Source organism: Acartia tonsa, chromosome 9, assembly GCF_053477335.1.
Source record: "Acartia tonsa isolate MP-2025a chromosome 9, ASM5347733v1, whole genome shotgun sequence".
Lineage (NCBI taxonomy): Eukaryota > Metazoa > Arthropoda > Copepoda > Calanoida > Acartiidae > Acartia > Acartia tonsa.
In genome coordinates, this window is record NC_137268.1 from 28,885,469 (window position 1) to 29,029,647 (window position 144,179).

General features: G+C 32.0%; 7 protein-coding genes across 17 annotated transcripts; 2 read left to right on the forward strand and 5 right to left on the reverse strand.

The window, feature by feature from the left end:
• Positions 1 to 11,009: 11,009 nt before the first annotated feature.
• Bulli (regulator of MON1-CCZ1 complex protein bulli) lies at positions 11,010 to 24,861 on the reverse strand. The gene is made up of 16 exons (XM_080172511.1): positions 24,723 to 24,861; positions 24,192 to 24,304; positions 23,739 to 23,870; positions 23,141 to 23,214; positions 22,256 to 22,708; positions 21,629 to 21,717; positions 20,928 to 21,031; positions 17,098 to 17,223; positions 16,316 to 16,394; positions 15,848 to 15,982; positions 15,296 to 15,396; positions 14,914 to 14,993; positions 12,727 to 12,775; positions 12,298 to 12,368; positions 11,749 to 11,842; positions 11,010 to 11,212 (listed from the first exon to the last, which is right to left on the reverse strand). The coding sequence occupies exons 1-16, from the start codon at positions 24,816 to 24,818 to the stop codon at positions 11,077 to 11,079; spliced, it is 1,932 nt and encodes a 643-aa protein (XP_080028637.1). The 5' UTR covers positions 24,819 to 24,861; the 3' UTR covers positions 11,010 to 11,076.
• A 160-nt stretch (positions 24,862 to 25,021) lies between these two features.
• On the reverse strand, positions 25,022 to 27,356 carry Atg12 (Autophagy-related 12). The gene is made up of 6 exons (XM_080172513.1): positions 27,298 to 27,356; positions 27,170 to 27,255; positions 26,601 to 26,727; positions 26,264 to 26,337; positions 25,664 to 25,795; positions 25,022 to 25,159 (listed from the first exon to the last, which is right to left on the reverse strand). The coding sequence occupies exons 2-6, from the start codon at positions 27,215 to 27,217 to the stop codon at positions 25,022 to 25,024; spliced, it is 519 nt and encodes a 172-aa protein (XP_080028639.1). The 5' UTR covers positions 27,218 to 27,255; positions 27,298 to 27,356.
• LOC145328709 (uncharacterized) lies at positions 27,341 to 43,622 on the reverse strand. Its single transcript, XM_080172510.1, has 19 exons — positions 43,500 to 43,622; positions 42,817 to 42,872; positions 42,003 to 42,229; positions 39,003 to 39,084; positions 38,263 to 38,358; positions 37,653 to 37,854; positions 36,592 to 36,996; positions 35,951 to 36,087; positions 34,824 to 34,897; positions 34,274 to 34,345; positions 33,820 to 33,888; positions 33,066 to 33,154; positions 32,476 to 32,633; positions 31,735 to 31,971; positions 31,079 to 31,279; positions 30,638 to 30,770; positions 30,209 to 30,271; positions 29,590 to 29,777; positions 27,341 to 29,250 (listed from the first exon to the last, which is right to left on the reverse strand). Exons 1-19 carry the CDS (start codon positions 43,579 to 43,581, stop codon positions 29,140 to 29,142), a joined length of 2,682 nt encoding a protein of 893 aa, XP_080028636.1. The 5' UTR covers positions 43,582 to 43,622; the 3' UTR covers positions 27,341 to 29,139.
• LOC145328711 (pyruvate dehydrogenase E1 component subunit alpha, mitochondrial-like) lies at positions 43,620 to 49,217 on the reverse strand. The gene is made up of 9 exons (XM_080172512.1): positions 49,062 to 49,217; positions 47,614 to 47,683; positions 47,174 to 47,354; positions 46,674 to 46,967; positions 46,281 to 46,370; positions 45,566 to 45,666; positions 44,948 to 45,049; positions 44,628 to 44,745; positions 43,620 to 44,389 (listed from the first exon to the last, which is right to left on the reverse strand). The coding sequence occupies exons 1-9, from the start codon at positions 49,144 to 49,146 to the stop codon at positions 44,219 to 44,221; spliced, it is 1,212 nt and encodes a 403-aa protein (XP_080028638.1). The 5' UTR covers positions 49,147 to 49,217; the 3' UTR covers positions 43,620 to 44,218.
• Positions 49,218 to 50,329: 1,112 nt separating this feature from the next.
• Positions 50,330 to 63,049, forward strand: Vps35 (Vacuolar protein sorting 35). Its single transcript, XM_080172515.1, has 21 exons — positions 50,330 to 50,398; positions 50,951 to 50,986; positions 51,354 to 51,543; positions 51,932 to 52,062; positions 52,355 to 52,432; positions 52,814 to 52,951; positions 53,384 to 53,491; positions 53,892 to 53,960; positions 54,216 to 54,352; positions 54,700 to 54,821; positions 55,845 to 55,943; positions 56,435 to 56,597; positions 56,832 to 56,946; positions 57,489 to 57,590; positions 58,165 to 58,302; positions 58,971 to 59,054; positions 59,459 to 59,536; positions 59,975 to 60,104; positions 60,477 to 60,554; positions 61,088 to 61,230; positions 61,792 to 63,049. The coding sequence occupies exons 1-21, from the start codon at positions 50,378 to 50,380 to the stop codon at positions 61,927 to 61,929; spliced, it is 2,298 nt and encodes a 765-aa protein (XP_080028641.1). The 5' UTR covers positions 50,330 to 50,377; the 3' UTR covers positions 61,930 to 63,049.
• Positions 63,050 to 63,432: 383 nt separating this feature from the next.
• On the forward strand, positions 63,433 to 81,810 carry LOC145328713 (phosphatidylcholine:ceramide cholinephosphotransferase 1-like). 11 transcript variants are annotated; one of them, XR_013882552.1, is made up of 12 exons: positions 63,433 to 65,188; positions 65,943 to 66,074; positions 66,364 to 66,425; positions 67,499 to 67,598; positions 68,022 to 68,075; positions 69,991 to 70,081; positions 71,133 to 71,265; positions 72,306 to 72,401; positions 72,681 to 72,795; positions 76,086 to 76,163; positions 76,615 to 81,495; positions 81,710 to 81,810. XR_013882552.1 is itself a non-coding variant. In XM_080172514.1 (11 exons), exons 1-11 carry the CDS (start codon positions 65,103 to 65,105, stop codon positions 76,721 to 76,723), a joined length of 1,056 nt encoding a protein of 351 aa, XP_080028640.1. In that variant the 5' UTR covers positions 63,433 to 65,102; the 3' UTR covers positions 76,724 to 81,810. The 11 variants fall into 11 exon arrangements, 1 of the variants encoding a protein (XP_080028640.1); XR_013882555.1 differs by having other exon boundaries at positions 76,615 to 80,393; positions 80,655 to 81,810; XR_013882551.1 differs by having other exon boundaries at positions 76,615 to 80,393; positions 80,685 to 81,810.
• A 2,971-nt stretch (positions 81,811 to 84,781) lies between these two features.
• LOC145328705 (uncharacterized) lies at positions 84,782 to 119,152 on the reverse strand. Its single transcript, XM_080172505.1, has 16 exons — positions 119,103 to 119,152; positions 116,941 to 117,032; positions 110,520 to 110,638; positions 106,544 to 106,578; positions 102,732 to 102,799; positions 102,037 to 102,128; positions 99,426 to 99,476; positions 98,056 to 98,111; positions 97,372 to 97,458; positions 94,263 to 94,340; positions 93,681 to 93,726; positions 92,090 to 92,204; positions 91,454 to 91,536; positions 90,985 to 91,083; positions 90,561 to 90,671; positions 84,782 to 86,346 (listed from the first exon to the last, which is right to left on the reverse strand). Exons 3-16 carry the CDS (start codon positions 110,556 to 110,558, stop codon positions 86,257 to 86,259), a joined length of 1,050 nt encoding a protein of 349 aa, XP_080028631.1. The 5' UTR covers positions 110,559 to 110,638; positions 116,941 to 117,032; positions 119,103 to 119,152; the 3' UTR covers positions 84,782 to 86,256.
• Positions 119,153 to 144,179: the final 25,027 nt, after the last annotated feature.

Consider the following 144,179-nt stretch of genomic DNA (forward strand, 5'->3'; position numbering starts at 1 on the left):
AACCAACATGTTTAATGGAGAATCTTGATTCATGAGGACAGATTTCACAAGGTCTATACCAACATCATAAGCTTGAAATCTTCTTAGTTTCAATTTCTTCTCAAGATTGAAGTCACCATCTTCTATATTAGCAAGTTTCACCTCTTTCAAAGTGTTATGTGTCATGTTTAAAACCTTTGAAACATACTCAGAACTTGCTTCAGAGCAAATAAATTCTGTCAAAATATTTATTTCACAGAAATATGAAGAACCATGGACACAGCTGTCCAACTGTTTTAATCTATGCACTTCTAACTTTTGCAAGGCTAGCATTGGTGTTTTATGAGTAAACTTATAACAAGTGTTGGTACAATGAAGAGTTTCCAATTTCAGAATTCCAAAAACTGGAAACTCAAAGCAATTAATGCTATGAAGCTCCAACTCCTTTAAGTCCGGACAAGCACGAACTAGTGAATTTCCATAGTCAGAAGAAATGTCCCTCAGGTACAACTTTTCTATCTGTAATACACCTTCAAACAGAAAATCTGGGCCATCACTTATTGAACTAAGATGCACTTCTTTCAGAGTCTTTTTTGATGACCAAATCAAACAAGGTATCAATCGACCAGGAATTCTTTTGCCAATGAATTTTTTTAAATTAAGTTCAATATTCTCAAGCAGTATCAATTGTTCTTTGAGAATGTCAAATGTTTCTGCAGTTATTTCAGAAAGTGTCAATTCTGTAAGTGAAGTGGTAGTGGCTCTCAATATGATAGGAAAATTTGAAATATGAGAACTTTCATAGTGTAGCTTCTGCAAACCAAGTTGAATAGAATTAAACACATTCTTCATCTCAGTCTTTAATCCATTTATACTCAATGAAAGAATGGAAGTCTTAGTAATGTCTAATATGGAGATCATTGAACTCTTTGAAGTCAAATTTGCAGATATATCCAAGCTCAGCTCCTTCAGCCGTAACTCAGGACAATCTTGGGTTGATATTGTAAAATAAAACCGACAATCCCATTTCAGACTTTCCAATGTTTTGCATGAATGTATAAGGAAAGACCTTAAATAATCACCATGCATGCCATAAGCTGTAAGACTTGTTACATTTAGAGATTTATCAGTATTTACCTGTGAAAGATTTCTTATGTCTAGAGTTTCGAGACTGTCTAAATTATTACGAATCAGTGCTCTTGCAATATACTTTCTAATTGTTGATGAATCATCCCCCAATTCAGAAATACCACTATAATGATATTTACTTAAAATAAGATTCTTTAGTTGGGACATTCTAAACTTTGGATTCAGCAAAAAATATTCAGTGCCCATAACAGGAATGGATAACAAAACTATGTTATTTTTCCAATTGTTGAGGATAGAATCAATATAAATCATCATAACATCTGCATCCACACTTTCATCCTTTGGAAGGAAATAAACCGACAGCTTGATATCATCAAAGTTTCCTCCCTCAATATGTTTTCTTTTGCTTTGGATAATGGAAAAATTATATCTTCAAAACTATCACCATCAACAACTTTAATACTCCAGTTCCTCATGGAAGGATCCAGAGTAATTACCCTCTTTTCGCATTCTTTATTGACTAATTTCAGGTTTTTCTTGTCCTCTGGCCTGAGATAGCCAAGAATGTGCTGGAACTCATCATCAGGCAGCATTCTGAGACAATATACAATTTTACATTGGACAAACATGAAACGATAAGTGATCTTATCCAAATTCAGAAATGAAATCTACGTTACTCCTTTGAAGACCAAATGTTAAGTAGGTAATCTGTTGCATTTTTTAAATGAACATAAAAAGATTACTGTCCTTTTGTGTAGTCATACAAACCCAATAGAACATCTACAATTATAATCTGATATTCTTTAAACGAACAATATTTTTAGTCCCATGAAATATGGCTAGGGTGTGACATATAGACAGACACACAGAAGTCTAAATGACAAAAAGCAATAAAAAAGTGTGAAAAATGTAAAACACGCTACATATAATTATGATTAAATGCTTTATTTTCAGAGCTTTAATTTGCACCAACTTACAGAAGTCCTATGAGAACGTCCATTTAAAACTTGAAAGACATTTTCTAAAGCTTTCTAATGGTCTTAATTTTGTATCAAATTTAAATATTTTACCCACTTTTTTTTTCTTCAGAAAGTCTGCAATAATTACTGTCTTTGTCCCGCCTTACATTATACCTTTTTTTTTGAATCAGAGGGGAGAGAAAGCTTATGAATTACAGATTAAAGTGAAGTGATAAAATATCACCACCCCTTGTAAAATCATTCCTAAGGTTTCCGTCATCTTCTGTTTTGTTTGCAAAAATTGACAAATTTTTGTTGGGGGTAGAATTGTGATTATCATTTGATCCCCCACTCTTATTGACCGAGTTTCTCCGTCGTCCGGACAGGAACCAACTCATTCTTAATTCAGAATTGAAATTGTTCTATTTGGCAGAAAAAAAGTCCAAATGCATCAAACAAAAAATGACTTTTTAGCTTTTTTAAAAGAAATTTTGTTAATGATATAATCATCTGATTGCTTATATTGTTGAAAATTAATTCCTAGGATATAAGCGTAGCATCTCTATAATTTGAAATCGATTCATAGGGAAGTTTGTTCAGTTAATGTTAAATACTTAACTGAAGTGTTTTTAGTAACAAAATAAGCAAAAGAACGAAAACTACAAGGTCAACTAAAGTTTAGAAACAGGATTTTTAGAAAAGTACTACTTAATTTTTTCTTCTTCTCTTTAAATTGAATTTTTTAAAGGTTCATGTAACTGTTAAGCGAAAAAGATAACATATTTAGGTAATCTATAAGGAACTTGTAAAAGAAGAGGGGGGGGGGGGGTGGTGTACCAAAATTAATAAGCAATATCCTGTTGATTTATAATATGCAATTGTCATAGTTATTTAGTACATTTGCTTCAAAACTGTGTATGATAAAACTATTTAACTTACTTTTATTTTGATGATTCTTTCCTTCTAAACAAGACAATTGATAAAACTTTAAATCATTGCTTTCATCTGAAAATAGAATTATTGGTAGCATATCCTATTATATAAAGTAATAAGGTTTTTGTCTTTGACTTAAGATTGAAAACTACTGAATCGATTGATTTCTTCATAGGTCTGAGGATGGTTTTATTCTATTTTAAAGTCCTTCCATAAATCTTCAGATACAGAGCTACTAAATGCTAGGAGCGCAACCGCTAGTCCAAAATATAAAGTAGTAAGGCTTTTTATCTGCAGCTTAAGATCTATGATTGTAAAGGCTGCTAGCTGCCAAACGGCTGAACGTACAGATCAAGCCCACAAACTGTTTTAAGCGGCATAAGAAGGCATACAAATAATCTGGAATAGCCATAAATCAATAATGCATAATTATCTCGCAGTGCAGAGAAATGCGCGAAAAAGACCTATTTTACGCGTTTTTTCTTCAGTGAAGCTTTCCCTGTGCATAATTGGATCTTGGCTATTTCAGATTATTTGTAGGCCTTTTTATGCCACTTAAAATGGTGTACGGGTATGATCTGTACGTTCAGCCGTTTGGCAGCTAGCAGCCTTCAAAATTCATAGATTTTAGGAAATATTGCTTACCAGCAATATTTTACCGTGAACTGCAGTAGATCCAAAAACTGGATATAATACGATACGATTCATGATTTTTCAGTATGGCTTAGAACCGGTTCTAATCCAGCGGATATTAATCGAGGCCATACTGGAAGTAATATTATCATCCATTGCCATATATCTGCAACCCTAGTCTGATTTTCGCGCGAAACAATTTTCAATATCTATATGCATGTCCCTGACCACTATGACTTGTAATTTCACAAATTCTCAAATCAAGAAAGAGACAAAAAAAGAATAGTCTGGCGTTTATACAAAGCATCTAAAGATTACAGCAACAAATGGATCTATAATTAGGCAGAGATAGGTTACGATGGGCTGTTTTTTACACTAGTCATTAAAGTCCTATAATAACGTTTTCTTATTACTTGGCTCAATAACTTTCGGGACTTTTGATTGGTTGGTTCATGAAGTTGAGTGTTCAAACGTTTCAACCGCTAATCTTAATCTACAGAAAGGGTTATTTTGTACCTAGATCAATTTTTCGGCCTTTGTCTTATCCCTTTAGATCCCTGATCGATAGGGGTTTGCTTTAAAAGAATCTTACTACTACTTTGAACAAGTTTAGTGCTAGGTTCCTAGACAAAGGAATATTATCTTATTTGAAAAAGTTTCAAATCATTAAAATCAATACTTATATTATTTGTTGTTTCGAACATACACCAAAAAAATTGTCGAAATGATTTACAATTTTTAGAGACAAATTCAAGCCTCGATGATACAATTTCTGTGAGAGAGTTTCTTCAAAATTACTAAATCGTATTGATAGCGGAGCTATTCTGTTTCTAGATTGTGTCGTTTTCTGACCTTCTGTTGGTCCTACGACAAACGCAGGAGTCCCAAACGTCGGAGTGGACACTTAACATAACCTAACCTATTTAAGACCATCTTATAGGTTTTTTCAAATGCCTAACCCCTGCGGGGGGCTTATTTGTTCATTCATATCTTAACCTAACCTAATCTGTATAGAAATACTTAACAAAATTAATATTTTAACACTCCTGCTGTTGTCCACTCCGACGTTTGGGACTCCTGCGTTTGTCTTGGAATCCTTCTGTTAATTAAAGAATAGTATTATAAACAGCTTTCCTTGGATTCGTTGAAAACTGGATATAATACGATAAGATTACATGATTTTCCTAACCTCCAAGAGGCTAGGGGAGAAGCAACTCTTGATTTTACTTATCAACACATTTTTTTGGGGGAAAAGTTGAACACTCCCTCCCCAAATCATCCAATAGGACAATTTAAAATAAAAAAATAAATAAAATTAGTCTCTTGTGACTTATCGATTCAGAAAGAACTACATTTGGACTATTCTAATTACAAACAAAAGCTTGATTACAATTTTAAGAATTTGAGGAAACGTCAATTTTTCTCCCAGGTCAATAAACAAAATAAAATCCCTAGTTCTCGACTTTCCCTTTAACAGTTAACAAGGATGACAACATCCATAAGTAGCGAAGCACAAAATTTCGTGGATGGGACTGACGGTCATTGTTGTTTTCTTCAAACGACGGGAAATTTAATTTTGATATCTTTAACTGAAAAAATTTTAAAAATCAATTAATAAACACCAAAGATATGGGGGAAAATGTAAAAAATATAAAAATAGCCAAAAACCTGCAAAAAGGCAGTCTGACCGTCATTGTTGATTTCTTCAAATAAGCGGAAATTTAATTTTGATATCTTTAACTGAAAAAAAATTTGAAAATCGGTCCATAAACACCAAAGATATGGGGGAAAATGTAAAAAAATATAAAAATAGCCAAAAACCTGCAAAAAGGCAGTCTGACCGTCATTGTTGTTTTCTTCAAATGAAGGGAAATTTACTTTTGATATCTTTAACCAAAAAAAGTTTGAAAATCGGACCATAAACAGCAAAGATATGGGGGAAAATGTAAAAAATATAAAAATAGCCAAAAACCTGCAAAAAGGCAGTCTGACCGTCATTGTTGTTTTCTTCAAAGGACGGAAAATTTAATTTTGATATATCTAACTGAAAAAATTTTGAAAATCGGACCATAAACACCAAAGATATGAGGAAAAATGTGGAAAATAAAAAAATAGCCTAAAACCTGCTAAAAAACCGTCCGACCACCATTGATGTTTTATAGTTACTTGTGCTCCGTAATGATGGGAATGTTGTCAAAAAATTTCAGCTTTCTATCTTTTATAGGAGCTGAGTAAATCCCATTTCCCCCATAGCGTTACGGACTGACGGACTGACGGACTGACGGACGGACTGACGGACGGACGGACAAAGTGAATTATAGAGTAGCTTCGCTACTAAAAAAGAATATAGGTTTTTTTCACACATTTTTAAAATAGATTCTCACGATATTGGGGTCTGATTGTGTGTTCATTTAGTAATGGACAAAAAAAATTCAGGGAAGGAAGGGATATTGTGCTGTAAATTACTCAACTAGTGCCTAGAGATTTAATAACCACGTTACCTTATTCTTTGACCACAAAAACTTTGGGTACTTTAAATGAACTTTGTTCTAAACTAATACTGTCTTAACTTAAAACTGGGTATTTTGTTTATCGTCATTGGTGATGTACAGTACAACAATTTATTGTTCATTGTCTTATCCATTATGATCCCTGTGTCGGACCTGGTGTGCATTTAATTCCGCATAGATATTATATGCGAGTAGTCTTTCATTTCCGCAAAAAAAAACACTGATGAGAACGAATCTAAGAGAAGATGGTAGGTTTGTAAAGGGATAAGACAATGGCCGATAAATTGTGGTACATTCCCAATGTTGATAAACAATACTAACTCTTCAGAAAATTACAATTAGTGGTCACTGAAGTTTGGACACTGACATTTATGAACTAACCAATCAAAGTCATTGACAGTAACTTAAGTTGTTGAGCCAACAAATAAGAAAACATTATTATAAACTTTGGGGACTAGTGTAATAGACAGCCCAATGTCTCCTCTCTTCCTGGGGGAAAAGGGCAGTTTGTGCTGCTGTATTAGTGTATGATTCTCAGGGAACTAGAGGATAAGACACATTGGTCTATAATCAATGTGAATAGCCAATAATAGAGAAATTAACTCTTCTATAGATTAAAAATTTGTAGAAAATGTTTGTTTTAAATAACCTAGTCAAGATTGAATTAAAGTACCCAAAGTTTTTAAAACTTTATGCATGCACAGGTTAAAAGAATCCCTTTTTCTATTAGGTTGACCTCTACCCTCCAAAAATTTTATTTATTTAGTAAAAGTTTAAATTGAGAACGGCCATTAAAATCTGCAAAACTTCAAAATGTTTAAGTTGTCTAGAAATTAACATACACTATATAAATTGTTCAAAACCTATGTTTTAAGAAAGATGTTTTGGTTTGAATAATATTTATACTTTATATGCCTAGTTTATTGCTAGAGCAAAGTTCAAAGCTGTTATTCAAATACGTAAAAACAAGAATGTAAAAGTACAAAACAAAATTTTTTTGAGTAATCTCAGGGAATAATACAGTGCATACAATAATGATATAAAATTCCCCTTAATTTAAATCAAAATCATTGGTTGAGAAGTTTAAACCAAAATATCAATATTTAGTTAATATACTTTTGGTTTTAAGCAAACGAATGAGAGATTGTTTTCATAAAACTTTGGGTATGTTTTAATAAAATTTCCTACATTAACGTAAAAAGCCATAATAAAAAATCGTGAATCGTATCATAGACAATTTCACAAGAATATAACAAAAAATTAACTTTGATTGGCATGTCGAAATAAAACAGAAATTGATTATATTTTTCTTTTTATTACTCCCAAAAATCTGTCTATAATACGATGAAATTCAATATTTCAAAACAAATTTATAATTTAAGTAGATTAAAGAGGAGCTGCATTTAAAAAGACTATAAAGGTACAACCTCATATGGGCTGTTTTAGAACAGGTGAAGTAAATCATCTAATAAAGATAAATATAAAGATTCCGCAGACGCATACCATTGCCCTATAAATGCGTACTTAAATCAGTATTAACAAAAAACTGCCAATAAATTTTTTAGGGGATTTTTTTACTAAGGGCAACTTCTTCTGTGTAGGGTTCACTGTAAAGGAAAACTATTGCGGTCAAGTAGTTAGTGAGTTCCTTTGGTACAAACACAAAGACAGACACCATGATACTTTTACATAAAGATTAAGGTGGTTAACGCTTTTATTCTGATTTCCCACTTCTATAGTCAATTATAAGGTATATTTTTAAATTTGTAGGCAGGTAAAAACACTGCAAACATCCTGGTTAAAAAATATATTAATATTTAGGGAGGGTAAAATTAAACTAACTTAGCTGCTTGAAGTTACATATAAATCGGCCGATGGAATGAAAAAAGATTATTTCTTAGCCTATCTTCAGCTAAATCACTATGTTCCCGAGTAAAATGAAAGTTTACAATCATTTGATTAATCTAATTTCTGAAAATAAAATAAATATTAGACAAAATAAAATTTCATAAGAACTAAAAGCTTTTTAATATGGAGGAATTTTAATACGCCAAAGTCGTAAATTAGCCGCAAATTATTTTTTTTTGTACATACCCAAAGTTGTTTTGGTGATTTCCTTCAAATTGGAAGTCGAGCAATTACCCCACCCCTAACAACTTGAAAATAATGGGGGGTTAAAGGTAATTCGTTCCCTATCCCTAATCCCTGCGGAGTCTACCCAGTACCCTATGTAACCTAACCAAAGGTAATAAACAAGCTTAAAACTACATTCCAACTTATTTTCAATCTTATTATATGAAGTAGTCAGTTTTTTGTCTGAAGCTTAAGATTTCAATAACTACTGAACTGATTGAGTTCTCCTTCAAGGGGAAATTCGTTTTAGGATTTATTGTTTTTTTTTTTATTTAAGCCTCAGAATGGTTTTAAGCTATTTTTGGCCCCCCTTTATATATAGTTGCTATGAACGCAGCCGCTATTTTATTCAAAGATTAAAGGGAGGGGGGCAGATATGTGATCCAACAAGGAACTTTGAGGGAAAACGCCGATTTGCATAAATGTGAGAAAGGGGTAATTGAGCGTATTAAAACTGAGCCAATGCCTAACCTTTTCCCGTTTCAGAGTTCATCCCAGGAATTTCTAGAAATTTTATGACTTAATTGTAGCATAGAAAGGTGGAGGGGCGTTCTCACAAAAATGCGCAAATTTTTTTTCTAACGAATATACCAAAATGTAAAAACTTAGCATTATACATTAAGATATATAAGTTTTCCGGAATTTTAATGTTAGGGGGAGATTTGAAATCTGCATCAAATTTTAAGCATTTTTATAAAATTCGTTTTTTGTATAATTCTTTATCTAAAAGCGGAAATGCATTTTAAGTTAATTAATTTTGACCAATAGGATAAAAGGATTTTAAACTACCTGCGCTCTAATTGGTTGAATGATGTACGCCATCCAATCAGAGCGCAGATTTTTTAAATCCACCAATCACAGATGCCAAAATTAATTAACTTAAATTGCATTTCCGCTTTTAGATAAAGAATTATAGAAAAAACGAATTTTATAAAAAATCCTCAAAAGAGGACTATCCACGAACAAGAGCAAGTAATTCTAAGCATCTTCCAGCATTGACCCATAGTATTTTTTTAGTGAATATACTAGGTTTATGTTTAATATTTGCTTTATCTACTAAAAAGTTAGGTTTCACCATGGTTTTATATGAAAAAACTTTGAAATGTAAAGCAATTTTTAAAGCAATATCATCAAATGCTTTGTTGAGTTCAAAGGACAAAATAAAATAACACTGCAGAAAAGCATCAAATTTTAAAATAGCAAAAGTACATTAATTAAAATGTTTACAAGTTAGGTACTAACCCTTTTTTTAAATATACATTTCTAATCACAATAATCTATTTTGTGTCAAAGCTTTTAAACAACACTTTGAACTCATCAAAACAGTCGATGATATTGCACCAAACAATGCTTAACATTTTAAAGTTTTTTCATATAAAACCATGGTGAAACTTTACTTTTTAGTCGGTAAAGCAAATATTAAACATAAACCTAGTATATTTACTAAAAAAATAATATGGGTCAATGCTGTAAGATGCTTAGAATCACTTGCTCTTGTTCGTGGATAGTCCTCTTTGATGGAGATTTCTAATCTACCCCTAACTTTAAAATTTATAAAATTCCGGAAAACTTGTATATCTTATTATACATGTGATAGCTATAATAAGACAGAAAAGTAATATCTTAGATAACTTAGAAATATTAATCTTTTTAAAAGTCAAGTAAAAGCAGGGAGTAGTTAAAGATAGACGCACTACTTAAACAGACAAATTTTGCTAAATATTGTAAATAATTATAAGCTAATTCAATAAAGAAAACTTGGCGGTAAAGCATGAATACCCTAAAAAAGGAGAAACACATTGTGGTTAAGAGAAAATACGGGCCTATTTGTTACAGGGCTAATTATACTTTTAAGTTCTACAATTAATGTAAATATTTATTTTAAAATGTAGGACAATGTTAAAAATCCGCGAATTATTACTCAAAAATTAATATATCTACCCTTAAACAAATCATAGGCGATTTTAAAGGAGAAAGATATTTAAGATAAAATCACAAAGCACTAAAATAAGAATAATTGACGAAATTGCTCAATTTTAACTTGACATAATAACTACATTTTCAAAATAAACTATAACAAGACAAAAACATAAAATAAAAAAAGACTTTTATATATATTTATTAATAAATATTTTTATCACAATATTGAAGTAAGAATTATTAATAATACTCATAATATAATATATTATAATATTATGTACAGAATTATAATTATTAAGGGTCATAAAATCAAAATCGATATCAAAATTGTTTCATATCATAACCAATATGAACAATTTTAAAGAAAAATCTGAAAGATAGAAAAATTAAAGATACTTATTTTTATCATAAGAAATGTATTGTATATTATCATAGATAGTAAATAATGAGGAAGATTTTTATTTATCTACCATTGTATTCTCCCTTCTTCAAATCTACAGGCTTTATAAATGGAAGAAAAGGATTATTTTAAATGCAATTAAGATTTTTTTATGTTGCCAATAGTTTTTATTCAATTAAAAGAAACAAGCTTAGTAATTCATTTTTCAGTATCGCTTCGAAACCAATTAATATCCCGTGGATTAGAACCGGTTCTCAGCGATACTGCAAAATTATGTATAGCATCGTATTATATCTAGTTTTCTACGAATATAAAAGAGTACAATCATAAGATCAAAACTAGTTTTTTGTCCGTTCCTTCGGTATCTCGGGGCTAAAAAAACTGGTTTTAATCTTATAATTGTACATTTTTAAATCTGCGGAAAGCTGTTTATAAACCGATGCCATAAATAACTATTGTTGTGTTGGTTAAATTATTCAAAATTTCCACAACCATACTCCTGGAAGGTCAGGTCCTCCTTTCATTTGACTTTGTTTTCCCCGTTTTCTGTCATACAGATGAACATTGTTTTGAATTGATGCACAAAATCTTGACAATTATCCTCCTGAGGAAAGTTTGGGGTACCGCGTAATCTCATATTTCTCTCCTCAAAGAAACTAAAAAAAAAATTTGGTCGGTGAAAATTGTTTTGGGTGCTTTGACGAAAAAAATTAAGACACATAACTCTTTTATTGGCGTAATATGTCAGGGAATTATAAAAATGGATATAGAATAGGTGGATATTGTGACAGGGGAATATTTGTCGTCAATTTAGGGTGCTAATAATCCTCCATGGTCAGGGGAGGGTATAGTCATATTAGGGGAAAGGGAATATCATTATATCAGCAAGATAATAGAAACATTTTATAAGGGTTTACGGGAATCTCTAACAATATCCACGCATTCTATTACCATTTTTGTAAGGGAGTTATAAATTATCATGATTATGCGTAGTGGCTGTTTTTTAGCCCAGACAATTTCTCTCCCATAAATTTGAATTTAATCCATCGACATATAATAAGCTTTACTGTAAAGAAGAATTAAATCAGTCTGTCAATTTTCGATATCGTTAGCTATTGGCAGAGAGACAGACACCTAAACATCCTGTTACTTTTAGAAAAGGATAATAAATTTGAAAGTTTATAAATATTACCTGAAAACATTAAAATAAGTTAAAGGATCCAAGTCTTTCGAAGCCTCCAGGTATTTGCTTGCAGATATGGTATCAGCCAATCCAGTTTCCCGTGCTGAACGAATAACAACGTATAAAATTACTATCGGCTGCGCCCCTAAAATCTAGAGACTCTGTAATGGAAGGAGTAGATAGAGACAGAAACCATATTTTCGCCTATGTAAAGCTTCCATAAAGGAAGACCTTTCGGTTCAGTGGTTAGCACAAAATTTTTCTAAGTGCATAACTGCTAAAATTTTGACTTCTCTCAATCTGTATATACAGAACTAGCAGTTACGCCCCTAGAGGCATCTAGAAGACCTTGCGGTTGGGGGAGGTAAGGGAGATTTCTATTTAAATGGTGGTGATATTGTCCCCTAAAATAGCTATATTATACCTTCCCAAAACCCATGAGAAGCTACATTGTTTAAGAGAACAACAAAATCGGTTCAGCGGTTAGCGAAATCCTTTGGTACAGTCGAACACACACATACAGAGATCCTGCTACTTTTATATAATGATCAAAATTACCTAAATTTAAAGCTTCCACAACCTTTCCTTCTGCCAGGCATATCTCAATCAATTCTTCCGCTGCACCCAACCTTTAGAGGAAATTATAGTTAAGTTCACAAAAATTTTGAAAAAGCTGCCGAGAAAATCACTTCCCCTTCCCCCCATAGCGTTACGTACTGACTGAAATACCAGGGATTTAAAGGGATAATACAATTAATTGATGTACATCCCCAAAAATGATACACAAAATTCCCTTTTCTGTAGGTTACTATCATTGGTTGAAACCATTGAACACTCACCATAATGAATCAACCAATCAAAAAATTCATTACGTCCCCGAAGTTGTTAGCCAATGAAAAAACTTTGGGGACTAGTGTAATAAATTGTCCCTTTCTTCCTGCTGACATACAGCCGAACGGACATGTAAGTGATATTCTAAATTTTTACCTGGACATCATATCTAGAGCAATCTGTCTTGCAGGAGGATACACATTTTCTAAATAAAAAAATCCGTTAACAAAAAAGGGGAAAATACACGAAAAAGATTCAAAACTGTATTACCTACACTAAAAATAAATTAAGTTAAAAGGGAATAATTCTAATGAAAAAGCTGATCCATCAAACTATAGGCCAATAAGTTTATTAGCTATTTTCTCAAAAGTTTTAGAAAAAGTCATTTATCAACAACTGTCGTGCTATTTGATTAGAAATAATATCATTTTTGAACATCAGTATGGATTTCAATCAAAAAAGTCTACAATACACCCTGTGATACACCTCTTAAATTACATAGCTGAAGCAAAAAACGATAATAAAACTGTAATTGGAGTCTTCTGTGATCTTGCAAAATGTTTTGATACAATTCCACACTCTATTTTAATTAAAAAGTTGTCAAAAATTGGCATTAATGGCGTTGAACTTGAATGGTTTAAAAATTATTTAAGTAATAGACAGCAATTTGTACATGTAAACAACACTGACTCAACAAAGCTGAACATAGATAGAGGTGTCCCACAGGCCTCTATTTTAGGACCAATTCTATTTTTAATCTACATAAATGATCTTAAAAACTGTACTGATTTATTTACCCTATTATTTGCTGATGACAGTAATTTTTTAATTTCTGGTAAAAACTTTACAGAGATAAAACTGAAATTAAACAATGAACTTAAAAAGATATCTGATTGGTTTAGGAGTAATCAAATGAGCTTAAATCCTGATAAAACTAAAATCATGATATTTAATAAAAATGAAAATACTATTGATTGGAATGCTCTTAATATTAAGCTAAACTTTAACAATGAAAATGAGTTTGATCCTGATAAAATAAAAATCTTAAATTATGTCAATTCAAGTAGCAATATTCCTGCAATTAAATTCCTAGGTGTATTTATAGATCCTTCTTTAAATTTTAAATATCATGTAGAACATTTAAGTAAAAAGATTTCTAGTTCCTTATTTCTTATAAATAGAGCTAAACACATACTGAATTTAGATAGCAAAAAAATTCTTTTTCACTCACTTATAAATAGTCATTTACTTTACTGTTTACCTGCCTGGAGTTGTGGTCTTAAATCTACTATAGAACCATTAATTAAATTGCAAAAAAAGGCAATAAGAATTGTTTTTAGTAAGAAACACATCTCACACACAATGCCTTTATTTAAAAAAATGAATGTCCTTCCTTTACATGAATCAGCTAATTATTTGAAATTATTATTTATGTATGATTTTATAAACAATAAGCTACCAAGTTCCTTTCAAGGTACGTGGCTTCGCCGTAATCAATTACATACCAGAAATCTTAGAAACTCTAATATGTTTGATGTTAAAAAACCGAAGTTTAAATCTATTGAAAGATTTCCTAAGTATCATTTCCAAAAATTATGGAATAACCATTGTAATAATGATTTATTAACCCACAATCAATCAAGAAAAAAATTTATTAAAAATCTAAAAGAATCTTTGTTATCAAGCTTAACTCTAGTGTGTAACAACCCATATGTCAAGAATGTAGATACAATTATATTTCTTTTCAATATTGTTTGAAATCTGATAAATCAATCAAAATCTATTTGTTGAAATTTTTTTTTTTTAATTTCTATTATTGCAATAATGGTGTGAGACTTGTATACCCCTAATCAATCCTTCCTATTCTCATTCTTTCCTCTCCAATATGATTTTATTTATTGCTTATTATCTTTTTTTCTATTTTTTTTTGTCTTATTTATATGGCCTGTATGAAAACAATGTGTGAATACACATTACTGCATACTTCCTAGTTTTTAGGAAACTGCCATTTGGGAAGAAATTTTTTTTATAAATTAACCATATCAATAAAATTTGACTGTATATATAAATGTATATAATATTCATTTAATTCATTTATTATTTTTTTTTTTTTTTCTATGTATGTACACCCAAGAACAACAAATCTAATCTAATCTAATCTAAAATAACAGTAGATATGTTATCTTGTGGATAACGGTTATTGTAGGTTAAATTTTCATTTTCTAACCATTTCGAGTAACTGTCATTAAATATGTAACCACAACGTAGAAGTTAGAACATACCCTTGTTATTGAATAGCTGCACAAATAGAATTTACCTAATGTTAAATAATAAAAATTTTACCTAGTGAAAGAATGATGCAAGCTAGATGTTTGCTATCAGTGATGACTCCATATTGAATATACTGATGCATTTGGTACAACCTAAATGAAATCATAGTTTTATAGAAGTCTTAAATTACAAATAAAATAAAAAGTACAACGCGGTGGCTAAACTAATAAAAATGATTCGAATTGTGAAGAAAATCCCCTTCTATGGCTAAAAAAATCATTGGTGAGGTGAACAAGTTTTGACACTTGAAGGTTTGTACAGCTAACCAAGATCTTAAAGTCTCCAAAATTTTAAAAACTAACGAATGAGAGCACTAGTTAAAAATATTTGAAAAAGTATAATTTCATGGTAAATATATATTCTTTCCCTCCCTAATAAAAAAGTGAAAACTTACTGTTGAGTTTTGACAGCCAGATTTATGAACATTTCCAGAATAAATTGTCTTGGTTTCAGTTTGAATAGAGCCAAAGATAGTAATAGTTCTACAATGACAGCCTAAAACAGACAAATCTAGTAAAATTACGTCTTATTTTATAGAAGATAAATTGGCAATTTCCCTCAAAGTGCCTTGTCGAGGACTGAACCCACCCCCCTAATAATAAACATTAATTAAAGAAGAGATGGGGGGGGGGGGGGGGTGTTTCTTTAGGTCATATTATAATGGCACTTTCAAGAAAAGCACAAAAAAATAAACCATAAGCAATATCCTTACATTTCATTGGCTACAATAATCACTGGACTGAAAGAGGAAAAGCTCTATAGAACGTTTTTTTGCTGGTTTTAAATTACATTTACTTGAATTTTTAGTCAGTTTGAATCCATTTTGTTTAGCTGAGGCTGTTACTGAAGTAATAGAAAGAGCCTGAACAATGAATTGCTCTTGTAATAAAGTCGAGAAGCTTTATAGAATACAAACTGTATTAAAAGTTGAAGATTTAACTCTAACCTGAATTCTTGTGAGCTCGACACCATTTTGTTCAGCTGTGACTATTACAGAAGTATAAATATCAGCTTGATCAAGTACAACGCTCGTCTTGGCAACTACGGGACTTCCTTCCAGCTTCCCATAACAATTTACCATCTAGAAAAAAAACAAATATAAATTAAAAATACACAAGAGGGTTGTGTACTGTGTATTATATTTTGCTCAGATTAATATTTTCCAGGCGGCAAAATAATTCTTATTTCCGATTTAGGAAGGTGCAGGTAAATCAAATACCCAAAATTTTTTGTCGACTATAAATTGTCAGTCAAAGTAAAATGTTTTACTTTTTACCTACGCTGAGGGTGATTTGGCGTATTTTCCGTAAAGTTGGGTGCTGGGGTTTAGTCAAATGCACTTACTTATTAAGTCAAACTAGTCTTCCCTTAACTTAATCCTAAGTAGTATATAATCTACGGTAAAAAAACTTACAGAATTGCAGTATAAAAGAGCTTGGTCCGAGGGATTCTGATGACCACAATAGGCTCGCCATATTTCTTGAAACATCATACTAAACAAAAAAAATAATATGAGTATGAGAGGGAGGGGGGCATTGGGCTGTTTATTACACTAGTCTCCAAACTTTTATAATAACGTTTTCTTATCTGTTGGCTTAACAACTTTGGGAAACTTAATTTAATTTTAATTGGTTAGTATACTAGGTTGAGTGTACTGTCCAATCGTTTCAACCACTGATAGAAATCTAAAGAAGAGGTAATTTTGCGTATCATAATTGGAGATGTCATTGAACATCAATTTATCGCCCATTGTCTTATTCCTTTAGATCCCTGTGAGTATGACCATTGAAGTTTGCAATAGGGGAGTCAACATCTCCAATTTTTAAAACTCCCACAAGGTTTACACTACCTGCACGTTTTCCTGAATCCTTAAAATAATTGGGAGTATTACATCTCTAATCAATACCTTTTTGGAAAGTAGAGCTAACGTTTATAGAAGTTCCCAAGGAAATAACTTTGATTAAATGGCTTTTGTGACTGCTTTGGGAAAAAGCAATCCCTCCCTCCCCACTCCCTAGCTCTTAATATGGATGTCGCTCAGCTAACAAAACAGCAGTGCAGTGGGTACAACTTTTAACGTCTTTATCTATGATAAGGTTTGGGACGAGATACGAACATATCACCTTCCCGACGACAAGGGGATATGCTACGTGTTACGCCACAGTAGCGGGTTAAAATTCAATACTTTTCGTTTACCTGAAATTTTCCAGGGAAACTGAATCGTCAGCCAAGCAAGACTTGAGATGGAGTAGCACTTGTTGTTTCCCTGAATGCCTGTGCAGCAAAAACCTGCACAGGGTCACGGCATTTCCACTCACAGCCCTGTAAAAATAAATAAAATATGTAAAATGCCTCTTATTTATTCGTAATTTGTTTTTTCGCGCATATGCAACCAGAGACAATGGGCTGTTTATTACACTAGTCCCAAAAGTTTGGGGACTTTAGTGAATTTTGATTTGTTGGCTTATTAAGTTAAGTGTTTAATCTTTTCAACCACTAATTTTAATATACTAAAGGAGTAAGGAGTGTATCATCATTGGGGATGTACATCAATTTATCTGCCATTGTCTTATGAAAGGATTCTTACCTTTAGAATAGAAAATAAAGAGACCACGATTTTGATTATTTAGATACGTTTTATATGATTTAATTAGACAATAATAGAATATTAAGATTGTGAACATTAACTTTAGCTAATTCAACATTAAACTTTGTTCTAAAAGAATGCTTTAAGGAGTCTGAAAGTATAATCATCAATAAGTCAGTAATAAGGGGGGCGTCGGATCTGACACTTTTGCGTAAACAGGGTGCATAGGCTTTGTGTTAGGAGTTAGAGGATAGGTTATTTGGGAAAAAAGTTTACATTTGGGGTATATTTTTCTTATATTTAAAAAAATTTTTGATAGGTATCCAGGTTCAGGTGCTGCAGGCTGGAAGGTCGTTTCTGGACAGGTATAAATGAAAAAAAAATTTTGTTTGAAGAGTTAGAGATCAACTTATTAATCCAAATATGCATCTTTAGAGATGTTATGAGCATATATGAAGAGATAATAAAAATCAGCCTCCAGGTTCAGGTACTGCAGGCCTCCAGGTGAATTCTGGACAGGTAAAAACTGAAAATTTTTACTTTTGAAGTTAGAACAAACCTTATTTAACAAAAGTTGCTACTTTATGGATAGTATGAACTAATTTAAAGAAAAATTTGAAATCGGGCTCCAGGTTCAGGTACTGCAGGCCTCCAGGTGGTTCCTGGACAGGTAAAAACTGAAAATTTTCACTTTTAAAGTTAGAGCATAACTTATTTAACAGAAGTTGCTACTTTATGGATAGTATTAACTCAATTGAAGAAAAATTTGAAATCGGGCTCCAGGCTCAGGTACTGCAGGCCTCCAGGTGGATCCTGGACAGGTAAAAACTGAAAATTTTATTTTTGAAGTTAGAACAAAACTTGTTTTATAAAGTTTGCTACTTTATGGATAGTATTAATTTATTTGAAGATAAATTTGAAATTGGGCTCCAGGTTCAGGTACTGCAGGACTCCAGGTGGATCCTGGACAGGTAAAAACTAAAAATTTTCACTTTTAAAGTTAGAGCATAACTTATTTAACAGAAGTTGCTACTTTATGGATAGTATTAACTCAATTGAAGAAAAATTTGAAATCGGGCTCCAGGCTCAGGTACTGCAGGCCTCCAGGTGGATCCTGGACAGGTAAAAACTGAAAATTTCTAAATGTATAGGTATAAAAATTTGGCTGATAAACAAAAATCATATTTATCAATCGTGTAGCTAATTTTCTGTGTCTGACTGTCCATTACTTAGTTGCTATCACAATAAAATAGTTGAATTATTTGTAAATATTATACTTTATATTTCTTTAATCCATATGTTAATCTTCTGTTCACTTAAGGACATTAAATTTCCAATTATTTCTATTTAATCTTTTTCAGCAACATCCTTCCACAACTTGTTTTCTTACCTGTTAAATAGATATAGTTCTAACTCTTAAGTTAAATTTTTTAATTTTTACATGTCCAGAATCCACCTGCAGGCATACAGTATATGAAATTTGAGCTCGATTTCAAATTTTTTTTCAAATGATTAATACTATCCATGCATAAAGTAGCAACTTTTGTTAAATAAGTTTTGTTCTAACTTCAAAAGTAAAAATTTTCAGTTTTTACCTGTCCAGAATTCAAATGGAGGCCTGCAGTACCTGAACCTGGAGCCCGATTTCAAATTTATTTTCAAATTGGTTAATACCATCCATAAAGTAGCAAACTTTGTAAAATAAGTTTTGTTCTAACTTCAAAAATAAAAATTTTCAGTTTTTACCTGTCCATCATTCACCTGGAGGCCTGCAGTACCTGAACCTTGAGCCCGATTTCAAAGTTTTCTTCAATTGAGTTAATACTATCCATAAAGTAGCAACTTCTGTTAAATAAGTTATGGTTTAACTTTAAAAGTGAAAATTTTTAGTTTTTATCTGTCCAGGATCCACCTGGAGTCCTGCAGTACCTGAACCTGGAGCCCGATTTCAAATTTATTTTCAAATTGGTTAATACCATCCATAAAGTAGCAAACTTTGTAAAATAAGTTTTGTTCTAACTTCAAAAATAAAAATTTTCAGTTTTTACCTGTCCATCATTCACCTGGAGGCCTGCAGTACCTGAACCTTGAGCCCGATTTCAAAGTTTTCTTCAATTGAGTTAATACTATCCATAAAGTAGCAACTTCTGTTAAATAAGTTATGGTTTAACTTTAAAAGTGAAAATTTTTAGTTTTTATCTGTCCAGGATCCACCTGGAGTCCTGCAGTACCTGAACCTGGAGCCCGATTTCAAATTTTTCTTCAATTAAGATAATACTATCCATAAAGTAGCAACTTTTGTTAAATAAGTTATGCTCTAACTTTAAAAGTGAAAATTTTTGGTTTTTACCTGTCCAGGAACCACCTGGAGGCCTGCAGTACCTGAACCTGGAGCCTAATTTCAAATTTTTCTTCAATTGAGTTAATACTATCCATAAAGTAGCAACTTTTGTTAAATAAGTTTTGCTCTAACTTTAAAAGTGAAATTTTTTAGTTTTTATCTGTCCAGAATCCACCTGGAGGCCTGCAGTACCTGAACCTGGAGCCTGATTACAAATTTTTCTTCAAATAAGTTAATACTATCCATAAAGTAGCAACTTTTGTTAAATAAGTTTTGATCTAACTTTAAAAGTGAAAATTTTTAGTTTTTACCTGTCCAGGATCCACCTGGATGCCTGCAGTACCTGAACCTGGAGCCTGATTTCAAATTTTTCTTTAAATTAGTTCATACCATCCATAAAGTAGCAACTTTTGTTAAATAAGGTTTGTTCTAACTTCAAAAGTAAAAATTTTCAGTTTTTACCTGTCCAGAATTCACCTGGAGGCCTGCAGTACCTGAACCTGGAGGCTGATTTTTATTTTCTCTTCATATATGCTCATAACATCCCTAAAGATGCATATTTGGATTAATAAGTTGATCTCTAACTCTTCAAACAAATTTTTTTTTTCATTTATACCTGTCCAGAAACGACCTTCCAGCCTGCAGCACCTGAACCTGGATACCTATCAAAATTTTTTTTAAATATAAGAAAAATATACCCCAAATGTAAACTTTTTTCCCAAATAACCTATCCTCTAACTCCTAACACAAAGCCTATGCACCCTGTTTACGCAAAAGTGTCAGATCCGACGCCCCCCTTAAATATCATACAATCCTTAAAAGCATAAAGATCACAAAGTAAAATACTAATCACAATTTTTAATAGAAATATATTGCAATTCAGCTAACAGTGTTCACATTGGAGGTCAGATATCAATTGACAGTAATCAAATGTAAACAAAGATCAGCTGATTATAAGCATGGTACAGCTGGTGTGGGATTGCTGGGAAACTCATAATGTCGTCTTCTTGTGTGGAAATAATATCATAAATCATTAATTTAAACAAATATAATTTTGTTACATGTCTTATCCCTATAGATCCCTGAATAATAAAATACCTTTTAACTTTAAGATTAACAGTAAATAGTTGTCCATTTCTTGCATCAACAATAATATTTGGTTGAAATACAACCCACGTAGGGCTGTAACTTATATCATTTCCTCCTGGCAAAATGAACATTAAAATAAAAGTAATAGGCAAGTATCAATTGAATTTGTCCAGTAAGATCCCTAAGCAATCCACAATTTAGGTCCTGGACAGGCTAAAAAATATTGGGAAGGAAGTTGGGGGTAAGGACAGGGGGGAAGTTAACATTTTTTATTAGTTGGATCGTATTTTAATGGGATTCTATAATATAACTTTCTTAAGTGTTTCAAGTTCAAACACTTTAGTATAGAAAGGACCATAGAAGGTTGACAAGGATTAGATGTAACTGATAGAAATATATTCCTACTTTTGATAGTCTCTTTTCAACACTAGCGCCGTTTATTGTTCTATTTTAAGCTACAAATTAAAGGGATTCATTGGGATAAAAGGGATTGCTATTTTAATTTAATTGTTTTTACATATTTTTTATCACAAAGTGCTATCTATCAATTTTAAGATTTTTTGCATCTATAGGAAGTGAAATCTAAGCTCAAAGACTTTAATTGGTCTAAGAATTCGAATAATCACAAAATTCATTGATAAAGAATATATTTAAGGATATATCCCAAACTGATTAGAATTGCAAATATTGTATTATTTAATTATGTTCATTCCTAGTTCTGATGTCATGGACTTGCTACTTGATGGAGGACTTGTTAGTGATGTCTTAGACAAAACAGTGGAATGGTCGTAGTACAGTATTCCTAGAATTTCCATATTAATAAAATATAATTTGATATAGGTATAAGATAATAATTGAATAAAAAGGGGGGAATATTTTGTTCAGATCCCGTAATCCAAGAATCGAGTAAACTAGAAACATCAACCAAAGCTTGTTTTAAATTATGTGTACTAGAGGCTTCGCCTTAAGCATATAAGGGCTCTTTGGCTGAAAGTTAGCCAAAAACCATCCCAAGACTTAAATATAAAAAGCATAAATAATTTCGAGACTAATGTGAAGTTACCCTTAAATATATAACAAAATTGTTTCATTTGTTCATAAAAAAAAAGAGATCTTAAGGGAAAAACGAATAAAACCTTTTTACTTTACTAGCGGCTGAGCCCAAGTATGTAGGGTCATTCTGTTACAAGTGGAAAGGGGATAAAAATAGCTTAAAACCATCACAAGACCTTAATCTGAAAATAAAATAGCATAAAACCATCCAGAGACTTAAGTGATGCTTCCCTTATGTAATTCATAATTAGATAAATAGGTATTTATTATTAATATGAAATTCTTTCCTTCTTTTTGATTTCTAATACCAGTGACGGCAATATCAAATATATGCGTGCAAGAACCTTGCAGAGAATGAACAAGAACCAAATTATCCACAGTCTGAATACCCAGCGGCCCACTGATACCATCAAAGTTTAGGCTGTGAGCAAGGATAACCTGGTCATTTTCTGTTGAATACAACTTGAGACTTTTAACTATTTCCTCATCTTTTTCATTGATGCCGATAAAAGATTTGCCGTAAACATTTATTACAGAAACATCCTTTTCTTTGATATTTTTCGTCGAGGGTAATTCTATACTGGGAAGTTTGACAATACTGCTGTTTCTAATACTCCATATTTGCAGGTTGTTGGTTTCTTGTTTGCTAGATGTTACTATTGTGTTGGTTTCTGGACAGGTAACTGCCCAGGAGATGGCAGTGCTACTGCTCCGCACATATTTTATCAGTTTCTTTCCTAAATAAAAAGGATGACAACAAACCTACATAAAAGCGAAGCTCTAAAATAAGAAGGAAGGACAAACGAATAATAACTCTTGTAGTGTCAGAACTTAATAAGCAGAGCATTGATTTGTAGGTAAAATTGCGTATATAAAGGATACTTTTTTTAGGATTTGATTACAGAGATGCTTCGTTTTTAATATTGTTCTTGTTGTCCTAGGAATCATCATTCCAAAAAAAAAGAAAAATAGAATTATTATATCATACAAAAGGTTGTTGTCAAAAAAGATAAAAATCAGCATGTTTTAAACAGACGTATGGACTTTTATACAGTTGCTACGCTTCCTAAATCGTACCTTTCTGTTAAAGGAATCATCATACAAAGTTTGAAATCGATATGACAATTCTAACATGTCTAAATTGACTCAAAGTTGAAAATAAGACGCACCTGGAACAACACTGTAGATATCAATGCCAAGTTCGGAAACAGTCACCAGTTCTGTAGGACCAGTCCATAGGAAGCTGAAAAAAAGATAATAAATACTTTACAATGAGATTGTTTGAACATTTGGTTGACTTTTCAAAACTTGTTATATAAAGTTAAAATGTTTTCTTTTGTCTAAAGCTCAAGACCTCGAAAATTATTTGTCCGAATAAGTTGTACATTTCAGGAATGTTTAATAAATGGCTTTTGGTGGTTTTTAGGCTCAATTCCAGACCTCCCCCGCTATCCAAGAGGTTAGGGGCAAAGAAACTAGGGCATTTTTAAAAATATTAGATTTTATATCTTTTTACTAAGCTAAAGTAGTAAGCTTTTTGTCTGTAGCGAAGGATCTTGTAAACTGCTGGACCGATATGTTCCTCCTTTGTAGTGAAGCTTCTTATAGGCACCGGGATGTTATAGGCTACTTTATTTTTACCAAAAATCTGGTATGGTTTTAGGCTATTTTCTGCCCATCCATATCCCTTTGAATATACGGCACCTGGATGCTAGGAGCACAACCGCTAGTATTATATTAAATACCATTTCTACAGCTGTTCTCTACCTGTGTATAGGACTGTTCTTGTTCTTTGGCACAAGCGTATACTCCACTGCATCTATTTGACCGCCAGCATCAAAATTATGCAAGTCCAAGCTGGACGGGTTTCTTTGGATAGATAATATCTGTTGGGAACCACTATAAGTAATTCAAGATAAAGATAAAAAATAGACATAGGACTAAAAATAATATTTATAAACAATTATGATAAACAAATTACTCAATTTATGTAAAGACTTTATTATTGGTTGAAAAGTTAATACAGAATAGTATAGTTTGGAATCAACTTATTCAAATTCTATAGAAGAAACCACAGTTTTAACCAACAAATAAGCCTAGTTTATAAAACTTTGGATACCAATATAAAAACAACCGCAGTTTTAGTCAACAAATGAGACTAGTTTATGAAACAAATCTCCCTCGATGAGAAAATATTTTTTTAAAGCTTTAACTTTATCCCTGAACTTTATGGAGAGAATAGGACCCTTGTCCTCTAGGACAAATGTTTTCTGTTGTTTGTTGGGACTTTTCACAACAATGCCTGTCGCACCTCCAGATCTTACAGAAAATATCTAAATATTTATAAGTACAGTTTATTTATTTAAAATCTTATTTTATAATATTAAGTGTTTGTAGTACTTAATTCTTGTTGTATTATCAAAAGAATCACATGGCTCTATACATTTCCACATCAGAATAATAAAACACATTCAAAATCTTTGAAATTTACTCTGTAACCAAAAACTAAATTAGTTTCTCATTTTTTTGTAAAGATTTTGTGATTACTGTAGATTTTAGGGGTTCGTTTTAATACTTAGTAAAGAAAAAGTTTTATCTGATCCACAACTATCTTCCTTTTTACTATGCCTGTCTAAGGTGTTGGTTATACCTATTCCTGGATATTTAAAAACAAAAGCGTTTTTGTTGGCAAAACATTTTAAATTTATTTATTCTGAACTGTTTGCCATTATTTGCAAAAAAAATCGTCACCTGTTTATTCTTAGCATCATAGAAGACAGATGTAACAGGACCCACAGGTTCAAAACTCACAGGTTCAGACAGTTCCAGAAGTCCATATGGATTCATTTTCAGTTTATTTTAACACAATTATTTAGTTCAAGAATTGTTTCTTTTGAGTTATCACAAAGGTATAATAAAGGTATAATAATATGCAACTATAAAGAGTTTATGGGTTTATGAGCATTTAACTATGAATTTTTCATGTAAAGAAATGATAGACAATAAAAATTAAACTAATAAGTTTTCATAAATGGGGAGTGCTGGAATTATTATCCCCAAGCTTGACTTTTGGAGTAGTGGAGGACTAGATTTCCGTCAGATCCAAAGCATTCATACAGGTTCTGCACTGTTTGATCTGGGCTGGGAGCAAAGGCTTGGTTCACATACATAAAAAGGTTCTCTTTATCCTTAAAAAATAAAGTTATTAAGGGATAGGACAATGGAAGATATTTCAATGGGATTAATAGTAACTATACTAACATTAGTGATCTAAAGGGATAAGACGATGGCCGATAAATTGAGGTTAACCCCAATGATGATAAATAAAATTACCTCTTCTGTAGATTACAATTAATGGTTGAAACGTTTGGACAATTAATGAACCAAACAATCAAAATAAATAAAAAGTCTCCAAAACTGTTAAGCCAACAAATAAGAAAACGCCATTATAAAACTTTGGTGACTAGTGTAATAAACAGCCCTATATCCCATTCCCCTCCCTCCCTTCATACACTTCATACAGTAACATTTTTGTAAGTTTCTATTTAAACGATTAGCACATATTATAGTCTTAAGCAAAATGTAGGTGTGTAAATCAATCTTTCATAAAAATCTAACTTCGTCTTTGACGAATTAAACACTTGGTATTTGTTAACTGCGCTACTAAGAATATGTAAAGAATGAAAACTTACGTCTAGTTTAATATATCCTCTGACAAACTTGTTGATTTGTCCAATAGTTTTCTGTGGGTCTACAGCCCATTTTCTCTTCTTCATAATAGGAGCATCTCCAGTGGGCTGCAAGCGTACCTCGATCTTGGATAACTAAAACATATATAATGCAAAGTTTATCGAAACATGTGGTTAAATACAGGATATTTTATAGATTAACGTTTTTGGATTTGATTGTATATATGCTTTGCTTATGACATAGTTTCTAGTCGTCCTAGGAATCAATACTATAAAAATCATGTTATTAAGACGACTGTGTCACTAAATATAGTGTGAGAAAAACTAAAAACATCATCATGAGTTCGTGCACTTTTTAAATTCTGCCTTACTGTTTTAGGGTTCACTATACAAAGTTTGAAAGCTATATGAATCAGTTACAAGACTGGCCGTACTTTAATTGTCCAAAAATTTACCTTTTAACAGATTTTCATTAATATTCATCATTATTACTATGATAACATAGTTTTTATAAATCATTATTTTATTTGCTGGTGGTACAAGGCTTTTATGGATGTTGTCATCCTTGTTTTAACAAAGACAGATAATAAGATACCCACACACCTGCGGCTTGAAAGATCCCAGCCCTTTTTTGTCCGGCGTTTCTGAGTCAACACTTTCTTTATCAGTTTTTTCTTCTAAAAAATCGTTTGACATTTAGACATAATCACTGCATTTCTTCTAGAAACTAAAAATTGTCTTTACATAAATGGTAATAGTAGATGAAATGACTTGTCCTTTAATTGGGCGCAACTTTTGGCATTCTTAAAACAAAAAATCAGGTATAAAAGAAGAAAGTAAACTATTATAAAGCTAATAGAAACTTGTCTGTGTTTTCTGTCTTTATAGAATAAAATTCATCCATAGGTAAAAGATGTTCAAGCCTGAAGTCTGGACTTGCCTGTGTTTTCAGTCTTAGTAGAATCACTACTTTGAGAAGTAGTCTCTGTCTTGTTATTAGCAGATTCACTGCTCACAGAGGCATCGGTTTGGGAAGTGGTACTTTCACTGTTTGTCTCTTCTCCAACCTAAAATATGTTTTTTTAAAGAGAAAAAAGTAAATCAACTGAAATATGCCAAACATCACAGATAAAAGGTAGTTAGGTTAGGTTCTATTGGGTACAGGGTAGAACAGTGAAGGTTTATTCCCCGCAGGGTTTAGGTATGATGAACTTACCTTTTATTTTAAAATGGGGACAGGCCCTTTGATGTGACTGTCATGGTTGTTAAAAATCCAGTTTTTTTTATCAAAACCCATACCCAACCCGCCAAAAACCCGGGTTTTATTGATTTAACCCAATTTTTTTGTTGGTTTATTAGAAAAGTTAATGAAAATACTAAAAATAAACTGGGTTTGTATAACCCACAAAAATCCAGGGTTTAGGTTTTTGGGTTGGGTTTACAATTATGTTTCATGCTCCTACAACAATTGGAAAATATTGGTCTAGCTGCCTAGTGCAGAATAACTACCTTACTAATGGTCTCCTCTTGTGTTTGTGTTTCTCCCTCTCCGGACATTTTCCACGCATTACCAACACATCTAGCCTACACCCCACCTCTGGATGTAAGTGTGTGTGTGTTTATAGCTTACACCCTACCTCTGTATGTGTGTGCGTGTGTGTGTACCCTACACCCCAACTCTCTGCAAATTATTATTTATTCATTAAGTGCTCAGATATCACAGATTTGATTTACATACAGTAATAAACAATATACATACATCTAAAGTGTTGAGTAGCTGCGCTACTATAATTTTTGGGAACAATGATAAAAGTTTTAGAACAGAACAGATTAAAATTTAAATACAAGGTAAAACAGAATATTGAATTAAATGAGAGATAAATGGCGGCAAATTCGGTTACTTAACTACTAAAAAACACAAAACTTATTTTTAGACTTTAACCGAACTTTCAACACTTATTTTAAGCTTGTCAAATTTTTAGTAGGGAAAAGCTAATTAAATCTCTTTCTATCCCGTTCTAAAATTTAAACTTAACACTGTCCCAGGAGATTAAATTAGATTCAGATGTCTTGTGGTACATATATAATATAGAGGTTTATGAAATATTTAGAGTAACAAATTAAATAATATTGAAGGGGTGCTTCAATATAACTAGTCTTTAAACCCTTTCCCTTTTATCCTATTCGAACTCCATTAATTTGCCTCCTAATGCGCATGTATAATTACCACCCCTCCCTTTCTTTTTTAGTCCTACCTTTCCTGAGATTACATAACTGTCCTTGACCTTTAAACTAATTTTTGTTAATTTTGAAAATTGTCCTTTTTTTTAAAAAAAAAAAGGAATACCTAGTTCGTTATTTTAAATATTCTAAGCCTCAAATTTTTTTACACTATATTACAAAGTTAGGAATATGAAAATTTTCAGAAGCTTCAATATAATGCATACAAAAAAATTTCTATAATGAAAATGTCACATAATTTTTTAGTATATATACAATATATGATTATGAACATTGATCCACAATAAATCATCCAAATAATAATATGCTTTGCAGCATATAATGATAAAGAATGATTTTTTAATTAATGCCAATTTAAATGTTTACATGTCTAAAAACAAGGATGACAACATCCATAAAAGCGAAGCACTGAAACGGTAGGACAAACGGACATTAACACTTGTATGGTATCTGAACTGAATAATCAGAATTTAAAAGTATTAGAGTCGAAGCAAAATTGTAAGTAAATTTGTTGAAAAAACTGCTTGAAGCAGGATAATGTTTATGGACATACTTACATTTTTGGACTTGATTATAGAGTTGCTTCGCTTATAATATTGTTCGTTGTTGTCCCAGGAATCAATATACCAAAAATCAGATCAAACGGATAATTAGAACACTTGAAAATTTGTTGTTAAAAAAGTAGAAAAATCAACATTTTTAAAATGGACGTACGGACATTCTGGTAATGATTATAGAGTTGCTACGCTTTCTAAATCGTGCTCAACTATTACAGGAATCATCATGCAAAGTTTGAAATCGATAGGACAATTCTAACATGCCTAAATTAACGAATAAAAGCTATCTATCTCGGACGGACGGACGTACGGACGGACGGACGGACGTACGGACGGACGGACGGACCGACCCTAATTATAGAAAAGCTTCGCTTTTAAAAATGTTATAATGTAGGTATGTAAAATAGTTTTTAAAACTGGAAAGTTTTAGCTTAAAAAAACCATAATATTAGGGGGGAGGGAAGGGACATTGGACTGTAAATTACACTTGTGCCCAAAGTTTAATAACCATCATTTATTCTATATTGGCTTAACAAAACTTTGGGTACTTCAAATTAATTTTCATATGTTCGTTGCATATCTACAAAAAAAAAAGATAATTTTGTTTAACATAATTGGGGATTAATATAAATTTAACGTCCATTGTCTTATCCCTTATGATCCCTGGTGGTTAATCATAATCTAAGCTGAGAAAACATGATTAATATTGAGTGATGGTGGAGAAGCTCCTGAGAGCATATAGTCTGAGACACGTGGCTTCACAGGCTGCGGCACTCCAACTGGTCTCCCAGTTTCCTGATTACGGTGCTTATCATATTTTACCGCCCCAATATTAAATTAGGTATATTTCAGGGAGTGAGGAAACAATGGCTTGTTTATTACAATTGTCTCCAAAGTTGTATAATAACGTTTTCTTGTTCGTTGGCTTAACAACTTTGGGGACTTTTTTTGAATTTTGATTGGTTGGTTAATGTAGTTGAGTGTAAAAACGTTTTACCACTAGTTTTTATCTACAGAATGGGTAATTTTGGTATCATCATTGGGGGTGTACATCAATTTATCGGCCATTGTCTTATCCCTTTAGATCCCTGGGCTACACTGCTTGACGAGGAAAAATTTAATAAGCACACGTTCCTGTTCTAAAACCTGCTGTGGCGGGCTACCATTACTATGTTGATGTTGAGGGTCTATATCATCACCATCATAGTGGTGGACAACTTCTTTACCAACAGCAGGAACATGGAGCTGGTGCACAACAACAGGACCGTGAACAACTGCTGTTGGCAGGTGACGATCCTCAAGACTTGAATGTATTTTCCCTGAAAAAAAATCATTATTTTCATTTTTATAAATAGTTAAATGTATGTATAAATTTTGTACAGCCATACAAATAAGAAACAAATGATTTACTGCAGGGATCTTAAGGGATTGAAAAGACAATGGACGAAAGATTAATACATATTAGATATCCCTAATTATGATAAACAAAATTACACATTCTGTAGACTAAAAATATTGTTTGATGGTTGGGACACTGCTAGTGTGGAACAAATTAAAATTCAATAGTACCTAATTTTTTTGCCAAGAAATAAGATAATGTGGTTATAAAACTAAGGGTACCAGTGTAATCTACAATCCAATGTCTTCTCATTAACTGAGTTACTGTCTTTTTCTCTCTTAATGTTGGCAGACTGTCTGAATGACAAACTAAGAATGTGATTGAATCGTCCCAGCATATCAAAATGTTGACCTGTGCTAGAAGTACTGTTTAACCGCTGCCTGGGTACATGGTGTTTACCATACTCGTAATGATCTACAAAATAAAATAAAAATATGATCATTAAATCAATATTTCTGTAAAACTTAATTTAAATCGAAGTTAAATCTTTATCTAAAAAATAATTTTCTGTACATACCCATATAAATTCTTGTCTTTAGCTTTAACATCCAATAAAAATACTTCCAATCCCTATAATGTCTCAGAACAAAAGGTGCTGTCCCACAAAGCGCCAGCCGAGTAATGAATCCCCCTACCCATTTTTAAAATAAGGGAGGGAGGATGTTTTTCCATAATTTCTGTGGAGCTTCCCAGTACCCATAATAACCTACCTGGCCTGAAGTAATAAATTAACATGAAACATAAACAAGGGCACTTGAGGAAAAACGCGAAATAGTTTACCTGCATTAAAAGGATCCAAATCATCCAGATCGTTGAGTGTAACCTTTTTCAGCTGTTGATTATGGTCTGGCAGTACAACCTGGTGGAAATTACCAGTCTGCTGGTCAATATTACCACCTTTCAGCTGATGTACCTAATTAATGAGAATTGGATTATTCCCTGAAATATCAGGGATAAGGCCTTGGATAATAAATCCAAGGAGGGGGAAAAAAATGGAAAAAAGGTTTTCACTACTTTTTATTTCATCACTTTCCTATCCTTCTACATATCCCCCTCCCCCTTTAGCAGGAGATCCATGTAGAATATATACCCCTGTTAAAAGCTTAAAAACTTTTGGTATTAGTATAATCAATGTCCCCTCTTTCTCTTTCTGATTAGATTATTATAAGTTTTCAAACTAATTCTCTTCTAACGTTCTAAAATTTTCTAAAAAATGTTTACCTGTACATCAGCAACGGGCAAATGCTGAACAACCTGGCCCTGGCGGTCATTCGAGGAAGTGAGTCGGGGCAGTTGTTGCAGTGTGATGTGTGAGTGGGTGTACTGCTGTTGACCAGCCAAGTTTTGGTGGGGTTGTTGTAGGTCTTGAGTAGATACTGCAGGGGCCAGGTATTCGTCAGGTCCAATGTTTTCATGCGTCACCTGTGTTAAGACATACTTATAAATGGAAAGCTTTTAAAGATCTTTGTTCCAGCTTACGATAGGAATAGAAAAATTATGTAAAATAAACTTTAAATTTGGCTGGTGAAAAATTACAAGGTAACTTGTTTTTCTTCAATGATTCTGTATGTAAAAACATTTTCATTAAAAGAAATAAACATTTTTAAATGATTGAAAAGTGGACACAAATAATACTTTTTCTTTGAATGGCCAATAAATCATGCATTATATCAATATAAATAAGTTTTAGATTTCGATAACTATTGGACCGTTGAGTTATACACTTTATACAAGCTTTACATAAGTTCCGATAGTTTTAAACTTTTAAATTTAAAGAATTAAGTCTTTGTATAGTTTAGGCTATTTTATTTTTACTAGCCATTCGCATGCAGAGCTCGTGAGGCACCGCCGCTAGTAATAAACACAAATATGCTTACCTGAATATTTTGATATTGTAATTGCTGGGCTGATAGCTTGAACAGAGTAGAAACTTCATACTGAGTGGCGTCATTTGTAACATTTCCACCACCATACACAATAGTATTATCAGTGGGCATATGATCTTCAGCAGTGGTAACTATCACTGTTTGTATTTCTTCTGTACTTAGCAGTCTTCCATTGTCGTTGGAATTAGAATTATCATGGTGGGTATCCACTAGTGATGCTGTGCTAACCTAAAACAAGAAAAATAAATAGGTATTAAGTACCTAGCTGGTAATTTATGATAGAGGTAGTTTAGTAGGTACTTCACTAGAATTAAATACATGGAAACTTATTGGATCATTTTTATACAGAGTATATAATCTTCTATAACTCCACTGGTCGTCGGTAGTGCTCAGAACATAAATTTTCTTCTCTGCTATTTAAGACAAAAGGCTGATTTTTATTACTAATCTATAATAACTTATTCGTCGGCCTATCGATACTTTTCTGGAAAACATTGAATTTTATGCAAAATACATATTTATTCTCAAATGTTATCAAAGATAGACGTCGAAAATTTTAAGTGAAGATTCATGTGAACACTGGGCATTTCCTCTATGATTCCCTCTGCTATGCTTCATTGTGCTTTCATCAGATTGGCTGTTATTCCCGCTTATTTTATTATCTTCGCAATCGCTACTTAACTTTACTACCCATGGATGTTATCATCCTTGTTGTTATCCTAACTTACTGACCTGTACTTGATGTGAAGTGGTAGGAATATGTTGTTCTTGTACAATATGATGTGTCTGGGAGTCTGTGTGGATAAAATGTTGCTCGCTGTGCAGGTCAGCTGTAGAGAATGTGTCCATGTTGAAATCTTTGTCCTCCAGAATGTGGTCAAGACTGAAGCCTAAAAATATCATTTTTATCAATATAGGGAGAGAGAAACTATTTTGCTCCTGACTTTTCCCAAATCAAAAAAACGATTTGTTTTGCATATTAACTTCAGAGATTACAATTCAACTACAACTAGCAGCGTCGCCCTTAGAGAACTTAGTTCTAATTTTTTTTTTTTTTTTGGGGGGGGGGAGGAACATTTTTCTAAAGGCTATTTCTCTTGGAAGGATAAAGTTGCCCTCCCCTAAAATGGTTAAAAATCTTCCGTGGCCCTTAAAGAAACTTTATTGTAAAGGAGAAACGAAACGGTCAAGCAGTTAACGGGATCCTTTGTAGACATTCTTTTACTTTAATTTGTAACTTGTAGGTAATCATAAACTTCATTAAAATGTCAAGAAATCTTTCAACATTAGAAAAGAAATCTTCTAAAACTAAATCCTCTTACCTTCAACAGTTTCCAGATTGACAAGATTAAAGAATTGTGGAATTTTGAAGGGAACTTTGCTGTTCGGTGCTGTCATTGTCTTCTGAGATCTAAAAAATATAACAGTAAAAATTAAAAATCCTAAGTTTTATTTACGAAAAGAGGTGTCTTATCGTTCACATCCCGAAAATATTCAAGTATATACAACACTCAAAGAGAGGGGACAATGGGTTGTTTATTACACTAGTCGCCAATGTTGTATAATAACATTTTCTTACTGGTTGAGTTAACAACTTTGTTGACTTTTATCGAGTTTTGGCTCATAAAGATGAGTGTCTAAACATTTCAACCACTAATATAAATCTACAGAAGGTGTAATCTTGTGCATCATCATTGGGATTGAACATGAATTTATCAGTCATATTGTCTTATTCCTTTAGTTACTTCAAATACACTACTCATTTTACTAAATGAGTTGAAAGCGCCAATTCCATATAAACAAAAACTGCCATACTAGGGATAAATCTTAAATATGATAAGAAAAACTTTTGGTGGATCTCAAAAGCACCAAATATTTCCAGTCTAATTATAACTGTTTCTCACACTATACTCAGACAATATAAACTTGAAGTTCAGATATTATATATCCTATTCCAGATCATTTTTTTTCTTCAAAAAACTACCTAACTACTCTATTTCTAACTTTGGTTGTCTGTCTGTCTACACGGATATGTGAATATATCAGCTGCTTCTAACCCTTTAAATATTGACTTACTTTGTACTTGCTTCATAAACACTAGTTACTGTTTCCAAAGCTTCTGTACCGTGTACTGACAGTACATGCCTAAATAATATACATATCTTCGACGTCTTTGTATTAATTCAAATGCAATATTAGAAGATAGTTAGGTATAAAGATACCATAAAAAAAGAAAGAGAAAATGTGACAAATCATTGAACATCACTAAGATTTTTATAAAGATAAAAGTAAGTATTTATGTCTTTTCAAGCATCACCGATAGACTGACGGATAAAGTATATTAGGTATATACTGGATGCTTGAAATTATAGAGAATGAATCTTTACAAAAATTTCAGCAGTCTATCTAAAATAACGGCCGAGAAAATCCCTCTTCCCCATAACGCCCATAGCGTTACGGATGGACTGACAGCCTGGCGGACAGACAAAGTGAATTATAGAGTAGCTTTGCTTCTAATAGACATTCGCACCTGTCTAAATGTGAGGGCCTGGGTGTTGAATACTGACACAACTTACAATGAAACAAAATACGTCGTGGGTCCCTAAAATGAAAAAAAATTGGATAAAATTTTCTTCTCAACTTTATCATTTTAGATGCTTTTATGGTCAAGATATATGCTTATATAAAAGTAACGGGATGTCCGTCTGTATGAATTAGGATCGATCTTGTTAACTGCTTGACCCATATGGTTCTCCTTTACAATAGAGTAGGAAACCTTGAGTGGGGGAGGGTTACACAAGATAAATCGCCCATTGAATAAAAAATAGACCTCTTACACCCCCCTCCCGCCTAAAGTCTTATTGAACATCAGTATAAAACAACATTTTTAACAAGATCTTCGCATGTAATTCATAACTAAGCGTCTTTAATTCAAGGCCAATCACTTTATTAGCGCGATGTCTAAAAACATGAAATCTACAAACTCCAACCCAATAACTAACATATGTGCTTCACATTAACCTAAGAGAGTAATTTTCACTATAAGTATTAAGTAAACAAATGTAAAATATAATTCTTACTTTTCCGTAGGATGGTCGGCAAGATACTTTTTACAGTTCTTCATGTGTTGACTTAAATTGGGTTTTGAAGCAACCTGAAAAAATCAAAACATTACCTATAACAGGATAAATCTATATTGGTAAGATTTTTTAAAAATTCAGTGATGGCAATATTTTTCCATCTCATTCATACATTTAAGTAACATACACCAAATGTGATCATAATTTTTAAAGAGGACTATCCACGAACCAGAGCAAGTGATTCTAAGCATCTTCCAGCATTGACTCATAGTATTTTTTTAGTGAATATACTAGGTTTATGTTTAATATTTGCTTTATCGACTAAAAAGTTAGGTTTCACCATGGTTTTATATGAAAAAAACTTTGAAATGTAAATCAATTTTTAAAGCAATATCATCAAATGCTTTGTTGAGTTCAAAGGACAAAATAAAACAACACTGCAGAAAAGCGTTAAATGTTGTAAATTGCAAAAGTACATTAATTAAACTGTTTACAAGTTACCAACCCTTTATCTAAATATACATTTTTAATCACAATAATTTATATACTTATGTGTCAAAGCTTTTAAACAACAGTTTGAACTCATCAAAACATTTGATGATATTGCACCATACAATGCTTAACATTTCAAATTTTTTTCATATGATATAAAACCATGGTGAAACCTAACGTTTTAGTCGATAAAGCAAATATTAAACGTAAACCTAGTATATTTACTAAAAAAATACTATGGGTCAATGCTGGAAGATGCTTAGAATCACTTGCTCTTGTTCGTGGATAGTCCTCTTCATCTGGTAGGTAGTTTTTCTAAATCAGAAAAAGCAAAAAAAATAATACATAAAGTAGGTATAAAATATCTGATACATAAATACATATGTGTCTTGTTATCATATTGTACTAATTGAAAAAATATGAAAACTCCTGATTTATTTTTGCGCTTCGAGCCTTGGTTGAATGTCATTGGTTTTTCTAAAACCGTGCTTTTTTTCCATTTCACACTCAAAATATATGCTTTTAACCCCATCCTTCAAAGGAATTAAAAGGTATATCTTTGTTGAGGGACACGGACGGACAGTCATACCATAATTATATCGCAACCGTGCCATTTAAACTAATATTACAGTAACCTGTAATTGGCAGGCAGGGCAGGAGTATTTGATTTTCAGATGCACACTTTCAATATGCAGGGTAAGGTTACTTTTTCTGTTTGCTGAATATGAACAATATGTACAAGCGTGCTGCTTGCGTGGCCCACCTACTACACCTAAAAATAATATAAGATATTTTCAGTGGCACATAACAATTGTGGATATTTAAAAATTAAATAGGTACTAAATGAATTATATTATTCTATTTCATAACACAAAGGTAGTAAAAAAGATATATTTAATAGGTAGGTAGTCAATGATAATGTTAAAATAATACCAAAAAATCTGAAAATAAAGGATAGAAAGATACAAAATAGAGAATAAAATATGAAACTTTATTCATAGCGTGTTTTTTTTACTTTCCGTTTGTCTTATTTTGCTCATTTCTAAAATGAAATCTTTCTTTCGATGACACCCCTCGGCCCCCCCCCCCCTCCTTCTCTTCACAGGGGAGGGTGGGGAATGGAGAGGAAGTACGAAAACTATTCACCCCTGACAGTGATCGTATTGCCTTTCCGTGTGCATCTGAATTCTAACTTTAGAGAATCATGGCTACAAACAACAAAAACCATATTGCATTTCTCTGTATTCTTTATTTTAAATAAAAAAAAAGAACTTACCATCTCTATTAGATTGTCGACATTGCCCAGCGAGCAAAGATTGAAATTCATGATTCCTCAACTCTCTGTTGTCATAAAACCTTCTCTTACAATTAACACATTCAAAATTCTTTATCTTTTTGTGAACAATTTTAATATGCTGTTCAAGATTTGCAAATAATTTTCCGCAATCTGAACACTCACGTTTACGTGGCTTCACTGTGCCTTTAAGTTTTCTGCCGTTACTTTGTAAATTATCAACTTTCACAGAGTTTTCAAATTGTACTGCATCACTTTTCAAAGTTTGTTTTGTAGTTGTTGAAATTATGGTGCGATTTGCAGGGTTCGGAGATTTTTCGTATTGCTGTAATTCACTTGACACAACTCTTTTCATAGGAATGTTGCTTAGCGTATTTCCAATTTTTCCTAAAAAAGTTAAAATCTTTTCAACCTATTTAAAGTACCTAAAGTGGTAGAATCCTTTTCCGACAACGCCTCTTAAGGGACGTTTTGTCGATTTTTTACACTAGCTTTTGATAGGTTATTCTAGGATAGGTTATGTTAGGTTATGTGATTACCCCGCAGGGTTAGAGCCCTTCGTGAAAATACGTCGAAACGCCACTTAAGAGGCGCTGTCACGAAAGGAACTCTACCCAAATAAAGTTTTAAATGAAACAGGTATAATAAGGGTAACAACTCTTAATAAATTAAATATCATAAACCACTATGTATCAGTTCATATTAGGATATATATTTTTACTAGCGACTGCTCCGCTCCCCTAGTTTAATCAAAGGGGGGAATACTAATAGATTAGATAAATCATCCCAATAAATCAATAAAAATAGTTAACTTAAACCATCCGAGACCTATGCGAAAATTCCCAAAAATAGAGATACCAAACGGTTCAGTGCAGTGGTTAGTGAGATCTTGGTAGACATATAAAAATCTTACTACTTTTATATTAGGATAAAATTGGCTGTTGTAAATTGATAATGAATGTTTATAGCTTGTTATTGCTAATAATTTTTCTTTTTGTTTTAAAGGTCGTCTTGAAAAAATCTTCCAAAATGTTTAAACTTACCCGAAACTTGTGTTTGAGAAATAGTCCTGAGTGGTAATATTTCTTCATCAATGGCAAGATTAGAAGAAATATCTGCACCACTCTCCTCGCTCTCATGACTATACTGACGTGTAGTTTTCATACCAGGATGTAATTCATTCTCATGTTGTTCTTCTGTTTCGTGTTCAGATTGCTGCCTTGTGATCCCCATTAACCGTAGCTTCTACTCAACAATACATTCAGTAACTCAAGTAGTTCAACCTGGTTCAAAAAGTTTTTTAAAAAGTATTTGTCGGTCCAATCCAATAATTTTTCATTTTCTTATCTGCGAACAACCGTCTACAATTCGACGCGCACACAACCAACCCATTTATTGTCCTAACTGTGGATAAATATGAGTTGGCCTGTATTGGTCCAAGGCATTCCCACTAAACTAACTAGGTACGTATTTATGTCGCGAAACTGATATAGCAACAATAAAAAATTATTTTCAACGTCTTTAGTAAAGTATGATACAGTGTTTGGCCGAGATTAAAACCTACCACCACCCCGAGAACGAGCGGATGCCCATCGTGTTACGCTACAAAGTAGCGGGTCAACAAAATAAGTTTTTATTTATATAAATGCATTCCTCTTTGTCTAATTTTGATTTGGTAGTTGAGTGCTGTTTTCTGTAATGTTGGGGCAAATTACTAAAGCTCTTTAAACACAGTTCACAGGAAGACTTCTAAATTAAAGAATAATAGATTAGTTATTTATAGCCAGGAATAAGGTATAACCAACAAGCAAAATAAATCCAAAATAATATTTGGGGGGCAAACGGAGAGGTCGTCAATTTTACGATGTATGCCCCCCAACGACAGCTGAAAAACAAGTATAGGTTTCGTGATTTTTTCCCGTATTAATTTCGTTATTGGTATGAGCTGATTTATAGCATCGTATTATAAACAGCTTTCCGCAGATATAAAAATGTACAATTATAAGATTAAAACCAGTTTTGTTAAACAGAGATTCGGCACGAGCTAACTAAACTGGTTTTAATATTATGCTTGTACAATTACATTTTTATATTCGTAGAAAACTGTATATATAATTTGATACGGTACATAATTTTTCAGTGTGGCTGAGAACTGGTTCTCATACACCGGTTTCGAAGCCACACTAGAAAAAATTTATTTTGAATTTAAGCAGCTTTTCTATTACTAAGAAAATCAAACAAAGCACAAAACACTCATGCAGTCGATATTACTTAAATTATTGTTTCCTTTTATTCCATTAGCCACTTCATCTCTAGCCTCTAAAAAGGAATTGGACCAAAAAGAGGTTGGGGTTGCTGACCCCCTTCTGTTTTTAAATATAAAAATTACAAACCTCTTTAAGATGAACAGTTTTAACATGTTTGTCAATGTTACTTTTCTTGTTTGTCTTGTAATTACAAATGCCACATTGATACCTAAATAAAAGTTAAAAAAATAGTAAAACTACTTAGAAGTAAAAAAGGACATAAAAATTGCATAAAACCATCCCAAGGCGTTAATCTAATATTGAAATAGCCCAAAATCATTTCGTAACCTAAGTAAAGCCTCCCTATAAAGGAGAACTAAAGGGGGGGGGGGGGTTTAATGCAACCATCTCGTAATCAGTGAGCAAATGCCACTCAGAATTCGAATTTCCATCTGATATTTTGCATGAATAATCCTTGGTAGGTCTATTTTCCCTTAATCGAACAAAAAGTTGGAAAAGTAACGGCTAACGGCTGGCGGCTCAGCAGTTTTGCCATTTTTTGGATATCTATAATACAAATTAGTCACGAAACCTCTCTCCACATAATACTCGTTGCCACCCCAAAACACTATTAAACGGTTCTAGACGGTAGCTGTTGGTACTAGAAGTTTCTAAAATGGTTATTGCTATCATTTAACATGAATTAAACCAAAAAAATATTTTATAAAGTTGATTCCTACGTAATTGATGAAGGATTTACCCTAAAAATAGGCAAAATACGGCTAAACGGCTGAGCCGCCAGCCGTTACTTTTCCAACTTTTTGTTCGATTTAGGGAAAATAGACCTATCAAGGATTACTCATGCAAAAGTTTAGATCGAAATTCGAATTCTAAGTGCCATTTGTCACTGATTACGAGATGGTTGCATTAAAAAACCCCCCCCTTAGTTTAGTAGTTGTGGAAATCTTAATTTTCATATTTATTTTATGATCTTAGGTTAACTTTCTACAATAAAACTATAAGGAGGTATAAAAAAGACATTTCCCTTCAAAATGTCTTGTAAAGCACCAAACCCCCTCCCGCAGGCATTGAAGAAAAACTGCACTCATAAATTTTAAAAAATAAGGGAAGGGGGTTCAGTGCTCGAAAGCAGTTTGTGGTAAAGCACCAAAACAGAAATTGGACTTTATTGTAATTTTTTGATAAGTGCCTAATATTATATTAACTTCCAAGTATTTTTCTAGTATTAAATCGAAACGGATTAATAACCGATACGGAAAAAATTATGTCTAGCATCGTAATATTTCCAGGGTGGCCACAGACTTTTTTTCAAAATAGCATAAAATAGTATGCAAAAAAAAGTAAATAGTATGCAATAGTATGTAAAATTTTTAAAAATAGTATGCAAATTTTTTAAAAATAGTATGAAATAGTATGCATTTTAAACAAAATAGTATGAAATAGCAAGCATTTAAAACACTATAGGGCCTTAAAATGTTGGTTAGCTATCAGTAATTTGAAATGTCCGTCTGTCCGTATGTCTTAGTTTGGGGGAAACGTGATTTTCTCGGCTCCTATAAAAGATAAAAGGCTAAAATTTTTAGACAACATTCCCATTATTAAGGAGCACAATTAACTATAAAACATCAATGGCTATTTCTATATTTTTCACATTTTTCCTCCTATCTTTGGTGTTTATGGTCCGGTTTTAAAAATTTTTGTAGTTAAATATATCAAAATTAAATTTCCCGTTGGTTTAAGCATCCAGTGTGTAATTTACTTTGACCGTCAGTCTGTTAGTCATAGTACTGAAATATAAATATTAAGAAATTAAAAACAAATGTTGAAAAGGTTTCGTGATTTATGATTAGAAAGTACGTAGCATTTTTAACATTTTTCATATAGACAGTAGCTGCGCTATTTCAAGTTGTGTATGTTTAATTTATACTTTTTACGTCAATATATTGTCGCGACAGGTTATGTTCAGTGTCAGTATATTGTTTACCTTTACTACAGCTGGGAGTTTTTTTAAGTGCTGCTTTTCTATAAATAGGTTCTCATGTATGTCCGTCCGTACGTAACGGATAGCTCTTGACGATAATTTAGGTATGTTAAAGTTGTCCTATTGTTTTCAAACTGCATTATATGATGTCCGAAACCGTTAGATACTTTATAATTATTGTCAGTATGATTTAATTATGATTCAAAGGAAGATTAGACACAATTTTATGAACGATTATTTTTAGTTAAATTTTTATCCTATAATATAAGTAGTAGGTAAGTTTGTTTTTCTAAAGCCAAAAGTATGTTGGTCCTAATCGGTTATACTTTTCAGCTAAGCTCATAAAACACTTGGTTGGTTTTAAGCTATTTTCCTGAGGCGAGGGGCGAAGCAACAAGTGTTATGTAATTGATGAATCAACCCTATCATCTAATTGCAAAAGGGGGGGGGGGGGGAGAAATGTGGTGACTCGTCACACGTGACACGACATACCAGCAATTTTATTTTGGGTGCTACTCCCTTAGTTTTAGAGATAATTGGGTGAAATCTTTTTGGTTGTGTCACTAATTACCCCAAGTTTTGGTATCTTTCAAAAAAAAAAATCTTTACATTGAATGTAGAAATACCAATAACTTTCAATAAAGGTACAACAATCTGAACTGAAAGACTACTTTCTTCTGGAAACATTTCTAAAAAAAAATTGAAAACAAAGTAGCGATTTTGCCGTATTTTCACAGTAGCATTTGATAGGTTATTTTAGGTTAGGTAAGTGTTAATGATTGCCCCGCAGGGTTAGAGCCCCCCGCAGGGACTAGAAATAGGATAAAAGATACTGTGAAAATGCGATGAAACCTGCTACTTGGCTTTCTTTTCATGATCAAAAAAATCAGTTTGTTTTAGTTACCTAAAAATTGAAGATTTATCTGAAATCCAAAGAAATAGTGGAAATAGTATGCAATTTTGGACAATAGTGGAAATAGCATATTTTTTTGGAATAGTTTGCATAGTATGCAAAAATAGTGGAAATAGTATGTTTGTGGCCAGCCTGTATTTCCATTTTTCTACAAATAAAAAACTGGTTTTTCATCTTGAATTTTATATCAGCGGAAAGATGTTTATAATACGATGCGAGAAATATCTATTACCTTTCTGGTACAGAGGGTAAATGACTCCTATCCATCTCCGAGCTATTAACAAGAACAATGTTTTCGTATAAATTTCCAGAATTTTCTGCATCGTTCGAGTTTTCCATGCACTCCGTGGAGCTGGCACTTTCCTCTGTGCTACTGAATCTCTCATACATTGGCACATTTTCTATGTTGGGTGCATTTGGTGGTGTTTGTCTCTGCTGGGGGGTTATTGCAACTGGAGCCTGAAAAATCATTATATTACAGGGATCTAAGGGATAAGAGAATATACAAATAACTCCCATTTTTGGTAAACCAAAGTAGTATTAGCTTCAGTATAATGTCCCTTCCATATAATTGTTTATGAATCGGAGAACCTTTTGTTATATATGTTAGGGGAATCTTTAAAATAAAATAGGAAGTGAATCTAACCAGGGATCTAATTCTAAAGGGATAAGAAAATGGATGATAAATTGATGTACAATACAATGATGATACACAATGTTACTCCATCTGTCTATTACAATTAATGGTTGAAATGTTAGGACACCTAACTGAATGAACTAAGTAGAACACCCCAACGTTGTTAAGCCAACGTATCAGAAAACGTTATCATAACACTTTGGGAACTAATGTAATAAATAGCCTAATGTCCCTCCCCCTCTAGAATCCAACATCATTGTCCAATTATTTAAACATACTGTTTTCATATAATAACGTGGTTATGTTAAAGACTCTAAAACCATGTTATAATATAGAGTACCTATGCTTTATAATATTAAACCTATCATTATTTATATATAGTGTTATTTACATTATGCATATAACTTACCCTTATTCTAATAATCTCAAGGGAGGAATTCATTTCTGTCTTAAAAATCATTTTTGTTTCCTGTTCAACACATTTTCATTAGTTCAGATTTTTACATAATTAATCGATTTGATAACTGTTGACTATAGTTTATATATTAGTGGGGAAAAAAATGGACGATAAATTGATGTACACCCCTAATTGAGACAAACATAATTACTCCTTCTGTAGATAAAATTTTGTTAGACCATGAAGAATTAATAGTATACCTACCCGTTTTTGAACAAACGAATGTGGTAACGTGCATTTTACTAGCTTACCAACATAATTTAGGGTCCAATATCTCATTCCTTTCTGTTTTTTTTTTATTAGGACATAACAAGTAATTGACTTAAAATGCTTGATTGATCAGCCATAGTTTCTTAGTGTTTGGACGTAAGTCGTAATGGAGCATGTTAAGAAACTTGTATAGCCAGCCACTAGGGCCAGTTCAAGCACATTATAATTTGGCCCGCTATCTCATGAGAGATATTCTAACTTTATATTTTACAAAACTAAAATCGAGAGATAAATAATTTAATATAAAATAAGAAATTCTGAAATACGGAGTTATAAACCTATTAACACGATTTATTAGTACAATTACGTAGTTCAGAAGCACAAGAGAAAGAAATCGTCAACAAACTATTTATTAATCTGAACTCTTTCCTGTCGGTTGCTGAGCAAATGGAGGGACTCCAGTAAACTGGAGGGATTGGAGGTCACCATTTTGGGCGATAACAACATTATAACAATCTATCTTTTAGGTAACATAATCATAATAATCTGAAAGAAAAAAAGATTCTAACATTAAAGCTCTAATATGTGAAATGAAAATATCTAAATAAATGGAATGAGATTATTAGGACTTTTTTCTATATAAAATAAACCATGTATTAATTTAAAACAAATAACATTAGTTAGGACTAGTTGCATTATTATTTAAAACCAGTATTGTTGGATAACATGTACACTTATTAAATTGGACAATTTCCAACTTTTGTTTAAACGTTTTTAGAACAGGTTTGGGAAAAATCTAAAACCAACAGTAAAACAGAGATTTAGAACAAAAATTAAATAAGATTATTAGCAGGGGTGTATATTCCCCCTCCGAACCCTTAACCATTTTAAGGAAATAGAGAGGGATAGGTGAAAGAAAGTCAACTTGATTGGAAAATATACACCCCCGATGAAAAGGTAATTCTATACCCCTGTTCTAATGTTGATTTGGATCCCTAGATTTCTGAACCCTTGTCCCCTTATGGCAAGCAAGAAATGTCAGCTGTTCATATTTCTATAACCGGGATGTAATAATTTATTATTTAAAGTTTATTTATTTGTTGAATACTTTTAGATAATCTTTGGAAAGCATTCTTTTTCTTTTTTACAGATTAACAGCTGTTTGTGTCTTCTTGTGTTCCCATCTATCCCAAGGGTTGAGGCCGCGGATTTTTCCCTCCAGGTTATTTTCATAGATGTCGTAGTACAGTTCGTCAACAGCAAGTTCACCATCAGCCTTGGCCTTCTTAACATCGGCATCAACGTCCTTTCTTACCTAAAACAATTTGGTTTTGGTTCAAAGCAGATTTTAAGCTGGGCATTACAGAAATATTAAAGAAAAAGTTATTCCATCCCTTTATAAAGGAAAAGCCCCTAGAGGCTAAATAAAAAGACTTTTAAAAAAAAGTTAATTTATACCAATAAAAGCTTAAGTCCAAAACATCTACACGGCTCATCAATTGGTTCCCCTATGATGAAAAAGTGCTTGACAAAACTTGAAAAAAATTACATACCTGAGCCTCAATAGCCTTAAGTTCTGATAGTTCGGCCAAACCTGCGCCAACAATTCTGTCTCTGAAGCCAGTGATGGGATCTCTGGTCTGTCTCATCTCCTGCACCTCCTCACGAGTTCTGAAAAATAACAACATTAATGCAGACAATCAGACCATTCATCAACATCAATTGCTATAAATTCCAAAATACAAACCCAACAGAAGAATAAGTACCTAGTAAAAATTTAATCTAAATAAAATTGTGTATTATACCTGTAGCTGGTGCCAGGATCAGACATGGAGTGACCATGGTATCTGTTGGTAGAGATTATGAATTATACCTGTAGCTGGTGCCAGGATCAGACATGGAGTGACCATGGTATCTGTAGGTAGAGATTTCATATACAAGAGGTCCATTCTTCGGACAATAGTCAAGTGCAAATCTGTAGCAAGATTATCCGTTCAAATTAACATAACTATAGTTTTGCTCTAATAACTGAAACGATTAAGTTCGCCAATTTAAAATATCTTTAAATAGCTTCTAGGATGGTTTTAAGCTATTTTATTTTTGATTTAAGGATGGTTTTAAGGTATTTTTGGACTTCGCCCCCACCCCTTGAATACAAAGCCCCTAGAAGTTAGGGGCCTATCCACTATAGCTATGTATAAAAAAAAAATTGGCATTCTTGTTGTGTTATTCTTATAAATAAAATATACTTGATTTAGAAGAATAAGATTTATTGTGACAGGTTTCATTTGAAAATAATTTCTTCAAAAGAAATATTCATACCCCCACAAACATAAAACATAAATCAATCCAAATTAAGCTTATGTACTTTTGAATACCTATTTACGTAGTTTTAAATTTTTCTTTATACAATTCTAACTGAAATTAAAATCTGTGTCGTGTGTGAGAAATTCTCATAGATATCAAGATATGGATTTGAGTGGATGATTCCCTGGTAGCTTCTCTGACAGCCAGGATGTCCATACCATCAACGTGAATGCCAGGAATATAGTCACCACGCTTGTAGAAGTCGGTAGAAGCAGCGTGTCTCTCCTATTAATACATTATAATCTCATTTTTGCCTTTTTAGTAGCGAAGCTCATCTATAATTCACTTTGTCCCCTGAGGCAATGACGATTTTCTTGGCTTCTATTGCAGATAGGAGGTTAAATTTTTTGGTTGGGATTCCATGTATCGATGAGCTAAGCATCAAGTGTATAATTTACTTTGTCTTTTAGTCTGTCGGTCATGCGTAAAAGACATTGACAATATTTTTGTCAATATTTCAAAAAGGTTTCGTGATTTCTAAGAATTATTGCACATTTAACAACTGATCATCTTCTCTATAGTTCATATTGTTTGTATGTTCTTTGCTACTTATGGATGTTATCATCCTTGTTTATCTCCATCCCGAGTTATAAAATAAATGGCAACAGGAGTTACATTTGAAAGATAAAAGGGCACATAGGTAACATAGATATCTTAATGTATATAATATATCACGTAATAAAATAGAAATCAGATTTTTCAAATATTGTCCTTACAAATGTAGTAGGTATATACTAAAATGAAGGATATCTGAATTTAATTTAAAAGCATTACGTAGAATTATCCCTTTCCTCTGTCCATATTGTTCGAATTAGTTTTTAGATATAAAGTATGATTACCTGAGAAGTACCCATGCCATAATGGTTATTCTCGCAGATGAAAACAACTGGGAGGTCCCAAAGCTTGGCCAAGTTAAAGGCCTCAGCAACCTTGAAAATTAAATAAGATTGTTATAGGTAAAATAACCTGAATTATGCTTAAAGCAAAGATATTCAAAAGTAATATTTGTAATATTTTATTGCTTAGTAGGTAGTTAACTAAGTGTAGTGTATATTGCATATTTGTCCGAAAAATAGCAGATTAATACGAAAAGGATTCGGATTTTTATCTCTGGTTTATAAGTTTATGGTTTATAAACACAGTTGACTTGTCAAAGTATGAACTTATAAGTATAAAACTATGAACTTTTCTTATCTTTTTTGTTGTTAGAATCTGTTTTAATAAAAACCTACCTGTCCTTGGTTGGAGGCACCATCACCGTACAGGGCAAAGTTAACTCCACCATCTCCCTTGTACTTGTGAGCGAAAGCAATACCGGCACCCAGTGGCACTTGAGCGCCTACAATACCGTTGCCGCCATAGAAGTTCTTGGCGTACATGTGCATAGAGCCGCCTTTGCCTCGGACGCAGCCGCTCTTCTTGCCGGCCAGCTCGGCCAAGACACCAAGAACGGGCACACCCATGACATAGGTGAAGCCGTGGGCTCTGTAGGATGTAATTACACTGTCTTGTTCTCTCAGGGCAGCCTAAAGAAAAAGAAAATTATCACTGATTTTTTTATGTCGTACCGGTTCTTAACGAATAAAAAGGTGTTTGTCTCACAAGAGGAATATATGGTTTTAAAAGTTTCCGGATACAAAAAATAATCTTATGCCTCCACCTTCCCCAAAAGAGGCTGATTTAACAATATAAAAATATTTTTTAAAAATGGAAATTCCTTTACGAACTTTACCTTCATGCCTGAATAGATAGCCTCCTGGCCGGAGCACAGATGGCAAAATCCTCTGATAGCCTTCTCCTTGTAGAGGTTAGCTGCAGCTGTCTCCATCCTTCTGATGGTGACCATCTCGTGGTAGATCTTGAGAGCATCGTCTCTTGTGAGGCTTGTGCTTGTAGCTGGTCCATCTTCCAACCTTAACAGATGTGTATATTATAATATTTTTATCAATCAAGGTCTCGTGGAGAAGTAATTTAGCATAGAGCACGAAAAAGATGTTGCTATGAAAGACACTTGATAAAAAAATAAATATGGGCAAAATTCCTGCGCCTCTTAAACTGCACACTTTTTCGTGTGTTAAAGCCTCCAGAACGAAGAGCGAGCATTCAAAGGGATGATTGGTCTGTTTTATTGGCTTATTAAAGCTTACTCTCATGATGATAAATATCTCTCACCTGTGAAGCTTGTAAGGATGGTAATCAAAGGTAGCTTCCTGCACAGTTGACATGTCATTTTTCTGGTTGCCTAAACAATAAAATATTTCATTTAAATAGCCACTAAATGCATTTACAGGGATGTATATTCTGCAAAATTGACCCTGCTAAGGGGGGGGGGGGGCGGATAAAAGATATGTGGTTGGGGGACAAAAATGTAAAAATTAAGAGAACTGAAAATAAACTAATAGAATTTAGCAGGGGAAAAAAAATGAAACTTGTGTAGAATATATATCCCTGTGCATTTAATTACTAATTTTAATTTTAATAAACTGAATATTTTAACTGAGTAGGTAGTAAGTATTTATTTAAACAAAATAGCCGCATTAAAATAAATATAATGTCTCATACAAATAATAATACACTTTAACAATATATGAATAGGGTGCTTTTATCTTTTCGCAAATCAAAACAGGTTTTAGGAAAGTTGAACATCAAATTGCAGACCATTATGATCATAAATATAATGCATAAATTTCTCTTGTTGCCAACAGGGTTGTCTCGACCCTGTACACGATTACCGAACAGTTTAAATCGGGGGGGGGGGGGGGGGGCAGTGAAGGGCACTCACATTTCTTATGCTGATTTTCAGAGCAAGGGGGAATGATTTTTGTTTTGAGGAGTGACAATCCCCCTCTCTATAACTCCCCCCTCCCCTATGGTTCTAGAGACACATTTGAAAACTTGACTAAGTTTTCAGGACTAAAATAATTTAGAAAAAGGGTACAATTAATAAAGTATACATTCTTAGATTTGTCCTAAACCCATTTACGGCAGTTTAAAACAGTTTTGAGCCAATAGGCCGCCCTTTAACAAATCAAGTACCCTTAGTACGTTCCTGGTTACAAATTAAAACAAGTTATTATAAGAAGGTAGACAACAAAATAGCAGACCATTAACATCATAAATGTATCATGCATATATAGGCTTTATTATTATGTGAATTACACGTACTCATAAATTTCTCTTGTTGTTAACAGAAACAAGTAATTATAAGAAGGGTAGATCAACAAATGGTAGACCATTGAAACTCAGTTTTCTCTATGTCATCGGTTCAAAAACAATCGCACTGTGCTCAGAATGGACTTTTCATGTCATTTTTTTTCTCGAAAATTGGACTTATTAAAAAACTTCAGTAGATTTGAAAACAATATTTTATAATTTTTACATTAGTCATGAAAAGTTGACCCTGCACAATCAAAAAGTAGACTTGGCCAAAATTTTCATCTGAGCATAGTTTCACCTTCAATAAAGGCTTATGAATCTTAAAAAGGGGTAGTTTTAAATAATTATTGAAGGGGCCGGCTTATTAACAAACGATTTTAGAAAAAAACCTTATGTTTAATTATTCTGAGAAAAACTTCCATATATCTTTTCAATTAAAAGAAAGGAATGAATATTAAATCCACCTGAACCGCCGAAGAGTCCACCAAGGAAAGAAGAATTTCTGGAGTTGCTTGCTCTCACTAATCCGCGAACTCCTCTGACCAGCATCGTTAGTACGTTGCCACGCAAATCTGCAATTACCTATTTTGTTGGATTAGTAGATTTTAAAAACAGTAGGAAAAGTTTAAATTATGTAAATTGTAATATCCTTTATCTTTATGTCAATTGTAAGCGTTTAATAAAACATTGGCAAGGACAAAATAGAAGAACAAGACGGTACGTACGTTTTACAATTGGTGGTATCGACATGCTAGGCCTCAATAAAATAAGTAATCGAATGAGTTTATGGTAATTTAATATTTTACATGAATTGTCCCTTTTATGAACACTATTGGCTAAAAATTAGGGGTATTATAATTATGTTATCTAACTACGTCTTAGAATTCGGTTCAAGTTAATAGTTGAATAAAGCTTATGACATGGTCCCCAACAGTGATTGTAAGTTTAAATAAATAGAATAAAACGTAAAAATTTATAGAAAAATAATATAACTAGGGAACTATTAAATATAAATATATTATATACACTCTAACATTCGAAATTTTGAAATCATCTGATTATAAAAGAAAGACAAGCGTAACTTTTTTTCAGCAAGCAGACATTTTTTATTTAATATATTACATAAAATAATTCTTCCTATTTAATTTTGATTAATTTTTATATTTTTATTATATTAAAATTTACATTATTTTGACAAAAATGATTAATTTAAAGAATTAAAAAAGGAAAAAATAATTATCCCTGAAAAAAAACTTTTTTGCGGCATTAGCGCTTTGTAACAGAGGTTAATACTTTTATACAAGTTTTTTTTTTTATTTCTTTTTGATTATTGCATATTAATAAAAAATAAGTTTTTTTTATATAAACCTAAAAACTTTAATAAAATATTATTAATTTAGGTTTAATCATGTTATATCTTTAATCATTAAGAATAAACAAATTATTTAAAATAAAACTTTCGTAACCCTGTTTTTAGGCTTTTAGTAAAATAATGAAAAACCTGAAATCACAAACACACACCCTCTTAATAGCAGACGGACGTTCAATTATTTCATTTTGACAGCTTCAAGTTTATTCAAAATATGAAAACAAAATGAATTATACAGCGAAAACGCCCTATTAAACAATTTATTATTATTGAAAAGAATATTTTAGAATGTAATTACCCTATTTAATTTATGTTATATTTATAATTAGTTTTAATTATGAATGTTTATTAAAGATATTTTATATTTCAGACAATAATATAAATATATTCAATTAACAAATAAAGTAAAAAATGAATATTCTCGAAGACCAGGTAAAAATACATTGATATGTAGTAAAAAGTATACTCTTAATCAATTTTTTGGTCTGTTTAGGTTTCTAATGCCATAATTATATACGTACTTAAACGAACGGCCGTGTTTAGGAAAAAAACAGATATTATTAAAGTCTTTTATGACAATTTCATTTATTAATTACTTTAAAAGTATGTCTAAAAAAAGGACTAAAGTCACACAAACAGATCCAAAGTGTAGATGTATCTCAGATTACCTCCCTCCCTTTCAATGATATTTTCGTCCACTTACCAATATATTGTCTTCTGCAATATAGCGGTGTGTTGCACATCCCCACACCCACAACATTGGTTGATTTTCAATGACCCAATTGAGAGTCGGCGCAAGGACATTGTGATAGGGAGATACAGTTATTTATACCCTTTTCTCTCACTAGTGTTTTACTCTAATGTCACACGTACACGTAATTGTATATATAACTAACACCAATCTTGTAGATGTTTGCCATCCTCATTTTTATGAAAACATTATTTTACAAATATTCACATACTGTTAATGTTTTGATTGTTAAGGAGAAACTCCTGGAAGATGCTAAGGGAAATGTCAAGGTAAACTAATTTTTAAATCATTACTAGACGCTTTTATCTTTTAGACTAAGAATTTTTCTAAATAATAGCTTAAAACCTGCCTAGAACCAATACAAACTTTTCCTATCAATCTCAATGAACGCCAACTTTATTCAAAACCAGTTGTTGCGTCTATATTTAAAGGGATTTGTAAGGGCAGAAAATTAGCCTAAAACTATACCCAGACTTATAAAAAATAGATACCCTAAAACCATCTCAGGACCTATAAGAAGCTTCAAGGTAAATGAGAACTATATTGCGGTTAGCGAAATCTTTCTACACAGACAAAAAAAATACTGTAAATAATTAGATTGAAATTCTATTGGACATGTAACTTTTATTATTTTAGGTGGAAGCCTTCCAAATGAAGAGATGTCTGGACAAGAACAAGCTAATGGATGGGTTGAAACACGCGAGTGCCATGCTTAGTGAGCTCAGAACTTCACTCCTCTCACCCAAATCTTATTATGAACTCTATATCGCCACTTGCGATGAACTGAGACATTTGGAGATTTATTTGCTTGATGAATTCCAGAAAGGTATTAAAAGATGAACTAATACCTAGTAGCATCTACTTTTTGAGCTACGGTATTGTACGTACGACTCACCTTTCACAGCAAGACTTTCTTAAAATTACCATATTTTTCTTTTATTGTTGCACCATAAGTCTCGATACAGGCCCCTTATTTACTGCATAAGAAATATTAGTCTGATTTAAGTTTTGTCAAATATTTGTTGTGTGATAATATATAGCAAGATTTTTTCTATAATACTTACAATATTATTGTTCTTTATTTTATCTTATGTTTAGCTTTGTCACTTCAGTGTTCCAGCAATTTCTATCTTTTAAAACCTTTTACTCCATAAAGAATTCTAGATCTATTTGTTCGAATTAAACATTATCCTCAAATTTTTATTTATAATCAGGAAGAAAAGTGCCAGATCTGTATGAATTGGTTCAGTATGCTGGAAACATTGTTCCCCGCCTCTACCTTCTTATCACTGTTGGAGTGGTTTACATCAAAACTAATGAATACAGTAGAAAGAACATTTTGAAGGTAAATTTTCAATTATAAAACTCAGTTTAAAGACAAAGACATGTCAATTATGTCTATTGTACTGTAAGTCAGATGTTCATAAGAGTAAACCAAAAATAATAATGTTTCTAGCCATTATAATATTTATGCGTCAATGTTTAAACATTTGCTATCAAGGTAATGATCATGTTCAATAATCTACAACTTGGAAGACAAGTACATCCAAACATTTTCTGATATTCTTTAATTATTAGATTTTCTTTTATCTACATTCATAGTTATTTATTTCTGTTTACAAGTCAACAATGTTAAGGATTTGGTAGAAATGTGCCGAGGAGTACAGCATCCTCTCAGAGGTCTCTTTCTAAGAAACTATCTCCTTCAATGCACTAGGAAACCAATTTTAAAACTGTTTTTGATTGAATCAAAAAGATTTTTGTATTAAGTTGATATTTTTGTCTTTTGTTTATGTCCTAACCAGATTGCTTTATCATTTGCTGGTTGCTGCGCCCCCTATCATATAGGGGTTCTGTATTGAAAGGGGATAGAAAATTAGCTGAAAATCATCTCAAGACTTAATTCTGAAAATGAAATAGCCTAAAACCATCACGAGACCAACATGAAGCTTACCTAAAATATAGAACCCAATCGGTTCAGTAATCATTAAAATATCTAGCTTTAGACAAAAAAGAACCTTAGGTACCTTCTACTTTATATAATACTTAGGTAGAAATTGTGAAGATTATCAATAAAAAATGGGTTTGACCTTGACAGGAACATTTTGCCAGACACTCTAGAGACTGGAGAATTCTCTGAGGGCCAGGATCCTGGAAATATTGACGACAGTATTGAGTTTATCCAGCTCAACTTTGCAGAGATGAATAAACTCTGGGTTAGGATGCAACATCAGGTAATATTAACTTTGGCGGTTTCCCTCTTATTTTGAAAAAAATTAAAATAAGGAGGCTAAGGCCTCGCTGGGATACGGCCTCCTAAAAGGGATTAATTAAAGGAGGGACGGGGGGGTCAAGTGCCCTTAAGACACTTTGAGGGAGAGCACCTTAATTATTTTGATGTTAAAAGGTACAAGTATAACAAAAATAAACTTTATTTTTGTTTATTTAACCAGATCTTTTCAAACAAAAAGATATTATAATTAATGAGAGGGGGTTGGGTTTTATTGTAACCATTTCGTAATCAATGCACAAATGGCAATAATAAGTAAACCTTGATAGGTCTTTTTCCCTAGACCGAAGAAAAAGTTTAAAAAGTAACATTTTTCCAATTGTTTTTCATTTAAAATAAATATTTAGATAGATAATTTTTTATTGGTAAATTTTAGGGCCACTCTCGTGAGCGTGAGAAGAGGGAGAAGGAAAGAATGGAGTTGAGAATTCTAGTTGGAACCAATCTTGTCAGATTATCTCAGCTTGACAGTGTCACATTGGAGGTATATTCATATTTTATAGAAGTTGCGCTACTAATATTTATTTTTTGCATGAAATCTGTGTTATACAATAGACACTAGATAGGAAAATACCGATTGATTTTAATAGAGATCTAAAAGGATTATCCAATGGCCGATAAATTGGTGTACATCCACAATGATGATACACAAAATTTCCCTTCAGTGAATTATAATTATTGGTTGTTAAGCCACCGAAAAAGAAAATGCCATTATAAAACTTTAGGGACTATTGTAAGAATAAGCCCATTGTCTCTCTATCTCTCTCTCTGGATTTTGACCATATAGTTCTTTAATCTGGAATCATTCTTACTTTTCTACAAAATTTGCATTGATAATGTATATTAGACAGTTTGAAATGTTATTTACATTATTTTTGTGTCAGGTATACAAACAAAGTGTTTTGCCAGGAATCTTGGAACAGGTTGTGTCCTGCAGAGACCCTATTGCTCAGGTTTTCATTTTATTACTTTTATTTTTATTTGTTAATTATTGTTAATTTGACTTTAGCAAAACCTGCAAGTTTATCAACTATTTGAAATTTTTAGCAATGTGTTGTGAGCAAAGAAATATTTAGTCATATTTTTTACTCTTTTTGGGAGAAATTTAAATCACTTATTCCAAAATGTAATTTCACATAAAGATTACCTACATGATTACTAGGTATATTGTTGATTTTAATATCATATGATAATTTAATGAATTTTAGGAATATTTAATGGAGTGTATAATCCAAGTATTCCCTGATGATTTCCACCTGGGATCTTTGACCAGTTTCCTGGAGGCCTGTGCTGACCTGCAACCAAGTGTCAATGTCAACAACATTATCATCTCAATGATTGACAGGTTAATTTATATTACCAGTTAACTTACTTATTATTGGGTCTTTCCGTGGCAGTGTTAGAGCGGTGTAATTCCTGCATTCTTCCTTTATGTTCTCACTCTTTGTATTATTTAGATATTAGTGTAAAACTCTAGAGGGGGAAGGAGTTAATTAACTGTTTCACTTCTCCCCATCGCAATGACCTTGTGTTGACTCTCAATTGGGTCATTGAAAATCAACCAATGGTGTCGGTAATATTAAAACATCCAAGTAGCAGAAAACAATTTGTTAGCAGACAAAAAAGGTCATTGGAAAATGGAGGGGAGGTAGTTATCTGTATTTACATCTATACTATAGATCTGTTATTTAGATTATCCCAGTTTGCGCTGAGAGGAGGTGAAGATTCCAAGGGAATTCCTGAAGAATTGAAATTGTTTGATATTTTCTCTGAAGAAATTACCAGCATTATCAAATCTAGACCTGATATGCCACCAGGAAATTATTTTTTTTAAACACATTTCTAGAATACAAGCATGATACCATATTATAAACCATGAAATATCAGAGAGAGGGAACAATGGGCTGTTTATTACACTAGTTTCCAAAGTTTTATAATAACTTTTTCTTATTCGTTGGCTCAACAATTTTGGGGACCTTAAATGGGTTTTGATTGGTTGGTTTATTAAGTTCAGTGTCCAAACGTTTCAACCAGGGTGGGGAAAAACCCAGGTTTTTTTTAAAAAGCCCAGCCCAACCCAACCCAAAAACCCAACCCAAAAACCCTTAAAAACCCAGGGTTTTAAAGGGTTTTTATAGGGGTTTTATTGGTTTTTAAAAAAAAAAAACCCTTGGTGGGTTTTTTTGGGTGGTTTTTTTTGTATGCCCACCACTTTCAACCATTAATTGTAATTTGCAAAAGAGTTAATTTTGTGTATTTGCATTGGGGATGTACATCAATTTATTGGCCATTGTCCTATTCCTTTAGGTCCCTGATGAAATCTACCTAGAGAATATGGAAAAGTACAATTAACGATTTAGTCTTTTATTATTTTTTTACTTGAGTATACTTTGATGATATTTGGGAAAAGATTTATTAACCGTGCCAATCCCATAAATAGTAAAAATCATTTTTTACAATTTAAAATGATTGGTAAAATGATAAGATAATGAACGATAAATTGATGCAAATTCCCAATGATGATACACAAAATTGTCCCAGATTATAATTAGTGGTTGAAACGTTTGGTCACTCGACTTTATGAATCAACCAATCAAAACTCAAGAAAAGTCATCAAAGTTGTTAGCAATAGCCAACGACTCAGAAAACTTGATTATAAAAACTTTGGGGACTAGTGTAATAAAAACAGCCCAATGTCCCCTTCCTCCCTGGATAAAATGTAGTTTAATTGCTATTAGATATTTATTAGACTTTATTTTTGAAGGAAAAAAACTTTAACGAATGTAAAAATTACCTTCCATTTGAAAATACTTATTAAATAAATAAATGGTTGTTAACAGAGGACATTGTATCATTGGAAGTTGCATTGATCAACCTTGCCCACAGCTGTTATTCTGACAGAGTTGATCTTATAGACAAAGTTCTACATAACACCAAGGAAAAGCTTCTTGAAGATTATTATTTTTAAGTTTTTTTTATGTCAAGCAGAATGAAAACAATTTTATTTACCTGATTTGTTATAAACTAGTGGTCTGAACCATGGCGGAAAGCATAAAATACATTGATTGGATTGCTTATGGAACCCTTTACTTGTGGTGATATTTTTATGTGATGGGGGGGGGGGGGGAGTGGGATAATAATCCCTTTGGCCCCATGTATGTCCTTGGAAAGTATATTTTTTTGGTAAGAAAAATTATTCCCTTTATTAAAACTAGTACTTATTTTTTAAAGATTCTCTATTATCCCCCATCAAAGAAAACGTTTAATAACATTGCGATAATGTTTATTTTTTGTACAAACAACGAAATAATGAAGACTTTTTCAGTATAAAGTAACAAACTCGTCATAAAAGCAATAATTTTATATCTTTAGAATATATTTTTAAGATTAATCCTAACTATAAATCTTACCAAAAAGCTTTATTACCAGGACCTATTTGAGAACGCAGATATCAGCGTGATAGAGCATAGGACCCCTGTAGGCAGGGAGCTGGAAAAACTTCTCAAAATCCCAATTGACAGCTACAATGATGTTCTAATTGTATTGAATTTAGAGCATTTTATACCCCTACTCAACTTCTTTGATTACAGGTTAGATAATTTTTTTGCAGCAAAGCATTTATAAACTGACGTATGTCAGTCCGTCCTACAGTCTCTCTAAGACTACAAAACTAACTCAAAAATTCACATACAAACAAGCTTGCATATGCATAACAAATACGTCAGATTTTGTTATTAGTTGGCCATGTTATTAACTAAGATTAGCTGTACTACTTCACTGTGCTTCACTACTGATAAATATTGACATGCTTGTTTTGTTTTCAGTGGAAGGAGAGAGATGTCGAGTTATCTAGTAAACAATGTGATAGAGAACTATACCTGTATACCTACCAGTGAGAGAGTTGATACCATACTTACTATTATATCTACTCTAGTCCAGGTAAGTGTGAATACTATTATAATATCTAGTAAACAATATGATAGAGAACTATACCTGTATACCTACCAGTGAGAGAGTTGATACCATACTTACTATTATATCTACTCTAGTCCAGGTAAGTGTGAATACTATTATAATATCTAGTAAACAATGTGATAGAGAACTATACCTGTATACCTACCAGTGAGAGAGTTGATACCATACTTACTATTATATCTACTCTAGTCCAGGTAATTGTTCTTTTTATTTTTTGTGGGTAATCCTATCAATATTAGATTAGGGATTTTGTGTTCATAGATGAAAGGATAAGTAGCTCTATTTTTAATTTTCACATACTGTAAAAGACATGTAGGTAATCATTTTGATGAAGGTTTCAAAATTTTCTCTTATTTCTTATGCCCTTTTTTTGGCTACTGAACATTGCTTCATTAACTTTGTCCGTGTCTTTGTGCTTCGCTACTTATGGATGTTGCCTTCCGTGTTTTTTTTTAATTGTGAAAATTATTATTCCGAAATTGTTAACTACTTTTTCACTGTTTCAGGACCAGAAGGATGGACCCGCAGCTGAAAAGATAAGATCTGAAGATTTAGAAGAATTTACAGAAGAACAATCCCTGATGGCAAGACTAGTTCATCAATTCCAGGTCCGTTTCTTTATAGCACTACAGACAGACTGACGGACAATGTGAGGTATAGAGTACTCACTGAGATCCTCATTTTTAAGTCGAATCATAACTCAAAAAGTCATCTAGCTACCTACCTATTATTCTATAATAGCTGCTGCCGAATTATTCAATGTTTTCCAAAATTATTCAAATGACTAAAGTAGAGCATTATCTACAGACTGACCGGATAAGGCAATTGTATACTATATATAGATTATCATGATTTGTATAGAGAATAAGCACAAATATTATCAGCAAAAATAGACTTGGAAATACTCGAAATCTTACCTAATGGACATAAAACTACCAAATATTATTTTAATCGATATATTATTGAATGTTGCATCAGGTTTTCATTTACTCTGATAAAGTGATGCTCGCAGCTGGCTAAAGTAACTATCTCCCCATCCACCCCCTTTACATTATTTCCTCCACATATACTGGATGAAAGAACTAACCAATAAATAAGGTTTATATTAGCAAGCCAAATTGAAGATAAATTTTCCCCCCTGTCAATTCATCCACGTATGTTCTATATCCATTATTATCATAGGCTGGAGATTTGGACGAGCAGTATCTGATGTTGAGTGTTGCCAGGAAACATTTTAGCGCTGGAGGACCTCTCAGAATACCTTACACACTTCCACCACTTATTTTTAACGCTTTCAAACTTGCTAAAGAGTTTAAAAAGGTAGGCAGCAATTCCTGTACTTAAATGATAACACTAATCAACAATTTGAAGTAAATCTCGTAATATTATTAAAAGAAAAGAGGCGTTATCCTCTTAGAAATTTTTTTTTCAATTTTTAAAAATCTGAGTCCCCCTCCCTCCCTCCCCCCCCCCCCCCCCCCAACAGAGAAAAACTATTTTAGGTTAGGTTAGAGGCTAGGGAGCCGAGCGCTGCGGCTAGGCAGGCAAGGGGGCCGAGCGCTGCGGCTAGGCAGGCTAGGGAGCCGAGCGCTGCGGCCAGAGTATATAATTGAGTTCTGTGGGGGGGGGGGGGGGGTACTCAAATTTTTCAAAATTGAAAAAAAAAATTATAGGAGGATATTACCATTTTTACGTTAACCCTTTTTGCTACAGGAATTTTCTGCAAAGTTTGAAAACCATGCAGGGATAATCAGTTACAGACGGACGCGGGATGCTGCCACTTTTACCACTAGCAAAAATACAGCCACTGTGTTTTGACAAAAATTGAGGGTTTTTGTCAATTTTATTTTAGCTGTATTTTAAGGAATATTTTTATATCCACTGTTAAAATTACACCTTTACTACTATCATAAACACAGTTTTACGGACGCACGGACATATATAGTTCCGTAATGTAAGGAAATCTTGCCTCCAAAATATTATTTTAGGTAAAAGACACAGATGACAATTGGAATTCTAAAATTGAAAAGATCTTTAAATACTGCCATACTACAATCAGTGCGTTGGTTAAGGTAAACTTTATTTAAATTTTTGTAGTTTTGTTTATAAAATCAATTTTTCTATTATGATACGGATTAGGGATCTCAAAGGATATGATGAGGGGACGATAAATTTATGAAGCTCCCACTAATGATGCTAAATGAAATTACCAATATCGCAGACTAAAATTATTGGTTGAAAAGTTTGAAACCTATTAATCAAAATTCAGTTTAAGGACCAAAAATTTTAATTCCATTTTAATTTACAGTTCAATGCCCCTCTCAACATGGATTGGGATATAATATCCGAATAGAATATGCGGTCACCATGTTTTCCTGCTAGTCAAAGTGTATTTTTTTATCTTTTGATCCAATTGCATAGTCGAAAAGAATTATTTATATTGGCTAGCAAAAGGTTGAAACAATATAATGTTTAGGCTGAATTGGCAGAGTTACCATTGAGATTATATCTACAAGCTGCCCTCACATGTGATCAAGTTAAATATGAATCGCAGGTTCGTAACCCATCCAATTTGAATATTTGAAAAAAGTTAGAATTTTATGGTAATTTATCTGCTTTTATTCGTACATATTTTTAATCACGTCCATGTCTCCGCTCTCTTCCCCCTTCCCTTTTTTTTGATTTTGAGAAAAAAACTAATTTTCTAACCCTGAGGAGCCCTATCCCTTCCTATTGGTTACTTCCCCTGCAGGGTTCTAGTAAACATATCATAGAGAGACAAACGGACAAAGTTGATTAATGTTAAATATCAGTGGTGGGAAAAAGAGAGGGGGAGGGGGATTAAAAGGGTAAACCATAAACTAACGTACAAAGTAATTTACACTGGAAGCTGAAATGGGTATATTCACCAAAAATGAGCAGTCTATCCTACAAGTAGCCTAGAAAATCACTTTTTCACTCTTTGCTACTAAATAAAATAACTTCTTTTTAGGAAACCATGGCGTATGAGTTCATGTCCCAAGCATTTTCCCTGTACGAGGATGAAATCTCTGACTCAAGAGCCCAGCTGGCAGCCATCACACTGATCATTGCAACTTTCCAACAGATGAAATGCTTCTCAGGTTTTCATATAAAATACAAATGAAATAGTTTTTACACTCAAAATAGGCATGTGACTTACGAAACCTCGGATCATAAGCAAAAAGACAATGTACGATAAATTGGTGTACATTCCCAGTTCTGATAAACAAATCCTATTTTCTGTAGATTCAAATCTATTTTTTGTACCAACTAATAAAAAAGCTTTCAAACTAGCAAATGAGAGAAGATGTTTAATAAAACTTTATGGACTATTATGTATAATATAATTTATAGTAAAATGTTCCCTCTCTCTAAATGAACTAAACAAAACAAAAGCAGCATATTAAGAGAATTCGATTAGTTGTTGGCTTTGAATCAAGTTTTACTTGTATTGTATGGATTATAATTCACAGAAGAGAACCATGACCCATTGCGAACACAGTGTGCCTTGGCTGCAGCTAAATTACTCAAGAAACCTGACCAGTGTCAAGGTAGATAGATATATAGTTATACTAGATAGATAGATAGATAGTTATACTAGAAAGATAGATAATTACACTAGATAAATAGATAATTACACTAGATAGATAGATAGTTACACTAGATAGATAGATAGTTACACTAGATAGATAGATAGTTATACTAAATATATAGAAAGTTATACTAAATATATAGATAGTTATTCTAGATAGATAGATAGTTGTACTAGATAGATAGATATTTGTACTAGATAGATAGATATTTGTACTAGATAGATAGATATTTGTACTAGATAGATAGATATTTGTACTAGATAGATAGATATTTGTACTAGATAGATAGATAGTTTTACTAGATAGATAGATAATTATACTAGATAGATGGAGACACAGTGTGTCCTGGCTACAACTAGATAGATAAATAGTTATACTAGATAGATAGATAGATAGATATTATTTTCGGGGAAGGTATCTCCATCCGGCCCTTATGACAGAATAAACTCTGATTCTTTTATTTTTGTTTTTAAATGTACACTTTATTCTAGGTGTACTGACAGTATCCCATCTATTCTGGTCGGGGTACACCTCAGCTAATCCAGATAAGCCTATCCGGGATGGTAAAAAGGTTCTGGACTGTTTGAAAAAGGCGCTGAAGATTGCCAACCAGTGCATGGATACTACTGTACAGGTAAGCACTTTTCAGTATCGCTTCGAAACCGATTACCATCCGCTAGATGAAAACCGGTTCTCAGCCATACTGAAAAATTATGTAAAGCATCGTATTATATCCAGTTTTCAACGAATATAAAAATGTACAATTATAAGGTTAAAACCAATTTTTGGTAGGTATTATCCTATTAGAAATACTTTTTTCAATTTTTAAAATTTTTATACCACCCCCCAACATGACATAACAACTCCAAATTATTTACAAATTAAGGTTGTGTAAATTGGTGATTATTAAAAGATTAGATATTTCTTATTATCTAAAGAACCTGCTACATTTCTAATTTCTTTTCCCAAACTTTTTACAGCTTTTGTCATAATGAAATAAATAAATAGGATCATAGAAAGAAAACGAAGTAGCGGGTTTCGTAGCTTTTGATAGTTTGTTAATGTTTGTCCTGGAGGGTTTAGTAAATTGGCCCCGCAGGGGCTAGGAATAGGAGAAAAGCTACTTCGAAAAAAATTCGATGTAACCCGCTACTTTGTTTTCTTTCAATGATCCTAAAAATATTTGTATGTTCAGGTGCAGCTATTCAACCAGATCTTGAACAGTTATGTCCTGTTTTACGAGGATGGAAATGATCTCATCACCATTGACATGATCAATGAGCTTGTCAACAGGAAAATATACTGTACATTATATCCTAATATATTAAAGTAACAGTTTGTCTGTATGTTTGTTGTGTTTACCGCTGAACCGATATAGGTCTCCTATACCGTGAATCTTTTTAGAGGTTCAGAGTATATTTATAATTATTTTTATGGACCTTTACACTAATAAAAGAAATACCTAGAGGCTAGCCCCAAATAAAATATACCCCCATTTTTTTTTCTTTCAATTTCAAACTAAAATTTACAGATGAGGGTTGCATTCAACCTCCTTTTTTCCCACAGTGAAATTTTATGGTTAAACCCCATGGATTGCCCCATGGATTGCAAAACAATTTTCACTATCGCTTTAAAACTGATTAATATCCGATGGATTAGAATTATGTATATCATCGTATTATATTCAGTTTTCTACGAATATAAAAATGTACAATCATAAGATTAAATCCAGTTTTTAGCTTGTTCCTCCGGGCATCTCAGGGCTGAAGGAACTGGTTTTAATCTTTGTACATTTTATATCTGTGGAAAGCTGTTTATAATAAGATGCTACAAATACTTAACTATTCCTAATTTTGGTATATAATGGACATTTTGAAAGCAGGGTTGGAACTGATCTGGCTGGGCTGGAGGGAGGCATGGAGGTGGCACAGATCACTGGACTATTTGACAGGACAGTCGAGCATATCAAGCTGAAGAAGGCAGAGGCACCTAGTGGCGTTTATGCCAAGTTCTCTATTGAATAAATGATCTAATTGTCTCTAGAAGGAAAGACACTAAACCAAAAAGAAGTAGAAGCTTTCCTAAATTCCTGAATGTTAAATTTTCTACTTTTAATTCTTTCTCCTAGTGGTTTAAAGATTTAATTGAAGAGGCCTGAAAAAATGCTAGTATTGGTGAACTACAGGGATTGGACAATAGGCTAAAAGAAAATATCCCTTCGAATTCCTTTAGTAATAGTATATTTTAGTTTACCAAATAATTTCTCACACCAGACATTGTTATTTCTTTCATTGTCTTATCCCTGTTACCTAAGTATTGTTAAATATAATTGTTAAAGATATTGCATTAGAATATTTATATCTACTGGTGATTTTATTTATATTTTAATATTTATACAATTATGTAATACTTTGTGATTTTAATATAGTATTTAATAAACAATTAATACTAAATTTCTCTTTGTATTTTTGATAAATTATTAATCTAATTGATAGACAGTTATCTTTTGTGATATTTATGGATGATAAATTACAATTTGGTTATTTTTTGTGTTTTGTATTATTTCTTGTTTAATTAAAATCCCAGAGAGATAGGGGACAATTGGATGTTTATTACAATAGTCCACAAAGTTTTATAGCAAAATTTTCTTATTCGTTGGCTTTACAACTTTGTGGACAAATATTAATTGGTTGGTTCATTATTTTTAGTGTCCAAACGTTTCAACCACTAACTGTAATATACATTAGGGGTTATTTTATGTAACATCATTGGGGATGTTAATTTATCGGCCATTGTCTTATCCCTTTAGATCCCTGTCAAAATCTAGTATAATCTGTATAGATCTTGATTTACTAAAAGCCTATGATAATATCGCCTGAAGGATTTTCAAGGGCGTGTGTGTAATAGTGTGTGTGTCTGTGTGTGATAGCGTGTGTGTGTGTGTGTGCATGTCGTATCTAAAGTGGTCAAAGTAGTGGAAATAGTGGTTATAACCAACATAATCTGCCTAAAATTCTTGAAATTCCTTTAGGCGTAACATTCATGATTCCAGTTTTGTACTATGAGACGCACCTATAACAAGTGGAATTTTACCTAGTTATTGCAATTTTATAAGTGTTGTTAGTTTATAGAGAACTTAAGTAAATTGTGAATTAATCATTTATGGATGATGACATTTATACTAATTTGTGTTTTATTATAAATATGAGAAGTAAGTTAATATCTACAAAAAAATGTGAATTTAATATAAAAAAGTGATAAATTAAGTGAAATACTGAATTTAGTCCTTAAAAATAATTTTAAACTTCTCATGTGATGAATTTACAGTTATATTCAAAGTTTTTTATAAAATATTTAAGTGAAGTATATTTTATTGTTTGAAGTTAATAAAAACACCTACCTATCAGTTTTATTTTAAATCAAGGAAGTATAATTTTGGTAGGTTCTTAATTTGTTTTATTTACAATTTTCTCATATAAAAAACAAATTGCATGATTTTTTTTATAATGAATCATGTTGTATGAGTGTTAATCCTCTTATTTTTTTCTTATTAATCTTTCTTCTACACAATGAATTTTAGATATTGCTCTCATCAGAATAAAAAAACATCAGTTCTTGATAGAATGGTCGTGTTAGTCACAAAAGTTATGTCATAGTGTTCACAGAATTACATTTTTAGTTTGTATAACTTTGAAGTTTAAAACCGATTAATATCCTTTGGATTAGAACAGGTTCTCAGTTACACTGAAAAATTATGCATAGCATGGTATTACAGACAATTTTTCACGAATATAGAAATTAAAACTGGTTTTAATCTTACAATTTTTCATTTTTACTATCCGCGGAAAGTTGTCTAAAATACGATGCGATAAATAACTACTCAGTTTTTCTGTAAAGAGATAGGGGATATACTTGGAGATCCTGTAAAACAACGTATCTAGTACGTTTAGAAATTTCATAGAAAGCCAAAAATTTATGTCGGCTCCTATCCAAAATATGTATCAAAAGGGATCAAAAAATTGTCCTAGTAAATTTTTCTTTGACTTTTCAAAGTTTTTGATGTTAACAAATGAAAAGAAATTTAAAGCAAATACCCTTAATTGCGGTACATATTTCATTGGACAAAATAAGATTTTGATTGTTAAAATCACAAACCTCAATGAATAGAACAAAAATAAAAAATAATTGTAGAAATACAATTTCTTTTTATGTAGGTAGTCGATAAAAAAACAGGGGTTTTAAAAAGTTTTAATAGAAATAAAACCCTGAGATACTTTTTATTTTGAATTATCGTCATAAAAGATTTAGAATAAATCTATCCTGTATTAGTTGATACCTTTGAATGATGATTGAACCACTCCTAGGAGTTTAACGGCTGATACTTTTATTTGAAGATTTTTATGCATAATATTTCAGATTGAAAATGATGCCCTAGTAAGGGGTAGCTCCATCCTTTCACCTTATTTTGATGAGATTTTTCTCATCAACCAACTTACTATACTCAAAATGGGGGATGAATTTTTCCAGCGTCAGCCCTTGCTGGGCGCTCAGGATCAGGAACCGGATGACATAGAGTTTTCCACCAGGGTCAGGTAAGAGTCAGATACCTAAGGTGAAAATAACATGTATCGCTGTTTCGGCAGATACCCAAAATCATTTTAAAAAACCCCAAATATGGGAGAGAATCTTATGGTATTAACCCTTGTTAAACTTTTTGTGAATTTATAGATACTTAATTAAATTAACTTTGGTAATTGGTCTACCTTAGCCGATTCAGCTATTTCTTGTTTTTTTTAAAGAACCAACATATTTTGTCTAAATTTGGCATTTGCTAAATTTCAAGCCTCGAGGGAGAAGACATTGGACTTGTACCCATAGTTTTGTTAGGGAGGGAAGGGACGTTTGACTACAAATTAGTCTGGTACCCAAAGTTTTATAAAAGTTCTTCTATTAGTTTTGGGATAAAAACAATATCTACCTAGGGTTTATCATAAAATCTTGGTTTGTATGAATTAGCAGTGTTTTAACTTTTCCTCCTAGAACTTCAATCCCAAAAGTGGTAGGTAATTTTGTTAAAAATAGTTGGAGTACATCAAATTGGCGTCCAATGTCTTATCTCCTAAGATCCTTGATTTATTGGCTTAAGTACATACAAGATTTCTATCTAGAGTAGAAATAAAGTCAAATCAATAAAGAATTTAGGTACAATCCCTTAACCTAACCCCAAATACCATTAGAAATCATAATAAGTTTTTCTTATAATCTTAAATCAATTAAAAGTTTGCAACATGCTAATTTGAATATCTATTGATGTTAGTTAATAGATAATTGAATATTTATTTGTAGAAATGGTTCTGCAGTAAAACTGGATTTGCCACAGGACGACAGGGGAACACAGACACATTTTCCCAAAGAAAAATGGAAAACTTTTGTCGCAATAGTTTTTGTCCTTGTTGGCTTTTTGTCCACAACTGTAAGGTAGGTAGTTTTTTGTTCTATAAAAAAAATCGGTTTCTTCCTTTAAAGTGCATAGCATAACCCGTACCCTTCTTTTTTTTTGGAAATAAGTTGAAAATTAGGAAGGGAAGGAAATTTTTTTTTCTTATGCAGGGGGACCTAACCCTGTGTGGCCTTCATGTAACTTACGCTGACTTAACTTTGCGGACTTAGCCTTAGTTAACAGTAATTTCCCCGGCTTCCCCCACTTATTTAAATTACTTATTCTATTTGATTCTTTTAACTAATACCTACCTCATTCTTTATTTAGTTTGGGAATAACTCACGAGCTACGGCCTGACAAAGCCAAACCTCTTCCTGATTTAGTTTTAGGTTAGTAGAAAATACATAGATTTAGACTATAAAGAGAAAAGGGAGGGATGGTATCCCTAAAGTGTATCAAAATTAATAAAGTGCATGAGTAATCCTTGGTAGGTCTATTTTCCCTAAATCGAACAAAAAGTTAAAAAAGTAACGGATAACATTTTTTGGCTTTTTTCTATGGAAATCACGAAACCTATCTCCACATAATACTTTTTGCTGCTCCAAAACGTTTTCAAACGATTCTAGCCGGTAGTTGCTGGTACTAGAAATCTAAAAAAAATATTTTTTGTATCATTTTACATGATTTAAAGAAAAAATATGTTTTAAAATGTTGATTTCTAAGTAATTTATGACAGATTTGCCCTAAAAATAGCCAAAAAACGGCTAAACGTCTGAGCCGTTAGCCGTTACTTTTTCATCTTTTTGTTCAATTTAGGGAAAATAGACCTACCAAGGATTACCTACTCATGCAAAAATTTCAGATCGAAATTCGAATTCTAAGTGCCATTTATACATTGATTACGAGATAGTTGCATTAAACCCCCCCCCCCCTTATAACTACCTAGGTACCTAGTATACTTAAGACTTTTATAGCATTGAGTCATATTTTGTAATGATTGTTTTACGCATTGAACACAAAAAATATTTGATGTTTTTTTTTGATAAAAATTCCTTAATTCATAATTCACGATAAAACCTATCAAATTAATCTAAAATTCTAATTCGTTCCGGCCTTAATTGGCAAGAGGTGTAGGTATATTCTGCACACAAGATTTCATTTTTTTCGTCGGTTGCAAAATACTTCATCCCCCCCCCCCCTGCTAGTTTTTTCCCTAAGGAGGGTTAAAAAAATTACCCCTCCTATATATTTTAATTTTTTTCCTACAAAGAAAGGAGAAAAAGTTTTTCATTACTATTTATTTTCCCTCCCCCTTTTAGCAGGGAATCCTGTGCAGAATATGCACTCCATGTATTAGGCCAATTATGGACTTAATATTACAACCTGTATTCGAATTTGTAAATAAATACATAGGTACCTAATAAATATTTATCCTTACTAATAGTTGATTTGTTTTATTTAGATCATATACCGTATTATGCTGTTGCATTAGATATTTCTGAAATTCTGATTATGGTGACAACCTTTATATGTGCAATTGTAGTCATATGTCATAAACATAGGTACGTACACAATTATTTTTATAGTTGCTACTCTTAACGTGCACTAATTGGAATGTATATTATACTGGAACCCAAAGTTTTATAAACGCGCTCTCGTATTCCATGAGTTGGCAATAAAACTTAGGATACTTTTATCAACCTTGGGTACAAACTAGCAGTGCATAAACTTTTTAACCACTAAGATAATCTACAGACAGAATAATTTTAACCATTATGATTGGGGATGTATGTTGTACAATGTTCATCAATTTATTATTGTCTTGATACTTGTGCCCTGTCCTAAGCTTTTCATTTATCATTAATAGATATTTTAGATATGATTGATTTTGCTTTGTTAATTGATTAATTTGAAAACATAAATTGCTTAAATAAACTTATCTGTTGAAGGCATTAGAAATAATATTAAGTTTGTTTTTATTTTAGGTGGATTTTATTAAGAAGAATTTGTCTTATTGTTGGTCTTTTATATATGTACAGGTAATTTATGCTTAAAAACATATTAAGTTTTTATTAGCGAAGGCAAATTTGCTTTGACTGTTCTTCCGCAAGTGCTGCATTCTCTCGGCTGCTTTATATAAGACTAGCGGCTGTGTCCCTAGTATATAGGGATATTAGAACTTGTAGGGATGGGAATCCGTCGAATTTTTGGGCCGGATTCGGATTCCGGATTTTGAAGGAATCCATCAAAAAAAGTGACGGATTCTTGCGGATTCCGGATTCTTATTTTTGGCGGATTCCGGATTCTAGCAGTATTTTAAAAGGCCGTCCGTCACAGAGGGATAGCTTTTTTCGTTAATTTATCACTATGTTACTTGGTTGAAGCCTTGATTTGTTTAAAGTGTTGACTTCCAGCATAACTAAAACATTTACATCACATTAGTAAATTTAAAAATTTAAGTGCTACGTATGTCCTAAAAATGTGCTTGGTATTTTCTAACCTATTTAAATTAAATTTAGCCTACCAATTTAGAATCCGGAATCCGCTATAAAAAACGGATTCCGGATTCGGATTCCAAAATTGGCCGAAAATTGGGCGGATTCCGGATTCGGATTCCGGATCCGGATTCCCATCGTACTAATTAGAAGGGACATGAAAGTGCAGAAAAATAACTTAAAACCTTACAACGACTTTTTATAAAAATTAAACAGCCTAAAACCACCCTGGGACTTATAAGAAGCTTCACTATAAAGGAGAACCAAATCGGTTCAGCGGTTAGCGAGATCCTTCGCTACAGACAAAAAAGCTTACTACTTTATATAATAGGATAGATTGTAAAAGACGCCCCTTTCCAAAGATAATCCATTTTTTTAAGATTTGTGATTTTCTTTCATTACCTAGGTATTCTATCTTCTATTCTTATATCTTCTGTTTTCTTTTTCTTCCTCTTTTTATGTAACAAAGAGTTATTTAAAATTTGGCATAAATGAATATTAAGATAAATAATCGATCATTTAATACCGAACATTTACTCTAATATTTACTTTTGTCTGCTAGTCAATCCATGATTTTGTAGGTTTTGCTTCTCAGTTTTGATCGTTATCATCATTGTTTTTATATTTTACAGCAATGAAAAGTGATTTTTCGTCTATAGGTTTGTCTATCACACTTTTCAAGATTTAGCTTATCTAAGCCGTTTTTTTTTACGAATTAGATTAATAGATTATAGTATTCGTTCTATGGGGGTTTTTATATCCAACATTTTCATTTTCTCAAAGCAGAGTTTTTCATGAATATTAAACTTGAAATTTTCTTTGATATTTACCTAGTTTTGAAAAAAAATCTAGGTAAATAATTTTTTTTCTCGTATTCATTCGAATCCGGTGGATAGGAACCGGTTCTCATCCATACGAAAAAACTATGTCTAGCATCGTATTATATCCAGCTTTCTACGAATATAAAAATGTACAATCAAAAGATTAAAACCAGTTTTTTTAGCCGGTGCCTCCGGCACCTCGGGGCTAAAAAAACTAGTTTTTATCTTTTAATTGTACATTCTATATCCGCGGAAAGCCGTTTATAATACGATGCGAGAAATAACTATTAAATCACCTTGAGGCATATTGTAATAAAATCCATTATACACATTTCTTTTTAGAGCTGTAACTATGATAGTTCGGCTCTGCCCTCTGCAGATGTAGTTATAATCTTATATTTTAGAGATTAAAATAAAAGAATATAGGGGGCATGACCTAAACTCTATCCACAGGGCGGTGATACTGTCTCTATTTTGTAAGGTTTCTTTAAAATCAGCTAATAACGTCGGAAATATAAACACAGCCGAGTTCCTACAAAAGAACAGAAAGCAATTTGCTTGCAGACGAAAGGGCCTCCACCACTTGGGTAAGGTAGTTTTCTGGATTATACATCTCTTATTATACATTTATATTTTAGAGCTGTAACTATGCTTGTTACAAATCTTCCCTCCGCCGATGAGAACTATAAATGTGATCCAAAGCTCAATACAACTTTATCCAGTGTCCAGGTAAACATTTTTAAAAGCGTCCGTAACTGATAGCTTTTTTCTTTAATTTAGGCATGTTAGAATTGTCCTATCGATTTCAAACTTTGTATGATGATACCTGTAGTAGTTAGGTACGATTTAGAAAGCGTAGCAACTCTATACTCATTACCAGAATGTGCGTACGTCTATTTTAAACATGTTGATTTTTAACTTTTTTTAACAGCAATTGTTTATGTAATCCAATCATCCGATTGAACTGATTTTTGGATTAGTGATTTCTGTTACAATAAGGTACAATATTATAAGCGAAGCATCTCTAAAATCAAGTCCTAAAAATGACAGTATGTCCTCAAACAGAATTCTGGGCTCAATACCAGCTGAGTATCCACGCATATTTCCCAAGAGTAGTTGAATATCCATACTTTTTCCCTATGGTAGTTGAATATCCACAATATTTTTCTATTGGTATTTTAATTATATCCTTTCATAATGCTGATTCCCATGACAATAAAGCACATTAATGCAAGCAATTCACATCTATCATTTAACTTTAATACAGATTTACAACCAAATATTAAAACATCCATAAAAGCGAATTCTGTATTTAAGAAGTTTTGCTACAAATTTACGTATAATTTTGTCAAAACTTATATATTTATATTTTGTATATTCAGTTCTGACACTCTACAAGAGTTAAAATTCGTCTGTCATCTCATTTCAGAGCTTCGCTTTTATGGATATTATCATCTTTGTATCACATTAGGTTCCTAGATATTATATTAGGGATCTTGAGGGATAAGACATTGAAATATTAATTTATATACTTCCCGAATGATGATGAATTATGTAGATTAAAATTAATGATTTAAATTTTGAACAATTTGTAGGTACTAGTTTTGAAAAGACCAAATAAAATTAAATAAAAGTATCCATAGTTGTAAAACAAAAATTAAGATAATGTGACCATAAGACTTCGTTAGTGTAATTTACTGCCCAATGTCCACTATTATTATATAATTAATGCATTAATGTACATTATTAAAATAAGTATTTAATAATCATCGCTTTGCAGGTTGTACAACGAGTTGTAAAAATTATGTCCGGTTTTGGTCTGTCCATCAATGGTCAACACGTCTACTGTGGAGATTTTATTTTCTCTGGACACACCATGATTCTGGTTCTCTGCTACCTCACCATTTGTGAATGTAAGTTAGTACCCTGGGTTCTAAAGGGATAAGACAATGGATGATAAAGTAAGGAGTAGGTTGCGCTAAAAATCCGTAAAGGTTGTGTGTTGTAAGTTAGTAGAACGATAAAAATTTATGTTAACTTTTAAAAAAATTGTCTACAATTCTTTTCAATAAGAAATACACCTATTTAGTTAATATTTTCGTTCTACTACTATTTTTAAGCCTTAAAACTCACACCTATACGGATTTTTAGCGCAACCTACTCCTCCCTTAATGCACACCTTCAATGTTAATTATCCTTTCTGCGAAATACTATTAGTGATTGAAACGTTTAGACACTCAACTTAATAAACATACCAATCAAAATCCATTAAAAGTGCAAATATTTGTTAAGCCAACTAATAAGAAAAAGATATTATAGAACTTTGGGGACTAGTATAATATACAGTAATACAGCTTATTGACCCCTCTCATTCTGGTTATTACCTACCTATTGTAAGCACGACCTTTGTCTAGGGCCGGGTGCATAATAATGATGTGCGCCTGTTAAAGGCTCAAGGCATTTTCCTTACTCTGACTAGTAGTGTCACGTGTAGTATATAAGTGTATTTAGTGTCTTTAGTGTAACGCGGTGTAGTCCAGATTTTAATTTGACATCTCCCTTGTATTTTAAAGTATTTTAGACATTTTTCACTAGTTATGATAAATAATATAAAAAATTTACTAGTTGTGTGCTTTAGATGCCTCTAGGAGCACTTAAGGTGGTTTTTGAAGGTGAAGTCGACCTCCACCTATTTTAATTTTAGTTATAAAAGAAAAAGTAAAAAATTTGGAGAGTAAATTTTTCTAGGAATGATTTCTCTTGGGTGGGTGGAGATTATGATACCCTCCCCCACAATAGTTTACAAACCTTTCCTGGACATTTAGAAGCTTTACTGTAAAGGAGAACCATATCGGTTCAGCGACTAGTGAAATCCTTCGCTACAGACAAAAAAAGCTTACTACTTTACATGAGCTGTCTATCATACGAAGCGATAAAAAAACTTGTATTTCAGACACACCCAAATCCTTTTGGCCTCTGCAATGGTTTTCATTTGTTCTGTGCTGTGGAGGTGTTGTAGCCCTCATGCTTGCCAGGGGTCATTATTCAGGTATGTATTCTTTTATTTGGGAGGGAAAGGGGGCGGCAAAAAGCCCCATGTAAAAAGGATTGCGCATGATTGCCCCGGGGGGGGGGGGGGAATATTATAAGTGTTCTAATCCCCCAGTAAATTTTTTTAGAAGTTTAATATTGGTTACGAGGAGATTTAGATTTGATTATTTAGAGCTCTTCTCTCTCCTCCCACCACAAGAAATTTTTCTTCAAAAAATCTTCCATTTTTTTTAATAGTCAGGTATTCATAAATAATAATTTTTCTGTTATATTTTAGTTGATATTATCCTGGCGTACTTTATCACCACCCGTCTATTTTACATCCAGCATACTGTAATATCATTCTCACAGCTACAACAGAAGGGCTCCACCATTCAGAATCATCTTGCCAAGTAAGTTATCCGCCATTAGAGCATATAATCCCTACGATAATACCCACAATCTATAAAAGAGAAATTGAATTCATACCTACAATAATTTACACAATATGCACCTAGTAAAAAATAACCAAACCTTATCTTCCCGCATTTTCTTCCAGGAACATTTAAGGATTTGTCTTTTAGATTTCGAGTATATGGCAACAAATAGTACTACCCAGTAACCACAAATAAAAAGTAATATCACGTCTCTCAAATCCAATAAATAAAATTATATACTGATAGACCTACAGTAGATTTATGGCTTTTAATAATAGTCAAAATTAAAGAAGACTTCTATATTACTTACTAGCGGTTTCGCCCCTAGCCTCTAGGGGCTTTGCCTCAAGAGGTTTGATCAAACCAATTTTTCGTATTTTAGATTTAAAATTTTTTTTTTTTTGGTGGGGGGGTAGTCGACCCCACTATTTCAATTTTAGTTTTAAAAACCAAAATAAAATTTTTCATTTTTTGTGAGGTTGGGGGTGCCCCCCCCCCCCCCCCCCAAGAAAATAGTTACAAACCTTTCCGGGACCTATGAGAAGCTACCCTGTAAAGGAGAACTCGATCGGTTCAGCGGTTAGCGAGATCCTTCGCTACAAACAAACAAACAGACAGACATCGTTCTACTTTGTATTATAGATTAAGGACAATGAAATAAATTCCAAATTTTTTTCAATAAAAAAATTTAATAGGTAATAGTATGAATGATTAGGTAGGTATTAATTTGGATTCAGACAGGATTTCCGTTTTCCATCATATTATTTTGTAAGGAAACGGAAAAGCGTACAATCACAAGAAAAAATGAAATTAATAATTATTTTATTATACATAGAATGAAGACAATTATGTCCATAAGTAGCGTAGCAATAATAAGTTAAGATTTTAAGAATAAAAAAGATAATTAATAGGTACCTACTTAATTTTATGTAGAGACGAACGTACAGTTTTACCCTATATCCTATTATATAAAGTAATAAGGATCTGTAGCTTAAGATTTCTATGGCTACTAAACCGATTTAGTTTTAGGGAAGCTTCACATAGGTCCTGGGGTGGTTTTAGGTTATTCCATTTTTAGTTTTAAGCCTTGGATGTTTTAGGCTCCTTATCTGTCCCCTTCTTACCCCTTTAAAAACAGACTCCCTAGATGCTAGGGGCGCAGCGGATAGAATGTTATAGAGACTTTGTCTGTGTCCCCATTAATAAGTTTTGGAAAAGATAGTAAAAAAACTTCTTTACTATTATATCTGTAACATGTTATTGACAGTTAGGCAAATAAAACTTAAAAACAATCATTTTCTTTTTTTTATTGAGAAATTTTGTATGATTTTTGGGTCAGACAGATATTACCTATACTACATACCAATTTATATTATTACATTTTATCGGAATCGCTCATAGCATCTTAAGACTCTGAAGTTAAAGGGAGTGGGGGGGGGGAGAGGAAGTGGCAGAAAATGACAGAAAACCATATCTGCGGAAATGCAATTTGCTAGTATTTTGTCTACTATTATGTAATTTGTATTTAGTCTCGGTTCAATAAATACAAGGACAATAATGTTTAAAGGTAGCGCAACATAAAACAAATGACGAAAACACAAACACAATTTTAAAAAAGAGGTTAAAGATTAAAGAAACCTGGATCTACAATAAAAATGAAACAAATGCTGAAAAAATACATGGTCTGTAAGCTAATGTCAAAGTCCTATATTTAGTCTTATGTACACTAATACACAGCTGAAGAATGTTCATTTTTGTCAAATGACTCAAACAGACAAGGAAATGAAGACCTCTTATTATAGAGTAACTGTGCTACTTAACAACTAAAAGACAGGGATCTAAAGGGATAAGACAATGGCAATAAATTGATGTACATCTACAATGATGATAAACAAAATTACCTATTTTGTAAACATTAATTGGTGGTTGAAACGTTTAGACACTCAAATTAATGAACCGACAAATCAAAATTCAATTAAAGTCCCCAAAATTGTTAAGCCAACAAATTTTAAAAAAATATTATAAAACTTTGGGGACTAGTGTAATAAACGACCCAATTTCCCCTCCCTCCCTAAATAAAAAAAGTTAATGGTACACTCTTATGTAAGCCTTTTACAACAACAAAACCAGTTCTCCCACGTTTGTGCAAAACTTTCTTGATTTTTAATAAAGCATGAGGTCTAAAGACAAAGGGATAGGTCAATGAAAGATTGAAAATTATGTCCGTCTTTTCAAAAGTGCAAAGTTCTGTCTTTGATCCTGAGCAATAGTGTTAGTTTATTTTACACTAGCGGCTACGCCCCTTAGAGGCAACTAGAAGCACATATAGAGAGGGAGATGAATTTGATAACCCAATTTTATTATATATTTAAAAAGAAAAAACATTTTTTTTTTGGGGGGGGTAATTATTTTCTAGGGCGATTTCTCTTAGAAAGGTAACCTCCCCCAAAATAGTTATAAATCTTCCCAGAACCTATAAGAAGCTATCCTGTAATGGAAAACCATATCGGTTCAGCGGTTAGCGAGATCCTTCGGTACAAACAGACAGACCAACAGATAGACATCCTGTTACTTTATTATAAGGATTAACCATTAACCAATTCCAGTATATTATTGTGTTAACTTTAACTTCAGCAACATTGTATGAACTATTGCTTGATACAAAACTCTGGTTAATTAGATGGGTATTGTTTTTAGAAACAAAAAGATACACTTAGATTGTCACAGGGATATTAAGGGATAAGACAATGAACGATAAATTTATATACATATTACTCAAAGTTTTTTAGCCAACGAATAATATGATGTTTCATAAAACTTTGGGCACCCAAAAAAAGTCCAATCCCTCCCTCCCAAAAGAGATGAGGTTAGATTGTCACCATTCTTTGCTAATACCCTTTTCTTAACACAGTACGTTTGTTTTAAGAGAACATCATTATTTTGGGATAGTATGGGTCCGGGACTTAAAAATGGTTTTATTATACAATCAGTGGCATGCACAGCGTTTTACTCAAGGGGGGGGGGGGGTGGATTTAAGAGGGTATAAAAGGAAGTGGCAGATCCTAAGAATTTCAATGTTAAGGTTCTTGTTAACAAGCTCTTTCTGCACTTGTTAAAGGTGTCCAAACTTTTCAACCATAATTTTAATCTACAGAAGGATTAATTGTGTTTATTACAAATGTAGATTTATTTAACTTTATCGATCATTGTCTTATCCCTGAGATTTGGGGTATTTTTATTTTAATTAATTTAAATTATGTTTTTAGAATGTGGTGGTGGAGAATTTTAGTTTGGTTTGAGCAGAATATCAGACAGCCGGTGCCTAATGAATTTGAAATTCCAAGGTAATAATAGTTATTTTGCGACATCGTATTATAAACATCTTTCCGCGGTCATAAAAATGTACAATTATAAGATTAAAACCAGTTTTTTTAACCCCGACTTAAAACTTATTTTATCTCTGTTTTATTCTTCTACTTCTTTGTCTGTCCTGTTTTACTTTATAATTCGCTTTGTCTGTCCGTCAGTTTGTTACACTATAATTTTCTCAGCTGCTACACAAGAAAGATTGCTGTTTTTAAAAAAAATCACAGATACCCCTGAACAAATAGCATACAGTAAACAACTTACTTGATCCGTCAATCTGTAGGTCATTTCCTTTGATATGACCACTGAACATCTGCATGAAAGGGACCTCCGCAGGAGTTAGGTTTAAAGAAACTACCATAAAAACTAAATTGTGATTAAAAAATTAGAACTTTACTAATTGGTTGAAATGATAAACATTTGTTTTAGGCCATGGAGATATTTCTTCAGAAACGCCCGCCAAGCAGCCGCACAAGCTGCCACAGCCGCCACAACAGCTGCTACACGCACCAGGAGAGATCCAGCCAGAGACATCTAGTTGCCACCTCAAGACAGCGACATCAATTCGCTAGCCGAGAGGATAGAAACTAATCTCAAGATATCAAATGATAAGATTGAGACAGAAACATCCAGATGTTTGGCTAGTAAATGATGTGACTATAGAAACATCTATTAACAAGCTGCTGTCTTCAGTTAAAGGCATATATTAGCAATCCTGGGATGAAGCAATATCAGCTATAAAATATAGAAAAAAGTTAAAAGCCAGCCCGAGATTTTTAGGATCATTCATGTTTCTAAAGTTATCTTTTTTACCAAATTAATCTTTGCAAGTTAAGTAAGGCAAGGGTACTTAAAAAGTTCAAAAATCAAATTTTACAAAAGTACATCCCACCTAAATAAAGTATCTTTAGAAGATTTTATTTTTAAAGTTTATATTTTATTGTATTTATTATTACAAAGTAAGGTAAAATTGTTTTTGAAGTTCGTAAATTCTATGAAATTAATAGGCTCTTCCAAGTTTTGAAGCATAAATTCGTAACAGGGTCTATAACATACTATAAATATAATTCTACGAAAACATCAAATGCTGCTTTCATATTCCAGAAAAGAATTAGGATGTCTCGTTTTAAGTTATGCTAAATGGAATTCCATAAATAACATTATTTGTGGTTAAGTATTTGTTCATGTGTTTATATTATGCGCAGTTCATTTTAGTCTAGCTTAAGACTATTTACTCAAAGGGGGGGAGAAAGGAAGTTCGACTTTTTGAAGCAACTAAAAAGAAATTTGGTAAAAAAAAATACATAGCACTGTGAAGAAACGGTGGCAGCTGCCGTCGAAATCTGCCATATCCCGGTTATAAATTTTAAAATATGGCGGGAAATGCTGGTTTTGAAGGCTGCTTTTTGGAGTTGCTTTCTGCACTGCATGTGTCCTCTCAAAAAACGCCTATCTTAGAAATCGACTATTTTAAATACACCTATCTTTTTCCACTTCATATAATATGTGTTTCCCAAAACAAGCGTTTTTTTGAGTAAGGCCTACTGCATAAATGCAAGTTCATATTTGAAAAATTACAAAAGTCCTACCACCCCTCCTCCCCCTCCTCTTTATATCATAATCGAATTTAGTATTTCTATCCCAATGATTTATCAGAACCAGTGCTAAAATATTAAAATTTTATTTGAACATGGGCAAACTATTATTTCATGAAAACTTGCTACATTCCTTTTTTGCTAAAATTAAAATTCCCGCCTTTAAGACTAACTATTTAAAATTCTTTATCTGATACTTTATAATTTATATTTCTAGTAAAGCTGTTGTCCAAGGATACGAAAATGAAAAATTATAGAATTAACATTTTTTTTTGTTAAGAGAATGAAGATATTATCCCTATAACTTATTTTCTCGTATTCATTCTAATCCGGTGGACAGGAACCGGTTCTCCTAAATACGAAAAAACTATGTCTAGCATCGTATTATATCCAGTTTTCTACGAATATAGAAATGTACAATCATAAGATTAAAACTAGTTTTTTTAGCCCGTGCCTTCGGCATCTCGGGGCTAAAAAAACTAGTTTTAATCTTATAATTGTACATTCTATATCCGCGGAAAGCCGTTTATAATACGATACGAGAAATAACTATTCTCGTATTCATTCAAAACCGGTGGATTAGAACCGGTTCTCATCCATACGAAAAAACTATGTCTAGCATCATATTATATCCAGTTTTCTACGAATATAGAAATGTACAATCATAAGATTAAAATAAGTTTTTTTAGCCCGTGCCTTCGGCATCTCGGGGCTAAAAAATTGGTTTTGATCTTATAATAAGAAATTGTACATTTTTTATCCGCGGAAAGCTGTTTATAATACGATGCGAGAAATAACTATTCTTGTTCGTGGACAAAATATACTATTACTAGAACTGGTTTGTATCTAGCGGAAATAATCTGATTCAAATATAGAGAAGGATAAAAAATTTATATTTACAAATAAGGGAATTTTTGAAAATGTTCATGTTTTAAGGTTAAAAAAAATACTTTCTTACCTAGCCCAGTGAAAGTTATTAAAATTTCTCTAAAATTTACATCATATCAAAATTTTAGAAAGTGCTATTAAATGATTAGTTATAGTTAGGTATTTAGGAATTATGAGAAGTTTTTCAATAAATTATGACAACTTTTTTAATTCATATATTTTTATTCAAATATGAGGAACAGAATATCACAAAAAATGAGATCTTTATTCAAATCTCTTTTTATTAAACAAACATCATTTTAAAATTAAAAAATAAGATTAATAAGAAAATTCGGGTATAGTCCTTTCCACGACATCCCTCCATAAGGAGCGATTCTTCGTATTTTTCACTGTAGCTTTTCTCCTATTTCTAGCCCCTGCGGGGGGCTCTAACCCTGCGGGGCCAATTACCTAACCTGTGGGGCAATCACCTAACCTGTGGGGCAATCACCTAACACAATATAACCTAACCTAACCTAAAATAACCTATAAAAAGCCATTTAAAAAATACGAAGAATCGCTCCTTATGGAGGGATGTCGTGGAAAGGACTATACCCGAAAATTCTTATACGTAGTGTTTTTTTTCTATAGATAGAATGATAAATAAAGGTGCTCTGAGAAAATATTGTTTTTATAAAGACTATTTAAATTAAGCTCAGCTTATGCAAGCAGTCTTCGTTTATTTGGAGCTTATTTTTAAAAAAACACTTATAATGATTCTTATTCAGATTTTATAATTTCCACTCTTTAAAAAGAGATTTTTCTGAAATTTTTGATGTTTTAAACTTATCAGATTATGTTAATTTACAAGTGCTTCCTTAATTAAATGTTTTTATGTTAGATTTTATAATATATTATTAACCTAAACATTAAGTATTTTATGTAACAACATTTATATTTTATTTGTTTAATTATAAAAAAAATGTATTATGTACTTAAATATCACCATTCAAGAGCTGTTATTTTTAATCTAAATGTTTTTTTCAACTTTCTAATTTTTTTCTTAAAAAGGTTTGGGTGATATTTTTATGATCTTGTAATCAATGTATTAAGGACTATTGGAATCATAACATCCAAAACTTCATTTTTATCTGACTAGAAAAAGCAATTACGAGGCAAAAAATGTTCCTTATATGTTGATTACGAGATCTACTTATCTACAAAAAAAATCACCTTCCACTTTATATTTTTTGATTGATGGGCATTATGTAAAATACTTGACATGTAATTAAGTATCATGTATTTAATTTAATCTTTCAAGTAAACCAATTTATTTTTAATGTATTTTTAAGTTTTTAAAAAGCTTGCCTCTAATAATTCTTTACAGATAGGGATACGTCATCTGAAGGAAAAATTCGCTAACAAATAATAACATCACATTTTGTCACAATTATGATAGCAAATAATTTTTTCTTCAGCTGAATCATCCCTCCCTTGTTTGATTATTGCAAACTTCTAAATGATTTTAAAATAGCTACCTGTCTCTTATGTAGTGTCATTAAAAAAATTACCTAAAGTTAACAAAGTGCCTTGTCGGGCACCCCAGTGTTCGACAAGACACTTTGTGGGAAAACGCCCAATGTCTATAGTTACACTTCTACCTATGCAAAAGTATTTTAGTATTGTACAACTAATAATTTATATGTATGTTTAATAATATGTACGTTATAATAGACAAACAAAAGTGTAGGACTAGACTACATAAAAAAAATCTTTAATTTTCTATGCTAAAATGACTTCGCAATGTGTGCGATTTTTTTACGCTTGGGTTTAACACTATGAATGTTTTTGGTTGGAGTGGAATCATTTATTTAAATTTTATTTTACGAATTTTAGAGAGAGAAAATACAATCAAAATGTTAAAATATTTTGAAAGAAGTCACTCATAGTACCTACTATAATTTCAACATATCATAAGTATAAAAATGCAATTTAATTTTTATGTAGGCTACTTCTATACTTTTTGTTGTCTAATAGAAACATGTCGTCATGGAATAGAAATAAGATTCTTAAAAACTCTACTTTTAAAATCTTTATTTCAATTAAAAAATTACCGCCAGCCAAATTAAAAAAAGTTTTCCTTTTACAATAGACAAAACAAGTAACCATCCTGTATTTTTAACATGTACTAAATGTTTAATTCAACTGTTTTTGTAATTGAAACATTTATCCACAACTAAAATCAAAATAATAAGTCAGTTAATAAGCTTTGACTGATAGAATTTCCCGTGTTATTATAAAAAAGTTGCATCAAATTAGAAATATGAAAGAAGGTTTTTTTTCTTGAAGGCTGCTATAAGCTAAAAATTCTGAGCCTAAATCAGTACCTTTATAATGACCAGGGAGGGTTGGGACATTGCACTGTAAATTATACTGGTACCCAAAGGTTAAGAAACATTTCATCTAATTCGTTATCGATAATTTTCTGATCCCTTAAGATTCCAGGGTACAAAGATTTTCCAAAAATGTCCAGTTTACTCGGGTTTTCCTTAGCCGTGCGCAATCGTTGCGATTTTAAGTTTTAGCAATTTTGTAGATTATGTTGTTAGCACTACTTAGATATTTGTGAATTTGGCCGTTTGACCGTTTACATCTTAAAAGTTACTAATTAATAAAATTACCTTCCTTCATACTTCTGACTAAAAAAAAAAATCCGCTAACTTGCAGCCTAATATTTATTAAATAAAAATAAATTTTATGATCTGTAACAAATTATATTTTAAAACATATAACATTTGTGATATCTAAGATCTGAAGCCCAGTTTTATTTCGTGTGTTTTTAACCAGGGTTATAGAGATTTGCAATACATCAATTAAATTTTGTGAAAAATCTTCAAAAATTATATAGGTAGTCCTTTCGAAATTTTTGCGGATTCGAGATTTAGAATAAAATATTAAGATATTTTTGGTAAATGCAGATTGTAATAATTATGTTATGTGGAAATTCGTGAAGATTATTTGAAGTAAAACCCAAACAATTATACTAATCTCTATATCCCTAGTTTTGTTTTATATATTTAACGTCCTTAATAACTATGCCAGTCTAAACTATTGTTCTTATCTAATGCTAGTTTGGTATTAATAAATATTAATATTCCGATAATTTTTAAAATTCCTTTACTATATAATTACACAAGCGGCTCCACGTAATATTTAATAGAAAAACAAAGCTAGAAGTATTCAAAGTCAGTAGCCGCGCTTCTAAAGTAACTTCAGCAGAATTGCAGCCCAACTCCCAGGTGGAAAGCTATTTAAGGTCAACCAAAATGTGAATCAAGTCCGATATGTGAAGAAATGTATTTTGGGTGGTTTCCCACGAAGTGCTGTTCGAGCACTGAAACTACCCCTCCCCCCACTTTATTTTTATATAAATTTTAAAAAAAGGGTGGTTGGGGGGGTCCTTCGCCTTTCATCTGCGGGGCTATTCATTACCCTATGTTTCCTAGCCTAATTAAGCTTAAGTAATAAATAATAAAAAAACAACCAACCACCTTCTTTTTTAAAAAAAATCATGGAGTGGTTCGACTATGCACTTTGAGGAAAACCACCGTATTTTATTCGGTTTCTTTAAAGGTTGCGTTGTGCAAAACGGCTGGCTATGGCCAACTCGTCTATAGAACTGCGGCAAAAACGCATAAAAAATAACTAAAACAGCTGAAATTCGTGTAAACCATGTAAATGTCTTAACGATTGGTTCTCACATTGTGCCGTAGATATCAAAAATACTTTCATCGTATTCCCGACTTGATTGCAAAATACAATTACTGGGTACTTTTAGTTAGTTTTCCTTTTCAGATATTATTATTTTTAGGTTAAATGAAAAATGTCAGGAACGAGGCTGCAAATTGTCAGCCACAAACATTCGTTAAGAAAGCCAAATAGTTTATATAAAACTCTTGAAATTGCATAAATATTAATATAATGCCAAAAATATTGACAAGGGGGGGGGGAAGTTTTGACACATTTGCGTAAACAGGGAGCATAGGCTTTATCTTTGGACTGAGAGGATAGGTTATCAGGGATAAAATCATTCTTACATGATGAATTTTCCCAAGTTTTAAGATTTTTTGGATAGGCCTCCAGGTTCCGGAGCTCCAGGTCCTCTCTGTACAGGTAAAAATTAAAAAAATATATTTTTTTTTAAGAGTTAGAAGTCAACCTATGAAACAAAATATGCATATTTTTGAATGTTATTCACATATTTAAAGAAAAAAATGCAAATTTTGTTTCATAAGTTGACTTCTAACTCTTCAAAAAAAAAATTTTTTTTTCATTTTTACCTGTACAGAGAGGACCTGGAGGCCTGGAGCTCCGGAACCTGGAGGCCTATCCAAAAAATCTTAAAACTTGGGAAAATTCATCATATAAGAATGATTTTATCCCTAATAACCTATCCTCTCAGTCCAAAGATAAAGCCTATGCTCCCTGTTTACGCAAATGTGTCAAAACTTCCCCCCCCCCCCCCTTAATGGAAATTTCAGGCTCCCCACATGTCTTTTAAGCTACTTTGTTATTCTAAATCTTGAGATTGTTTTATGCTATTTTCATAGATTTTATTTATCTAATGAAGTGATATTGTTTCTGCCTGGATTGTGATTATGTTAATTTTAGATGAGTGATTTATTTGTGTTTGTAAGTGATATGATCCATCCAAATTGTCCTTGAATCGTGACATTTATGACATATTTTTACTGTGATTCGTCATTCTTTCACCTAAATTGTCTTCTCTGGGACTCAATTGCAAGGCTCTGCAGCCGCGACTAAGCCCCAACTCGAAACCCGTTTGGATACTTTGAAAAATGATTTCAAAAAATAGTTTGCCTTATTTGGATCAGGTTTAGAATATTTGCAAATATTTTTGCAGATCCAAATATCCAACATTGAACTGTATGCTAAGACCAAGTGCAAAAGTATTGAAGCAGAAGTGAAATATAAAAGACTAAGATGGCTAGGGCATGCATGTGCTCGGAATGAAACATACTAGGATTCCAAAAATGTGCTTAAGTTGGACTCCCACAACTGGTAAACGTAAACAGTGACAACAAAAAATGACCTGGAGGCACAGCACTGAAAAAGACATAATTAAATTAAAATTTGACATTGGGAGAAGCTAAAGCACATGCCAAGGACAGGACTTCATGGAGGAACAGGTTGGCCGTATTCTCTGGACTACATAGTCAAAAAGATAGACTTGCCTGAACTGAACTTAGACTTCTGAGATGATTTTTAAAATTGTAAAAATTGATTTTGTTGAGGCTTATAGGCGGCTTCCAGGTGCTACTTACGTGTCTAATCTTCAGAGGAAAGGTTCTCTACACTTAAAGGTTTTTATGCCTTTAATTCATTATTTAGGGACTGTAAATCATCCTTTTGCTTTTTTAGACTTAAAGTTATTGTTTTGGGTTCTTACACTCAATCCTATTTTGGGGCACATAAACAATACATGCCCTAGTCCCATTATTTTGATATTTTCAAAGAAAACAATGTCCATGCTGAGCCCTTTAAAGAGTACGGGGCTCTTAAGCTTAGCCTCTTAGCTTTTTCACTTAGCCTAACCAAACTTAAAATAAGCATTAAGATACAGTTTTTTCTGCAATATCTGATTTTTGGTTTGTATTGGTTTAAGCAGCGTTTAAGTGAAAATAACAATAAAAAAATAAGATATTAAGTATGGCTATTTAGGATGTAAGAATGGTTTAGTCGTTAGCGAGATTCATACACAGATAGATAAACATCCTGTTACTTTTATAGGAGTTTATTCACATAAAAAATGTAATAAATAAAAGAGAGTAAGTAAAACAAACATTTTGATATCATTTATTCTGATAAAAATACACAAATATTCAGGGAGGGAGGGAACATTGGACTGTAAATTTTACTGGTACCCAAAGTTTTATAACAACTTTATATTATATGTTCAAACTTTTGAACCAATAATTTCAATATTGGAATGGGTGATTTAGTTTATCATTATCGAGGAAATTACCCATAAAACGTCCATTGTCTTATCCCTGTAGATCCCGGCAAGAAGATTCTATTATTACATTCCAGACTAAAACAAAAAATGTGGAAAATATTTATAATCATTTATTTAGGATCATTTCTAAAATACAAAGTATGTTTTTTTAACACTTAAAAGGCTTTTCTCGGAAGCTCTTTATAGTGCCTATAAAAATAACGTCATACAATACAAATGGCCAATGATATGCCAATGCACAGACTGAATTACCAATGACAGGCAAGTATACATTTTAATTAACCATTGCTAGGCAAGTATGACGTCAGTTTTTAAAGAACTATAAAAAGCTTCCTTTAAAATGATAAAGTTTTTTGCTCGTTTTCTCTAGCTGTCCGACCATTGTGCACCAGTTGATTTAGACCATTTTAGATTACTGTTTGGCTTTGTTTTTGGAGGTCTAATAATAATCAAGCCTACAACGTGCTCTCAGCTGTAAGCTGCCTTTAAAGTTACCAATAAGTTGACATCATGCTGTATTCTAAACTTGATCCTAAGTTATAGGTAACCTAAGTACTCTCATAAACAAGGGATTAAGAAATTTGTACCAAAAATACAAGAAAGAAAACAAATCTTTATAAACCCAACTGTCTATAAAATCATAAAAATGCATTGTAAACAAAAATCTGAAGTTTATTTTTCACTTTGAGCAACACGTCTTACATGAGAGGATACAAAATTTAACTATTTTCATGTAGGTATGGCTTTCAATCCGTTTGATGACCATGATACTTTGCGATAAATACCTTACTTTTATTTGGATGTTATTGGCATTTATGGTAAGTTTGAGATTGTCTAGCAAAAAAGTATTTAAAAAAGAATTTTGAAGATGAAATATTTTGCCTCAACTTCTTGCCAGTCACAATTCAATAATATGTTGCATTTAAAATATAATGTGTTACTATTAGCAACGTCCGTTGGGACACAAGACCTAATGGACAAAAGACACAAGATTTTTTGTTGGTGTTTTACCATAGGTTAGATAAGGTTATATTGGGTGCAGGATACCTAAGCAGTTATACAGGTTTAGAGCCCCCGCAGGGGTTAGGCTTATATATATTTTGTCCATTAGGTCTTTTGTCCCAAAAGCCAGTATTATGAAAAGAACGTGATAATAAATAGGAAAATTTAGAGGCAAAAGTAATTTCTCTGTAGATGAAATAACACATCTATAAACTTGATTTTGATTCCCTGTGTTAACAGCAAATTTGAACAAGAACAATGATATTCACTAGCAAACATAGCTTTATAACTATCAAGAAGTTTGAAAGCAGCAAACTCTGATATTCTTGTGCTTCATTACATATGAATGTTGTCACCCTTATTTTCTTGTAAAAACAATAAATTTGAACAAGAACAATAATTTTAACTAGCAAACATAGCTGCTACAACTATCAAGAAGTTTGAAAGCAGCAAACTCTGTTTTTCTTGTGCTCCATTACTTATGAATGTTGTCATCCTTATTTTCTTGTATAAACAACAAATTTGAACAAGAACAATAATATTAACTAGCAAGCATAGCTGCTACAACTATCAAGAAGTTTGAAAGCAACAAACTCTGAGATTCTTGACACTCTGCATCCTGCGGTTACTCTGGCGAGACTTGTCCAGCTCCAGCAAGGACTAAAATATAAACAAGATTAGCTTACATCAAAACTAATGCCTTTTCGAATTAACAAAGATTACTGTACTTTCGAGTACATACATATAAACCCAATAGAACGTGTAGAAATTATTCGTGAAAATTTTAAACCTAAAAAGAAATTGAATATCTGAAGAAACCACAAGAAAGACACCAATTTTCATATGGACAGACACACATACTTACTACAACATTGCAAATACTTCATTTGAAGATTGAAAGCTATTTTCTAATACTTTTAGCTGGAAATAATTGCCAAGTATAAAACTATTTGTAGTTGTACGATAGTGTTGATTTGTTACGGGAATTCTCTCAATAAAATCCAGATACTTAACTTTTATAACAAATAATAAACTCATTACAATTAAACAATAACACATACATCCATTATTATAGACATATATTTTTAGTAACAGCCGAGAAATAACATTTCTCTAATAAAATGAAAGTTTTAGCAGTATTTCTTAAATGAATTCTTCGACTGAATTATGAATCCCTTTTCTCAAATAACGTTAGGGATGGATATACAACAAAAATATGAAATAAAAATGGATTATTTAAGAACAACAAATGATTATTAGTTTGACTATAGATTAAATCAAGATGTTTAGTGTATATATTTACTATTTTATCAATCATTTTAATAAAGTCTAAAATACATAAACTAAGCATTTGAACATGCAGAAATGAAATACATAATGTCCCATATGTTGGAATCGATATATTATTACTTTTATGTTGTACCAGATTTTAATGCACTCTAATAAAGTGGTTCTCCCAGCTGGCTAAAATAGCGATACCCCCTTTACCCCAACCCATCCCCTCAAAGTGGATGAAAGAACTGACCATTAAATGAGGTTCATATCAGCAACATAGATTAATGATTTATTATTCCCTTTCAATATATCCAATATATTCTATACTCTTTTATGTAAGACACAATTTTTTTTAATAGTAAGAATGCTTTAATTAGTAACAACGTAAAAAAACGAGCCAAAATTTTTATTTCGTTTTAAAAAGTAAAAATCACAGTAGTAGGTTTTTGTTTGTACATCAAAGCAATGAACCAAATAAGTTGATACTTTTGGGAATATTCTTATATCTTTGAAATGGTTTTAGGCTAATTACTTTTAAATTAGAGTATTTGGATTTTTAAGGTATTTTCCTGCCCCCTTCCTTCGAATGTAGATGTTAGAGTCGATGACACTAGTTTTTTATAGATTAATAATTAAGAATTAAGAGAGCACTCAATGAATAAGAACCCCTGTGGAGTAAGATTCTAATTAAAAATATAATTACTTAATACTTCTAACAAGTATTTTGTGTTTTGAAAGGGAAAGAGAAAAATATTCTTTAGGATAGTTTTCAAAAAAAAATATATCAGCCTTGTAGATTTTTAAGTAATGTGCAAAGACTTACTTCCCCCCCCCCCCCCTCCTCCACCCAAAAGAACTTCCCTGGAATAGTTTTTACGAGATATTTCTGAGATAAATCATGACTTTGTGTATAGAATTTTATCTATAATACAAAGTAAAACGATGATTGCCTGTCTGTCTATTTGTTTGTACCGAAGGATCTCGCTAACCACTGAACCGATCGGGTTCTCCTTTACAGGATAGCTTCTCATAGGTCCCGGGAAGCTTTATATCTATTTTCTTGGGGGGTGGGACACCCCCAACCCCTCCCCCCCCCCCAAAAAAAAATGAAAAGTACCCCCCCTCAAAAAAAAATTTTCTTTTAAAAACTAAAATCAAAATAGTGGAGTCAACTACACCCCCCCCCCCCAAAAAAAAAAATTCCCCTCTAAGCTGCTAGTATTTAATAATCTATTCAACATTTATATATCTTTAATAGAATTTTTATCTATATCAATAGGACAAACAACTTGTTGTATGTACACATTAATATTAATTAAAAATAAAAGTATTTGTTATGGATTAACTACCATTAAATAAGCGTAAAACTAAATCAAGTAAGGGGAGGGGAATGTATAAACAAAAATTCAAAATCATTAAAAGATAGATGAATTTCATTTGGTATATGAAATATTCGTATATGCAAGTAACAGGATGTTTGTCTATCTGTTAGGACCGAAATGGCTCTTCTGTACAGTTAAGCTTTGTATAGATCCCAGAAAGGTTTTTCATTCATTTTGCAGGAGGGTACACTTTCAAAAGAAATAGCCCCTACAATAATTTTGGATCATGGAAAAAAAATAAAGTAGCAGGTTTCGTTGTATTTTCACAGTAACTTTAAATTGACTATATTAGGTAAGGTTAGGTTAGGTAAATGTTAATGATTGCCCAACAGGGTTGGAGCCCCCCCCCCCCCCTTGCAGGTGTTAGAAATACGACGAAACCTGCTACTTCGGTTTCTTTCTATGATCCAAAAATTTTAGCCAACTCTATAAGTAATGCTTCTCTCCAAATACCCAGTCGAGCACAGATCCCTTCTCTTTTATTTTTAAAAAAATAAATAAGGGGGGTTATTTTTTCGTATGTTTAGCTAGCTAAAATAACTATCTCCACCATCCCCCATCCCCTCTTTTCCTACTGGATAAACGGCCGGACCAATAAATGCGAGGGGATATTGCAAGCTAAATTGACGACAATTTTTCTTCTGTCATAATATCCACGTATATTCTTCATCCATTAGTGGACAAAATATATTTTGATATATTTTCATTAAATTTTGAGATGTTTTTAATTAAAAAGTGAGACTTTAGACAAACAATATCAATGTTCCAAGAAATTTGAAGATTTTTTTCAAATTATTTGTTTATTTTTATTTTAACATACATGGATTAGAGAATCAATAAATATCATAATCAATTTGTTACTTGCTGTTTTTTTACATGTTGTTACGATAAGTAATCATGGAAAAGCTTTGCTTTTAAAAACACAATATGGATTTTATAAATATTTGGCCTCATTTCCTTAGTTGAGCGCAGAACCCCCTCCCCCAACCTGGTTTTGAAATAAAGGTCAGGCTAGTTTTGTTTTTCGTTTGTTTGTTCATTACTTAAGGTCAGGTTAGGTAAGGTTATATTGTGTACCAGGTAGTTCCGCAGGGTCTTGGCCCTCCGCAGGAACCTACCTCCCCCATTTTCAATTTTGAACTAAAAATTAAAGATGGAGTGGCACTTTAAGGGAAAACACCAAAAAATATGTGATTTTCATAAAATATCTAAAAATGAATATTTGGTAGGATATTTTTCGCGAAATGTATCTCCTAGATTTTTATATAAATCGTCAAAAATATGAAGAGTTAAAGGTTTAAAAATATTACATAATATTAAATTAATGGATTTAAGAAGACCTATCAATGAAAAGAAAGAGCATAAACTTAAATTAACATATTCATCCGGGTGATAATAGCACCTTTAATGTAATTCATTGTCCAGTGTGGCTTCGAAATCGATTAATATCCGGCTTCCCACACTGCTCTTTTTTAATAATCTTCTCAATCTGAACTTTAACTCCACCCCCTATTAACCACATTTAGAAAAATAACATCTTTTCTTACCCCTTCATTAAAAATGACTCCTCCCCTTTTCTCTAGAAGTCTAAAGCTTCCCTCACTGCCACATTTTAAAGATATTCTTCATTATTAAATTCAACTCCGCCCCCTGAGATGGGCTTTTGAGTCAAGAATGCCGCGTTTTTTCGACATATTTTAGACCTGTCGTCTTCCGTCAATCAATCATTATCATGAAAATGCCTCGTGGGATATAAACAGAGTATACAACTTAGAAATACAAAATTTTAAAATTATTATTTTAGCCATTTGTATAATGTCTAATAAAGCTCTAAAAAGATGCATTAATTAATATACAGCAAAAATGGATTTAAGATTATTTATTTTTCTTCTATAAAAGCCGTATCAACAAAATAGTTGTATACTCTGTTTAAAACCTACGAGGCATTTTCATGATAATGATTGATTGATGGAAGACGACAGGTCTAAAAAATGTCGAAAAAACGCGGCATTCTTGACTCTAAAACCCATCTCTGTAGCCCCCTTATAAAAAATATCAATACGTACCCCTTCATTAAAAATGACTCCGCCCCTTTTCTCTAGATTAGTCTACAGCTTCCCTCAATGTCACTTCGCAAATATCTTATCCATTTCTAATTTTAACTCCGCCCCCTGTTGCCCATCTATACAGTTCAATAATAATCACTGATATACGTACCCCTTCATTAAATATGACTCCACCCCTTTTCTCTAGAAGTCTGCAGCTTCCCTCACTGCCACTTCGTAAAGATCTTCTCCATTTTACTGAGCATTCAGACGGACTTTGTACCTGAAATGTAAAGGATTTTTTCATTATTTTCAGCACTATTAATTGATTCTTTTTTAGCAGAAATGTTTGGAGTTGGTGTGCACCGCAATTTACTATAATTAAAATTACCCCTTCCATTGTTTTAAAATGATAGTAAAAAAGTTTATATGATCACTAAAAGTTTGTGCAATCCAATCAAGATTTTATTAGATAATTAATCATGTTTTTAAAAAGTTTGGGGACCAGTTGGATTTAATGTTTGTTAACCTCTCCCTCCCTGATAACGTACATAAAAAAAAACTATGAAATAGCTGCGCTACTAAAAACTACTTACATCAAATTCAGATATCTTTTCAGTTTGAATTTCATTTTCTTCTTGAACATATCCCTTCTTGATACCTCCACAAATCACCTGGATCAAACAAATCCAGGCCTGAAAAAGAACATTTAATTTAGAAATTAAACCTGGAAGAGTTAAATAACTATATATTTTTTTAATGATTTAATGCAATTGGATGGCGAAACATTTCTTTAAAAAGCGAAGCACAAAAATATTAAAAAATATCAAGAAAAAAAAGAACAGAACAACAAAATTTACATACAGAGTAGATGCACATTAATCAGAGGATTCGTCTCAAATAATTTTTACAAAATAATTGCAAGCAGTAGCTAATAAAGCAATCTGTCTCTTTATCTACAAATAAACACATAAATAAAAAATAAAGCTACTCGTCTTTTCATCTATTAGCAAAAGAATTCCATAGAACGATGAAAAGTTTAATATAATATGCTTCATTTTTTACCTTTGTTGTATCATGTAGAGGTCCTCCTTTGATTCCAGTTCCTTGTACCACAGATCTTATTGCCCAACAGTAGGCTAAACCAACTAAAAAAGGACGATTTTCCACAAAGTGCCCAGTGGAGCACAGAAAATCCCCTTTCCTTATTTTTAAACAAGGGGGTGGGGAGTACCCCTCCCTTATTTTCATTTAATTTACTTAAAATGAGGGGTTTTCTGTGCTTACTATGCACTTTGAGGGAAAGCCCAAAAATAGTAAAATTTATTTTGTTGGATCTCGTAAACGGATGCAAATTTCAGGGCAGGCTTAAGGCTAAGTGTGTTAAAATTGGTGGGGGCGATGCTTTTACTATACTCCAACATATAAGTAACACTTATGTGTAAAATCTAGGAAGGTAGGAGATAATTGGCTATTTATTACACTAGTCTCCAAATTTTTAAATTACCGTTTTCCTAATCGATGCCTTAACAATTTTAATTGGTTGGTTTATTAAGTTTAGAGTCCAAGCGTTTCACTAACTTATTGTAATCTACAGAAGTATTAATTTTGTGTATCATCATTGGAGATACACATCAATGTATAGGCCGTTGTCTAATCCTTTTAAGGCCCCAGGTAAAAATATCTTAATTAACTGTTTACCTAAATCTATGTGGTGTCTTTTGACCCCTTTCTTCTGATGAAGAGCTCCTAACTCCGCCAGGTACTGAAAAACAACTTCTAACTGTTCTAAATGAGGTATCACTCTCACTAAAACCTAAATATACAAGGATGAAAACATTTATAAAAGCGAAGCTCACAAATTAATGAAGAGCTACAATTATAGAGTAACTACTCTTTCATTACACGCTAGCAGCTACGTTCCAAGAGGACTCTAGGGGCACTTGCATCAGTTAGCGAGATCTTTCGCTAGAGATTGACATTCAATGTAAACAGAAATTCAAAATCTAATGATTAAGGGTCCTAGTGCAAGAATATGAGGTCATATTATACTTTGTGAAAAAATTGTTGATAAGCTGTGCTCCAATGAAGTTTTTTATATTTATTTAAAGAAAAGCTTTGCTGGATAAATCATCCCAATTATAATAAACAAATTGTACCCTTATTATAGAAATGCTCTTCATTAAAAATTGTATATGCAATTATTTAAAAGTATTTTGTAGTATCCAAATTGCAACTAACAAATTTGAGAATTAAAATCCAATATCTGAATTGTTAAGTCTGATTACGAAATGATTTAACATTTTTTAACAATTTTAATTTTGTTTTCAGTCGTTTTTTATAGATATCTCCAAGTATACATTTTAGCCAGGGTTTGTACATTGATGTTAAAGTTTGAAACCATGTAAAAAATGTAAATAGTCTACTTTAAAACATGAATATGATTATTTAACTATTTAAAAATATATTTCTGTGTGTTATTACAAAATTCAATTTAAAACCTCCTATCGACCACTCCCCCCCCCCCCCATCCCACCCCTATTATAAAATAATTCAATAGTAATAATGGAAAGTAGTTTTGTTTCCCTGTGATGACTAACCCCTGCGTGGCTTATACCTACGGTGCCCTAAAGAAGAAAATATTAATAAAAACAAGGATGACAACATCCATAAGTAGCGAAGCTCAAAAATCATGGAAGAACATCCAAAATGAACTATAGATAGAGTATTTAAACACAAAATAAAAATTTATATAAAATCACGAAACCTTTTATGATTTATAATGTGGAAATCAAGGAATCGATCTAGCACCACAACCAATAAGTAAATCTTAATGAAATTTTTGGAATTATGTAAAATATAATCTTATTCAATATCTGAACATTTCAGCCATCTATCTGGACTAGGAGTTGAAAAAAAGCTTGAACACTTAAAAAACTAGGAATCGATCTAGCACCCCAACTAATTAGCAAATCTCTTCAAAACTTTATAGAAGTGTGCAGAATTTGAATTTAATTGATCCTTGAAAATTTTAGACTTCTATCTTTAATAGGAATCGAGAAAATCATGAAAACTTAAAAATCTAGGAATCGATCTAGCACCCCAATTAATTGACATATCTCAATGAAACTTGGTGAAAATATGAAGAATGATAACTTATTTAATCACTAAAAATTTCAGCTGTCTATCTTTTATAGGAGCCGAGTAAATCACGTTTCCCCCAAAACGTTTCAGACATACACACAGACGGACATTTCAAATTATAGAGTAGCTTCGCTACTAATAATATTACCCTACTGAGAAAGAGAGAACCATGTTTAGTCTTATCAAACTGAGGACTTGACATAAAAATTTTATATTTATGCAAAATAACAAATTTTATATTTATATTTGGAATGTTATTGAGACAAAAACGTTATCTCATTCGTTAGCTAAAAAAGTATCCCGAATGACGTCATATTAGACTAATTAGTCCCTTTCGTGACAACGCCTCTAAATTGGCGTTTCCTCGTATTTTGACTTTGACAGGTTATTTTAGGTTAGGTTGAGTGATTGCCCCGCAGGCTTAGAGCTCATCGCAGTTGCTAGAAATAGAAGAAAATTGACTGTGAAAATACGACAAAACGCCCTTTAAGAGGCGTTGTCACGAAAGGGATTATACCCAAATGTTCTAACATGACTTTATTAGGAAAGCTTTGGCCAAAAGTTTTTTAAATTATCCCTCTTTTTATAAAGATCTTCAATTTATTTATCATCATTGGGTAAGTACATTTATTTTTCATCCATTGTCTTATCCCTTAAGAAACGCATGTTTTTGGCTGATATTTAAGATAGAGAGCTGAAAATATTGAATTAGGTTGTTTTGCATAAAGACCTATATAGATCACAGATTTCCATCCCCATGAGGGCAGCTTCGAAACCAGAGAAATACTTCTGGAGGCTTTTATTAGACCTGATAATAGATAGATTATATATAGATGCATAGACACTCTTATTAGACCTGATAATAGATAGATTAGATATAGATGCATAGATACTCTTATTAGACCTGATAATAGATAGATTAGATATAGATGCATAGATACTCTTATTAGACCTGATAATAGATAGATTAGAAATAGATGTATAGATACTCTTATTAGACCTGATAATAGATAGATTAAATATAGATGCATAGATACTCTTATTAGACCTGATAATAGGTAGATTAGATATAGATGCATAGACACTCTTATTAGATCTGATAATAGATTGATTAGATATAGATGCATATATACTCTTATTAGACCCGATAATAGATAGATTAGATATAGATGCATAGACACTCTTATTAGATCTGATAATAGATAGATTAGATATAGATGCATAGACACTCTTATTAGATTTGATAATAGTTGCATAGACACTCTTATTAGATCTGATAATAGATAGATTAGATATAGATGCATAGACACTCTTATTAGACTTGATAATAGTTGATAATAGATATATTAGATATAGATGCATAGACACTCTTATTAGACCTGATAATAGATACATTAGAAATAGATGTATAGATACTCGTATTAGATCTGATCATAGATAAGAATACTCTTTTTAGACCATATAGTAGATATATTGAATATAGATATATAAAGAATCCTTTTAGATATTAAACGTATTCTCTATTTCTTATACTTCTACTGAAATGACAAACAAACCACTTGAAAATTTGTTAATCTTGCAATTCATTTTTCCCTTTCTGTTGGGGATCGACAAAAAATTAAAATTTTTTCTATGTTTATGTATATTAGTTCTATTGTAAAGTTTTGACAAAATAGCCTAAAACCTACTTTGAGTATCCCTAAAATAGAGACCTTTTTTGGTTTAGTAGTTTACAAAATCTTTAGCATAAGACAAATAAATTACTACTCTACATAAAAGAATAGAAACAAAATAAAACCATAGGGTATTAAATTTTTTTTAATTGGTGGAAGAACCGAACACTAGAGGACTTTTTGTCAAAAAGTCCTCAAAAATATTAAAACACAATGGTTCCATGGGGGGGGGGGGGGCGGGGTTAATAAAAAGGCGGCTTTATGACATTTGTCAAATCCTTCCTGATTTTTATAAAAGTTTATATATTTGTAACTGACCTAATTTTGTAACAAAAAAATATTAAAATCATTTTGAAATAAAAAAAAATCACTCCTAAATAAACAACTTGGGCGTTATGAATTATGAATATTTTTTGACAGGACGTGAAGTATTTATAACAGGATCATATGGACAATAAATTGATGTTTGTACCCCTTGTTTAGCGTAAAATTATTAGTAAAAAGTTTTAACACTATTTGTTGGAAAACCAACCAGTCATAATTCAACAAAAGAAATGTACCCAAAGTTTTTTAGCCAACAAATACAAAACATGGTTATAAAACTTTGTTTACAATCCAATTAGCTATTAGCGGTAGAAACATTAGAGGTAGCAACCTCCCTGAATCTCACCTAACTATTAGAGGTAAAAACATTAGAGGTAGCAACCTCCCTGAATCTCACCTAACTATTAGAGGTAAAAACATTAGAGGTAGCAACCTCCCTGAATCTCACCTAACTATTAGAGGTAAAAACATTAGAGGTAGCAACCTCCCTGAATCTCACCTAACTATTAGAGGTAAAAACATTAGAGGTAGCAACCTCCCTGAATCTCACCTAACTATTAGAGGTAAAAACATTAGAGGTAGCAACCTCCCTGAATCTCACCTAACTATTAAAGGTAAAAACATTAGAGGTAGCAACCTCCCTGAAACTCACCTAACTGTTAGAGGTAGCAACCTCTCTGAAACTTACCTAACTATTAGAGGTAGCAACCTCCCTGAAACTCACCTAACTATTAGAGGTAAAAACATTAGAGGTAGCAACCTCCCTGAAACTCACCTAACTATTAGAGGTAAAAACATTAGAGGTAGCAACCCACCTGAATCTCACCTAACTATTAAAGGTAAAAACATTAGAGGTAGCAACCTCCCTGAAACTCACCTAACTGTTAGAGGTAGCAACCTCTCTGAAACTTACCTAACTATTAGAGGTAGCAACCTCCCTGAAACTCACCTAACTATTAGAGGTAAAAACATTAGAGGTAGCAACCTCCCTGAAACTCACCTAACTATTAGAGGTAAAAACATTAGAGGTAGCAACCTCCCTGAAACTCACCCATAGAGAAAAAAATAAAAGAGAGGAATCGAAGCAACTAGAAGACAGAAATAGGCAGTGGGCCCAGGGGCCTAATTAGCGCTGTTTCCGCGCTAAATTTTATTGCTATTCCACCACTTTTCAAATGGGAGGATTACAAAATTAATATGTAAAGTTTTAATAATTAGAATATAATATTTAAATCAAAAATAAAAAGAAAATTTTGTTATTAAATATAAAAAATACTAAAATAACAACATCTAAAAAAATATTTTTTTTACTTTTTACTTTTAGATATTTAATGTTTTAATTGAAAATTACAAAGAATTTATTTTTATTTAAAAAAATTTGTGCATGAAAGATGAATCCTTTCATTTCTAAAAAGGGGGAAATTTTTTTCATAATAAATATTCAGCTGATTCTGACCGCCCACGGCTGTTTGCTAAATATTGCTTTTCTTTTTATTCACATTATTATTTATGATTGACATACAAAAAGCCCTGGGCGGCTTTTGATTTTCGTCTGCTACATTTTCTTTAAAAATTTAGGGATGGGGAAGTAGTATTTTACCATGAAAAGGGGGTGAGTATTCATCCTCTTATCCTTTTTCCTTATGAACTCACCTAACTATTAGAGGTAGCAACCTCTCTGAAACTTACCTAACTATTAGAGGTCAAAACATTAGAGGTAGCAACCTCCCTGAAACTTACCTAACTATTAGAGGTGAAAACATTAGAGGTAGCAACCTCTTTGAAACTTACCTAACTATTAGAGGTAAAAACATTAGAGGTAGCAACCTCCCTGAAACTTACCTAACTATTAGAGGTAAAAACATTGTATTGCTGACATATTTGATAGCATTCTCTTGTAGCACACTCCAAACATCAGATACTAAATTTCTAAAATATTTAAAAATAAAAGAAGTTATTTCATAAATTTTGTTTTATTAAATAACATTCTGTTGCAAAAAAAAAGTTATGTTAGCAAATTATTTCTTCAATAAAATGATATTATTAAATGATGAGCTATCGCACAGTAGCTTTTTTCCTATTTCTAGCACCTTGCGGGAGGCTCTAACCCCGCGGAGAAATCACTAACATTTACCTACCTATTATAACCTATTAAAGGCTAGTGTGAAAATACGACGAAACCCAATACTTTGTTCTCTTTCCATGATTCAGAATTTCAAATTTGTAGTTTTAATCTATATTTTGGAAATTATTTTAATGAAAATACTGTATATTTCAATATTGTAGTATAGTATACTGTTTTGATATATTCATTTATAACTTTGTAAGATTACAATAATATTATTCTCTGCTCTATTTGTTTTGATATATTGGTTAGATCAGATCGAAAATTTAAGAATTTGAATTTTGGCTGCTTGTTGGCAAACCTCCCCCCCCCCCCCCCCCTATTATTCTCATTTTTTTTCAAAAAGAGGGAGGATTTCAGTGACCAAAAGGCACTTTGATGAATTTTCCATTCATAATTACCTGTGTTCAAATGATATGGAGCAAAGCTTTTTGTGTATATTTTCATCATATCCTTCCTAAATATTATTATAATCAGAGATCTTAAGGGATACATCCTTTAAGACTATAAGCAAAATTACGACTTCTGTAGTTTAAAATTGATTAAAAATTTATTTTTAGATTAGAACCATCTAATCTAACAAAAAAGGTAATGGGTTTAAAGATTTGGGTACCTTCATCTCTCCCGATAATAAGAGATTGATATCTGTATCGATGTTCCTAGGTACTCCTTATAGAAGATGATTAAAGTCCCTCCACAGATTATGACGTCATACGATAGAATAGCCAACGAGAGGCCAGTATACACTGTAATTGACCAATGGTAACATTTATGCTGGCCTCTCATTGGTTATTCTATCGTATGACGTCATAATCTGTGGAGGGACTTTAGTCATCTTCCTCCTTTTAACGTCGTTAATTTTTACCGAGATTCGAATCAATAGCTATCATATAATTCATTGTTTATCCCTATACCCCATGGCCAACAATACAAATTTTCTTATTCAATCAAAATTGAATAACTTGTATTGTGGGCTAACTTAAATTAAGTTAAACTTCAAATAGGAAAAAAGAAATAAATATTTAAAAAGTTGGGGAAACATATTTTCCAATGTAATGTTAGAAGTTATGAAAGAGTAAATTTGGTTGTGTGCACAGATATTTTGTCAGGGGGGCGGTGATAGACAATGAGAGAGGGGACAATTGACTGTTTATTACACTAGTCCTCAAAAATTTACATTAACGTTTTTTTCTCTCGATTGTTTAACAACTTTGGGGACTTTAACTGGATTTTAATTGGTTGTTTTTTTAAGTTAAGTGTTCAAACGTTTCAACTACTAATTTTAATCTACAGAAGGGGTAGTTTTGTGTGTTATCATTGGGGATGTAAATAAATTTATCGGTTATTGTCTTATCCCTTTATATCCCTGGGTGTTAGAACAAATACTTTTAAACCCCTCTGATCATTATAGGTACACACTCTCCTTTCATTAATACAAACTTTGGGGGTTTATAGATTAAATTATATCAAGGGAATCTTATACCCCATAGGCATCCTATGGGATAAGACATTGGACAATAAATTGATTTTTATTCTTAGAATAGATAATTTGTTTTAAAAAGTTTGAACACTGCCCAAACAATAAAGATTTAATGATGTTAACAAAGTTTTCAAGTCAGCAAATGAGAGAGCATGCGAATCAAACATTGGATACCAGTGTAATAACAATCAAATGTAAATGTTATTTTGTTTACACCACCGAGCAACACTTTTCGCACGCCTCTGAATGTGAGTTTTGAACTTGAATTTGTAATTAGTTTTCATATCTCACCTTCATCATTCTAACAATCATAAGAAATAACAAATTCCAGGTTCCTTTCACCTAAACAAATACATCAAGTTATCCGCTCGTTTCACAGTCATTTTGGTGCTGATAAGCTGAATAAAATTAGTTTAATGTTGCTCTATATTTTTAGTGTAGAAACTATGTCTGTCCGTAACGCTATGTGGAAAATATGATTCTCTTTACTACTTTTTAAGTTTGACTTCTGTTTTTTTTGGTGAAGTTTTTTTTGGTGAAGATACCCATACCGAGCTCTTTAAAGTACCTATCAAATATGACGTCATACAATACAAATGACCAATGATAGGCCAATACACAGACTAAATATACAAATTAAAGGCCAGTGTATATTTCAATTGACCAATAATAGGCCAGTATGAAGTCATTTTTTATAGGCACTGTAAAAAGCTTGACCCTTAAAAAAACCTATTATCTCTCTTTATTTTCTTTAACCACATTATATTTTCTGTATAACTAACTTTGTCCGTTGCCCATTCGTGAATTTTACTTATAGATGTTTTAATTCTTGTTTATAATTTGTTGTTCATTTTCGTGTATTTATAAAACTATTAAAGAGTTACATACATAGATTCAGAAATTCCCAAACAGATTTTTTTTCAATTTTTGAAAAATACTCTACAATTTACTCTTTGTCGGTCCGTCAGTCTGTGCTGATTGCTTATTATATTTGCCATATTATTTTCATTTCAGTTATAGATTTGATAAAAATAATACATTTCTTAGTAATCTTAAGTTAAATATTTTGACCCAAATGAATTACATTTACTTTAGAGTAAAACACTAAAGGGGAAGGGGTTGAATAACTGTATATCCCCTTTCCTAGGACATTGTGTCGACTTTCAACTGGGTCTATATAAATCAACCAATAATGTCGGGAATATTAACACAGCCAAGTCGCTACAAAAGAGCAAAAAGCAATTATCTATCAGACGAAAAAGGTATATAACAGGGGGGATCCAGGTAGTTGTCTGCTTATAAATCTATACTATAAATTTGATCTTTTTGTTGAATTTGTCACCCATAAATGTAATAATCCTTATTTTATTACAATTTTCATTTAGTTTTACTACTTTTTATGTTCTAAATATGTAGAGAACAAGGATTATCTTGTTCACGAGCAGCGCACTGTAAAAAAAAACAAAAAACAATAATAATCACAAAAAGAATGGACCATTTAATAAATTTCAAAATAAATAAGTAGACAAATTAATTATAAATGTGTTAGAACTAATTTACCCATAAACATACAGCTTTAGATCATGAATATCCGAGTAAATTACACTTCGCCTCAGCCGTATACAACAAACGGACTGACAGACGGGCAAAGTGAATTATAGAGTGGATTCGTTACTAATAAGGTGAGAAATAGTAGGGAAAAAAACAAAAATATTAGAGTGAGGGGGTGCTTCCTCTTTCGTTGGCTAAAAAAGGTACTTTTATCAAAGCTTGATTGGTTGGTTAAATCTAGCCGTACCAAACATTTCAATAAATTTACAAATGATGTCATTTTCTTTCGCATAAAAACAATAAACTGTCGTTCATTATCTATTCCCTTTAGATCCATGATTAAAATTGTAAAATCTCACACTGACGGACGGTCGGATGTACAGACCCTAGTTATACAAAAGTTGTCTGCTCCAATCAAAACACGAGAAAGTTAACTAGAAAGAAACTGTGTAGGTATGAATTTGACATGAATAAGAAATTAAATGAAAATGGTTTTGTGGGTGTGTCTTCACTTACGTACAGTATCATAAATCATGAAATAATCAGAATGATGTAGTGCAAAACATTTGCGATTGTTATAGTAGGTGAAATCGAAGGCACACCTTTTATAAAACTACCTTCAAACTCACACATGATGATTCTTTTATGTACAGATCAACTGTTAAAAGCAGGGCTTGGCAGCCGCACATCAGCCGCCTGTAAGCCTTGGAAAATCAACCTTTGACAAGTTTAAAAATGAGCTGAAAGCTTAACCCAATTCAATCATTGCAATAGCTCTCTTCCAAAAAAATTAAATCATCCAAACGGTTTTAAATCAATGGCTTAGTCGCGGCTGTTATAAAGTAACAGAATGTCTATTTGTATTGATAAGAGGCGTTGTCACGAAAGGATTATACCCGGAAATTGTTGAAGAAATAAATTCGAACCTGAGGACTCCATAAGTCTTTATGTTGTTCTATACTATCCAAGAATATACCAACCTGTGGACTCCATAAGTCTTTATGTTTTCTATACTATCCAAGAATATACCAACCTGGGGACTCCATAAGTCTTTATATTCTATACTATCTAAGAATATACCAACCTGGGGACTCCATAAGTCTTTATGTTGTTCTATACTATCCAAGAATATACCAACCTGTGGACTCCATAAGTATTTATATTCTATACTATTTAAGAATATACCAACCTGAGGACTCCATAAGTCTTTATGTTGTTCTATACTATCCAAGAATATACCAACCTGAGGACTCCATAAGTCTTTATGTTGTTCTATACTATCCAAGAATATACCAACCTGGGGACTCCATAAGTCTTTATGTTGTTCTATACTATCCAAGAATATACCAACCTGGGGACTCCATAAGTCTTTATGTTGTTCTATACTATCCAAGGCTTCACAAAAGGCATAACCAGATATATCCAGAAATTCTATGTCTACACCTGTAATAGTAAATTAAAAGTATTGTAGGAATTTGTTATGTAATATAAGAATTCAATTCCCTTAACGTACTAATTTTAGTAATAGGTAGGGCATAGACGTCCAAGGGGGGGGGGGGTAATGGGGCGATTACCCCCCCCCAAATCTTTTTTCATTTTACCCCCCCATTTAAAATTTACCCCTAAAATTTACCCCGGGGTAAAAAAAAAAATTCAGCGCGATTTTAAACCCCCCCCCCCCCAAATACGAATTACCCCCCCTCCCTAAAATTTTTTACCCCACCCAGAAAAAAAAGCTTGGACGTCTATGAGGTAGGGGATAGTTTATTGTTAGTTTATTACTTTTTGTTCTTTCTAGGTTCGGTTATATTTGGTATTGGATATCCCCACAGGGTTTAGTGCTTCGCAAGTATAACTCCCCAGGTTAAGGGCCCCTTGCATGGGTAGAAAATATTTCTTTCAGTTTCCAAAATGCGGGGAATGGTCTAATGCTCGATGGTCACTTTGATGTGGAGCACCATATGACCCTTCATAAGGTCCCTGGGATGGGAGGCAACAATCACCAACAAATAATTGACCTATATAAGAAATTGAGATGGTAGTAACCTGCTAACTGGTGAAGTCTGCCAACACAATGAAGATAATGTTGTACTGCGTGCGGATTATCCAGATTTCTAAGGATCAGTAATATTTGACATAATATCATTTGACATAAATTCATTTCACATAAAACATTTGGCATAAAATCTTTTCACATAAAGGTACATTTGCCATAAAAATATTTGCCATAAAGGTACATTTGCCATAAAGGTACACTTCACATAAAAATGTTTCACATAAAGATACATTTGACATAAAGGTACATATGATATAAAGGTACATTTGACATAAAGGTACGTTTGACATAAAGGTACACTTGGCATAAAGATACATTTCAAAGTGTACCTGAGGAAGTCATTTTTTTCCCCGAGCATGGCAACCGGTGAACAGAATCTCAGTTCTGCACCACAAGCCTTGCACGACTGAAGTTCCCATGTCTATACAGTCATATTTATATGAAAATATTTTTAGAAGATTTTTGAATATTTTTTTGGAAGATTTTCCCCGAGGTAATTTTACTTTCTTTTAATAATAAATAAAAATTTCTAAAATCTTCAAAAAAAAAGTTCAAAAATCTTCTAAAAATATTTTCATATAAATATGACTGTATAGACATGGGAACTTCAGTCGGGCAAGGCTTGTGGTGCAGAACTGAGATTCTGTTCACCGGTTGCCATGCTCGGGGAAAAAAATAATACTAGGAAATAAATGAGATACTAGGGAAAAAAATGACTACCTCAGGGAGAGAAAAAAGAATATTTACATCCACTATTTAAATGTACCTTTATGTCAAGTGTACCTTTATGTGAGATGTACCTTTATGTCAAATGTACCTTTATGTCAAGTGTACCTTTATGTTAAATGTACCTTTATGTCAAGTGTACCTTTATGTGAAATGTACCTTTATGTCAAGTGTACCTTTATGTGAAATGTACCTTTATGCCAAATGGACCTTTATGTAAAATGATTTTATGTAAAACGTTTTTATGTCAAATGTACCTTTATGTCAAATGAGTTTATGTCAAATGATACTTTATGTGAAACGTTTTATGTGAAATGAATTTATGTGAAGTGACTTTATGTCAAATATTACTGATCCGATTTCTAAAATCAAATAACTTTTTAAAGTTCAATCTTTTCTATAGGGAGGGGGTTGTTTTTTTGGTAGCTAGACTGTTGTTGTTGTACTCTATTTGTTCTAAGAATTACATAGGTAGGTCTGTATGCCGTAAAGTTATTTGGAAAACATGATTTTCTCTTATGTCTACTTATAAGCTACTCGTCTATTAGTTCATCCATTACAATTAGGGTCTAATTTTTCATGAAATAGCCTTAAGCCTGCAAAAGATTTAACTAATTTAAAAAAAAAATGTTAAATATTGCTCCTAATCAGGGATCTAAAGGGATAAGACAATGGCTTTTAGATTGATGTACATCCCAATGATGAGACACAAAATTACTTATTCTGTAGATTACAAATAGTGGTTGAAACGTTTGGATACTCAACTAAACCAATCAAAATTCACTATAAGCCCCCAAGTTTGTTAGGCTAACGAATATGGATACGTTATTATAAGACTTTGTGAACCAATGAAATAAACAGTCCAATGTCCCTTCCCTGGCTACTAGTGGAATAAATTTAGCACTTTTACAATTTTTTTCATATTATAGAAAAAGTAATTTGTGTTAACTTAGTTTACTTGCAATAAACTTTAAAAATTCAATTTTCTTTCATCACTAAATTTCAAATTTTTGCGCAATTTTCGAAGGCGAAGGTTTTCTTTATTTCCCATTAGTCTGTACATCCGTAATTCATAAACTGTTCATTAGTTTTGTCACATTAGAATCATCCCATCATATTAAACTTGATGTGGGGATTCTTTAAACAATAAGGGATACTTTAAAAGAAACATTATACTCATTACCAGGAAGACGGTATATCCTTTTCAGGGCATTAATTGACACCTAATCAATAAATAAAGAATTATCTTATTTAAATGGTGATTTCACGGACGATCAGGCACTATGTTATTTAAAGAAGCATCTAAATATTTATGTCTAAAAGTTTAATTACTAAATAATTGGTACGAATTTTGGTCCTATTTCTAAATGATTACCGGCTTCTTTTATATATATTAAAAGCTCCGCTGTAGTTTGTCCATTAGAGTACAAAACTAGACGGGGATGGATTGGGTAAAATTACTATATATTCCCATCCGAAGGATCTTGAGCCGACTATTAATTGGGTCTTTTAAATCAACCAATAGTGACAGGAATATTATTATTTGTATATACAATACATCTATACTATAGATTTATTGTTTGTTTGTCTAATTTGCTTTGCTTACATGGATGTTGTCAACCTTGTTTTTTGTGTCTCTTTTATGTTTCCAATATATTTTACTTTTTGGAATTATTTGAACATGAATTATTCCCGAAGCTTATTATAAATTCAAAGGTTTCTCAAAAATATTATCTCTCTCGCTCACAAATTATTCGGTGATTTTACACAAAGTGTCTGTTAATCACTAATAACCTCTCCCCCTCCCTTATCTTTTTAACTATAACTATAAAGATAAGGAAGGCTAGTGTTTTTCCTATGCCTAACCCTAATGTGCCAAACCCTCAGGGGGCTACCCAGTACCCAATATTATGTAACTTAACCTTACCCAAAATAATGAACAAACAAACGAAAAACTACAAACCTTATTTAAAATTTTTTAAATAAGGGGGTGGGGGTGTTATTGCTCAATGTGTGAAAGCGCTAATTTTTCTCAAAAACAAATAGTCATCCATTTTAACATTGGGCTTGGCTGCTGCAGCTGAGTGCAGCTGCAATTTATTAGCTGCAAAAATAGTTTATTAGCAGCAGCCACCATTATTGGTTGATCTAGAGCAGCAGCTGTTTTAGTTTAGTACTAGCTGCTTCGCCCCCCAGCCTCTAGTGGATGACTGGTTTGCTGGGAAAGGCCAGGAAAATAGCCAAAAACCACACCAAGACATATACATAAATAAATATAACAAAAATATACTATCTATTTGGACGAGCAAATAATTTTTAAAAGCGAAGCTTTTCTATAATTAGGGTCGGTCCGTCCGTACGTCCGTCCGCCCGTCCGTCCGTACGTCCGTAACGGATAGCTTTTTTCGTTAATTTTGGCATGTTAGAATTGTCCTATCGATTTCAAATTTTGCATGGTGATTCCTATAGTAGTTAGGTACGATTTAGAAAGCGTAGCAACTCTATAATCATCACCAAAATGTCCGTACGTCCATTTTAAACATGTTGATTTTTTTACTTTTTTAACAACAAATTTTTATGTGATCTAATCATCCGATTGATCTGATTTTCGGTATATTAATTCCTGGGACAACAAAGTATAATTTAATAAGCGAAGCAACTCTATAATCAAGTCCTAAAAATGTAAGTATGTCCATAAACATTATCCTGAATCAAGCAGTTTTTCAACAAAGTTACCTACAATTTTGCTTTGACTCTTATACATTTATATTATGATTATTCAGTTATGACAGTATACAGGTGTTAATGTCCGTTTGTTCTACCGTTTCAGTGCTTCGCTTTTATGGATGTTGTCATCCTTGTTTTTATATTATTTTATCTAAACAGCATTGTAGCGAAGTCGTACTTTCAAATTTAGTTTAGGGGTAATTATCCTAATCAAAAATAGTTTTATAATAAGCTTCGATTTACAGGAGAACCACATTGATTCGTTGGTTAGAGATATCCTTGGCTAAACACACAGACAGACAAACATCCTATTACTTTTTTATAATGATAAATATATATTTGTACTTACTTTACTATTCTACTGATCACACGAACTAAACAAACCTGAAAGTATAATAAATATTAGCACGTGGTATATAGGTACAAAAAATTACCCTCCCTACTTATTATCAATTTATTTCAAAATAACAGGGGTTTCATTGCTCGATTAGGCACTTTAAGGGAAACCGGCGTTTCACAAAAATATCTACATTAATTTTTAGTATCCACCTAGTATATAAAGTAGTAAGCTTTTTTTGTCTGTAAAGAAGGATCTCGCTAACCGCTAAACCAATATGGTTCTACATTACAGCGAACTTCTTGAAGATCCAGGGAAGGTGTTTAACTTTTTTGGGTGAAGGAACCAACACCCTCCCAAGAGAATTCTCACCTTGAAAAAATCCCTGATTTATTTTTTATTTCAAAACTATTATTGAAAGTGGGTGGGTCGACTCCCCACAACTAGAGTTCCACTAGTGATTCTGATAAAGTATTAAATAGACCAATTGGAAATGAATTGATCTTTTTTATATACTTTTGCAGAGGTAACATTTACAAAATTAAAAATATTTGATTTTTATTTCTACTAGACAATTTGTTGAAAGGATTTTTATTTGGTCTAGACCAATTAAAAACAGCAATAAAGTCAACTAAGATAAAAGCCAGGGATCTAAAGGGATAAGACAGTAGCCATTGAATTAATTTACATCCACATTAATGAAGACAAAATTACCCCTTTTGTAGATTACAATTAGACTTAACCAATCAAAATTTAATTCAGTCCTCAAAGTTGTTAAGCCAACGAATAAGGAATTTTTAAAAAAACTTTGGGGAGTAGTGAATAAACAGTCCAATATACCCCCCCCCCCCTCCCCTCCTCCCTGATAAACCTATCATTGCCATTATACTGTAGTAAAATAGGTATTGTATTCTGTAATTGTATAGTAGCGATAATACAATAAAAACTCACAATGTGTGTCCGTCCGTAATACTTTTGGGAGAAATACAATTTTCTATGACTTCACCCTTTGCTATCCATAACTTATAGATCATAGCGGAAATTTTTGTGAGGCTTCTGCTACTATTCATGAAGATTCTCAAAAATCAACTGCTCTATATCACTTCGTAAGTGAGTAATTTATCAGTGTTATTATTCCAAAATCGAAAAAGATAGAGAAATCTCGATAAGAAAAAAATTAAAAAATAAATTTTTTTTTCTGTATACTTTCTGTATACTTAACTATGAATGTTGTAATCCAAGGTATGAACAAATTAAATGTGGTGAATCTAGATGTTAAGAATTATGGTTAATGTGGTTTTCTGTTCTTTAGAAAATATAGAAACAGAATCCTTAGATTTACATTTAACATGGGTAATATTCTCTTTAAAAAGTATGAACTAATCTCTTATTTATATGTAAATTAAAAATTCAAAACGATCATTTGATTTCTAGACCTGCTTAAATTAGATGATCTAAAAATGTTTAAAGCTTAGTTCCAGTCTAAACATTGTAACCAAAATACAACGACCAAACCAAAAGAGAAAGTTATGATGAAAAGATGGGTATTCTTGTAAAATAGCTTTTCTATTACTAAATCGCACTAACATACTGATCTAAATTATAGAAAAGTTTCGCTTTTAACAAATATTATTTTAAAATAATTGTGGATTTTTAAAAATTAAATCTGGACCACAAAATTTTTTTTATGGAAACGCGTTAAGGTTAGGTTAGGTAAAGGGTGGAAGGACCCGCTAGGGATATGCCCCCGCAGGATTGGAGCCTCCTGCAGATGCTAGAATTTTTAAAATTTACGGTCAAAAATAAGTTTTAGTGAAAGCCCCAAGGTATTAAGGTATACAATTTTAAGTTAAAATACGTTGCTAAAGTCTAATTGATATAAATTAATTTTAAAACTATAGCTAAATTCTACAGGAGAGGAGGAGGGGAAGAAAGAGGGACTTCTTAAGTGTGGTCCATCAAAACCATATGAAGTAATTTTTATTCCTGTGAAAGATAATTAAAGCATTCTTTTGTTGACAAATCCATTTAATCGGTTTAGACTTACTCTCTAACGACAGGCTTTTATGGATTAGGAACTTAATTTTCAGAAATTGAAAAAAATGTAATGTATCTTTTCAACCTCCTTATTTTTAAGCTTTTTGATTTGTGCCTTTTTTATAGGCACTACACGGTTGGACCCTCAGATGTCAAAACTTTATTTTAGTGTTTGGCCAAAATGACTTTGCAATTGTATCTGTAAGTACGTCTAATAACACCCTTTGCTATTTTTAAAATCCTAGAAAATTTTTTTTGCAAGAAAATTGCATAAATTCGCAACCTTTTTTAGAACCACTACATAACTCGAGTTTTAAAACTTTTTATATAAAATCCTTTTTACAAAAAATATCAATAATTACTTAAAATTAAACCTGAAAGAAAAAAAATCTCATTACACGTGTTAATTTGCATGTTTTAGGTCTTTTTTTGAGGAAAGTATAACTTCCACATTTTTGACAATAATTATATTTTTTTAACATTTCAAAGTAAAATATAATAAAACTTAAACGATTTTTCTTGAATTATCAGTTGAAAATTTCATCAAACATGCAATTTAAGTGATGAAAATTTAATAAAATCATTTTTTGAATGTTTAGAATTACCAATTTTCTACATTTAAAACAAAATGTTAACAAAATTTAAAAACATTTTAACATATAACTTCAAAAATCAATAACATTTTATAAAAAGATGTTTCAAAAAATAAATCATTAAAAGGTATTAAAATGCATTTCAAATTACTTAAAATTAAAACGAGAACATCTTTTTACACTGTATTCTGTGAAATAGAGTTTAAATGACATGATTAGTGAATGAAATATTTCCTAAACTCGTTAAGCCTTTTTGTGACTATATTAAAAATAATTTATTTTGTTTTATATTGTTTTCATATTCAAATATTTGACAAAATTTTCCCTACGTCAATAAAATAAAGTCAGTTTTTTACTGTTTCCAGGTTTTTCTTTATAATTATAACAATTAAATATAATATAAATCTTCATTATCTTTTATTTGAATTATCATACACATTAAAATGTAAAGTATAAGCTAGAATAGCACTTTTTTTAACGAATATTTTAATGACATTATATCAAAATAATTCCTCTTAAATATCACACAACATATGATTGAAAAGTATAGCCATTTCTTGGAGGTATAATATTTACAAAAATACCATTAATTCTGTTTTTATCATAAGTTAAAAAAATTGAACAATTCTAAAACAATGGTTGGCTGTCTAGATATTGAGTACACTAAGACTACGGCTCTGTTCTATTGAAATAACGTTGCAAAAAGAGGGGTTCTGAAAGTAATCTACCTAATTATTTTTAAAGAACCAACAAGTACTGTCAGTATCTTTTTTCTTGTAATCTAGCAGACAATCAAATCATAACACAATTTTCATGATAAAATATTCAGGTTTCTACTTCACATTTTAAAAAATATACTGATCAATAAAATGTTCAAAATTTTACTTTGTACTAATTGAAAAAATATGTTGTAATTCTTATTTTAAAGTTACATCTTTATCCCTGACAAAATCATAGACGACTTTTAAAGGCATCTTATCTAAACTTTTTGAAGAAAAACTTAAAAACGTTATTTAAGTATTAAAACTATTTTCTTCGATTTTTCTGAAGTTATTATCGCATTCTATGGGTTTTTTATTATCATTTACTTATATCGAAAGTGCCAAACATTGTACCCTAACTTATTCATTTAATAAAAAACCAAGCGTGACTATAAAGAGCTTCTCTAAAAATATTCGTATGGAGACAAAACAGGAATAAGTTAGGTATTGTTGATAACTGAGTTACCCTACCTTCTTTTCAAATTTCTTTTTTTGATAAAGGCGAGCTGGTCAGTTTTCGATAAGCACTATTTTGAAAAGCACAAAACTTTATGTCATACTGTCGGAAATATTGGAGTCAAATAATTATTTGTTTACCTGTGAATGAGTATTTTTTCTCCTAGCTAGATCATCCATAGTCAGCTGTTGATGGAGTTCATAAAATCTTTCAATATCGTGGCCCAGCTGGAACTTTTCATTATTCAGTATCTCGGCCTCTACAATCAATTTGAACAATTAATCCTCATAATACCTTATAATAAAGTAACTAGATGTCTGTTTGTATCTAAGGATCTTTTAACCACTGTACCGATATGGCTCTCCTTTACTGGGTACCTTCTAAAAGACCCTTGAAAGGTTTATAACTATTTCGGAGGGCGGTACCACCACCCTTTCAAGAGAAATCGCCCCTGGAACTTCCCATTATTTAATATCTGTGCTTTACAGGGTAGCTTCTGATAGGACCTCGGAAGGTTTATAACTATTTTGGGTTACGGTGCCACCACCCTCTGCAATTAATTATAACAAATTATGAAAACAAGGATGACAACAACCATAAGTAGCAAAGTACAAGGAAATCATGTATGGACTAACAGATAATTTTATATAGAACAAAAAAAAGAATAACAAAATATCAAAAAAATTTAATAATTTATAAAAAAAAAGAGTTTAAAAACAGCCCTACCATTTTTTAATTTTAAGGGGGGTGTTGAATGATACCCACATCCCACACGAAGACGTATTTTTGTTATTACTATTTTCAACGCAAAATGTTTACTATTTGTCCTAAATATTGAGTATTAAATTCCTATATTATCGCTGGAGACGTTTTCCCGTGTATTTTATGTACACATTATTCTTACATGAAAGTAACAGGGTGTCTGTTTGTTTTTTACTGAAGAATCTCGCTAACTCCTGAACCGATATGGTTTCAATTTACATGTCCAGGGAAGGTTTATAACTATTTTGGGGGTAGACTACCACCACCATCCCGAGCCCCCATTGATCGCTTATAAATAAGATTTTCATTTTAAAAATAGTATAGTAAATAGTTTTTGTTTGCTTGAATTTAAAGGTTCAAAACTAAAAATTTAAATTTGTACCCCTATTGCCACAGTAATGCAACCTAATTTGTTATGTGATTTGTCAGCTTGCACTTTTTAAAAAAAGCCAGCTATTTTTGGAGACAACGCAATAAATATAAAATTAATGATGTATTCCCCCCCCCCCCTGTATAAATATTGAGAAATGCATCAAAAAAGGAAAGATTCGGGTACTGCAGGTATTGGCCCCAGAGGGTAAGGACCCCCTTATAGAACCCCTTTAGTGATCGATGGAAACTTTAAGGAAATGTACCGTATTAAGCTTAAGGAAATAACAATTAAATTGTCTCCAACTTTTTATAATTATTGTTTTGATGGACAAAACATTGTATATACAAGTTTTGCTTGTTAAAAAGTGTAGATATTGAAGATAAAAAGTTTTTCTAATGTCTGAACGATCATACAAGTCTTATTTAATTCTCAATCACTCTTACGTGTCAACGAGGGAAGAATACATAGACTGTAAATTACACTAGTACCCAAAATTTTGTAACCAAATTATCTTATTCGTTGGCTAAAATTGGATTGGTTGGTTACGTTCTAGTAGTGTTCAATATTTTCAAGCAATTATTTTCCCTGAGAGGAATTTGGGGTAAAATCCCTTTCGTGGCAACGCTCCTTAAGGGGCAATTCTTCGTTTTTTTCACAGTAGCTTTTCTCCTATTTCTAGCCTCTGCGGGGGGGTTTAACCCTACGGGGCCAAGTGCCTAACCATGTGAGGCAATCACCTAACCTAAAATAACCTATCAAAAGCCATTTTAAAAATACGACGAATCGCCCCTTAAGGGGCGTTGCCACGAAAGGCACTATTGTTTATCATCATTGTAGATTTACATCTATTTAACGTCTTATCCATTATGATCCTTGGTAACTTGTACAAAGTTGGTGGGAAAGATAAATATTATTCAAAGGTGTATAATTGAGTAAAATAATTCAGTCAAAGAGTTATCTTTATATAAAAGTAACAGGATGTCTAACTTTCTGTCTGTGTGTATTCCTGTGTGTCGCGAGGTTTTCCTTTACAGTAATGCTTGGTATAGGTCTAGGAATACACTAATGATAAACCTTAAACAAAATATACTTAGTAAATATATAAACTGCGATATTTATAGAACTTGTATTTTTCAGAAAAGAAAGTAAGTTTTCAATTAGTCATAACGGAGATATAGAAAGTGTCATGTGTGACGTCATAAAAATACGTTTTAATCCATCTCGTTTTTTAGATGTTTTCTTTCCCACTTCTCCTATCATCCTTCCTTTTTAGACGTATTTTTATAACGTCACATGACACTTTTTGTATATCCATCATAATGTTTGGTCTGAACAAAATATACTTTGTTAGTATGTAAACTGCGATATTTATGGGCATAATTTTCCTTGATTTCTACAAAAGAAGGAAGTTTGTATTTGTAATTATGATAGCCATGTTTGTTCAGGGAGGGAGGGGACAATGGGCTCTAAATCATACTGACCACCTAAAGTTGTATAACCACGTTATCTTATTCGTTGGGTACCTTTACTGAATATTGATTGGTTGATTCCAAACTAATATTGTCCCAACGTTTCATCCCATAATTTAGATTTTCACAAGGGTTTCATTTTGAATATCATCAGTGGTTTAGGATGTATAATAATTTATCATCCATTGGCTTATCCCTGGGAATCCCTGCAACTTGCTAGATTAATCATTAATCTTGGGTTAGTTATAAAACCATTAATATAATTAATATAACATTAATCACATTTCTTAATGTATTTATTTCACCCTTTCAGTCTTCACAGTACAATTTTTAACAGCTTTGATAATTATTTTGACAAGTTAGAATCGTCCTAACAATGTCAATCTTTCTCTGGTGATTATTCCGTTGTAAATTAGATATGATATGGAAAGCAACTATGAAATTATAACCATAATGTCCGTAGTCGAATTTAAACATGTTGTTTTTTCGAAACCATACAAATTCGACTAAAAGTAGTTTACAAAAACCAAAAGTTGAAGATATATAATAGACAAAACATTATATATTTATTACGTCCATATAGTTTATAATAATACAAAAACAATGGCAGGGAGCTGTTAAAACACTGGGATCTAATGGGATAAGACAATGGCCGATAAATTGATGTACATCCTCATTGATGATACGCAAAATTGCCCCTGTAGATTAAAATTAATGGTTGAAACGGTTGGAAACTCAACTAAGTAAACAAATTATTCATAAACTAATAAGAAAACGTTATCAAAAGACATGAGAGACTAGTGTAATAAACAGTCCATTGTCCCCTCTATCTCTGGTTAAAGTTAAGATAAACCTTCCCCTTTGTTTACCTCCGAATGGATTCATCCACCCCCCCCCCCCGGTGAGTCGCTGTGCACGCCACTGCACTTGTTGGACAAACTATCATAGTTGTTAGTGATGAGAATAGTTATTTCTCGCATCGTATTATAAACAGCTTTCCGCGAATATATAAAAAGTATAATTATAAGATTAAAACAAATTTTTTTTAGTACATTTTTATACTCGTAGAAACTGGATATAATACGATGCTAGACATAATTTTTAAGTATGGCTGAGAACAGATTCTAATCCACCGGATATTAATCGGTTTTGAAGCCACACTGGAAAAGTATTAAGTTGTTATTGTCACATTAATATACACCAATAAATATTATAATTGATAACAATATTTGAGAGATCATGTTAGAAACACGAGGAAAGTTCGTACATCATTAGAACTGGCATATTAAGACCTATCTATCTAATCTATCCGATTATATAAAGAAGTGAGGTTTATTTTGATGATTGATGAAACTAAAATTCAGATTTTTATAGAACAGTCGAACACAGTAAAAGTGTCGGACTGATTATGACATAACAAAAAAAATTAGCCAATGAGAGGCCATTATTGACCAATGGTAAAATTTATAGTGGCCTCTCATTGGCTAATTTTTTTTTACGTCATAATCAGTCCGACACTTTTACTGTGTTCAGAACAGTCATATACCTTCTATGATGGTTTTATTATATTTTCTTGCCCCATTGAAAATGGCCTATAGAGGCTAGGGGCATGACCTCTAGTCCTGTTATATAAAGTAGTAAGTTTTTTTGTCCTGAAAAAAATACCCTACTTCATAATTCTCACTAAATACCAACAGAAATTATTTACCACTAAGAAAATTTATTATTATCATTATTTGGAAATCATTATTGTTAAAGATTTTCTAGTCTTAGCGTGTGTCCGACTGTATGATATACTGCCTAACCGTTATATATATCAGTAAAATTTGAAAGGTTTGAATAATTAAGGGAGGGGAGGTTGGACTGTAAATAATCACGTTAACTTATTCGTTGAATTTAAAAATGTAATTTCTTTATCATCATTGGATATTTATTTCATTTCTCGTTCGTGTTACTACTCTATAATTCAATTTGTCTTTCTCTTTTAAAAACTGTCAATCAGACAGTCCGTAAATCTATTTTCTTGGCAGCTATTTGATATATACTACATATTTTTGGTAAAGACAACCAATACCAGTGTACAGTCATGCAAAAAATATATCTTAATATGAGTAACATACATATGTGAAAGGTGTCTTTTTATAGAAATGAATATATTCTTGACTTATGACAAATGAATATTTACTCTATAAATAACGTTGTCTGTATATCCATGATTTGCTACTAATCATTTTTTTATTCTTGTTTTTGTTATCCCTGGTTTTTGTATGTACTTTATAATTCTTATTTGATAAAATCTATAATTTACTCAGGTATCTAAAGGGATAAGACAATGGCCGATGAATTAATTTACAACCTCAATGATGATACACAAAATTACCCTTCTAAAGCGAAAATTTAATGGTTTGAAACGTTTGAACACTCAACTTAATAAAGCAATCAAAATTCACTAAAGTCCCCAAAGATGTTAGGCCGACGAATAAAAAACGTTATTATAGAACTTTGGGGACTAGTGTAATAAGCAGTCTATTGTCCCCTTTCTCTCTGAATTTACTAAATCCTCAATTCGATTATATCATCAAATATAAAAGTTATTACAATACAATGAAAGATTAATAATTTCTATAGAATCATAATTATCATACTATAATCAGTATTTTCATGTAACTGTTTTTTATATGTATGATATCAGAGAGAGAGAGAGAAAGAGAGAGAGAGAGAGAGAGACAGGACTCTTGATCATAACTTTAATTGCTCTAGTACCCAAAGTTCGTTGACTTAAATCTTTGGGTACTTTTATTGAATTTTGATTGGATGGTCTCAAACTAACAGGGGTAATTCTGTTTTTGTCTTTGTGGATGTACACCAATTTATCGTCTATTGTCTTATCCCGTAAGATCCTTTCATTGTTCCCCAATGTTTCTACCATTTGTTTGCTTCAATTAAGGTGGTGGAGTTTTAAACCTCAACAGTATCCAAACTTTTCCACCAATAACTCTGATAAATACATTTAAAGGGTAATTTATCATCCATTGTCCAATCCCTTAGTATAACAGTTTATCAAACGTTTTGTTAAATTCAAAGTAACAATAAATTACTAAATCTTTTATCTATAACACAAAGTAGAATGATGTATGTCCGTTCTCCCTTAAGATCTTGGTAACCACTAAAGCGATCGGATTCTACTCTTCAGGTATATACCTATTGGTCCTGTGGTGGATTAGAGCTATTTTCTTGGGGGTGGGGGAGGGGGGGTGGAACACCCCCAACACTTTCAAAAATGAAAATTTCCCCCCCTCCAAAAAAAAGTTTTTAGGCAGTTACTTCACAATAAATGGCAGCACCAGAAATACTTCATTTTGATTTTTTTTTTAATTACCTCTTAGGGCACAGCCCCTAGAGGCTAGGGGCGAAGCCGCTAGTTATTAATATGTAGGAATTGGACATTTTAAAATGTACTCCTCCACTTTAATCTTTAAATGTAAACACATTTGGGAAGAACTTTTAATATGTTATTCTCCTATCTCTTCTAAACAAATTGTTGAGAATGTTTGTCTGTCTGCCTGTCCCGTGTCTGTACCATAAGATCTCGCTAACTTCTAAACCAATATACTAGACTATTCACGCAATATTTATAATGGTCATTGGTAGGTTTTTAAAAAGATGGTAGTGGCTACGCCCCCTAGAGGCATCTAGGGGCACTTGTGGAGGGGGTAGTTGAAAACCCGATCTTTTAGATTTTAGATATAAAAATAAAAAGTCCCATTTTTAATTTTGGTTTTAAAAAAAATCGGATGTAAGCGAGTTCCTTCGGTACAAACAAACAGACATATGGACATCCTGTTTCTTTATTATAAGGAAAATAGGACTTTAAATAAAATTGTGTTTTTTATCATTAAAATTTTGTTTAATAGGGGGGGGGGGGGGGGAATTAAATGTCCAACACACTATGTTTACCTATAATATTCCAGCTGACTTTGATAACTTGTGTGAAATAATTTGAGTTTTTGGTCAGGTCCGGCTTATGACAAGATTCGGATTCTTCAAACCTAAAAATATTATTTCAAATTAATAATTAATGATATTTTTTTGGGGTTAGATAAGACAGTTTTCTAAAATTCACATTCTAGAATTGGAACCAAAAATATTTATAATCACTTATAATTCAAGAATTTATATATTTTTTCCTATTTTGTTAACACAAAATTCAGATTCCATAGTTACTCCATATATCTATTAAGTATCCTATTATAGTAGTTTTGTCTGAAGTTTTAGTTCTCCTTTCTATAAAGCTTGTCTTGGGTTCCTTGATGGTTTTAGGCTATTTTATTTAAATTAAAGTCGCGGGATTGTTTTAGCCTACATTTACAGAGCCCTTAGATGCTAGAGGCTCTGTATTTCAGAAGGGGGGGGGGGGATGGAATAAAATATACAGCCTAAAACTATAATACACATTCTACCCTAAAAGCATACCAGAAATGAAGTGGTTAGCGGGATTTTAACGGACAAATAAAAACATTTTTTTCATAATAGTATTAAATATTCGTAGGAGTTCATTAAAAATAAAATATTACATGATATTTAGGTAAAGATTTGTTGTTTGTTTAAAGTTCATTTTTAACATTTCATGATTAAATTTAAAATTTAATGCAAGTTTAAAAGTAAATTTAAAAGTACGTGTAAGACAATTTTTTTTTTATAAAAGCAAAGCTTTTCCAAAATTAAGCTCTGATAGCTTTGATCATAAATATAGGCATTTTAGAATCGTCAAATTGAATTCAAATTTTGATTTAGCTACAGAGGTGTAATCTGGAAAGCATAGCACTCTTTTAATCGTTACCTAAAAGTCCCCGCATTCATTTTTCAAGCTGTTTTATTTTTTAAATAATGAAATTATTATCAAAATGAACACAGTACTAGTGTCTGACTGATTATGACGTAACAAAAAAAAATTAGCCAATGAGAGGCCACTATAAATTTTACCATTTTGGTCAATAACGGCCTCTCATTGGCTAATTTTTTTTGTTACGTCATAATCAGTCAGACACTATTACTGTGTTCATCAAAATTGATTAAATTTTGCAATAGTAATCACAAGGCAATGTTGTTGTACATAAACCTTATCCATCTGTCTAACTTATTTAGCTTCACACTTATGGATGTTTTCATCCTTGTTTTGAATAGTATCATTATCTAAAATTAATTCCCCGTGTTTGTGATTTACATTTGAAATGTGTAATTACAGATTATTGAAAGATCTATAAACAAAATGTAAATTTTTTTTGAATTTCAAATTAGATAAAGTTTTAGAAACAACTAAATTTCCCTTGCTAAAATAAGTTTACAAATATTTAATTAAGTGTCTCAAAAAATTGCCATGTGACGTCATAAAAAGGAGGGAGAATAGAGGAGAAGTGGGAAAAAACCCCTAAAAAAGAAATGAATAATCCCTCATTTTATGACGTCACATGGCTGATTTTTTGAGACACTTGTCCCGTGCTATTTAATTATAATTTTTTAAGGTTTCTTTGTTTGTCATCTAAGATCCCGATAACCACTGAGCCTATTTTAGGAGAGCTTATTATAGGTCTAGGGATGGATTTAGGCTATTTTAAAATATATCCTTGGATAATTAAGGATATGTTTGCCCTCTCTCCTCCTCTGTGCTGCAATGTAAAACAGAAAAATAGCTTAAAAACAACTCAAAACAATTAAATTTAAAAAGCCTAAAACCATCCCTACATCTATTTTAAGCTTCTTTAAAAAGGAGAACTCTATCGCTTAAGTTGTTAACAAGATCTTAACTCACAAAAGAGAAAAAAACAACTTTTGTTGTTGTTTTGTTAGGACACTAATTTTATTCAGGGAGGAAGGAGACAATGGGCTGTTTATTATACTAGTCTCCAAAGACTTATAATAAAGTTTTGATATTCGTTGGCTTATCAATTGTGATGAATTTTATAAAATTTTATTGCTTGGTTCATTTAAAAGAGTGTCCAAACGTTTCAACCACTAATTTTAATCTACAGAAGGAGTAATTTTGCTTATCATCATTGAGGATGTACATCACTTTATTGGCCATTGTCTTATCCCTTTAGATCCCTGAATTTTATTTGTACCTTGCTGATGATTGACTTCTCTGACTGTCTGTTGATAAATCTTTTTTAAGTTCCTGAACAATATTTTTTATCAATCTTTATCAGGGAGGGAGGGGACAATAGTTTGTAAATTTTTACTGGCACCCAAAGTTTTAAAACCAAAACCTGTGGGTTATTTTGGTTGAATTTTGATTGGTTGTTTCTATTCTTGTGGTGTCCAAACTTTTTAATCAATGATTTTGCAGATTATCTACATCTAGTGTCGGTCCGTCTGTCCGTCCGTAACAAATAAATCTGATCATTAATTAAAGTATATTAGAATCTGTTTTTTTAAAGCGTAGAAATTAAAAAAAGTGTTATTTGTCGTTCATATTAAACGAGTTTACAACAATTTTCTTTATATTCTAATCAATTTATTTTTAGTAGCGAATACTCTATAATTCACTTTGTCTGTTCATCCGTCAGTCAGTCCGTCAGTCCGTCCGTAACGCTATGGGAAAAACGTGATTTTCTCGACTTCTATAAAAAACTGACAGCTGAAAATTTTAGGGATTAAACAAATTTAAATTTAAAGTTTCATAAAAATTTGTCAATTAACTGGGGCGCTAGATCGATTCCGAGATTTATACATCTTGTCACAAAGTTTTATTAAGATCTGTCAGTAGTTTAAGAGATCTCAGCTGACATACATGCATGTACATTTGTATAAAATTTGCGAATTTTTTGTGTCCTATATTATTTTGTTTTTACATAACTCTATGAAGGTTAAAAGTTATTTTCCATCTCATTTTGACAAAATAATAATATTTTGAAACTTTTTGCCAGGTTAACTTCACTAAAATATAAGTATAACAAGAATAATAATGTTTGTAAGTAACTTCACTGTTAAAAAATGTTGTTATAATGTCATGAAACTATATATATATATATATATAGAGAGAGAGAGAGAAGAGAGAAAGAGCAACCGAGTGATTACAGACATAAGGGTCTAGAAAAAAAGGAGTGACTGATAGACGTACGATGTAATAACCTAATCATTATGTAGCTGCGCTACTTAAAATTGTTACTTTATACTCAGCCGCGCAAAAAAACAAATTGTATAAGCTTTTCAAATTAGGTAAACGAGAATTATAGAGAGAACTTTTTTCATATTAGAATTAGAGTAAAACAATAGAGGGGGAGGGGGTAAATAAATGTCCCCTTCCTGAGGACCCTGTACTGATTTTCAAGTGGGTCCTTGAAAATCAACCAATAGTGTCGGGAATATTAACACAACCAAGTCGCTACAAAAGAGCAGAAATCAATTTGCTAGCAGACAAAAAAGGTCCCCAGACAGCTCAATAAGAACAGCTGTAACTGAGATAAGTATAAATAACCTTCTTAATTTCATTGTAAAAATGTTTACTCTACAGAACTTCTAATGGTCTGAGTAAAGAAAATAAATAAAAAGTTAAAAACATAAAAAGCAGAAGCGTGCAGAAGGGGAATGTATTCACATCCTTGGCAAAATTAGGGATGTTTAATACAACATCCCCCCCCCCCCCCAACCTAGGGACCCACCCTTGTCAGAAGTGTACACCCTACTACAACATCCAAGGGGATGTCAGGGTAAAAAAGCCACCCCCCTTCCAGCTCACCTCTATTCTTTTAGGATTAAGGGGATGTCAAAAATTTGTTGATGCGCTTCGCTTGCCCCCCCTGGCAAAATCCTGTGCACGCCACTTATAATGAGTAAACATTGAACAGATTTTACCATATTTTCATAGTTAATACAAAATATGTACATTATGAAAATCAACACATATCAATATATACTTTAGATTTTTTAAAACACTTATTTTTCCTTAATATTGCAATATTAAAAAAAACATGGTCTAAGGCTATTTGTATGAGTCGGGGGGGGGGGGGGGGGAATCCCCGGTATTTTATTTAAATACTTTTTTGTGTGTTTGGTTAAAAACAAATAGTGTTTCAAACTTTCATCAAATAATTTTAATCTAAAAAAGGGGTATTATTGATTATCATCATTGGAAATTTATCGCCAATAATTAATTATCTATTATCCCATAAGATCTCTGAAAATCTCACACTTGTAGCGTATTCCCTAGATGTTAGGGGCAAAGCTTTTAGTTTTAAGGGTTAATCATGGATTGATGTAAAAATAACTTTTAACAAGGGGTTTATGTGTTTAAATTTCAAAGATTTGGATTACATATTATGTCATCCTAATAAATAGAGTAGTAGGTTTTGTCTGAAGCAAAACATCTCAGAAAATACTGGTCCCAATTGGTTGCACCCTTTCAGAGAAGCATAATAAATGTCTCTGGGTGGGGGGGGGGGGGCGGGGTAGATATACCACACTTTTCTGGGATCTTGCCAGATCAAGTATCAACTGTGGGGAATACCAAAGGATGACTCCATGCAAAATTTGAGCCTGATCCGGCCAAAACCGGCCGTGATTTTTATAAAAAAAACGTTTTTTTCCGGTTTTTAGGGGGTATCTGTAAATCGATTCAGCTGGAGCAAAACCGGTTAAAGATACAAAAAAATTTACTTCACATAAAATTTAGCCAATGTAATTGCCTACAAAAATGTACATCATCATCAACTTGATTGGACAACTCTTTCCCCTCCTAAATGTCCATTAAAATCTCGGAAACGGCAAAAATCGCCAAAAATCACGCCTTCGGTGACAAATAACAGCTAAACGGTCAGCCGAAGGCGAATCAAACATAAGTAAAGAAATGTCCGCCTCAAAAATTTGTTCAACATTAAAGACCCTAGACCTCACAAATGACCAGACTTAGGTTGGGCAAAAGGTCCCGTGAGATTATCTCAAACCGTTTGGGCGTGACGGGCCAAAAACTGCAAAAAATGGCCTAAAAATTGACCAGCCTGTCATTTCATCAAAGAAATCCATCAAAAAATCACAATTTAAAATTTTAATTAATTAATAACTTTTTTCTCATAAGAGATAATGACACAAGACTTTCAGTTGGTGAAAATTCAGCATTGTGGGCCGCCTAGACTTTATATTTGGTGACCCTGGGGTGACGGGGTCAGTGCCCCCCACACCCACGAAGTGGGCATACTTTTGAAAATCACGTTTTTTCAGTTTTTCCCCTTAAAGTAGGGGAAGGAGTCGTTTTAGAGACTTCAAGCATCTCTCTGATGTTAAACAACTTTTAAGGCGGACATTTCTTTACTTATGTTTGATTCGCCTCCGGCTGACCGTTTAGCCGTTATTCGCCGCCGAAGGCGTGATTTTTGGCGATTTTTGCCGTTTCCAAGATTTTAATTGACATTTAGGAGGGGAAAGAGTTGTCCAATCAAGTTGATGATGATGTACATTTTTGTAGGCAATTACATTGGCTAAATTTCATGTGAAGTAATTTTTTTTGTATCTTTAACCGGTTTTGCTTCAGCTGAATCGATTTACAGATACCCCCTAATAAACCGGAAAAAAACCGGTTTTTTATAAAAATCACGGCCGGTTTTGGCCGGATCAGGCTCAAATTTTGCATGGAGTCATCCTTTGGTATTCCCCACAGTTGATACTTGATCTGGCAAGATCCCAGAAAAGTGTGGTATATCTAGGGCGGGGGTATAAAGCTATGGAGACCTTAACCCTCTAAAGAGAAATTAAAAATTTGGTTTTTTAATTATACATTTATATTTTGATTATTCAGTTCTGACACTCTTCAAGTGTTATTGTTCGTTTGTCCTACCGTTTCAGAGCTTTGCTTTTATGGATGTTATCATCCTTGTTCTTTATAAAAAGATTGAAATTAGAGTGTTGAATTCCATTAATTTACCATCTATTGTCTTATCCCTGAATTAATCGGTTAAACCCCCCCCCCCCCCCCAATAAAAAAATATAACATATCCTGTACTTCCAAGTAAAAAAATACATTCTCTCAAGGGTATATATGTAAAGTAAATAGTTATGTACAGTTTCAATATGATATAATACTATCCATACTTGACCTTTATACAAGATACTATATTTATTTTTAAAAGTTTTGTAAAAGCGAAGCTTTTCTATAAATAGAGTCAGTCCGTACGTCCGTCCGTAACGGATAGCTTTTTTTCGTTAATTTAGGCATTTTAGAATTTTCCTATCGATTTCAAACTTTGCATGATGATTCCTGTAGTAGTTAGGTAGGTTAGCATTCTACAATTGTTACCAGAATGTCCGTACGTCTATTCCAAACATGTTATTTTTTACTTTTTTAACAACAATTTTTTATGTGATAAAATCATCCGATTGATCTGATTTTTGGAGTACTGATTCCTATTACAATAAGGTACAATATAATGAGCGAAACATCTCTATTATCAAGTCTTAAAAATGTCAGATTGTCCTTAAACAGAATTATGTATTTAAGAAATTTTGTAACAAATTTACGTATAATTTTGTCAAAACTTCTGACACTCTATATTTATAAGAGTTAATGTACGTCTGTCATACCGTTTCAGAGCTTCGCTTAATGGATGTTGTTATCCTTGTTCACTTTTAGATTAGGTTTGTCCGCAACAGATAAGCCTTGTTAAAATTGACCTTTGAATTTTAAACTTTAAATAATGATTTCTATAATAGATTTAGAAAGCGTAGTAACTCTATGATCGTTACCCAAACGTCCATTTAAAGCTAGCTGATTCTAAAGCATTTTACAACATTTTTTTTATGATATAATTATCCTATTCATTTGAATTTTTGATGATTTCTATGACAAGATACAATATTTAAGCGAAGCATCTCCATAATTAAGTCTTATAAATGTAAGTACATCCTTAAACAGTATTTTATGGGCGTTGTCACACTGATTAATATTGAATTTTTTAATGATAAGTTTTAACATTAAGATTTAAAGATCCTTTAATTCATAAATAGATTGTAGTGAAATAAATTTTGATACATTCAAAACTAAAAAAAGCTATTGCATTTAAAATTATAAATCTATATGTAATAGATCTACATTGTTCACCTTTTGGGATATTTCAGATTCATTAGCTACCGATGTTTTTTTTTTACAGACCCCTTTTACATTTTAAGTAAAACAAGTCTCCCTTTTGTACTTATCTAATTGCAGAGAAAAAAAAGTTTGTTCAGAACTATTATTTATTTACATTATATAGATCGAGTAATGTGTCACTTTAGTTTTGATTTATTATTTATTTATATATGATATTCCAACATAAAAATAACTTATATACGTATTTTATTTATATTAAAATCAACAGGTCAACTGAAGATTTTTAAAAGCTTATTTTGTTAATTTAGGTGTTTTAGAATTGTCCTATCGATTTCAAACTTCCTATAAAAGTTAGTTATAAATTAGAAAGCTTAACAACTCTATAATCGTTACCAGAAAGTACGCGACTCCGTACGTCCATTAAAACATGCTGATTTTTAACATTTTGACAACATTTTTGGATGATATAATTATCCTATTCTTTTGATTTTTTGAATATTGATTCCTAGGACAACAGGATAAAATAAGCGAGGCAACCAAAGAGTTTGTCCTTTTACTGTATCCTACATTTACGCAATTTTGCAGCAGAAGCTATTGTTCGTTTGTCCTTCCTTCTAATTTTAGAGCTTTGATGTTATGGATTTTGTCATGTTGTTATATTAATCTTTCCCCGAATAAAAAAAGTAAATTTTTGTTGTTGTTGTTGAAAATATCGAGAAAAAATTTAGTACAAAGTAACCTAGTGAGCGCTGCTATCCAATACCTCCCCTCTTTAAAAATAAATTAAAACTAAGGGTCGGGGGTAGTTTTAAGTTTGATTATTACGATTATTTTTTTGTTAGGTTAGAGGCTTCTGAGGGTTAGGGTTAAGCATAGGAAAAAAACCACCCCTATTATCTTCAATTTCTTAAAAAATGGTAGGAGGGGTGGGTAATAAGTGCATTACAAAACATTCATAAAGTAGCTTTACTAATAAAAAAGACCGAAAACGTTCATAGATGCGTAGATGAATAATTAATTAACTGCTGATTAGGAAGCAGCTTATTGTGCTTAATAAAAATGACGTCATACCATACAAATAACTAATAATATGCCAGTATACATTTATATTGACCTATGGTAAAATGTATACTTGCCTATCATTGGTAATTTGTATTGTATGACGTCATTTTTTATTGGGCACTATAAGCTGCTGAACCTAGTAATAGTGTCTAACTTTTTATCTTTGTGACGTAACAAAAATCCATTTCTAGTTTAGGGGTTTCCTATCCCACCTCCCCTCTCATCCTTCGATTTTTGTTACGTCACAAAGATAAAAAGTTAGACACTATTACTAGGTTCTAAGCTGCTTCCTGATTAGGTAATTTTAAAAGATCGATTCCTTGTTAATGATGATATCAACACTGCTGTCCACACTGTTCTGCTCAAACAATTCAATTATAATAGTTATATCTTGCATCGTATTATAAACAGCTTTCCGCGGATATAAAATGTACAATTATAAGAATAAAACCAGTTTTTTTAGCTTCGAGATGCCGAAGGCACTTCTTAAAAAATTAGTTTTAATCTTATCATAGACGTCCAAGGGGGGGGGGGGGTAATGGGGCGATTACCCCCCCCAACCATTTAGGAGGGGGTATTTACCCCCCCAAACAATTTTGGGGAAGTAAATACCCCCCCCAAAATAAAAAATCTCTAATAAAAAAAAATTTTGCGCGCTTCGCGCGCATTTTTAATACTATATATTTAATAAAATTTAAATTACCCCCCCCAAAAATTTTACCCCGCGGGTAAATTTTTGGGGGGGTAAATCAAATTTACCCCTGCCAACAGATTTTAGGGGGGGTAATTACCCCCCCCCAAGCAATTTTTACCCCCGGGGTAAAAATTTTTGGGGGGGTAAAAAAAATTTGCGGCGCGCTTCGCTCGCCATTTTATTCCCCCCAAAAACGAATCACCCCCCCCTTCAAAAATTTTTGCCCCCCCCAAAATAAAAAGCTTGGACGCCCCTGAATCTTATGATTGTACATTTTTATATTCGTAGAAAATTGGATTTAATACAATGCTAGACAAAGATTTTTCGTCTGTATGAGAACCGGTTCTAATCCAATTCCATCGGATATTAAACGGTTTCGAATGAATACGAGAAAACAAATTATACTTAAGCATGCCAACTAATTTGTCTAAACTTTTCCACCAATAATTCTAATCTACAGAAGGGATAATTGTTTTATCATAACTAGGAGTGTAGAATATTGATCAATTTATCATCCAGAGTCTTGATTCCTGGCTATTTTGCACTCGAAGAAAAATAATATTGAAAAACTTTTAAATAGTGTTTAAAAGATCTACAAAATTTCAGATAGAGAGCTGAGAGGACAATGAGCTGTTTATTAATCATCCCCAATGTTTTATAATACCGTTTTCTTATTTGTTGGTTTAATAACTTTGTGGACTTTTGTTGGATTTACAGAAGGAGTAATGTTGTGTATCATAACGGGGATGGCATAAATTTATCGGCCATTGTCTTATCGCTTGGATTAAAAGACCTACAAAATTTTTAAAAAATAAAATTTTTTGGACACATTACAATCTTTCCCGATTTTGTATTACTTTTGCGGAACATGATTCCAGTTACGTCATATTTTTCTTTCCCGAAAAAGGGAAGGGGGGAAGAAAAAAAGAGATGGGAGAAAAGGGGGTTTTCTCCATCTCTTTTGAAGAGATTTTCTTCCCCTCTTCCCTTTTTCGGGAAAGAAAAATATGACGTAACTGGAATCATGTTCCGCAAAAGTAATACATAATCGGGAAAGATTGTAATGTGTCAATTTTTTGCAGTTTTTTCAAAGTACAGACCTAGAGAAAATATATAAATATTTATGGAAAGAAATTTTGTTAAAACATTTCCTCTTTATTATTTTATCTTTTACAAAAGAGATGGCTATTACATAAATATCTCTAAATTATGTATTATACAGGGACAGGGTGTTCCAATAAATCTAAAAACAGTTTTAGTGAGGTAAAATTATCCTCTCTAAATGATTAGCGAGCCTCACTGATTAAAGTGGGGCAAACAGATTTTAGTGAGGCAAAAGTTTTTTAGGAATTCACCTCTGGTTTTTAAAACTGCTTATTACCGAGGACGTCCAACCTCTCTATAGGGTCTATTTTTGAAGAACTAGAAATATCATGTGTGACGTAATAAAAATAAGTCTAAACCATTCTATTACCCAACTCTCTTTTAAAGGGGTTTCCTTTCCCTCTTCTCATCTCAGCCCTCCACTTCAGTCGTATTTTAATATTAACACATTACACTTGATATTTTGGTCTATTTAATTGAGTCTATCTAAATTAGTACTATAGTAGACTTTTTCAAGATTTTCTCTATAAGTTAAACATCCTGTATATACATACGCAATATATTTCATAGATTTATTATTTATGATCATATATTTGCTTTCTTTTGTACATTGGGTATATTTTAATATCTGCATTTTTTATTGGTGTATTTTTTACATTATCATCAGACGCGGATAACTTATGTTTTTTACACTTTCCGTATTTAAAATATAATATACATATATTCAGGGGAAAGAGACGACACTTGAGAATTTTCCCACAACCCACTTCCTATCCCACCTCTTACTTCTTACCCACTTTTCTTTAGTTATAGCACAAATCAACATTACGCAACTAAAATATACAAATTTTCAGCAATTTTAAATGGAATTAATTATATTGATTATAAAAAATCAGTAGAATGTCTGTTCCTTTGTAACAAATGAATTCCTAAAGAGCTGGGCAAAATTTTAGGGGAAAAGAATTATTTTTTTTCGTGGTCAACTTCAAATTCTTTTAGGTTAGGCTATTCTTCTTCCTTAAACCCGCGAGTAGTCCGGAAATTATTACGTTCGAACCACTGCCTGACACCGTGTCATCGCGTTAAAGTGGTTCCTACTACTGCTATATCAGGTGCGCAACATAATTATTTAGAAAAGGGGGAAGGCCTTGTCCCCAAACAGTTAGTACTTCCCAGACAAATTTTGTCCAATCAAAGAGTGGGTTGTCTGAAGGGCGAGTGGACGTTTTCACCGCTTTACATGCGTATGTAGTATGTTTCAAGGTGCGTTGATAGGTCTAGAACCCGAAGCGACACCAAGCCCCGTAAAGTAATCATCATTCTTTCTTAGAGGCTAAGGGGACAGCCTCTCATTTGCATTTATACAGTAGTATTGTTATTATATACATGATAATTCTTAATCCAATTATTGATTACTTAGATTGCAACATCTATAAATTGATATGCAGGTTGCATACTAATTTATTAGTTACTAGCGGCTCCGCCCCTAGAGGCCTCTAGTGGCACTTTGAATGTTTTTTTATTTAAAATATCTTATTAGAGAAATAATTGGTTTATGTTTCGTTCAAGTCTCTTTTTCGGGGGGGGGGGGTAATTTTTTTCTAGGGGCGATTTCTCTTAGGAGTGTGGTGGTACCCTCCCCCAAAATAGTTATAAACTTTCCCGGGACCTATGAGAAGCTACCCTGTCAAGGAGAACCCGATCGGTTCAGCGGTTAGCGAGATCTTTCGGTACAAACACACAGACATCCTGTTACTTTAGTATAAGGATAATGCAATAGATGATTATGTTAAAGAGTTTAGAGTGTTACTGCAGTGTGTTAGATTGTGTTAGAGTCACCATGTTCTTACTATTAGAACCGGTTCTCAGCCAAACTGAAAAATCATGTATAGCATCGTATTACAGACAATTTTTAATATCTTAAAATAAAAATCATAAAATAAAATCATTTACCAGTTTTTATTTGCTGTCTATAATACGATGCGATAAATAACTATTTCTATCAAAGGAACAAGAAAGCATTATGAATTTGTTATTCAAAATAAACTAAAAACTTTTGTGAGAAAATATTAAGGTTATTCATAAGATGATTTAGAAAATGCGTCTTGGTTCCATTAGATTTACTAAAAGCCATGTAACATGATAATACTTTATACCTGGATTCTTTTGAATTATATTTTCACAATTTTATTAAGGGGGAGGTAGGTTGTGCTAAAATTTCATAAAGGTGTGAGTTTTAAGGCTTAAAAACAGTAGTAGAACGCTATTATTGAAAAGAACTATAGAAAAAACTTTTGAAAAAATTTAACATCAATTTCATCGTTCTACTACTGTTTTTAAGCCTTAAAACAAATCGCACCTTTACGGAATTTTAGCACAACCTATCTCCCCTTTTCTTACAATGTTAACTTGAATTCGATTTAGTAACCTGTTTTAGTTCTTAAATTAATGATGGTAATAATTGAATTTCCTGATAGAAGTTTGCAAGTGGACATGAGGCAGACATGGAGGTGAGTGGACAAGAGGAAGACATGACTGTGGTTGCATTCCCTGCGGTGGTAGTGTTCTTTAAATACAAATAAATGTAAGCTGATTTTTTAAAAATATACTTGAAATATGTTGATCACTCTACAGTATAAATATACTTGCAGCTACATCCATCCCTCATTTTTAATAATTTTTTTAGGGGAGAGGAAATTTTTTTTCTAGGGGCGATGTCTCTTGTGGGGATGGTTATACACTCCTCCAATTAGTTTTCAACCTTCCCAGGACCTATAAGAAGCTACCCTGCAAAGGAAAACCATATCGGTTTAGCAGTTAGCGAGATTCTTAAATACAGAAAACAAAAAGACAGTCAAATCTTTAAAGCTTCTTTTATACTGTGATTGCATGTAAGATTTGAAAATTGAAAATTTTAGGTAATCCTAAATTTGTCAAGATTAAATGAACACTCCTCGAAATGAGGACTCATCTGATAGAGAAACATTTTCACACATTTCTTGTCTAAAACTGAAATAAATAATTAGATAAATTACTTTTATCGTATTTAAAACTATAATGTTCACATTACAGTATCAAAAATTATGCATTACGATATAATTTAAGTGAAACTTGCAGCAGGCTAATATAACGATTCTTCCCTTCCACCCATTTTACCCCACCCCTTCCATGTTAGCAAGCTATATTGACTACAATTTTTACCATGTCATAACATCCATGTATATACTACATCCATTACTATTATTGAACAAAATCTAGAGATTGATGGTTCATAACATTTATGATATTATGTTTTTTTTCACCACTGATCCTTTTGTTATTATTTTTATGCTATGTTACAAATATGATGAATGTAAAAACAAATCATACTATTTGACTCCAGCAATACATCATAATTATGAGAATCAGAAAGAATAATACTTTCTTAAAGATGCTTTATATTTCTGTAAAATTTAATGATTTTTTTATTACCCAAAGTTTTTTTTATACGGAGGGAGGTTGATAGGGAGACAGGTAAAGTTGTTTATTTCTTGCATGTTTCCTTTAAAAGATGATATATACACATTTATGTTTTTTTTGGACAATAATTATATAAGGTAAATATAATCTGCAAACAATTTACCCTGTAACCTGAAACCATATTAAATATTATCACATAGCAAAGCTAATCTTTTTACTTTTTTTTTACTTGGTTCAAATGTCTTTGTCTTTGTGTTTACTTTGTCTTACTTTCCCATATAAAAACTAATCAAAAAATATTAAAAACAAGGTTAATTTTCAGGAAAACTGACGTCTTTTGGAAATAAGACTTTTGTATCATTGGGTACATAAATCTATCGGCCATTGTTTCATCCTTTTAGATCCCTGCACGGGCACAATTGTACAAATTTATTGTTATGAAATATATGAGTGACCCCTCACTTCCGCTATGACTGTGTAGAAGCTCTCTATAGTGCCTAAAAAATAACGTCATACAATACAAATGACCAATGATAGGCCAATACACAGACTAAAGTACCAATGGTAGGCCAGTATTGCGTAATTTTTATTGGCACTATAAAAAGGTATCACATTCTCAAATCATCAAAAAACCCTAGCACAAACTGTACCACCTTTGTTGATCTTCTTATTTTGTCTGTCCGTCCGTCTATCAGTCCGTAAAGATATAAGGAGTTTGATTTTCTCGGCAGCTATTTGAGATAGACTGATGATTTTTGTGTAATAAAACAAAGAGGATCCAGTATACAGCTTTCTTGGTCCGTCGGTCTGTCGAAATTCACTTTTATATTGATACGCAAAGGTTTCGTGTTTTCTATTATTTATCTCATCCTTATCTTTTTTATGACCACAGCTCTATTACTCACACTGTCCATTAGTCCTTCCTTAATTGTATGTGCTTTACTATTTATGGATATTGTCATTCTTGTTTGGTAAAACTACACTTCTTTCTTATTTGCTGCTGTGCTTTTTCGCGATTATTTGCATATTTCTTAATTTGCGAAGTTAAACGCACACCATATCTTTAATCAAATAATTTCTCAAAGCCTTTTCAATTTTCTTTAATTAGTCTGATTTAAAAATCCCATTGTAATGAACATTTCTGATTATTTCATAGCAAAAAAAACCTTCTTATGAAATGAAAAAAGTTCTGTATAACAAGGATAGGAATAATAATAGAAAACAAGGACATCTACGTTCAAATGAAAAAGCACTTCATTGAAAAATTAATAATATTTTAAATGATTCCTTGTGTTAGTGATAGTAAAATCTAAGAAAAACAATTAATAGTGGGAAAATTTTTCTATAGTTATTAGGATCTGTTGCTAATGGCAATATTGTTAGAAATTAACCACATTTAAAATTCTTTAGGGAATAATTACTACATTATGGTGTAAGAAATGAAAAAAAATCACCTAATTTGCAAAAACTAAAATTTTATAGTTTTACCTAAATAAAAACATTTTCCCTTTTATTTTTCCGCGAAAGCAAACTGAAAGGGTAGAATTGCATTTAATAAATTGCGGTTTGCACCATCAGGTGATTGCACAAAAATATATGGATTATGATTAACTTTTTGCCATTGTAATCTACAATTTTTGCAACAATTTTATGGCAGGTAAAGAATGTCATATATTGCAAATTATTATAGTTTTTATTTGTGTGATTTTGTAGGCCTCTAAAAAGCTATAGAAAATGAGAATTTTCAAAAACAAGGATAGTACTGGTAATAAGAAGCGCATTGAACTAATGAACTTTGATATAGAAATAAAAGAAAACTTAAATAAGTTTAGAGAAAAAAATAACAAATGTTGGGAACCCTTGTTAAATCTAAATTGGGTCCAACAAACCTATAGGTAGTGTCCAAACTTTTCCACAAATAATATTGTTCTACAATCTTTCTTGAGAAGTTTTGTTCAATGTAATTTAAGGTGTACATCAATTTATCGTTCATTGTCTCATCCCTTTAGATTCTTGCATTGAATGTCTGTTTGTCTAAAGTAAAATAAAATAATAATCCGCCCCCCCCCCAAAAAAAAAAAAATTAAATTCGGAGGCCAGGGGTGGAAAATAGCAAAAAATCATAGAGAAAAAAATAAAAGAGAGGAATCGAAGCAACTAGAAGACGAAAATAGGCAGTGGGCCTAGAGGCCTACTCAGCGCTGTTGCCACGCTAAAATTTATTGCTATTCCACTACTTTTCAAATGGGAGGATTAAAAATTATTAAAAAAAATATTTTTTTACTTTTTACTATTTCCATATTTAGGGCAAGAATATTAGATTAGATATTTTCGTTTTAATGTTTTAATTAAAAATTACATAGAATTTTATTTTTATTTAAAAAAATTTGTTCATGAAAGATGAATCCTTCTATTTCTAAAAAGGGGGAAATATTTTTCATAATGAACATTCAGCTGATTCTGACCGCCCACGGCTGTTTGCTAAATATCGCTTTTCTTTTTATTCACATTATTATTATTATTAATGATTGACTTACAAAAAGCCCTGGGCGGCTTTTGATTTTCGTCTGCTTCTAAATTTAGGGATGGGGGAGTAGTATTTTACCATGAAAAAGGGGTGAGTATTCATCCTCTTATCCTTTTTCCTTATGCAAAAATTATTTACAAACTTTCAAAAATCTCTTTTTTGTACTTTTTGCAGTGTTGTAAGAATATTTATACTGAATAGGGTTGGGCCGGATGAAGTAGCAAAAAAAGTTTTCTTCCAAATATTGTGTTTTATTTTATGAAAAAGGTTTAAACTTAAAAATTAAATGAAGTGTTGCTTACTTATAACTATATAGTACCAAGTATTTAGGAAAAAATGCTTGGGACTGTTTGTTAACAGGGATTTTGTTGTATTAAGCAAGATAATGAAAATGGCTAGATATCCGGCCCAACCATAATATTGAATAAGATGAATGGAAAAGTTTTGAAGGAAGAATCATGGATAAGTTTTAATTGTAATTCTTATTACATTATATTTAGACTAGTGGCATCTCCCATAGTCTAATTGGGCTTAATAACGAACAAATGGGAGCAGACAATCAATATTTTCAAGTTATCCTATTATATAAAGTAGCAAGGTTTTTTTTTGTCTGAAGCTTAAGATTTCGAGAACTACTGAACCTATTGAGTTCTCCAATTTATGAAAGCTTCTCATAGGTCCCTGGGTGGTTTTGAGCTATTTAATTCCAATATCTAAGTGTGGTTATAGACTCTTTTCCTACTTTACTTACTCCTTTGAATACATAGATCCTAGATGTTAGGAGCGCAACTGCTAGTTAATTTATAAGAAAAATAGCTAAAACCATCAAAAGACCAGACGATTTGTTACCCATTTTAATCAGTTGAAATTTGTGAGCAAGATCCAAGAAACGAACGGATAGTCAGACAAACATTGATCTACTATGTATGAAAAATATTATTTATTTTTAGTAGATTAGCAACTCTACAAGAGATTGTATCTGTCTGTTTGTTCGTCTGTCCATCCATCTGTCAGAAACGGATGATATAGGGGAAATGTGATTTTCAAATAGCAAAGCTACTCTTATGATTCTGTCAATACAATAAACTTGGTCCGTCAGTCTCTCGGTCATACTACAAGAGACATTTAGAAATAGATATGAAAAGGTTTCACGGTTTTCTTACAATTATCCAGGGAACGGAAGCCGCGCGTAAGCCGCGTGTTAGCCTCAGTGAAATCGTCATTTTATCACTATAAAATTTAGCTGGATGATTAAAACTGTCTCTTTAGCAGACAATCCTTCTTTCAAAAATATCTTTTTCTGCTCACAAGCAGGTTTAAAACTGAGGCTTATGCGCGGCTGAGGCGCGGCTTCCGAACCCTGCAATTATCTAATCCTTCTCTTGTTCTATGACTTCTTAACATTTGCGCTAAAACTCACATTGTCCGTTTTCTATTCACATGACTTTTTGTTCTTCGCTACTTATGGATTTTGTCATCCTTGTTCATATTTACCCTTTATAAGATTCATATTACATTTTATGATTAAAATAGCTATAAATCTGTTGAAGAAAAATATATTTAATTTCCTGAACAGGGGTTAGAGTAGCTTAGTACAAAAGGCCAAAGCATTTTCGAGGAGATTTTTGAGATATGGTAAATTTGGATTTAAGTTTTGCTTCGCTCCTAGCTATCCAAAGCTTGAGCAAAGTAACGCCACACTCCACTTTAATCCTTATACTAAGTATACTTTAAGTAACAGGATGTTTGTCTGTACCAAAGGATCTCGCTAACCGCTGAACCGATCGGGTTCTTCTTAACAGGTTATATTCTCATAGGTCCCGAGATGGTTTTATACCATTTTGGGGGAGGGTACCACCACCCTCCCAAGAGAAATCTCAAAAAATCGATTTTTTTTACGTTTCTTGATTTTAGAAAGAGAGTTCAACGCAAACATAAACGTCAAACGCAACATGGACATTTTTTAAATATAAAAAACATTTAAAGTGCCACTAGAGGCCTCTAGGGGGCATAGCTAAATTTAATGTGAAACATAAACTAAGATCAATATTTTCATATACTTCACTGACCTATCCCTGGTGTCCATGGTAATGTGAAACATAAACTAAGATCAATATTTTCATATATTTCACTGACCTATCCCTGGTGTCCATGGTAATGTGAAACATAAACTAAGATCAATATTTTCAGCCTTAAAATGTAAACATTAAACATTCCTACTGAGTTCAATAAAAATACACAAAAAATGTTAAAAAAAAATTTTGCTGAATATTCTAAAATAAACATGGAAGTCAAAATTCCAGGATCTTTAGAGATAAGACTATAAACGATGAATTAATGTACATCGCCAATGATCAGCAAAATTATCACTTAAACTATTAAATTAAAATAAGTTTGGACAATACTAAGAACTAACCAACAACATTTTAAGAGTACCAATAAGAAAACGTGATTATAAAACTTCTAGGGTACCAGTGTAATTTACATTTTAATGTCTCAAAATATGTCAAATACAGCACATTTGAAGTTGAATACTAACGATTTAAATTTGGTTATACAGGTACCTTGCTAAGTTTTCTGTTTGTCCGTTCAGATCTCGCTATACATCTTAATAAAGCTTCAAGTAGATCCAAACCTAATTATTTATAATTTACCACCCCCCCCCTTTCCCTTTATAAAAGATGCTTGACAATTAGTTGCTAGAAAATCAATTAAATAACTTCAATAAAATTACTTAGAATATTTTTTGGTAGTTTTTTGATAACATCAATAAAATTCTATCATGGAGGTAGAGGACATTAGAATTTACATTACAATGGTACCCAAAGTTTTTTTAATTCTGCTTTTCATCTGCTGGCTGAAATCTTTGATTATAGCTCAGCCGGTTGGTTATATTTTTTAACCAATAATCTTTTTTTTATCATCATTGCAAAGGTGCATCAATTTATCGTTAATTGTCTTATCCCTCAAGATCCCTGACATTCCATACTTTTTTTTATTGGATTCCAGATATTTGACATTTTAGGTGTGGATTTATTTCCACACGCGTATCACAATATAAAATCATTACAACCGCAAATATTGTCCTTTTGTCATATGCTTCATTATCAATAAGTAAAAGCAATGGTTTTATTTAATTATGGTCGGTCTTTACGTAACAGATACAAATGATTGTTGATTTAGGCCTGTTAGACTTGTCCTAACGTTTACATCTTGGTTTGATAATTCCTGTAACATTTAGGTATGATTAAAACAGTGTAGTAACTCTATGTTCATTACCAGAAAGCCTATATGCTCATTTAAAACATGTTGATTTTTTAATAATTTTTGACAACCCTTTTTTAACTGACATAATTATTCCTTTCAATTGAATTTTAATAGTGGTTTCTAGGACAATTTTAAGCGAAGCATCTCTATAATGAAGTCTTAAAATGTAAGTACTCGTTTAATGCATCTTGTTTCAATATAGTTTAAATGTGTTTTTATTTTATATTTTTCAATGTGCGGTTGATTTGTGTATTTTATGCATTTATTTGTTGTATACAATATGCAGAAGTGAAAAGACGCAACATTTTTCACATGCTGTTTTTGTATATTCATATAGTAAAGTAAACTTTAGGATGGCGGGATAATTCACGGTTTCATTTTATACAGTACATATTTTTTATTTGTGCACGTTTATATTATGTCCCATTTGCAAGAATACACTGCCATAAAAAAAAATTAAACCATTTAAAATTATTACAGATTTCATATTCATGTCAAAAACTTAAAAAAAAATCCTTACCGTTTCTTCTTCAGAGAGAGTGCAAACAATTGTACAAATTGTTTTACAAACTAATGGACCATTTAATAATGGTTTATAGATGGTAGAAATGGTTTTAGGCTAAATTGAGTGGCTCCTAGATACTATGGACCAAATCTACATTCACTAAAATGAATTTAAATCTTAATTTGTTTTTTCTAAAGAAAAAATGAGAGAGAATTGAATTTTGATTTAATAGGTTTAAATTTAAACTTTAATTTACCGTAAACATCTTATTTAAATAGAATGAAGTTTTTGATGAATAAAGATAAGAATGTGAATTAATTGTGAATTTAAAAGAGCTTTTTAAATGTGGATTTAAAAAAGTTCCAACCATTTTTTTGTTTAATTTATTTTTCCACAACCTAAATTTGATCAAACTTCAATGAGGATGACTGTAGCAGTAAGGGAAATTTTAGCCCCTATTATCTCAGCTCTTATTAGAGCTAGAGGGTTAATTAATTTTCGTCCCCTTTTTGATGATGAATTTCCGACTATAAGTGCGTCAAAGTCAATTTTTGCTTTCTTCACCCTTTTATTTGACAACCTTTGTTTTTAGGTCATTTTTTACTTAAATATTCCATACTGTTGTCATTTTTTTATTTTTCTTTATGAAATTCTAATATGTCATGAAGACATGTAAGAAAATCTTAAGTTTCAAAAGTAAAAAATTGCGCTCATAGGAGGCTTTTAAAGATTTATGGACCTGCAGGATCATACCTGGAACCTGAAATAAACTTGAACACTTGATTTACTACTAGAGGATATTTTAGTATTTTGGTAAGATAAAATGCTTTGTTGAAGCCAAAAAAATATTTTTGCTCTTTAACTGGATGACCCTGCAGGTTTGGTGGCATCCTGCGTTCCACCCCCCCCCCCCCTATAAAAAAACTAAAATAAAAAAGTGTTCATTGAAGCCTCTAGGGAAGTAATCACTAATATACTTGTTAATAAACGAACAATCATTAATATGATGTATAATATTAAAAGGGTTTTTATGTCTTAAATATAAAATTTAAAATTTTCTTACGTAAATACTAAAATAGTTGAACAATTTTAATACCATATTTGAAAAGGAGTATTCAAACCACTTTTTAAAGATTACTACTTTTAGTAAAATATATGCAGGGATCTTAAGGGATAAGACATTGTAAAACCTCAATAATAAAAATGAAAAAAAATTATAATGAATGAGAGAACTTGTTTATAAAACTTTGATTACCAGAATAATTAAGATTTCAATGTTCCTTTCCATTATTACAACCCAACAATTTCAAAAGTTTATTACGATTGGATAAAAGTGGTCATCGCCAAACATAGAGAAAAAAATAAAAGAGAGGAATCGAAGCAACTAGAAGACGAAAATAGGCAGTGGGCCTAGAGGCCTACTTAGCGCTGTTGCCGCGCTAAAATTTATTGCTATTCCACTACTTTTCAAATGGGAGGATTAAAAATTATTTTAAAAAATATTTTTTTACTTTTTACTATTTCCATATTTAGGGCAAAAATATTAGATTAGATATTTTCGTTTTAATGTTTTAATTAAAAATTACATAGAATTTTATTTTTATTTAAAAAAAATTGTTCATGATAGATGAATCCTTCTATTTCTAAAAAGGGGGAAATTTTTTTCATAATGAACATTCAGCTGATTCTGACCGCCCACGGCTGTTTGCTAAATATCGCTTTTCTTTTTATTCACATTATTATTTATGATTGACTTACAAAAAGCCCTGGGCGGTTTTTGATTTTCGTCTGCTTCTAAATTTAGGGATGGGGAAGTAGTATTTTACCATGAAAAAGGGGTGAGTATTCATCCTCTTATCCTTTTTCCTTATGTCGCCAAAACATCGACATCACTTTGAGACAGCGCAAAATGGCACCAAAAAAATAATGTCATATGATAAAATAAACAATGAGAGGCGAGTATAAATTTTACTATTGGTCAAATATACTGGCCTCTCATTGGACAAATTAATTTTATGACGTCATTTTTTGGTGCCATTTTGCGCTGTCTCCATAACGTTATTAAAATTGAAAAGTTATCGACAAGAGAAAAGGGACAAAAAAGTTGTTTATTACAATAGTCCTCAAAGTTTTACATTAACGTTTTCTTATTAGTTGGATCAACAAATTTTGGGACTTTTGTAAAGAAGTTGTATCAACTTTTTTTTTATAGCTAGCCGGTCCTTTTAGTAAGAAGTAGATGTAAAATTTTTCATAGAATTCAGATATGCAATCGGTTTTTTTGTAGACCTCTTATTTTTTAAGTAATTTAAGTTTAAAAAAAAAAAAAATTAAGTCGATTTTAAGGTACTAAAATGCAACAAAAAAAAAAAGAAAGTGGCCATTATGAACAAAAATAGTAAGATCTTTAATTTGACACCTTACTTTTTCAATTCTGTCAGGTAATTATTGAAAAAATCGATTTTTTTAAACCCACGAGAATAAAAACTTTGAACTCAATTTTATCATTTCACAAGTAAAAAAATATGGGTTCATATATACCTTTAGAATCAGAAAAATATTACGAATCCATTGTAAGCAAAATTGAAAAAAAAAGTTTACAATATAGTATATAAACTACAATAAAAGGAATCATATGAAAATATCATATTATATTGTACAGGCAACGTCTTAACTCTTCAATTGAGTATAAAAATGGGAAGGGGGTATAGAGGGGGTAAAGAGGGGGTAAAAAAGGGAAGACGATAGTGTTGCCAGAACAAAAAATACAATTGGCTATTTTTTTATTTTTTTATTTTTTTACTTTTTTTCAATTTTGCTTACAATGGATTCGTAATATTTTTCTGATTCTAAAGGTATATATGAACCCATGTTTTTTATGTCTGTTTGAGAAAATATTTAGGTCTAAAGTTTTTATTAAACCGAGGTTTAAAAAATAGATTTTTTCAATAATTACTCAACAGAATTTTAAAAGTAAGGTGTCAAATTAAAAATCTTACTATTTTTGTTCTTACTGGCCATTTTCTTCTTTTATTTTGTTGCGTTTTAGTACCTTAAAACCGACTTAATTATTTTTTTTAAAAACTTAAATTACTTAAAAAATAAGAGGTCTACAAAAAAACCGATTGCATATCTGAATTCTATGAAAAATTTTACATCTACTACTTACTAAAAGAACCGGCTAGCTATAAAAAAAAAAGTTGATACACCTTCTTTTGATTGGTGAATTCATAAAGTTAAGTGTTCAAACGTTCAATAGTTTTAATCTGCAGAAGGATTAATTTTGTTTATCATCTTTATGGATGGCCATTTTCTTATCCCTTTAGATCCCCGATTAATTCTGAAATTTTGGTAAATGAAATGTAAGAAGATTCACCAGGTTTCCTATCCCTGCGTTCCTGCTTCTAAATTACTTTGAAATATACTTGAAAGGAAGAGATTAATGACGGAACAATATTCTCATATGTGTATATTCGCAGGGAGCTTTAGGGAAAAGACAATTGACAAACAGTTGATGTACACCTCCAATTTTGTTAAACAAAATATCTCATTTCTTTGCAAAATATTGGTTGAAAAGCTTAAACACTGCTAGTTTGAACCCACCAATCAAGACCTAATAAATACCCAAAGTTTTTATGTCTAAGAATTAGTACCAGTATTTGTTTATCCTTATACTAAAGTAACAGGATGTGTGTCTGTGTGTTTGTGTGTTTGTTTGTACCGAAGGATCTCGCTAACCGCTGAACCGATCGGGTTCTCCTTAACAGGGTAGCTTCTCATAGGTCCCGGGAAGGTTTGTAACTATTTTCCAACCCCCCCCCCCAAAAAAAAAAATTGAAAAATCACCCCCCCCCCAAAAAAAAAGTTTTTAATTTTTTATTTTTTAACTGAAATTAAAAATTAGGGAGGGCACCCCCCCCAAAAAAAAAATTTATTTTCGCCCCCCCAAAAATTTATTTTTTACTTTTTCTTTTAAAATCTAAAATAAGAAATTGGGTTATCAAATTCGACTCTCCCCTCCTCAAGAGCCCCTAGAGGCCTCTAGGGGCGTAGCCGCTAGTTAAGAATAACTCACAGTCTAGTGTGCCCTCCCTCTGGGATAATCTACATGTATTGTACATATACATATCTTAAAAATGGAGGCAGCTTGTTTTGGACATCTTTCTTGTTCAGATTTAATATTTAAAAAATGTCTGTCCTGCAACATAATGCCAGTTACGGATAGCTCCTAATTTCGATCGTGATAGAGTAATCCTATAGACTTTGAATCTTAAACAAATATAATATATTTTAGAACGTCAATTTTTATTTTAAAAAAAATATTTTTACCTTAGAAGGGGGTGTGGGACATTGGACTATAGATTATTAATTACACTGGTACTCAAAGTTTTATAACCACGTTATCTTATTCGTCCATTGTCTTACCCTTTTAGGTCCCTGGTCCCTTAGTGGCATAAACATGTAGGGGGTAATTGTTATTATCATTATTTAGACCAATTGTGATTCCTGGAACTACAAGGAATACTCTGATGAGAATCTTTATAATTATATCAAATCATACACAATTGAATTACCAAATATTTACTTGTCCAAAGTTACCAGCATCCGTACGAGATATTTCAATTTTAAGATGAAAATATAAAATATATGAATACATGGATATATGCTGGTATCTTGGAACGTTCACCCAATGTTACTTAATGTAGAGTAGGGCCGCTGCTACTCTGTATCTTACTTTGACCGTCTATTTGTTATTAATTGTTATTTTTGTCATATGGACATATTTTTGGAATACAAAAAGACTAACCTTTAAGAGTTAGAAATAAGTTTTCCCTCAAAAAAATTGTAAAAAAGGGAGGAGGGGTTGAGTTCGGTTGTCAAGAAATAGGTGTTAGGGAAAGCACAAAACAACCTTTTATTTTACAAAAACATAATATTTTTTTCCAGTATGGCTTCGAAACCGATTAATATCCGGTTCTCAGCCATACTGAAAAATCATGTATCGTATCGTATGATATCCAGTTTTCTACAAATATAAAACTGGGTTTGTTCTTATAATTGTACGTTTTTACATCCTCAGAAAGCTGTTTATAATACGATTAAGAAATAACTATTCTCTTTTTTGTATGGCCACTTTTGAAAATTAATTAAATTTTGAGACTGAAAAGGATAAGAGATAAAACTGGGATCTTTTTATCACAATTTATCCTTCCTTCTCTATTATGACAGCACCTTTTTAAACGCCAAGTTTTTTAAAGCAATGCTTTTCTATAATTAGGGTAGGTCCGTCCGTCCATCGTCCGTAATTACGCCATTAAACCTATATTCGCGGAGGGGGAAACTCAACTTATGGGATAAATTTGTTATGGGGATTGGGTAGGGGGGCAAATTCATACATTTTTGAACCTTAAATTTGTTTTTAGGTGTGTTACCATCTTAACCCCCCCCCCCCCTTTGTCCATTGATCTTATTAGAACACTTAATAATAAAAATTCTGATAATTAGGAAAAATGTATTTGTTATTGTATTTCTATTATTGCAGAAAAAAGAAAAAATCACGACGGGAAAAAAATTGTAAAAATATGTTTGTTACCTTATCATAATAAAAACAAGGATGACATCATCAATTAGAGTATAGCTGAACAAGTTAGATCAGAGAGAGAGAGAGAGAGAGAGAGAGAGAGAGAGAGAGAGAGAGAGAGAGAGAGAGAAGGGCCAATTACATTAGTCCTAAAATTTTATAATAACGTTTCCTTATTCGTTTGCTTAACAACCTTGTGGACTTGAATTTTGATTGGTTCATTTATTAAGTTGAATGTTTAAATGTTTTTAATTTTGTGTAACATCATTGGATATGTACATCAATTTATCGGCCATTGTCTTGTCCCTTTAGATCCCTGAAGTTAGCTAAACAACGTTTGTGCTTTTGATATTGTAGTAACATTATATCATACCTAATTTTTACATGAATCCTCATCAAGGTTTAAAATCTAAATGACTACTCATACTCCAGCATCTATAAATTTAAGATCAGACCTATCAAACAAATTTTTGGCTATTTGCTGTACATTTAAATCATTTAGATTAGTTAAATTAACTGAAATCCAACAACAAACAAGAAAGTTATAAGCATCACAACCTAGTTATAGAACAGCTTCGTTTTTGACAAATATCTAAGGATAAAAATCACATTTATATCATTTTTATTTGTTCTTTTCACATTATAAACCCAGTAAAAACTAAAGAAGCATTTTTTTAACAAGCAACTTTAATGAAGATTTTTTATATTGCCTAAATAATTAATTATTATATTATGACTTCATTGGGGATTTTTCGGCCAAAAGTTATTAAATCTATCCCCTTTTAAAAAAATCTTCAACTTTAAAAAGTTTATTTCGACTTTCTAGAATTGAATAAAAGCTGTAATGGCTGACATATTATTGACATAAAATTACTCTATGTCAACTTTATGTCATTAAAGAACACTAATTACATTCTTTTAGTCAACTATATGCCAATAAAGAATAGTCATGACTTACATATTATTGACATAAAGTTATTCTAATGGCATTATTATGTCGACTATATGCCATTAAAGTTCTCTAATGACATTCCTTATGTCAACTTTATGTCATTAAAGAACACTGATAATGGTTCAAATGCATGAACATAACGGTATTCTAATGACATTATTTATGTCAACTATATGTCATTAAAGAACACTGATAATAGTTCAAATGCAGGAACATAACGCTATTCTAATGACATTATTTATGTCAACTTTATGTCTTAAAGAACACTGATAATGGTTTAAATGCATGAACATAACGCTATTCTAATGCCATTATTTATGTCAACTATATGCCATTTAAGAATACTGATAATGGTTCAAATGCTTGAAACTAACGCTAATCTAATGCCATTATTTATGTCAACTTTAAACCCGCGACCGTGGCTCAACACGTAGCGCATTCGCTCGTCGTCGGGAAGGTGATAGGTTCGAATCTCGATCCGACACCGCGTCAAAAACTAGAGACGTTAAAAATGGTTCCCACTGCTACTATGTCAAATGCGCGACGTAAATAGTTAGAGTGGGGGGAATGCCTTGGCCCAAAACAGGCGCTACTCGTTACCATGCACAGTTAGGACTTCTCAGACAAAGGTCGTGCATCACAGAGAGTTGGTTGTCTGTAATGTACTGTATCACGGGTGTGAGGTGAAGGACCAAGAGTCTGGCCTTGAGTTGACAAGATGACTGTTCAGTCCAAGTGCAACTCACCCATACGACATTAGCATATGTCAACTTTATGTCATTAAAGAACACTGATAATGGTTCAAATGCATGAACATAACGCTATTCTAATGACATTATTTATGTCAACTATATGTCATTTAAGAATACTGATAATGGTTCAAATGCATGAAACTAACGCTAATCTAATGCTATTATTTATGTCAACTATATGTCATTTAAGAATACTGATAATGGTTCAAATGCATGAAA

Bases quoted from the DNA above. Each gene is read 5' to 3' on its own strand.
- Bulli (XM_080172511.1), bottom strand. From the start codon at position 24,818: ATGAATCCATATGGACTTCTGGAACTGTCTGAACCTGTGAGTTTTGAA. The intron at 12,369-12,726 runs GTAAAAATTTAG...TTTCCTCTAAAG, and splicing joins GCTCTAGATATGATGTCCAG to GTTGGGTGCAGCGGAAGAAT. The intron at 11,843-12,297 runs GTAATTTTGATC...TTATTCGTTCAG, and splicing joins TGTGGAAGCTTTAAATTTAG to CACGGGAAACTGGATTGGCT.
- Atg12 (XM_080172513.1), bottom strand. From the start codon at position 27,217: ATGTCCGGAGAGGGAGAAACACAAACACAAGAGGAGACCATTAGTAAG. The intron at 26,338-26,600 runs GCAAGTCCAGAC...ACGATTTTTTAG, and splicing joins TACTAAGACTGAAAACACAG to AAGAAAAAACTGATAAAGAA. The intron at 25,160-25,663 runs GTAAGTTTTCAT...TTATTTTTTAAG, and splicing joins GAGGATATATTAAACTAGAC to GATAAAGAGAACCTTTTTAT.
- LOC145328709 (XM_080172510.1), bottom strand. From the start codon at position 43,581: ATGTTGTTATCGCCCAAAATGGTGACCTCCAATCCCTCCAGTTTACTG. The intron at 38,359-39,002 runs GTTTGTAATTTT...TCTTTAATTTAG, and splicing joins AAACTGTTCATCTTAAAGAG to AAGTCTTCCTGTGAACTGTG. The intron at 34,898-35,950 runs GTTACTGTAATA...TGATTTTTTCAG, and splicing joins GCCCTGCCTGCCAATTACAG to GTTGCTTCAAAACCCAATTT.
- LOC145328711 (XM_080172512.1), bottom strand. From the start codon at position 49,146: ATGCTGGTCAGAGGAGTTCGCGGATTAGTGAGAGCAAGCAACTCCAGA. The intron at 45,050-45,565 runs GGAATCATCCAC...ATCTTGCTACAG, and splicing joins GCTGTCAGAGAAGCTACCAG to ATTTGCACTTGACTATTGTC. The intron at 44,390-44,627 runs GTATGTAATTTT...AAATTGTTTTAG, and splicing joins TTAAGGCTATTGAGGCTCAG to GTAAGAAAGGACGTTGATGC.
- Vps35 (XM_080172515.1), top strand. From the start codon at position 50,378: ATGAATATTCTCGAAGACCAG. The intron at 52,433-52,813 runs AGGAAACCAATT...TTTGACCTTGAC, and splicing joins ACTATCTCCTTCAATGCACT to AGGAACATTTTGCCAGACAC. The intron at 56,598-56,831 runs GTTAGATAATTT...TTTTGTTTTCAG, and splicing joins CTCAACTTCTTTGATTACAG to TGGAAGGAGAGAGATGTCGA.
- LOC145328713 (XM_080172514.1), top strand. From the start codon at position 65,103: ATGGGGGATGAATTTTTCCAGCGTCAGCCCTTGCTGGGCGCTCAGGAT. The intron at 66,075-66,363 runs GTAGGTAGTTTT...TTCTTTATTTAG, and splicing joins TTTTTGTCCACAACTGTAAG to TTTGGGAATAACTCACGAGC. The intron at 76,164-76,614 runs GTAATAATAGTT...CATTTGTTTTAG, and splicing joins AATGAATTTGAAATTCCAAG to GCCATGGAGATATTTCTTCA.
- LOC145328705 (XM_080172505.1), bottom strand. From the start codon at position 110,558: ATGGATGATCTAGCTAGGAGAAAAAATACTCATTCACAG. The intron at 102,800-106,543 runs GTAAGTACAAAT...ACTGATCCTTAG, and splicing joins GTGATCAGTAGAATAGTAAA to AAATCTGGATAATCCGCACG. The intron at 92,205-93,680 runs GTAATATTATTA...TTGTATATTTAG, and splicing joins GTTCTCTCTTTCTCAGTAGG to GTTTTAGTGAGAGTGATACC.